At 47.0% G+C, this 144,179-nt stretch overlaps 2 protein-coding genes across 6 annotated transcripts in view; both read right to left on the reverse strand.

Moving 5' to 3' along the window:
- Positions 1-4,752: 4,752 nt before the first annotated feature.
- On the reverse strand, positions 4,753-80,503 carry LOC137384001 (serine/threonine-protein kinase TBK1-like). Of its 3 annotated transcripts, none has more exons than XM_068057531.1 (21): positions 80,307-80,500; positions 78,208-78,327; positions 70,212-70,352; positions 68,965-69,079; positions 64,621-64,802; positions 61,304-61,464; positions 60,818-60,928; positions 59,361-59,540; positions 54,338-54,534; positions 51,631-51,689; positions 42,763-42,854; positions 40,766-40,867; positions 32,752-32,815; positions 28,007-28,119; positions 19,796-19,872; positions 18,654-18,693; positions 17,227-17,328; positions 15,200-15,296; positions 9,635-9,738; positions 7,438-7,509; positions 4,753-6,260 (listed from the first exon to the last, which is right to left on the reverse strand). In XM_068057531.1, the coding sequence occupies exons 2-21, from the start codon at positions 78,292-78,294 to the stop codon at positions 6,230-6,232; spliced, it is 2,127 nt and encodes a 708-aa protein (XP_067913632.1). In that variant the 5' UTR covers positions 78,295-78,327; positions 80,307-80,500; the 3' UTR covers positions 4,753-6,229. The 3 variants fall into 3 exon arrangements, with proteins under 3 accessions (XP_067913632.1, XP_067913631.1, XP_067913633.1); XM_068057530.1 differs by having other exon boundaries at positions 68,965-69,094; positions 80,307-80,499; XM_068057532.1 differs by lacking the exons at positions 4,753-6,260; positions 7,438-7,509; positions 15,200-15,296 and having other exon boundaries at positions 68,965-69,094; positions 80,307-80,503.
- An 18,053-nt stretch (positions 80,504-98,556) lies between these two features.
- Positions 98,557-144,179, reverse strand: part of srgap2 (SLIT-ROBO Rho GTPase activating protein 2) — a 213,617-nt gene continuing 167,994 nt past the window's right edge. For all 3 annotated transcript variants that reach the window (XM_068057533.1, XM_068057534.1, XM_068057535.1), the window contains 12 exons: positions 143,185-143,212; positions 142,415-142,445; positions 141,046-141,106; positions 138,375-138,452; positions 137,270-137,404; positions 127,607-127,712; positions 122,264-122,488; positions 121,132-121,211; positions 112,347-112,527; positions 109,870-110,016; positions 109,061-109,391; positions 98,557-102,305 (listed from right to left, as the gene is read on the reverse strand). In XM_068057533.1, coding sequence (XP_067913634.1) covers positions 101,922-102,305; positions 109,061-109,391; positions 109,870-110,016; positions 112,347-112,527; positions 121,132-121,211; positions 122,264-122,488; positions 127,607-127,712; positions 137,270-137,404; positions 138,375-138,452; positions 141,046-141,106; positions 142,415-142,445; positions 143,185-143,212 — 1,787 coding nt within the window. In that variant the 3' untranslated portion in view covers positions 98,557-101,921. The remainder of the gene's footprint in view (positions 102,306-109,060; positions 109,392-109,869; positions 110,017-112,346; positions 112,528-121,131; positions 121,212-122,263; positions 122,489-127,606; positions 127,713-137,269; positions 137,405-138,374; positions 138,453-141,045; positions 141,107-142,414; positions 142,446-143,184; positions 143,213-144,179) is intronic.

A 144,179-nucleotide genomic window follows, 5' to 3' on the forward strand; every position in this document is an offset into this window, starting at 1 on the left:
CGTACCACCTGGTATGGAATTCAACTCCACCTCTCACCGCCCACCACCCCCCCTCCGACTTCCCCTTGTGGGATCTGAGCCCAGGTCTGTGCTTAGTCAGTTGTTCTGCAGTTGGGGTGGGGTGAGAAGGGCCCCACAATTGGCCTGTGTGCCTCAGGACCACGGACCATTGGTTGTAATTTTACGAAATTCCCTATGTTCTGGAAAGGTCCCAGCGGATTGGAAAACCGCAAATGTAACACCTCTATTCAAGAAAGGAGGGAGACAGAAAGCAGGAAACTATAGGACAGTTAGCCTAACATCTGTCATTGGGAAAATGCTGGAATCCATTACCAAGGAAGTAGTAGCAGGACATTTAGAAAATCACAAAACAATCAGGCAGAGTCAACATGGTTTTATGAAAGAAAAATTGTGTTTGACAAATTTATTAGAATTCTTTGAGGATGTAATAAGCAGGGTGGATAAAGGGGAACCAGTAGAGGTAGTGTATTTAGATTTCCAAAAGGCATTCGATAAGGTGCCACATAAAAGGTTACTGCACAAGAGCGCATGGTGTTGGGGGTAATATAAAACATGGATAGTGGATTGGCTAACAAACAGGAAAGAGGGATAAATGGGTCATTTTCAGGTTGGCAACCTGTAACCAGTAGAGTGCCACAGGGATCAGTGCTGGGGCCTCAACTAGTTACAATATATTAATGACTTGGATGAACTGTACTGTAGTCAAATTTGTTGACGAAACAACAATAGATGGGAAAGCAAGTTGTGAGGAGGACACAAAGTGTCTGCAAAGGGATATAGATAGGTTAAGTGAGTGGGCAAAAATTTGGCAGATGAAGTATAATGTGGGAAAATGTGAGGTTGTCCACTTTGGAGGGAAGATTAGAAAAGCAGATTATTTAAATGGAGACTGCAGAATGCCTTTTTTTATTATTTGTTTGTGAGGCGTGGGTGTCGCTGGCCAGGCCAGCATTTATTGCCCATCCCTAATTGTCCTTGAGAAGGTGGTGGTGAGCTGCCGTTTTGAACCATTGCAGTCCTTCACAGAATTGTTACAGTGCAGAAGGAGGCCATTCAGCCCATCGTATCTGCACTGGCTCTCTGAAAGAGCAATTCCCTCAGTCCCATTCCCCCGCCTTCTTCCCATAACCCTGCACATTCTCCCTTTTCATATAACTGTCTAATTCCCTTTTTGAATGCTTCAATTGAACCTGCCTCCACCATGTTCTCAGGCAGCGCATTCCAGACCTTAACCACTCGCTGCGTAAAAATTTTTTCCCTCATGTCACTTTTGCTTCTCTTACCAAATACTTTAAATCTGTGCCCTCTCGTTCTCGTTCCTTTAACGAGTAGGAACAGTTTCTCTCCATCTACTCTCTCCAGACCCTTCATGATTTTGAATACCTCTATCAAATCACCTCTCAGCCTTCTCTTCTCCAAGGAAAACAGTCCTAACTTCTCCAATCTATCTTCATAACTGAAATTCTTCATCCCTGGAATCATTCTCGTGAATCTTTTCTGGACTCTCTCCAATGTCCTCATGTCTTTCCTCAAGTGCGGTCCCCAGAACTGGACACAATACTCCAGCTGAGGATGAACTAGTGTCTTATACAAGTTCAACATGACTTCCTTGCTCTTGTACTCGATGCCCCAATTAATAAAGTCCAGGATACTGTATGCTTTATTAACCGTTCTCTCAACCTGTCCTGCCACCTTCAATAACTTATGCACATATACACCCAGGTCTCTCTGCTCCTGCAACCCCATTTAGAATTGTACCCTTTATTTTATATTGTCTCTCCATGTTCTTCCTACCAAAATGAATCACTTCACATTTCTCTGCATTGAACTTCATCTGCCACCTGTCTGCCCATTCCACCAACTTGTCTATGTCCTTTTGAAGTTCTACACTATCCTCCTCACAGTTTACAATACTTCCAAGTTTCATATCATCTACAAACTTTGAAATTGTGCCCTGTGCACCAAGATCTAGGTCATTAATATATATCAGGAAAAGCAAGGGTCCCAACACTGATCCCTGGGGAACTCCACTACAAACCTTCCTTCAGCCTGAAAAGCATCCATTAACCACTACTCTCTGTTTCCTGTCACTCAGTCAAGTTCGTATCCATGTCGTCACCATCCCTTTTATTCCATGAGCTACAAGTTTGCTCACAAGTCTGTTGTGTAGCACTGTATCAAATGCTTTTTTCAAAGTCCATGTACACCACATCAACAGCATTGCCCTCATCAACCCTCTCTGTTACCTCCTCAAAAAACACCAGCAAGTTAGTTAAACATGATTTTCCCTTAAGAAATCCATGCTGGCTTTCCTTAATTAACTCACATTTGTCCATGTGACTATTGATTTTGTCCCGCATTAGGTTTTCTAGAAGTTTTCCCACCACCGAAGTTAAACTGACTGGCCTGTAGTTGCTGGGTTTATCTTTACACCTTTTTTTGAACAAGGATGTAATGTTTGCAATTCTCCAGTCCTCTGGCACCACCCCCGAGTCTAAGAAAGACTTAAAAAGTTATGGCCAGTGCCTCTGCAATTTCCACTCTCACTTCCCTCAGTATCCTTGGATGCATCTCATCTGGTCCTGGTATTTTATCCACTTTTAAGTACAGACATCCTATCTAATATAAAATAAAAAAAATAAAAAATAAATAAAAAATAAAAACAAGAAATGCTGGAAATACTCAGCAGGTCTGGCAGCATCTGTAGAGAGAGAAGCAGAGTTAACGTTTCAGGTCAGTGACCCTTCTTCAGAACTTATTTCAGCCTATCAATACTTCCTCTTTATCAATTTTAAACCCCTCTAGTGTCTGACTTACCTCCTCTTTCAACATTGCCTGGGTTGCATCTTCATCCTTGGTAAATACAGATGCAAAGTATTCATTTAATATCTCAGCTATGCCCTCTGCCTCCATGTATAAATCCCCTTTCTGGTCCCTAATAGGCCCCACTCCTTCTTTTACCAACCTTTTGCTATTTATATGCCTATAGAAAACTTTGGGATTTCCTTTAATTCTAGCTGCCAATCTCTTTTTATGCTCTCTCTTTGCTTTTTCACTTCCTCTCTGTATCCTCTATATTCAGCCTGGTTCTCAATCATATTTTCTACCTGGCATCTGTCATAAGTACATATTTTCTCCTTGGGGTTAGGTACCCCACAGTGCTGTTAGGAAGTGGGTTCCAGGATTTTGACACAGCGACAGTGAAGGAACAGCGATATAGTTCCAAATCAGGATGGTGTATAGCTTGGAGGGAATCTTGCAGGTGGTGGTGTTCCCATGCGTTTGCTGCCCTTGTCCTTCTAGGTGGTAGAGGTTGTGGGTTTGGAAGGTGCTGTTGAAGCCTTGGTGCATTGCTGCAGTGCATCTTGTAGGTGGCACACACTGCTGCCACTGTGCATCAGTGGTGGAGGGAGTGAATGTTGAAGGTTGTGGATGGGGTGCTAATTATGTGGGCTGCTTTGTCCTGGATAGTGTTGAGGTTCTTGAGTGTTGTTGGAGCTGCACCCATCCAGGCAAGTGGAGAGTATTCCATCACACTCCTGACTTCTGCCTTGTAGTTGGTGGACAGGCATTGGAGAGTCAGGAGGTGAGTTACTCGCCGCAGGATTCCTAGTCCCTGACCTGCTTTTGTAGCCACAGCATTTATGTGGCTGGTCCAGTTCAGTTTCTGGTCAATGGTAACCCCCAGGATGTTGATAGTGGGGGATTCAGTGATGGTAATGCGATTGAACATCAAGGGGAGATGGTTAGATTCTCTTTTGTTTGAGATGATCATTGCCTGGCACTTGTGTAGCACGAATGTTACTTGCCACTTTTCAGCCCAAGCCTGGATGTTGTCCAAGTCTTGCTGCATCTAGACATGGGCTGCTTCAGTATCTGAGGAGTTGCGAATGGTACTGAACATTGTGCGGTGCTGCAGTACAGAGGGATCTGGGTGTCATTGTATATTAATCACAAAAAGTTAGCATGCAGGTACAGCAAGTAATTAGGAAGGCAAATGGAATGTTGGCCTTTATTGCGAGGGTGGGGTGGAGTATAAGAGTAGAGATGCCTTGCTACAACTGTACAGTGCATTGGTAAGACCATACCTACAGTACTATGTACAGTTTTGGTCTCATTATTTAAGGAGGGATATACTTGAATTGGAGGCAGTTCAGAGAAGGTTCACTTGGCTGATTCCTGGAATGAAGGGGTTCTCATGAGGAAAGGTTGAGACTCATTGGAGTTTAGAAGAATGAGAGGTGATCTTATTGAAACATCAGATTCTGAGGGGACTTGACAGGGTAGATGCTGAAAGGATCTTTCCCCTCGTGGGGGAATCTAAAACTAGGGGGCACAGTTTCAAAATAAGGGGTTTCCCATTTAACATGGGGATGAGGAAGAATTCCTTCTTTCAGAGGGTCATTAGTCTTTGGAATTATCTACCTCAGAGGGCAGTGGAGGCTGGGCCATTGTATTTATTCAAGGCTGAGCTGGACAGATTTTTAATCTTAATGGAGTAAAGGGTTATGGGGGAAGGCAGGAAAGTGGAGTTAAGGCCACAATAAGATCAGCCATGATTTTATTGAATTGCAGCACAGGCTTGAGGGGCCAAATGGCCTCTCCTGCTCCTATTTCTTATGGAGGCGGAATCAGCCAGGTGGAGGGGTTTAGTATGTTACTGCTATCCAATGCTGCAGAATGTGTACTTGGACAAAGAAAAGTGATCAAAAACGTTAATAGAATGATGTCCTTTATTTCAAGAAGGCTGGAATACAGAACTGAGGAAGTTATGCTTCAGGCTTGTACAGAGCCTCAGACAGACTCCATCTGAAGCACTACATTCAATTCTGGGCACCCCACATCAAGAATGATACATTAGCCTGGAGGGCGTGTAGTGCAGATTAACCAGAATAATATTGAGGTTCAAATGATGATCATGGGTTGCACAGACTAGACTGGTATTCTCTTGATTTTAGAAGATTGATCTGATTGAAGTATTTTTCCTCTGGTGGGGAAGGCAGGAAAAAAGGGTGTAACCTTAGCATTAGAGCCAGTTTGTTTGGAAGTGAAATCAGGAATCAATCTTTCACGCAAAGAGGAGTGGAATTCTGGACCTCTTTCCCCTGCCAAAAGGCAGTGGATATTGGGAGTCAATTGGAACGGACTGAAGCGGATAGATTTTTTGGGGAGTAAGGGCATCAAGGGATATGGAATAAAGGTGGGAAAATGGAGTTGAGGTACAGATCAGCCATGGTCTGATTGAATGGCAGAGAAGGGGATGAATGGACTCTTCCTGTTCTGCAGTGTACTGCTCGGTGATACTGAGCTACAAGGACCAAGGACAAAGCATCAATCTCCAGTGCCTCCTGCAAGCTGACAGCACATGAGTACAGAGCTCAACTGTGATAGCTTCCAGTGATGAATAGCTCTCTGTCACTCACTGTCTACACTTAGGCAGAATGACCACATGGACCTGGTATTAGACAGAAGTCAGGGTCTGTGGATCTGCCCAGCGAGATTCAGGCCCCTTCAGTAGACACTGCGGGAGGTGACAATTTTCTTGGAGGGTTACTGAGCTTGACACAATGTCGAGAGGAGAGAGAGGAAGATTGTTCACTTGTTTGCTGATAATAAGAGTCTTTTGATTATTGATTGCAGCAGAAGAGGTCTTGATTTAATCTCCAATGTCATTGTTTCCCTGAGTATTGCACTGGGAGTGCTGAACCTCACAATATCCCAATCCTGGGGGGACTGGAGTTCAAACTGAGAGTCACAAATAGCGAATGCAGAAAAGCCATCCGTACACCCCCCCCCACCAAACCTAATTTAAATCCAAGTTTAAGCATTTCCAATGAATTTACACATGCAAGGGGTAGATTGTAACTTTGTTTGCTAGTTTAAATGGGCGCTAGCGAGTTGGTAGCCAGTTTTACATTTCTCCCGATTTATATTTCCATTTAAGTTGTTAAATTAAAAGTGGGAAGATAATGTTAAATGATCTGCCGACTTACAATTGCCCATTTTACACTATCGCACAGTCATAATCTAACCCGGGGAGTCTGACCATTTCTTTTCTCTGCTCTTTAACAAGAATGTCTGTCCAGTTTTCGGTGTGAATTCAGCCATGGCACGATCCTTCAAACGAAATGGCAACGAAATATAAAGTCTCAGCACGACAATATCACACTCTCATCACATCCTGCGTCCCATCTTCAACACCCAGGCCTCACACACCGTGAGGCTTCTGAACACCAAGCCTAGTGAGAAAACCACACACAGTTACTTCACAGCATTAATAAATAACAAACAGTGTGTTATATGATATATACAGGAGTGTTATACCCAGTAACATAGTGTTATTATATATGTGCAGGAATGTTATACCCAGTAACACAGTGTGTTATTATACAGGAGTGTTACATTCAGTGACAGTTGGCTATATATAACTACTACTTGCATTTATGTTACTCCTTTAAGGTAGAAGAATGTCCCAAAGTGCTTTATAGGTGTGCAATCAGAAAACTATTAACACTGAGCTAAAAGGAATAGGTGTCCAAAAGATTGGTCAAAGAGGAGGGTTATAAGGAGGGTAAAAGGAGGAGTAGTGAAGGGAGGGAATTCCAAAGCATGGGGTCTAGGTGACTGAAGGCCACCAATAGTAGGACAAAGAGAGGAACGGACTCCCAAAGGTTGAAAGTCAGAGGAACGGAGAGTGTTGGGAGCTTTTTAGGGCTGGTGAACATTAGAGATAGGGAGGAGCGGGGAAGAAAGACATTAAACATGAGGATGAGCATTTTATGTCTGAGGCATTGAAGGATTGTTGGATAACTTTCAAAAGGGAAGTGTATCATTGGATATATACTTGGGGAAAATTCTATAGGGCTATGGGGAAAAAAGCAGGGGCATGAAACTAATTGGAAAGAACTGGCACAGGCATGATGGACCAAATGGCCTCTTCTGTGCTGTATCATTCAATGATTCTATTGTATGACTGGCAGCCAAAGCTGATCAGTAAGGGCAGGATTGCTGGTGAGTGGGACTGGGTGCAGGATAGGATACAGGCACCAGGGTTTTGGATGAACTCATGTTTACAGATCATGGAAGATGAGAGATCGGCCACGAGAGCACTGGATTAGTCAAGTCTGGAGGTAACAAGGGCAAGGATGTGGATTTTAGCAGCAGATGAGCTGAGGCAGGGCTAGAGTCAGGCAAGTTAAGGAGATAAAAATAGGCGGTCTTTGTGATAGAGAGGATATGGGATCGGAAGCTCAGCTCGGGGTCAAATAAGAAGCCAAGGTTGTGAACAGTCTGATTGAAGCTGAGACAGTGGTTGGGAGAGGGGATAGAGTTTGTGGGAGGGGCTGAAGACCATGGCTTCAGTCTTCCCAATCTTCAATATATCAAACAGCCCATGAAGAAAAATGCCTTGTTCACCTTTCGATGATCAGGTTGTTGTGCTGGATTTCCCGAGTTACACCTTCCATCTCCTGCTTGAGCTCCTTCATCCTGTTAACACATAAACATGTTCAAAGCTCCTCATCTCAATCGCACCACCCTCGCACCTTCAACAAGTTGGACCAAAAATGACTGTGAACCTCTCTCTCTCTTCACAGTTCACTTCAAAGCTGTGCTCAACTGCAATATTCTGAGATGATGTAAAACAAAATTGTGCCGTGTTTCTGCCGTCCTGACTATCCATGACCACATGTGCTGCTCCAGTTTACAGGGCACGACAACCAAGCGGGTGACTTCTCCACAACTGATCTCAGTAATGTAAATGGGGTGTAACTGGGGCAGGCTGATCACACCAACTTTTTCTTGCTTTCTCCACTGCCTCGATGAGACAGAGTGGCCTCCTTTGACCTGGCAGATTCTCCGATCAAGAGCTTAGCCTCCATCTAACAACACAGGACAGGCGGCAAACATACATGAGTAATTTGAGATGTGAGGTGTGGTGAGTAGAGTGTGCTCGGGAGGAACAGGTGAGTTTGGATCCATGGCTCCAAAAGCTCTTCACCACTGGGGGGTTTTCCTCACCTCATGTCTGGGTCTGTTGTTACTCATTGATAGAGATTGATCACTGTGATTGGTCAATAACTCCATTATCATTGTATCATGTGACTCCCAGGATGGTAGAAGGTGAACTTGATGGATCGTGGTTCTTTTTAGCATCTAGGAATACAAAATATCTACAAATGCCCCAGTACCCTGAGGAGCAGGCTGTTGGGAGTATTGGTGTGTAGCCGTGGGAAGGTTTGCTATTGTAAACTCAAGTCTTTTGGATGCATTGTGAAATGGAATGATAATCAGCCTGAACTGCAACGTTTGCACAAACTGGTACCAAACACAAAGCACTCGTGCTTTTGCCAGCTGAGGGAGGTGGTTGGTGGGGATTAGGAACTGCTTCCTTGGGAAGGAGGGGAAACTGGAAGAAATTGCCCTAATGCTGCCCTCATTCACTCTGTCCAGTCAGCCTCCAGGTACCTGACAGCAGATTACCCACCCATCCATCCAAATGCGGGAAACCCAAGCAAGCCTTGTGGGTGAGAGGGTAAACAAAAGCTGGCGTGATGCCGACCATGAAAGCCTCGGCCTTTGACCCTAGCCCATGCCACAGGAGCTGATTTCAGTTGACTCAGTCGGAAGTGGGTATCACAATTGGTCTCACTGCCTATGGTTTGGGTGTTAGGGAGAAACAGTCAGGGTCCCTCATCCATCAGCACTATCCTGCCACACCTATTGTTAAGTGTGTGTGGCAGGTCATTGGGTGAGGATGGTATCGGGTGTGACAGTGATGTCCCCATAGGTGCCTAAGATCAAACCTGAATAGTGGCCATTTGAGCACAAAACTATAGGAGACCTTTTCCGAGTGGAGAAAGTTAAGAGGAGATTTGATAGAGTTGTTCAAAATCATGAAGGGTTTTGATAGAGTAAATAAGGGGAAACAGTTTCCAGTGGTAGAGGGGTCGGTAACCAGAGGACACAGATTTAACATTCTGACAAAAGGTCATCGATCTGAAACGTTAACTCTGCTTCTCTCTCCACAGATGCTGCCTGACCTGCTGAGTATTTCCAGCATTTTCTGTTTTTATTTCAGATTTAAGGTAACTGGCAAAACAATCAGAGGCAACATGAGGAGAATCTTTTTTATGTAGCGAGTTGTTGTGATCTGGAACGGGCTGCCTGATAGGGTGGCAGCAGCAGATTCAATAGTAACTTTCAAAAGGAAATTGGATATAATTGAATTGGAATTGAAATTGAATTGAAATTGAATTGGAAAGGAAATAGTGAAACTGGGAAAGAAAAAAATCTGCACAGCTACTGAGAAAGAGCAGTGGAGTGAGACTAATTGGATAGTTTTTTCAAAGAGCTGGTACAGGCACCATGGGCCGAATGGCCACTGCACTGTATCATTCAAAGTGTAGATCCGTAACCAGTGAGAGGGGGGAGAAAATTAAGGTGAGTAAACTGGAGGGATTTATCTGGGGGAAAAAATTGACAATCATGCACAGACCCCCAAGGACACAATGTAAGAGGATAATTCTGTTTTATATTAAATTGGGAAAGATTTGCACAAAACACCCTCAGCTGCTGCAGTTCAGTAAACTCCCTCTAAACAGTCGGTCCCCACCTGGTGATCATGTCCATGCATTTCTGTTCAGAGGATTCAGTAAAAACTGGTGCTCTGATCATGGTTTGTTCTCCTTGGAGTCTCACAAGTCCCAGGTCCAATATCTGCAATTCAGAAATAAGGAGGAATTTGTGGAAATCAGAAAAATGAACAAGACCCCTCCCCCACCGAGCTCTGTAAACAACACCATTTTCTTCAAGATTTTTCCTTGTTTACGCAGAATTTAGCGGAAACAGGCCATTCGGCCCAGCGTCTATGCTAGTGTTTGTGCTTCACATGAGCCTCCTCCCACCCTACTTCATCTCACCCTTTCAGCAAAATCTTCTATTCTCATCTCCTGCATGTGCTTGTCTAACTTCCCCTTAAATGCATTTTTGCTGTTCACCTCAAACACTCCCTGTGGTAGCAAATTCCACGTCCTCACCAATCTCTGGGTCAAGAAGTTTCTCCTAGGAGCAAAGGAACAGAAGGAGGCCATTCAGCCCCTCAAGCCTGTTCTGGCATTCAATGAGGTCGTTGTTGATCTGCGACCACCCTCCATATACCCGCCTTTGCCCCATATCCCTTAATGCCTTTGGAGAACAAAACTCTTTCAATCAATCTCAGATTTAGATTTAATAATTGTTCGAGCATCAATTGCCATTTGGAAAACAGAGTTCCAAACTTCTACCACCCTTTGCATGTCGAAGGGTTTCCTAATTTCTCTCATGAAATATCTGGCTCTAAATTTTAGACTATGCCCCCAGTCCTAGACTCCTTAACCAATGGAAATAGCTTCTCTCTATCGACCCTATCTGTTCCCCTTGACAGGGTTGATAGGATTGACACTGAGAGGTTGTTTCCCCTGACTGAGGAATCTAGAACATGGGGGCACAGTCTCAGGATAAGGGGGCAATCATTTAGGACGGAGAATGAGGAGAAACGTCTTCACTCAGAGGGTTGTGAATCTTTGGAATGCTCGACCCCAGAGGATTGGTGATGCTCCGATATTGAGTATATTGAAGGCTGAGGTAGACAGACGTTTGACCTCTGGGAAATCACGGGATATAGGAAGCAGGTGGGAAAGTGGAGTTGAGGCAGAAGATCAGCCATGATCGTAATGAATGAAGGAGCAAGCTCGAGGGGCTGAATTGTCTACACCTGCTCCTATTCTTTATGTTAATATCTTGAAAACTTCAATCAAATCACCCCTTTACCTTCTAAATTCCAAGGAATACAAACCCAGTTTGAGTAATCTTTCCTTGTAATTTAACCCTTGGATTCCTATCATTCTGGTAAATTTACACTACTCTCCGTCCAAGGCCACTCCTTCCTAAGGTGCGATGCCCAGAACTGCTCACAGTAACTCCAGGTGTGGTCGAGCTTTGTGTAGCTGAAACATGACTTCTAACCCATTGTATTATATTCCTTTAGACATAAATGCCAGCATTCCATTAACCTTTTTGATTATTTTCTGTATCTGTTCATGACATTTTAATGATCTATGTAGCTGGACTCCCAAGTCTCTTAGGACCTCCGCTGTTTCTGACTCTTCACCATTTTGAAATTACCCTGTTTGATCCTTTTTAGTTCTAAAGTGGATGATCTCACATTTACCTACATTGAAATCCATTTGTCATAGTTTTGCCTATTCACTCAATCTATCAAGATCGCTTTGTCATTTTATACTTCCATATACATTGCTTATAGTGTCACCTATCTTTCCATCTTATTTTATTTTTATCTATCTTGAATTCCTTATTAGATTTATTAGTGACTCATATTTTTGACCCTTAATTGTGGACGCCCCCAGGAGTAGAAACATCTTCTCTACATCTACCTTATCAAAACCCTTCTTAATCTTAAAGACCTCTATTAGGTAGCTCCTCAGCCTTCTCTTTTCTAGTAAGACGAGCCCCAGCCTTTAAGCTTGTAACCTTTACAAGTCTCTCCGCAGCCTCAACCCTCTCTGCCTGAGTAACCCACATCTCCTCTCCTGTGGTTGCTCCTTCCCTGCTGTGTTTTACCACCTATGCCCCACAGTCCCAGCACTGCTTCCCCTCCTCCTCACTACCTCACTCCCCACTTTGAAAACCCCGCTCAAAATCCATCATTACCAGACCACGGGACCCTCCCACTATTGCTTAAAGTCTGTCTGAGATGTTCTCTAGTTAAAGGAGTTATTGAGGTCCTAGTTGTTGTTGGTTCTGATGTGCCCCAACAGGAATATAGGGCCTGGTGGTGTGGGTTTGACGGATGAAGGTTGGCCATCACATCAGAAAACCTCCCTACTCTTCTTCTGAAGAGTGCAGGAACCTTTACATCAACTTAAACAGACAGACAGGGCCTCTGTTTAATGTTCAGTGTAGCGCTCCCTCACGGAGGTGTCAGCCTAGGGAATAGATATGGTGTGGAGTTTAACTCAGGTCTTCCCAACAGAGAGTTGAGAATGCAACCACTAATCCAGGGGAACTCTGCTGATTCAGTATCAGGGCAGCTGGTTGAGTTTGAAAACCTCAAGATTGTGAAAATGAAGAGCGGACTGAGAGGGGTGAGGGGTTCCATAGTTTGGGGAATTAGCAAAATAATGAGTTACAATAGGAGAAGCTGCAGGATGTCCTGACTTCAACAAATTGAGAATGCAGGGAAGGTTTTAGGACAGAATATTTGGAGCTGAAGAGGAGCAAGAGAGAAAACATCAGGACACCACGACCAGAGGAGAAAAAAAGATAAAGGAAGTTTGCAGTGGAGAGAGGGAGAGGTTAGAGGTTAAGAGATGACACAGGGATTATCAATCAGGTATAAAGGTTTTTCATTTTTATCTTCAGAGCTGGGGGTTTGGAAAACCTCCTCATATTTGAGAGCAAGACTTGAGTTTTTCTGAAGAGAGGTGTCATTATTCTCATGCTCCCAATCAGAACAGTTGAAATTCCATTGGTGCAAAGGGAAAAAGGAATCAGATTTACAGGAAACAATAATAAACAGTTCTGACATGGTTACCAACGCTGGATGGACTTCATCACATGACCTCACGCTACATCTTGTCAAACAGCCTGTTTCCTATCTCCAATATTTTGTTCACTATTAAAATGAAAGTGTTAAAAAAAAAATGAAAAAAACATTAAAAAACGTCGTTTTGAATTTTCTCCCTGGGGCTGCTCACAACAGCAACAACAACTTATATTTATACAGCACCTTTAACATAATATAATGTCCCAAGGTACTTCACAGGAGTGTTATCAAACAAAATTTAACACCAAGTCACAGAAGGAGATATTAGTACAGGTGACCAAAAACGTGGTAGCGGTAGGCTTTAACGAGTGTCTTAAAGTAAAGGCCTGCTACCCGACCCGAACCCGACGGGACCCGACAACATGTGTCTGGTTCGGGTCAGGTCAGACCAGGCCGCTCTTCCGGGTCCAGCTTTCGGGCTCATGTTGGGTCGGGCCGGACACACACAACAAAAAGTGTTAAAAGCAAAAAACCTACCTGAGCTGGGAGTCCGGGATGTCAAAGAAGGAAACTCTGAGTCTGCACAGTGAGCGAGTGAGCGTCTCTATGACGTCATCGCGCTCATGCTGCAGCTTCCTGAAGATTGGGAGTCGCAAGGTAAGTAAAGGGAACATTCCGGCAGTTGGGTCGGGCTCGGGTCGGGTCAGGTCGGGGTCGGGCTCAGGTCGGGTCGGGAAAAATTGGAGGGACTCGGGCCGGGTCAGGCTCGGGTCCGATGTGGTCCTGTTGGGTTCGGGTCGGGTTTTTTCCCCTGAACTGAGCAGGCCCTTGTCTTAAAGGAGGAAAGAAAGGTAGAAAGGTGGAGAGGTTTATAGGGAGAGAATTCAAGAGCTTAGGAACCAGGCAGCAGAAGGCACGGCCGCCAATGATAGAACAATCAAATATGTATGGTTCAACCTCAGACATTTGCCAAGGATGGCTGGGAGCAGAGTTTAGTTGGAGGAAATTTCCTCCTCATCCAGTACAGAATGTTGACAAGCAGTCTGACAACTTAGAGACAGTGGTGGGGTCAAGGAAGATGTTGATGAGGTTGAGCAGCGTATCATCAGCATACACGTGGAAACTGACGCAGTGTTTTTCGGATGATGTCACCCAGGGGCAGCATGTGGATGAGAAATAGGAGGGGGTCAAGGATAGATCCTTGGGGGACACCAGAGGTAACGGTGCGGGAGGAGAAGCCATTGCAAGTGATTCTCTGGCTATGACTAGATAGATAAGGTTAGAACCAGGTGAGAGCAGTCCCACCCAGCTGGACGATAGCAGAGAGGCGTTGGAGAAGGATGGTGTGGTCAACCATGTCAAAGACTGCAGACGGGTTGAGAAGGACAAGAAGGGAAAGTTTACCTAACCTCAGCAGTAACCAAGAGATCAATCTTTAATTCGTGGAGACTCCAGGACAAACCTGGACATTCGCTGACTGCAAGTTTAGACCTGGATTAAGTATTAAAGGCACACAATACCATAATATCCCAGCTGGCTGCTGTTCTGATATCCAGGCTGTGCCTGTATAACATTCTTCTTTTTCAAACAAAGAAGTGACTTCACTATTTGCTCTTGAACTTGGGCAGGTGGCCATTTTGAAATTGAAGTACTAACGTAGCTCAGCTACCCACAATGCATTTCTTAAAGCAGTGCTGTAACCAATGGCGTTATATAATAATACCCAATTTGTGAAATTAATGAGAAAAATATGACCATTGGTAGAGTAAACATTCTGATCATTCTTTCATTTAAGAAAAACAACCTTACGTGGCTCCATTTAGGACACAGAGCTCCATGAACTTCCAGATTGACAGAAAGGAGTAATTTATTTCTGTTATGTGGGAACTACGACTGTGCCTCTGAAGCAGATATTTGATGTTGAACAGATCACTGTTTAAATTCATATTTTTAATGTTTGCTTGACACCAAATAAACACAAAACTGATCCAAGGATAATTCTGGTTTGCTATGAAATTCCAATAGACTGAAACCACTTCCCATTCCATTCCTACGGTACAGGATGTCCAATCCAAGCATAACATTTTGTCTTCTGATAATCAACCTCTTTCACCTTCAAACTCTCATAGCAACCATTCCCATCTCTCTCCTATATGTTTTATAAGACTTTTATACGCTGAACTGTCCTTCCTCATTTCTCCTAGGCTGCAGATACATGGTCCTAACTTCCACCTCCCTATGTGTACACCTAGCCTGCCATTTCTCAATCTTACTCATGATTTTCCGGGACCTTGAACCAATAGAACCAATCTTTACCTCCTTCAGTCTTCCCTTCCTCTTGTCCAATTCCAGTGCCTCAATCATGGTCTTGTCCAAGGGGAACTAACTCAATATTGACCAGGAATATAACTGAAACCTTCTAGTTGGTAGGAGTTAGAATCACACCACAATACCATCTTTAACCGCCCATCATCCAAGGAGCAGACATAGTATTTTTTTTAGAAAAACGATGTTAAAACAATGTTTTGCCTTTAAAAAGATTTGATTTTGAGGGAGTACAATTCCTGTCATAACATGCCTGACTTTAATCCCTCCTTTAAAAATTGGTGTATTCAACAGGGTCATGAAATGTACCTTGTTCAGTTGAGCTTCGTAGTTCTCCAGATCCTGACTGAGGTTTACACCCTGGTTACTGAAGAGTCTCAGGTGCTTTCTGATCTCACAGGCTATCCTGCAAAATGCGGTGTGATTACAAATGCAATTTATATATTCGTTCACAAGCCCTTATTATTCACCTCATTATTCTCTCTCACTTTTTTTAAATGCTCTTTGCCAGGTTCCCAGTCCCAAGCTGTGGGATGTTTTGCTATATTCATTGAGAATGTTTGCTGTTGGCAAGGCCATCATTTATATTTAGTCCCAGACCGGTTAAAGATGAAAGGTTTCCTTCTCTAAAAGGACATACGTGAACCAGTTGTGTTTTTGCAACAATCCTACAGCCTGACACCAGGGTCTGGATTTTCCCTCTGCGGGCGGGAAATAAAAGTCGGGACTGTTTCTGGGTACTGAACCTGCCACCAGGGGGAAACTGTCACTCACTGGGACTTTCAAGGGGGTGTCCCTTTAATTGGCCTGGAGATGGGCTTACCATCCAAATAAGGAGAGCGGGCGGGCTCTTGAAGCTGGAGGACCAATCAGAGGCCTTACAGCTTGAGAGGAGGCGTGTGCTTCAAAATGGAGGCACCCTCTCTCAAACCTTTTTAAATCTTCAATTAAAAAAATAGATTCAGCAGCCAGGCTACCACTGTGGGGGTGGGGAATCCGCACTACAGGGCAACTAAACTGGCCCCCGCAGGAATTCACTCCCAGCCCAGTCCTGGCGCTACTCCTCTACCAGGAGCTGATTCCACCAATGGCACAGCTAACAAGATAGCAAGTATCTGAGCTACATAGACAGAAATGGTCATCAATCATCAATGGTCAGCTATCTGGGGCAGCGATAAAGTTCTACAGCTGGACTCAGCACCCATGAATCCGGGAGGGGAAGCTGAACTTGGGTGCCATCTCCTGTTTGCCACCCAATGACTACTGGAAACTGTGTGGACACCAAATATCAACAGGGTAAAGCTTTGCTATATCGCTCTCCATCAGCAGGTAGTTTGCTGACTCACAGTTAAGGCAAACCATTTGGACAAGGTACCCAAAGGGCAGTCGGTACCCATGGAACTGGAGTCAGCACCTTCAGGAGAGATGGACAGCTGGGGTGATTTGCTCTGCAGTTGTTATTTTCTCTCCATTTGTTGCTCAATTTAAAAATTCTTATCCCTGCATTCGACTCCCTCCCTATCGCTATGAACTCCTCTTCAACCCGCAGAGATCACGGCACTCCTCCAATTCCTGTCCGTTTCCTCTGCTCCACCATTAGTGGCAATGCCTTCAGCTGCCTAAACACCAAGGTCTGCAATTCTCTCCCTAAACCTCTCCAGCTCTCTCTCTCTTCCTTTAAGATGCTTTTTGACCATGTATTTGGTCACTTGTCCTAATATCTCGTCACATGTCTCAATGTCAAATCTCCATTGAGTACACTCTTGTGAAGCACCTTGGGAGGTTTTACTATATCAAAGGTGCTTTATAAATGCAAGTTGTTGTTGCTTGCCTTGATTTTAACATTAATGCTCCTCGGTCACAGAGCCAAGTATTTCCCCGATGATGGGGATAGTCTGGACTTCTGAAGCTTCATAAAAAAGCAACCTCTTCATCCTGGGATTTCCAGGATGGATGAAGATGTCTTCTCCTGTGCTCAAGCTTGCAAACAATATCAGAGAGATACAGCGTGCTTTCAATGCTCTTTAAAATAATCAGGACCAGCCTGCACCAGTTGGTCTCTTCTCCAAACCAGGTTCAGCCTCTATCCCAAAGGCCTTTGGTCACCTCAACTGATCATCAGCTAGTGACCAGCTCTCAGACACTAACCTCAGATGGCTCTCAGTTACTACCCAAGTGATCCTGAGTTACTTACGTCAGCCCTCGGCCAACTTCCCTAATCAACCATCAGACACATCTCTATCTGCCATCAACTTTCAGGCCATCCATCATCATCTCTGACTGACCATCTATGCAAACCAGTCCTCAGTCACCATATGTCAGTCTTGGTTACCTACCTCATCCAGTCTTTGGTAGAGGCCAACAGCATCTGATATTTCTGCACACAATCCTCTCGGACTAACGCCTGCACCTTCTTTGCATAAATTCCCATTTTGATCCTGGAACATCAAAGGAATACTAAGAATGCAAGATGCCCAAAGAATGCACAATACAAATCCAGGTGAAAGAGTGAAGTTCGGAGTTCAGGACACCAGCACAAATGGAAAAAGTGTTGAAATACATGTCGAAGGTTTTAGAATGATCAGGTTTTATAAGGTAATCTTAAACACTTTATTTAATCTAAATCCCTTTGTTGTTTACTTTTTCATGTCCCCACAAGGAAGGCAGATAAAGCAATTTATGGTAAACATTTCTAAAACACTAGTTAGGCCTCAGCTGGAGGATTTTGTTCAATTCTGGGCAACGCACTTTAGGAAGGATGTCAAAGCCCTGGAGAGGGTGCGGAGGAGAGTTACCAGAATGCTAAAGGAATGAGGGACTTCAATTACGTGGAGAAACTGGGATTGTTCTGCTTAGAGAAGAGAAGGTTAAGAGGAGATTTAATAGACATGTTCAAAATCACAAAGAGTTCTGACAGAGTAGATAAGGAGAAACTATTTCAACTGGCAGGAGGATCAATAACCAGAGGACACAGATTTAAGATAATTGGTTGAAAAAAAAAATGCAGGGGGACACGAGAAGTTATTTTAAATTAAAAAACACAGCTGGTTGTTGTGATCTGGAACGCGCTGTCTGAAAGGGTGGAAGCAGATTCAATAATAATTTTCAGAAGAGAATTGGATAAATATTTGAAAAAGGAAAAAATACAGAGCTATGGGAAAGAACAGGGAAATGAGAATAATTCTTTCAAAGAGCAGGCATGATGGGCTGAATGGCCTCTTCTGTGCTGTATTATTCTATGAAACTGCAAGTGATCATTTGGGAGTGCTACTCTGCCACCAGCCTGAAGGTTGGTAAGGTTGCCATGGGTCACTTTGGCTTCAGTAACAGACTTGAAATTCATAACACCTCACAGCATCTCACAAACTTCACGTATAGTGAGACATATAGTAATATGTTAGGTAGGCGAATTTGGCAATAAATTTGCACACAGCAAGATCCCATGAACAGCAACAAAATGAAAGGCTAGTCAGTCTATTTTTAAGTGGTTGGTTGAGGGGAAGAAAGCCATTTTAATTATTCCACGAGATCATTAATACACAACTGAACCACCAGAACAACCTCCATTTATTATCTCATCAGATAGGTGGCACCTCTGACAGTGCAGCGCTCCCTCAGCACTGTATTGGAGTACCAACCGAAACGATGTGCTCAAATCCTGGAATGGAAGTTGAACCTACGACCTGCCCATTGAGAGGTAGGTGAGCTACCCACTGAACTGAGCTTACACTTTTACATGGGATAAATTATAAAACAAACTTACTTCTCAAATTTATGGATTTGCTCATCATTGTACTGAAGTTCTGAAAGAACAAATATTGGATGGTTAGGCCACTGTGATTTTCAACATTTAATGCAAGCAGAGCCTGCTTTTACTATGTAGGGATCATCCATTGACTCCCAGCTGGGACGGTGCATGTCTGGGGGGGTTGGATGAAAACCAACATTATGACATTATGCCCTGCTCCCCTCCTGCCCCCTCCCACCCCCCTCCCCCAGTCAAATAGCCCATCAACACGACATATACGTTCCCAAGTGATACTTGGATGAAGGGAAGGGCAGACAGTGCCTGTGGAACTGTACCCCAGTACGAGCTAGCATCTTCAGGGTGGGTTATGCGGGCAGGATGAAGGGAAGGGCAGACAGTGCCTGTGGAACTGTACCCCAGTACGAGCTAGCATCTTCAGGGTGGGTAATGCGGGCAGGATGAAGGGAAGGGCAGACAGTGCCTGTGGAACTGTACCCCAGTACGAGCTAGCATCTTCAGGGTGGGTAATGCGGGCAGGATGAAGGGAAGGGCAGACAGTGCCTGTGGAACTGTACCCCAGTACGAGCTAGCATCTTCAGGGTGGGTAATGCGGGCAGGATTGATACACTTTTGCAAAAAATTAAAAGAGGAATAGTTGTGAGAAAGACTTGCATTTATATAGCACCGTTCACAACCTCAGGTCCATCCCATAGTGCTTTACAGCCAATGTAGTACTTTTGAAGTGTAGTCACTGTTGTAATGCAGGAAACATGGCAGCCAATTTATGCACAGCAAGCTCCCACAAACAGCAATTTGACCAATGACAAGCTAATTTACTTTAAGTTGGGTGAAGGATAAAGGTTGGCCAGAACTCTGGGAGAATGCCTCTGCTTTTCTTCTTTTATGTCTGAGAGGACAGAGGTGCCTCATTTAATCTGAATGACGGCACCTCCAACAGTGCAGCACTCCCTCAGTACTACACTGGGACTGTCAGCCTGGATTTTGTGCTGAAGTCTCTGAAGTGGGACTTGAAACCACAACCTTTTGACTCAGAGGCGAGAATGAAGGGTATAGGTGGCCGCTAACTGCGTTTGACACCATGTCATGCCTCCAGTGCAAGCTCTCGAGCATTAACCATTAATGAATTGGCCCCTTACTCATTCTCAGTCGGTCCTTTCTGAGCTGCTGGTGAATTGCAGATACTTTCTCCAGTAAAACTTCCACTTTTCCAATTCTACAAAATAATTAGACAACATAAATATAAATAAATCTTCATTTTCATCTAATCTTTTCATCCTTTCATTTCCACCTCTCCTCCTTGCTTGCGTCTGCTCGAGTTTATAGCTACTCAGGCCTCATTTATTCTTCCTGTGTTTAGGCTGGCTGGGGTATTGGAGAATCACAGCCAAGCTTGACCCTGTCATAGAATAATTTACGGTATAGAAGACCATTTGGCCCATCAGGTTCATGCTGGCTCTCCACAGAGCAGTCACGTCAGTCCCACTGTTCTTCTCGATCCCCGTGGCCCTGCAAGTTTATTTCCTGCAAGCGCCCATCTAATTTCCTTTTGAAATCATTGATTGTCTCTGCTTCCACCACCCTTGTGGGCAGTGAGTTCCAGGTCATTACCACTTGCTGCATTAAAAAAGTTCTCCTGCATATTCCCCCTGCATCTCTTGCCCAAAACCTTCAATCTGTGTCTCCTAGTCCTCGTACCTTCAGTTAATGGGAACAACTTTTCCTTGTCTAACTTATCTATGCCAGTACACCTTGTACACTTCTATTAAATCTCCCCTCAATTTCATTTGCTCTAAGGAGAACAGCCCCAGTTTCTCCATCCTAACCTTGTAGCTAAAATCCCTCATCCTGGAACCATTCTGTAAATCTCCTCTGCACCCTCTCAAGGACCCTCACATCCTTCCTAAAGTCTGATGTCCAGAACTGGATGCAATACTCCAGTTGGGGCCTAACCAGAGCTTTATAAAGGGTCAGTATAACTTCTCTGCTTTTGTACTCAATACCTCTATTTATGAAGCCCAAGATCCTGCTTTACTAACCACTCTCTCAATATGTCCTGCCACCTTCAAAGATCGATGCACACAAGCCCCCAGGTCCCTCTGTTCCTGCACTCTCTTTAGAACTGTGCCATTTAGTATATATTGCCTCTCCCTATCCCTTCTGCCAAAATGCATCACCTCACACATGTCTATATTAAATTCCATCTGCCACCTCTCTGCCCATTCTGCTAGCCTATCTACATCCTGTTGCAGGTGGTTCGTATCATCCTCACTCTTTGCCACTCCTCCAAGTTTGGTATCATCAGCAAATTTTGAAATTCTACTCCGCATTCCAAGATCCAAGTCATTTATATATAGCAAAAAAAGTTGTGGTCCCAGCACTGACCCTTGGGGAAAACCACTGTCTACCATCCTCCGGTCTGAAAAACACCCATTTAGCAGGACTTTCTATTTTCTGTCCTCGAGCCAATGTTTTTTATCCAATTGGACACTGACCCTCCTATTCCATGAGCCTCAATTTTGTTAACCAGTCTTTCATGTGGTGCTTTATCAAATGACATTGACACAAAAGCACATCCTAATGCAAAGGGTCACTGGGCAGCAATCAAATAAAGAACTCCCAATTACATAGAGCTTTTTGAAATCTCAGAACGTCCCAAAGCACTTTGCAGCCAAGGAAATACTTTTTAATGTAGGGCATGCGGCAGCTAATTTGTGCACAGCAAGATCCCACAAACAGCAATGCGAGAATAAGGGGGAAACCACTTAAGACAGAGATGAGGAGAAATTTCTTTACTCAGTGTTGTGAATCTTTGGAATTCTCTACCCCAGAGGGCTGTGGAAGCTCAGTCATTGAGTGTGTTTAAAGCAGAGATTGACAAGATTTCTAAATACCATTGACATAAAGGGATATGGAGATAATGTGGGAAAAAGGCATTGAAGTGGATGATCAGCCACGATTGTATTGAATGGCAGGGCAGGCTCGATGGGCTGAATGGCCTACTCCTGCTTATATGTTCCTATGACCTGATAATTTGTTTCAGTGATGTTGATTGAGGGATAAATATTGGCCAGGGCACTGAGGAGAACTCTCCTGATCTTCTTCAAAATAGTGCCATGGGATCTTTTATGTCCACCTTAGAAAGCAGACGGGGCCTTGGTTTAACACCTCATCTGAAAGATGGTACCTCTGATCGTGCAGCACTCCCACAGTACTGCACTGGGAGTGTTGGCCTGGGTTACATGCTCAAGCCACTGCAGTGGGAGTTGAACCCAGAACTTTCTGGCTTAGAAGAAACAGTGCTCTCAAGGAGCCACTATCAGGGACAGGTACCCTGGATGAGATTCTTCCCCTCTCTAATCCTGAGACGCTGAAACCAACTGTAGCCATGACTGCTGTCCCGGGTAACTCATCACAGACCAGGTACGGAGTGCGAATGTGACAAATGGATAATTTTGTGCTGTTAGTTTTTAAAAGACCCTTAAAAATGGAGAATGATGATCTGTTTAGAAGCGGAGTGAGCTGGCCATGTTTCAGTGATGTCATTAAGAAATTCACTTTGATCTGTAGTTGACTGTTTCTGGGTTGCCAATCCACATTGCAGGCTACAATGGCCTTCGCCACTGTCAGACTGATGAAGAGAACTTTGGGAGTAATTTTAACTATGGGCGATATGGACTTGGCTTTCCATTCTACACCCCTCCCTCTGATTGACTTCAACAGTAAGGTAACTCTGGGAGTGGCGAATATCAGGCAGCTAATTCAATATCCCTCATTTTACAGTTAAGATTAATCCTTTGTCTTAAATATCCATCTGAATCTGATGTCAACTGAACCTGTCAAACTGTAACTTCATTCATTATAGAGAAGCTTCTCTCTCAGCCTCTATGCTCCTTCTTGCCAGACTTCCCTGCCTAGTTCCATCTACCTGGGAAAAACCCTGGTTTGGATTCCCAGAACTTGTGCAGATTTGGGGTCGCCCTTATAGAAAGGCTATTGAAACCATAGAGAGCACACAGTGTAGATTCACCAGGAAGATACCAGGGATGTGAAACTATAGATATGAGCAGAGACTTGAGACACTGGGACTGTGCCCACTGAAGCAGAGAAGGTCAAGAGGAGATTTAAGGGAGGTTTTTAAAATTATAGACTATTTTTGAAAGTGTGAACAGGGCAAGACTATTGTTACAAGCTCACAGGACAACAGTCTTGCTTGTACTGTGTCTTTATTGAGCTGCCTTCTGATGGATATCTGCAGTGAGTGCCTCATGGTAGAGGTCACATGACTATGGCAAGCCAGGAGGCACATTAGTACAGTATTGCATTTCTCGCCCAAACATCCCCCTTTTCAGACAAAGAAACAAAACAATTTGCATGCATTATCAATTACACTGTGAGTTGCCCAAGTTACCCACTATACACACAACTGTTTTCATGTATTAGCTGTTCATTATTCTCATCAGTCTCTGCACATGCATTGCACACACAGTCTTTAAATCATGCCGGTCTCTTAATGGTGTGCGTGGCATTGTTGTTGGCTGCTTATCTGGATGATTTTCTTTCTCCGGGGAGTGTAATTCCCCATGTCACTTGTTGTTGCCGCAGTAACTGTTGTTGTTCCATTTCAGTTGTTGGGGTGCAGTGGACCTCTGGGGTTGATGGTTGATCTGTGGTCTGTGCAGATGGTGAGTTCACATCTTCCTGATCGGCCGACTTTAGTGAAGGAACAGCTTCGGCAGTTGTGCGGATGTGCCTGTGGTTGTGACGGTATCTCTGGTCCTTCATTTCCACCGCATATGATTGAGGTGACAACTGCTCTACGCAGGTCCCAAGTTGCCACCTGGGCTGACTCTGGTTGAGAGCGTTGAAGGTTTGTACCCTGACTGACTCTCCAATGCTCAATTCTGGCAATGGTTTGGCAGTTTTGTCAAAATGAAATTTGTTTTTCTGCTATTTCACCTTGATTTTGTCACTCACACCTTTTACTACTTCTGGCTTCAGCAGCTTTTTTGCTATTGGAAGAGTAGTTTGGGTGCGGCATGACATTAGTCTTTGTACTGGACTACATTTCATGTCTTCGGTAAGTGTGTTTCTCCACTCGAGGATTGCCTTGTATATATCTGTGCTCGATATTTGCTCGATTTCTGTATGATTCCTTTGGCGATTTTCACTGCTGCCTCAGCCTTTCCATTGGACATTGTGGAGATAATGTATCATGTTGAATTTCCCAATCCTTTATGAAGCGGTTGAATTCTTCACTCATGAACTGAGGGCAATTGTCGGTCATCACAATATCTGTAATGCCGTAACGACTGAAGTGTGCTTTCAGGCATTCTACAATCTCACCGGTAGTCGTTGAGATCAGCTGGTCTATCTCCCAGTAGTCAGAATAGTAGTCTACAGTGCCAAGATAATCAGTTCCTGTGAGAGTGAAGAGGTCTACTCCCACCTTCATCCATGGTCTGTCTGGGATGTCATGTGTCATCAGTGGTTCTTTAACTGGCTTAGCTTGGTACTCGTTACATGCACTGCTTCTGGCTGATGTGATCCTTGATTTCATTGCTCTTGTTTGGCCAGTAAAACACTTCTCATGCCCTCCTCAGACTCGACTCAGTTCCTTGGTGGCTTGCAAGGATATGCTTTACTACCTATCCTCTAACTCCTTAGGGATAATGACTCCATTTCCTTTGTACAAGATGTCATCTTGGGCTGTCAATTCATCTTCGTATGACCAATACGCTCTTGCGACCACAGGAGTGTCCTTGATGCTTTCAGGCCACCCTTTCATCACTACTTCTTGCAACACTTGGAGAGTTGCATCTTGTTGGGTAGTTTGCTTGATTTGAACAAGGCGCTTGTCTGTCATATTCAATGTCTGTGCTGTGTTGATGACTTCCAGAGGATGTCGAGCTGCAGCTTCACATTGGATCTGAAAGATTTCACACATTTCATAGGGAGTGCTGCTCTTGACAGCATGTCAGCGATGTACATCTGTTTCCCTTGCTTATATGTCATGTCCAGATGATATCTCTGTAACTGGAGTAACATTCTTTGCAGACGCTTTGCAGCAGATAGTAGCAACTTGAGGAAAATGCTTTGAAGTGGCTTGTGGTCGGATTCGACTGTCACTTTGCTTCTTCCCAGTAGATATTGATGAAAATGTTCACAAACAAAGACAATGGCCAGGCACTCTTTCTCAACCTGAAAGTAGCGTTGTTCTATTTGCATTAAAGCCCTAGATGCAAATATAACCGGTTGTTCTTGCTGGGTTAGGGATGCTCCAAGTCCTGTCTCACTGGCGTCACACTGCAGGGTGACTTCATATTTCAGCACTGGCCTTGCTGTCACTAGTTTCCTGGTTTTAGTGAATGCTGCTTCGTGTTCTCTGCCCCAATACCACTGCACATCCTGGCAGTGAGTTGGCATGATGGTTCACACTCCAATGACAAATTGGGCAAGAATTTTGCTAAATAGTTGACGAAACCAACAAATCATTGAACCGCTTTTACATCTGTCGGTCGCCACATCACTGCTACTGCTCTCACCTTTTCGGGATCCAGGCGAAGACCTTTTGCTGTCAGTACATGACCTCTGTACTTCACTTTGGGCATCTTTAATTGCATGTTTTTCTTGTTCAGCTTCAGCTGGCAAGCTCTGTCCAGCAGTCACACTAGATTTTGATCGTGGTCAGCAATGGCTTCTTCCATCGTGTCTCCACATCCATAAACTTGCAGATCATCCACTATAGCTTCCACTCTGGGAAGATGATCACTGACATTCCCTTACTGTCTGCATAGATACTCTTCTGGAGCCGTGGAAATGCCAAACAGCATGCATAACCATCTGTATCACCTGAATGGCATCCAGAATGTAGTTAGGAAGCTGCTGCTTTCATCCAGCTTTACTTGCCAGTAACCATCCTTCACATGAAGATTTTTGACTTTGCAAGTTGTGGCAAAATTCCTTCGATGGTTGGCATGGGGTAGTGTGATCACTTCAGAGCTTTATTTAGATCCTTTGGGTTGATGCATACTCTCAGCTATCCAGGTTGTCTCACTGCTACCATGCTGCTAATCCATTCTGTCGGGATTGTCACTTTCTTCATTACGCTCTTCTATCTTGTCTTTCAGGCTGGCCTTGAGGGCAGCTGGAACCTTCCTCTGCAGATGCTGAATTGGTTTTACCCTCTCATCTACTTTGAGATGATATTTTCCAGGAAGACATCCAAAACCTGTAAATACATCATCGTACTCCTCTAGGATCGGTTCCGCAGTCAATGGTTTAGTGTGCTGTGACATGTTGCAAATCTCTTTTTGCACGTTGAGGGTTACCAGTCCAAGCTTTAGACTTGCCATCTATGATCTGGAACTCCAGATCTTCATTCTCATCATTGCATTGGGCTCTCAGAGTAACTTGTCCTCTTGGCACTAGTATGGTGCCATCATATAGCCTCAACCTTACTTTCGAGGGCTTCATTTTTGGATCGCCATGTTGAGCCACTTCGCACAGGTCTGTGAAGGTCATGATGTTGCGTGACGCACCGGTGTCTATCTGGCACTTTATGTTAACTTGATATTCTCCTTCTGCAGTCATCATTCCAACAGTCAGAAACCATTCATCACCGATTGACCTGACTGAACCAGCCTGTTGTATGGTGTATTGTGATTTGTCAGAATCAGCTGATATCTCTCCAGTGGCCATCTGTACCTGCTTGTTGCGCTTCTTTCTAGCCAAACACTTGCATGCAAAATGATTTGGCTTCTTGCAGTGAGAACACTGCTTTCCCCACGCTGCACATGCTTCTTTTCCTGTGTGTGATGTCCTCTGCAGTATTTGCATCCTGCCCTTTGTCCGTGATCTTACTGCCCTTTTGGCCTGGAATGTCTATCAGCATAATGCAAGGCCTGGTCTGTTCTGCCATGAATATGCTCTAGCTGCTGATTTACAACCTCAGAGCTTCTGCACATGTTGATCGCTTTCCTGAGAGTAAGTTTCTCCTCTCTCACTGCAGGATCTCTTATGCCTAATTCAGTCCTGTCTTTAAGTAAATCATCTTTTGTTGCACAAATTCACAGGATTTTGTGAGCTGTGTTAATGCAGTCACATATTGATCAATGGACTCTTTAACACCTTGGGCCCAGATGTTGAATACATACTGTTTATAAGTGACATTCACTTAGGGTTCAAAGCGTGCCTTCAAGGCCTTCAAAATTTCTGCTGTCCTTTTTTGTTCTTCAGAGAAATTTAGAGTAGGATACATTTGCAACAGTCTCACCTCAACAGTGATAAAAGTGTAGCTACTCATTGCTGCTCTGGTTTGTTAATTAAATCTGTTGCAATTTTGTATTTTTGCCATTGTGAGTGGAAAAACTGTCAGTTCTGCTTCATATCTTTCATTTCGACTGGCACTGGAAGAGGAAGATTTGCAGCCATTGTGTCTTACCCAATGCTTTCAGCACTTCTTTGTTTCTTTTCTGTGGCTTTTAGCAGCTTTGAACATACCTGTGTTCCTCTTTTAGTCACTGTGCTTCTATACAGCTCTTCAACACTCAATCTCAGCTCCACTCTGACACCATGTTATGAGCTCACAAGACAACAGTCTTGCTTGTACTGGGTATTTATTGAACTGCCTTCTGATGGAAGCCTGCAGTGAGTGCCTCATGGTCGAGGTCACATGACTATGGCAAGCCAGGAGGCACATTAGTACAGTATTGCATTTCTCTCCCAAACAACTATTTCCTCTGGCTGGGGAGTCAGTAAGAAAGGGTCATCAATTTAAAATTGTCACAGAGAGTGGGGAGCGAAATTACGAGAAATAACTGTACACATAGGAGCATGGAATGTTTTGCCACAGGGAGTAGTGGAGGCTGAGACCATTGCATTTTTTCAGGAAAAAATAATCGAAGCAGAGGAAGATATAACATTATAGGGAGAGACATCAGTGAGACATAGTGAGATTAGTTTGGGATTGATACAGGATTATTGGAAGAGGAGGGCAGTGAGATTGGTTTGGGATTGATACAGGACTATTGGAGGAGGAGGGCAGTGAGATTAGTTTGGGATTGATACAGGACTATTGGAGGAGGAGGGCAGTGAGATTAGTTTGGGATTGATACAGGACTATTGGAGGAGGAGGGCAGTGAGATTAGTTTGGGATTGATACAGGACTATTGGAGGAGGAGGGCAGTGAGATTAGTTTGGGATTGATACAGGACTATTGGAGGAGGAGGGCAGTGAGATTAGTTTGGGATTGCTCTAGCAAAGAGACAGCACAGACTGGGTGGGCAAAAGGACCTTCGTCAGTGCTGTAATCCTCTATGGTTTCAGTTCCTGAAGTAAACTATGCTCACGTGTTGTCCTCAAGATGCACATCATTGCTCTTGGACCATTCAGCGACAACCAGGTCCAGTTGCTTCTGACTGCTTTGCACACTGTGGGAGCTGGTCACCAGGAAATCCAGAGTCTGAAACACAAGATAATTAAACTTACACTTTATATATCATACATTAGCCATGCTAAAGAGAGTAATATTACATTAGTCACCCAGGGCAGGTACAGCATGGGCTAGATACAGAGTAAAGCTCCCTCTACACTGTCCCCATCAAACACTCCCTGGGCAGGTACAACGCGGGTTAGTTACAGAGTAAAGCTCCCTCTACACTGTCCCCATCAAACACTTCCAGGGTGGGTACAGTAGACCTCTCTCGTATACCATACCATATGAATTAGGAGCAGAAGTAGGCCATTCGGCCCCTCAAGCCTGCTCCTCCATTCAATAAGATCATGGCTAATCTGTTTCTGTCTCTAATTCCACATTCCCGTCTACTCCCAATAATCTTTGATTCCCTTGCGTAACAAGAATCTAACTACCCCCACCTTAAAAATATTCAATGCCCCCGCCTCCACCACCTTCTGAGGTGGGGAGTTCCAGAGTCACACAAGCCACTGAGAGAAAAAATTTCCCCTCATCTCTGTCCTAAAACGGCGACCCCTAATTTTAAAACAGTGCCCCCTAGTTCTGGACTCACCGACAAGAGGAAACATCCTTTCCACATCCACCTTGTCAAGACCGTTCAAGAACTTACATACTTCAATCAAGTCTCCCCTCACTCTTCTAAACTCCAGTGAAAACAAGCCCAGTCTGTCCAACCTTTCCTCATAAGACAACCCACTCAATCTAGTAAACCTCCTCTGAACCACCTCCAATACATTTACATCCTTCCTTAAATAAGGAGACCAAAACTGTACACAGTATTCGAGATGTGGTCTCACCAATGCCCTGTATAACTAAAGCCCAACATCCTTACTTTTATTTTCAATTTCTCTCGTAATAAAGGATAGCATTCCATTAGCCTTCTTTATTGCTTGCTTTACCTGCATATTAACTTTTTGTGACTCATGCACTAGAACACCTAGATCCCTCTGCACCTCGGAATTCTGCAGTCGTTCCCCATTTAAGTAATACTCTGCTTTTTTATTCTTCCTGCCAAAGTGAACAACTTCACATTTTCCCACATTATACTCCAACTGCCAGATTTTTGCCCACTCACTCAACCTATCTATATCGGTCTGCAACCTCCTTATGTCCTCTTCACAACATACTTTCTGACCTATCTTTGTGTCATCTGCAAATTTAGCTACCATGCCATCGCTCCCCTCATCTAAGTCATTGATATAAATTGTAAAAAGTTGAGGCCCCAGCACAGACTCCTGCGGAACTCCACTCGTCACATCCTATCAATCAGAAAAGGACCCATTTATGCATACTCTCTGCTTTCTGCCAGCCAGCCAATCTTCTATCTATGCTAATATGTTACCCCTTACACCATGAGTTCCTACTTTGCACAATAACCTTTTAGGTGCACCTTGTCAAATACCTTCTGGAAATCCAAGTACAGTACGTCAACGGGCTCCCTTTATCCACAGCACATGTGACTCCTTCAACGAACTCCAATTAATTGGTTAAACATGATTTCCCTTTCACAAAGCCATGCTAACTATTCCCATTTACCTTGAGTTTTTCTAACTGCCCAGCTATAGCCTCCTTAATGATTGATTTTAACACCTTCCCTATGACAGACGTCAAGCTAACTGGCCTATAGTTACCTGTTTTCTGCCTCCCCCTTCTTGAATAGAAGGGTTATATTTGCTATCTTCCATTCTGATTCTTTCCAGAATCTAGCGAATTTTGAAAAATTAACACCAACACATCTACTACCTCATTAGCCACCTCTTTTCAGACCCTAGGATGAATTCCATCAGGATCCGGGGACTTATCAGTCCACAACTCCATCAGTTTTCTCAGTCCAGCTTCCCTGGTGATTGTAATTTCACCAAGTTCCTCTCTTCCTTCCACCTCCTGATTTACATCTCTGACTCTTCGGGGAGACAGTGAAGACAGAAGCAAAATATTTGTTTATTTCATCCGCTATTTCCTTATTATCAACTATTAACTCCCCATTCTCACTCTCTGGAGGACGAACACTCACTTTACTTACTCATTTTCTTTCTAAATACCTGTAGAGTATATTAGTTCTTCCATTGTGCTTCCAATTGCATTTTGAACACCAACAGTTTTACCTCTGTCTGACAGATCATTCTCTCCTCATCACTGTCTCGATGAGTAAAAGAATTTTTTGTTATTGCTTCTAAGCTCCACCTCCATTGCTTCAACTTGTCTGATTTACATTGAAGGAATAGTCAAAGTATTTACACTGTCTATTTCACAGAATTGTTACAGCACAGGAGGCCATTCGGCCCATCGTGTCTGCACTGGCTCTCCGAAAGAGCGATTCACTCATTTTCATTCCCCTGCCTTCTCCCCATAACCCTGTACATTCTCCCTTTTCATATAACTGTCTAATTCCCTTTTGATTGCTTCAATTGAACCTGCCTCCACCACGTTCTCAGGCAGCGCATTCCAGACTTTAACCACTCGCTGCATGAAAAAGTTTTTCCTCATGTCACTTTTGCTTCTCTTACCAAATATTTTAAATCTGTGTCCTCTTGTTCTCGATCCTTTCACCAGTGGGAACTGTTTCTCTCTATCTACTCTGTTACCTTTACGTGGTCCATCTTCGACTCTTCCCTTCCCTTTCTCGACTTCTCTGTCTCCATCTCTGGGGACAGGCTGTCTACTAATATTCATTATAAGCCCAACGACTCCCACAGCTACCTCGACTACACTTCTTCACACTCTGCCTCCTGTAAGGACTCCATTCCATTCTCCCAGTTTCTCCGTCTCCAACGCATCTGTTCTGATGATGCTACCTTCCACGACAGCGCTTCTGAAATGCCTTCCTTTTTCCTTAACCGAGGATTTCCCCGCACTGGGATTGACAGGGCCCTCAACCGTGTCTGGCTCATTTCCCGCACCTCGACTCTCACCCTTTTCCCTCCCTCCTACAACTGTGACAGGGTTTCCCTTATCCTCACTTTCCACCCCACCAGTCTCCACATCCAAAGGATCATCCTCTGCCATGTCCAATGTGATGCCACGTTTTGTGGAACACCTCAGCTCAGTCCGAAAGCAGGACCCTGAGCTTCCAGTTGCTTGCCATTTCAACACCTCCCCCCACTGCTCCCATGCTCACATCTCTGTCCTGGGATTGCTGCAGTGTTTCAGTGAACATCAACGCAAGCTCAAGGAACAGCATCTCATTTACCGATTAGGCACACTACAGCCTGCCGGACTGAACATGGAGTTCAATAATTTCAGAACATGATGGTCCCCCCTCTATTTTTCTTTTTTATTTGTTTATTTTATTTTAGTTTGTTTAGTTTGTTTCTACTGTGCCTACCCACTTTTTCATGTTTGTGCTTGGGGCCAGGGCTGTTCATTTTTCTGTCAATTAACACCCTCTCTGTACTAACGCTTTGTCATTAACTACAACATTAACCTACCATTTGCCTTTGTTCCATGACTTTCTGGTCAGTTATTCTCTGTGACCTTGTCCTATCAACACCTTCTCTTTGGTTATCTCTTGCCCCACCTCACTTGCTTAAAACCTTTAACATTTCTAATATTTGCCAGTTCTGGTGAAGGGTCACTGAAATGAAACGTTAACTCTGCTCTCTCCACAGATGCTGCCAGCTCTGCTGAGTATTTCCAACATTTCTTGTTTTTATTTCCTATTCCTATGCTCACTTGCACACGGGACTGGGAGTAATCCTTAGATTACTGCTTTTGAGATCCTGCTTTCTAAACTCCTTCCTAACTCCCTAAAATCTGCTTTCAGGACCTCATCCCCCTTCTTACCTATGTCATTAATATCAATGTGGACCACGACCTCTGGCTGCTCGCCCTCCCCGAGGCAAATGTCCTGCCACCTCTCCGTGACATCCTTGACCCTGGTACCAGGGAGGCAACACACCATCCTGGAGTCACACTTACTGCCGCAGAAACGCCTGTCTGTTCCCCTAACTAATGAATCCCCCATCACTACTGCTCTTCAATTCCTCTTCCTCCCCTACTGTGCAGCTGAGCCACCTGCGGTGCCAAACTTGGCTGTGAAGCACTCCTCAGGAACCATCACCCTCACCAGTATCCAAAATGGAAAACCGATTAGCGAGTGAGATCACATCGGGGGACTCCTGCACTACCTGCATTAATTTAATATTTTAAATGCTTCAATGAGATTTCTCCTTAACCTTTCTGGACACAGGAACAGGAGGAAGCCATTCACCCCATAGGCCTCTTCTGCCACTCAGTGAGATCATGTTTGATTTGTATATTAACTTCATCTACCTACCTTAGTTCCATATCCCTCAATACAAATACCCTTGTCTAGCAAAAATTTATTGATCTCAGCTTTAAAAATCTCAATTGTTCCTGACCCTCAACAGTGTTTTATCGGGGGGGGGGGGTGGGGGAAGTGTTCCACATTTCCACTGCCCTTTGTGTGAAGTAATGCCTCCTGACATTGCCCCTGCATGGCTGAGTGTGGAATCGGAATATACCCCGGTTGTACTGAGCAAGGGGGCGAATTGGGGCAATAATTTCCCAATATCCTGGGTCTAGCCAGGGCTCAGGGAGAATGGGTGTGTCGGTGTCAACTCAGCGCATTCAAACACTAAAAATGAATAGCTGACTCACCGACTGCAGCTTAACATCAAGATCATCCATTTCTGTCACATTCATCTGAGGCAGCGAACCATATCTGCAAGGAAAAGTTTAACAAAGAATGTTCTAATCTTATATCAGTATCAGCTGTAGCTCAGTGAGTAGCACAATTACCTTGGAGTCAGAAGATCATAGATTCAAGCCCAACTGGAAAGAAACTTGAGTCCATGCCCTGGGCTACACTCAAAGTGCAGTACAGAGGGAGTGCTGCACTGTCGAGGGTCAGTACTGAGGGAGCGCTGCACTTTCAGAAGGTCAGTACTGAGGGTGCGCTGCACAGTCGAGGGTCAGTACTGAGGGTGCGCTGCACTGTCGAGGGTCAGTACTGAGGGTGCGCTGCACTGTCGAGGGTCAGTACTGAGGGAGCGCTGCACTGTCGCAGGGTCAGTACTGAGGGTGCGCTGCACAGTCGAGGGTCAGTACTGAGGGTGCGCTGCACTGTCGAGGGTCAGTACTGAGGGTGCGCTGCACTGTCGAGGGTCAGTACTGAGGGAGCGCTGCACTGTCGCAGGGTCAGTACTGAGGGTGCGCTGCACTGTCGCAGGGTCAGTACTGAGGGAGCGCTGCACTGTCGCAGGGTCAGTACTGAGGGAGCGCTGCACTGTCGCAGGGTCAGTACTGAGGGAGCGCTGCACTGTCGCAGGGTCAGTACTGAGGGAGCGCTGCACTGTCGCAGGGTCAGTACTGAGGGAGCGCTGCACTGTCGCAGGGTCAGTACTGAGGGAGCGCTGCACTGTCGCAGGGTCAGTACTGAGGGAGCGCTGCACTGTCGCAGGGTCAGTACTGAGGGAGCGCTGCACTGTCGCAGGGTCAGTACTGAGGGAGCGCTGCACTGTCGCAGGGTCAGTACTGAGGGAGCGCTGCACTGTCGCAGGGTCAGTACTGAGGGAGCGCTGCACTGTCGCAGGGTCAGTACTGAGGGAGCGCTGCACTGTCGCAGGGTCAGTACTGAGGGAGCGCTGCACTGTCGCAGGGTCAGTACTGAGGGAGCGCTGCACTGTCGCAGGGTCAGTACTGAGGGAGCGCTGCACTGTCGCAGGGTCAGTACTGAGGGAGCGCTGCACTGTCGCAGGGTCAGTACTGAGGGAGCGCTGCACTGTCGCAGGGTCAGTACTGAGGGAGCGCTGCACTGTCGCAGGGTCAGTACTGAGGGAGCGCTGCACTGTCGCAGGGTCAGTACTGAGGGAGCGCTGCACTGTCGCAGGGTCAGTACTGAGGGAGCGCTGCACTGTCGCAGGGTCAGTACTGAGGGAGCGCTGCACTGTCGCAGGGTCAGTACTGAGGGAGCGCTGCACTGTCGCAGGGTCAGTACTGAGGGAGCGCTGCACTGTCGCAGGGTCAGTACTGAGGGAGCGCTGCACTGTCGCAGGGTCAGTACTGAGGGAGCGCTGCACTGTCGCAGGGTCAGTACTGAGGGAGCGCTGCACTGTCGCAGGGTCAGTACTGAGGGAGCGCTGCACTGTCGCAGGGTCAGTACTGAGGGAGCGCTGCACTGTCGCAGGGTCAGTACTGAGGGAGCGCTGCACTGTCGCAGGGTCAGTACTGAGGGAGCGCTGCACTGTCGCAGGGTCAGTACTGAGGGAGCGCTGCACTGTCGCAGGGTCAGTACTGAGGGAGCGCTGCACTGTCGCAGGGTCAGTACTGAGGGAGCGCTGCACTGTCGCAGGGTCAGTACTGAGGGAGCGCTGCACTGTCGCAGGGTCAGTACTGAGGGAGCGCTGCACTGTCGCAGGGTCAGTACTGAGGGAGCGCTGCACTGTCGCAGGGTCAGTACTGAGGGAGCGCTGCACTGTCGCAGGGTCAGTACTGAGGGAGCGCTGCACTGTCGCAGGGTCAGTACTGAGGGAGCGCTGCACTGTCGCAGGGTCAGTACTGAGGGAGCGCTGCACTGTCGCAGGGTCAGTACTGAGGGAGCGCTGCACTGTCGCAGGGTCAGTACTGAGGGAGCGCTGCACTGTCGCAGGGTCAGTACTGAGGGAGCGCTGCACTGTCGCAGGGTCAGTACTGAGGGAGCGCTGCACTGTCGCAGGGTCAGTACTGAGGGAGCGCTGCACTGTCGCAGGGTCAGTACTGAGGGAGCGCTGCACTGTCGCAGGGTCAGTACTGAGGGAGCGCTGCACTGTCGCAGGGTCAGTACTGAGGGAGCGCTGCACTGTCGCAGGGTCAGTACTGAGGGAGCGCTGCACTGTCGCAGGGTCAGTACTGAGGGAGCGCTGCACTGTCGCAGGGTCAGTACTGAGGGAGCGCTGCACTGTCGCAGGGTCAGTACTGAGGGAGCGCTGCACTGTCGCAGGGTCAGTACTGAGGGAGCGCTGCACTGTCGCAGGGTCAGTACTGAGGGAGCGCTGCACTGTCGCAGGGTCAGTACTGAGGGAGCGCTGCACTGTCGCAGGGTCAGTACTGAGGGAGCGCTGCACTGTCGCAGGGTCAGTACTGAGGGAGCGCTGCACTGTCGCAGGGTCAGTACTGAGGGAGCGCTGCACTGTCGCAGGGTCAGTACTGAGGGAGCGCTGCACTGTCGCAGGGTCAGTACTGAGGGAGCGCTGCACTGTCGCAGGGTCAGTACTGAGGGAGCGCTGCACTGTCGCAGGGTCAGTACTGAGGGAGCGCTGCACTGTCGCAGGGTCAGTACTGAGGGAGCGCTGCACTGTCGCAGGGTCAGTACTGAGGGAGCGCTGCACTGTCGCAGGGTCAGTACTGAGGGAGCGCTGCACTGTCGCAGGGTCAGTACTGAGGGAGCGCTGCACTGTCGCAGGGTCAGTACTGAGGGAGCGCTGCACTGTCGCAGGGTCAGTACTGAGGGAGCGCTGCACTGTCGCAGGGTCAGTACTGAGGGAGCGCTGCACTGTCGCAGGGTCAGTACTGAGGGAGCGCTGCACTGTCGCAGGGTCAGTACTGAGGGAGCGCTGCACTGTCGCAGGGTCAGTACTGAGGGAGCGCTGCACTGTCGCAGGGTCAGTACTGAGGGAGCGCTGCACTGTCGCAGGGTCAGTACTGAGGGAGCGCTGCACTGTCGCAGGGTCAGTACTGAGGGAGCGCTGCACTGTCGCAGGGTCAGTACTGAGGGAGCGCTGCACTGTCGCAGGGTCAGTACTGAGGGAGCGCTGCACTGTCGCAGGGTCAGTACTGAGGGAGCGCTGCACTGTCGCAGGGTCAGTACTGAGGGAGCGCTGCACTGTCGCAGGGTCAGTACTGAGGGAGCGCTGCACTGTCGCAGGGTCAGTACTGAGGGAGCGCTGCACTGTCGCAGGGTCAGTACTGAGGGAGCGCTGCACTGTCGCAGGGTCAGTACTGAGGGAGCGCTGCACTGTCGCAGGGTCAGTACTGAGGGAGCGCTGCACTGTCGCAGGGTCAGTACTGAGGGAGCGCTGCACTGTCGCAGGGTCAGTACTGAGGGAGCGCTGCACTGTCGCAGGGTCAGTACTGAGGGAGCGCTGCACTGTCGCAGGGTCAGTACTGAGGGAGCGCTGCACTGTCGCAGGGTCAGTACTGAGGGAGCGCTGCACTGTCGCAGGGTCAGTACTGAGGGAGCGCTGCACTGTCGCAGGGTCAGTACTGAGGGAGCGCTGCACTGTCGCAGGGTCAGTACTGAGGGAGCGCTGCACTGTCGCAGGGTCAGTACTGAGGGAGCGCTGCACTGTCGCAGGGTCAGTACTGAGGGAGCGCTGCACTGTCGCAGGGTCAGTACTGAGGGAGCGCTGCACTGTCGCAGGGTCAGTACTGAGGGAGCGCTGCACTGTCGCAGGGTCAGTACTGAGGGAGCGCTGCACTGTCGCAGGGTCAGTACTGAGGGAGCGCTGCACTGTCGCAGGGTCAGTACTGAGGGAGCGCTGCACTGTCGCAGGGTCAGTACTGAGGGAGCGCTGCACTGTCGCAGGGTCAGTACTGAGGGAGCGCAGCACTGTCGCAGGGTCAGTACTGAGGGAGCGCAGCACTGTCGCAGGGTCAGTACTGAGGGAGCGCTGCACTGTCGCAGGGTCAGTACTGAGGGAGCGCTGCACTGTCGCAGGGTCAGTACTGAGGGAGCGCTGCACTGTCGCAGGGTCAGTACTGAGGGAGCGCTGCACTGTCGCAGGGTCAGTACTGAGGGAGCGCTGCACTGTCGCAGGGTCAGTACTGAGGGAGCGCTGCACTGTCGCAGGGTCAGTACTGAGGGAGCGCTGCACTGTCGCAGGGTCAGTACTGAGGGAGCGCTGCACTGTCGCAGGGTCAGTACTGAGGGAGCGCTGCACTGTCGCAGGGTCAGTACTGAGGGAGCGCTGCACTGTCGCAGGGTCAGTACTGAGGGAGCGCTGCACTGTCGCAGGGTCAGTACTGAGGGAGCGCTGCTCTGTCGCAGGGTCAGTACTGAGGGAGCGCTGCTCTGTCGCAGGGTCAGTACTGAGGGAGCGCTGCTCTGTCGCAGGGTCAGTACTGAGGGAGCGCTGCTCTGTCGCAGGGTCAGTACTGAGGGAGCGCTGCTCTGTCGCAGGGTCAGTACTGAGGGAGCGCTGCTCTGTCGCAGGGTCAGTACTGAGGGAGCGCTGCTCTGTCGCAGGGTCAGTACTGAGGGAGCGCTGCTCTGTCGCAGGGTCAGTACTGAGGGAGCGCTGCTCTGTCGCAGGGTCAGTACTGAGGGAGCGCTGCTCTGTCGCAGGGTCAGTACTGAGGGAGCGCTGCTCTGTCGCAGGGTCAGTACTGAGGGAGCGCTGCTCTGTCGCAGGGTCAGTACTGAGGGAGCGCTGCTCTGTCGCAGGGTCAGTACTGAGGGAGCGCTGCTCTGTCGCAGGGTCAGTACTGAGGGAGCGCTGCTCTGTCGCAGGGTCAGTACTGAGGGAGCGCTGCTCTGTCGCAGGGTCAGTACTGAGGGAGCGCTGCTCTGTCGCAGGGTCAGTACTGAGGGAGCGCTGCACTGTCGCAGGGTCAGTACTGAGGGAGCGCTGCTCTGTCGCAGGGTCAGTACTGAGGGAGCGCTGCTCTGTCGCAGGGTCAGTACTGAGGGAGCGCTGCTCTGTCGCAGGGTCAGTACTGAGGGAGCGCTGCTCTGTCGCAGGGTCAGTACTGAGGGAGCGCTGCTCTGTCGCAGGGTCAGTACTGAGGGAGCGCTGCTCTGTCGCAGGGTCAGTACTGAGGGAGCGCTGCTCTGTCGCAGGGTCAGTACTGAGGGAGCGCTGCTCTGTCGCAGGGTCAGTACTGAGGGAGCGCTGCTCTGTCGCAGGGTCAGTACTGAGGGAGCGCTGCTCTGTCGCAGGGTCAGTACTGAGGGAGCGCTGCTCTGTCGCAGGGTCAGTACTGAGGGAGCGCTGCTCTGTCGCAGGGTCAGTACTGAGGGAGTGCTGCTCTGTCGCAGGGTCAGTACAGAGGGAGTGCTGCTCTGTCGCAGGGTCAGTACTGAGGGAGTGCTGCTCTGTCGCAGGGTCAGTACTGAGGGAGTGCTGCTCTGTCGCAGGGTCAGTACTGAGGGAGTGCTGCACTGTCGGAGGGGCCGTCTATCGGATGAAATATTAAATAGAGGCCCCGTCTGCCCTCTGAAATGGCTATAAAATATTCTATGGCATTATTCAAAGAAGAACAGGGACTTCTGGTGGCCTGGTCAATAGCAAATCTTCAAACAACAGGGGAATTATTTAATTGCTTTTGTAGGATCTTGCTGTGCACAAATTGACTTCATTTTCGTGACCACACTCCATAAGTAATTAATTAGCTGTAAAGTACTTTGGGATGTCCTGAGGTCATGAAAGGTGCTATAAAAAGACAAATTCTTTCTTTACTTTGTAAATAATAACTACAGACACTGCCTCAAAATAGCTGCTGGTAGTGATGCTGAGCTCAGTTGGAATCTCAGCCAACAAGCAAAGGTTAATTGTTGAGATGCAACATTCACGAGCAGCACAGGCAGAATGTACAGTGGCTGCCGCTGTCTGAGGCACAGACTGTTTCAGAGTGAACTCAGCCCCAATGTTGGATTTTGGTAATTGGAGAGCCAGACATATGCGTGAATACTCCCATCCTCACCATTCCCACACCAGGAAGTAATTGGACCATGACATACGTTGGTGAGTTTTACAGGATTCGGCTAATTTAACTATTTTTAGTGGGTTCCAGTGGGAATTGGTCAGGAGCTGCCTCAGAGACAGTGAGGTTGATGAAATGGAGCAAAATAGTTACTGAGAGCCTCGGTGAGGGAAAGGCGATTAGAATGTTTTCAAATGAAAAAGACGTGATTAGCCAAGCTATTAAACCTTAATTTAAAATGCTACCAACCAATGGAAATATTTTAACAGTCAATATCGGTTTATTACAGCCTGTGAACAGGCTAATAGGAATGCAGATTTTTCAGTGCCAATTCTCTGAGGGATTCTGTGAGGAGCAGGACAAAAGCTCCAGATGTTGGGATGGACCTCACAACAGCTGGGTCAAATCCCCTATCCCCAGCACTGTATATAGTGGCTGAGGTAGGTGGACATGAAGTATTGGATCTCTCACTCTGTGGCTGCAATTCGCCCGAAACTGGAACAACCAGTGCACAAGGTCATGGTATTTAAAGCTTTGTTTACATCCAGCAATTAAACTTCTGGTTTCTGTTATCATTTGTGTTGGTTTAAAAACACTGTGCTGGAAGCTGGCCCCATCCACAACAAGGCCATGCCCCCATAATCAAATTAATCACCACGGCAGGTTTTTGCTAATTGCAACTATTAATGGCTTTTCAAAGAGCCTCTTCAATTTAAGTTTTTTTTTTAGGTGCAAGGACATTAATAGGCACCTTTTAATATCTTCTGAATACAAGTTTATTTGATTTACTAAGAAACTGAATACAGTACCTCAATATATCTTGGAAATGGTTCTATATTTTTAGTCAGTTTTCGTTTTTTTAAATTCAGCTTGCTGACAGGTGGCAGATGACACACTCTGATTAAAATGCTTATTTTTCGTGATAAACCCATTTTCAGCTGTTTAATAAAACTGCACCAAGTTACCACTCTTAAATTTATAGACAGAAACATAGAAAATAGGAGCAGGAGTAGGCCATTTGGCCCTTCGAGCCTGCTCCGCCATTCATTATGATCATGGCTGATCATCCAACTCAATAACCTGTTCCTGCTTTCCCCCCATATCCTTTGATCCCTTTAGACCCAAGAGCTATATCTAATTCCTTCTTGAAAACATTCAATGTTTTGAGCTCAACTGCTTTCTGTGGTAGCGAATTCCACAGGCTCACCACTCTCTGGGTGAAGACATTTCTCCTCATCTCAGTCCTGAAAGGTTTACCCCGTATCCTTAGACTATGATCCCTGGTTCTGGACTCCCCCAACATCGGGAACATCCTTCCTGCAGCTACCCTGTCAAGTCCTGTTAGAATTTTATAGGTTTCTATGAGATCCCCCCTCACTTTTCTGAACTCCAGCGAGTATAATCTTAACCGACTCAATCTCTCCTCATATGTCAGTCCCGCCATCCCAGGAATCAGTCTGGTGAACCTTCGCTGCACTCCCTCTATAGCAAGAACATCCTTCCTCAGGTAAGGAGACAAAAACTGCACACAATATTCCAGGTGTGGCCTCACCAAGGCCCTGTATAATTGCAGCAAGACATCCCTGCTCTTGTACTCGAATCCTCTCCCTATGAAGGCCAACATACCATTTGCCTTTTTTACCGTCTGTTGCACCTGCATGCTTACCTTCAGCGACTGGTGTACGAGAACACCCAGGTCTCGCTGCATATTCCCCTCTCTCAGTTTATAGCCATTTATAGCCACCCAGGAACAGGTGAGTTTGGATCTATGGTTCCCAAAGCTCTCCACCACTGGGGGTTTTCTTCACCTCATGTCTGGCTCTGTTGTTACTCATTGATAGAGACTGATCAATGTGATTGGTCAATAACTCCATTATCAATGTATCAGGTGACTACCAAGATAGTAGTAGGTGAACTGGATGGACCCTGGTCTTTTATCACCCAACAATTCCAATATTCCTGATTGATATTGTCATTCCCTATCAATACTCACAGCTGCTGAATTCTCATCATGGTGCTCTTGCAGAAACTCAGCTTCAGATTCAAAGTTGTAAATTTCTGAAGCATTTCCCTACATTCTTCCTTCAAAATAGCACTGGGGAAAAAAATCATTCATTTGTCAATCAATCTATCTATTAATAGAACTGTCATTCAATCCATCCGTCCATTAATCTATCAATCAAGCGGTCATCAGTCTACTACTAAACCTACAAACTTGTCATCAACCTGTAAATCAAGAATTTGTCTGTCATCCTGCCAAATGATTAAAAAGCCAGTTGGCCGATCAGAGTCTGTCACTGTCCAAGCTCCGATTTTTAATTACACAGTTTACAATTTTTGACTAGGTTTCAACAAACAGCTGGAGACCCAAATCATCCTGTTACTTAGTGAGTCAAAAGATAGTCACAGATGATGAAGGACATTCAGAAAGATGCTACAATCCCCTCATTGTAACATCCAATTGTCTCAGGTTTTTACCCCTACTAGTCTACCTTTGAGTTCATTCCACACACTGGCAAGTCATTGCGTGAAGGAGAAATTCCTGATAGCAGTTCTAAAATTATCTTTTAATAGTTTGAATTGGTGTTCCCTAGTCTGATTCCCACAGTTTAATTTAAAGCAATATCTAGGTTAACTTTTTCTATACACTGAACTATCTTTTTCACCTCTATGGAATTCCCTTTCAGACACCTTGTCTCAAGGCTGAAAACCCCAAGTCTCTTGTCTTTTTTCAGACCCCATACTGGGATACCCCTCCTTGCCCTGCTTTGCCTCCAGTGTTCGAATGTCACTTCTGTTTCTTGGCAACCAAAACTGCATTAAATATTTGAGCTATAGTCTAACTAGAGCACAAAATCAGTTTGATGCAAATTAATTCTATACGTGTGTGGATAGACAGTGTGCGTTAGCAGGCCATTTAAACATAGCGAGATACATCACAATAAAACCTTCCTCTCACTACATCTCCGTGCACAAGAACTTTCCAAACAGAGATCACTGGATTGCGATTGAGGGCAGGAGCCCTGCCTGATTTTCACCCTCTCTAACCCATGTGGCCCTGTCCCAATCACCAGTTCAGCCGAGAGCAGCGATCTCAGCACAGGTTAAACATCAAACCCCGATCCTCTCTGGTCTAATTGCGACAGACCAGGCAGTGTAACAGATCCCGAGTGAGAGCATAACTGGATTATGTAAAGGCACAAAATCAGTTGAAAAGACTTGACTATTCCAATGCAGTTCTGGTGGCCTCCCATCTTCCACCCTCCATAAACTTGAGCTCATCCAAACTCTGCTGCCCGTGACCTAACTCACATCAAGTCCTGTACTCACTGAACTGCACAGGCTCCTGGTCCAGCAACAGCTCGATTTTAAAACTCTCATTCTTGTTTTCAAATCCCTCACCCCTCTCCCTAGCTCGATAATCTCCTCCAGCCCCACAATGCTCCGAGATCTCTGCATTCCTCTAATTCTGGTCTCTTGATTTTAATCCCTTCACCATTGGCGGCTGTGCCTTCAGCTGCCAAGGCCCCAAGCTCTGAAGTTCATTCCCTAAACCTTTCCGTCTCCCTCTCTCTTCCTTTAAGATGCTCCTTAAAACCAACTTCTTTGACCAAACTTTTGGTCACTTGCCCCAATAACTCCTAATGTGGATTGGTATCAAACTTTGTTTGATAAGGCTTCTGTGAAGCACCTTGGGATGTTTTACTATGTTAAACATGCTATAGCAATGCAAGTTGTTGTGGTTGTACATCCCCTCACCTTGCATTGCTATAGCACCTTAAATGTAGTAAAATGTTCCAAGGCATGGAATAAAAAAAAAAGCTCCAAAAAAAAAAGGGCTGTGCATACTAGGCAACAAACCTCTTGTGAAATGGGAAGTAATTCTGTATCAGACTCATAATGATGTCATAGTATTGTGCAAGGAAGCAATCTTTGCTCAAATGATCTTCCTGTCAAGAAAGTTTCTTTTCACGTTCCACAGATACTCACAGTATCCAGTACATTCCCCGCAGGATGAAGTCCTGACATTTCATCAGGGATTTTGTGACCCTCAGCAGCTGGTAAACAGCACTGGTCACTGTCTGAAACATAAATCACACGGTCACTCAGCAAGTACAAGTCAAAGCAACACTCACAGTGAGTCAAAGCGTGGCAAAGGTGATCATCTTTCAAAATTCTATAGACTCTGGAACGGTTCCTGCAGATTGGAAGGTAGCAAATGTAACAACACTATTTAAGAAAGGAGGGAGAGAGAAAACAGGGAACTACATCAGCTACATTAGCCTAACATCAATCGTAGGAAAAATGCCAGAATCTATAATAAAGGATGTGATAACAGGACACTTAGAAAACAATGGTAGGATTGGGCAGAGTCAACATGGATTTATGAAAGGTAAATCATGTTTAATAAACCTGTTGGGGTTTTTTGAGGATGTAGTTAGCAGAATAGATAAGGGGGAACCAGTGGAAGTGGTATATTTAGATTTTCAGAAAGCTTTTGATGAGGTCGCACACAAGAGGTTAGTAAACAAAATTAGAGCACATGGGATTGGGGGGAATATACTGGCATGGATTGAGAACTGGTTAACGGACAGAAAACAGAGAGTAGGAATAAATGGGTCATTTTCAGATTGGCAGGCAGTGAGTTGTGGGGTACTGCAAGGATCAGTGCTTGGGCCCCAGCTATTCACAATCTATATCAATGATCAGGATTTGTGATTAAATGTAATATTTCCAAATTTGCAAATAACACAAAACTATGTGAGGGTGGGAGTTGTGAGGAGGATGCAAAGACACTTCAAGGGGATTTGGAGAGGCTAAGTGAATGAGCAAAAATTTGGCAGATGGAATACAATGTGAAGAAATGTGAGGTTATCCACTTTGGTAGGAAAAACAAAAATACAGAGCATTTCTTAAATGGTGAACTTCAAAGGGACTTGGGTGTCCTTGTTCATGAATCACTGAAAGCTATCGTGCAGGTACAGCAAGCAATTAAGAAAGCAAATAGTATGTTGGCCTTCATTACAAGAGGATTTGAGTATAGGAGTAAAGATGCCTTACTGCCTTGGTGAGATCACACCTAAGGAAAGATATACTTGACACAGAGGGAGTGCAATGAAGGTTCACCAAATATTTCCTTGGATGGAGACTATTCTCTGGAGTTTAGAAGAATGAGCGGTGATCTCATTCAAATGTACAAAATTCATACAGGGCTCAACAGGGTAGATGCAGGAAGGATGTTTCCCCTGGCTGGGGAGTCTTGAACCAGGGACACAGACTCAGAAAAAAAAAAAAAACATCGCAGGACGTTTAGGACTGAAATGAGAAGGAATTTCTTCACTCAGAGGGTGGTGAATCTTTGGAATTCTATACCCAGAGTGCTGTGAAGGCTCAGCCGATGAGCATGTTCAAGACTGAGATCAATAGATTCTACATATTAAAAACAAGGGTTACGGGGACAGTGCAGGAAAATGGTGTTGAATTAGAAGATCAGCCATGATCTCATTGAATGGCGGCGTGGGCTTGAAGGGCTGAATGGCCTGCTCCTGCTCCTATTTCTTGTTATGTTCTGATGGCAAAATTCGCTATCTTAATTATTATATTGGAATCATCAAAGAGAGGCACGATAGTGATGAAGAATTAAAAACTTCCTTCATTTCCAGCATACGAGGACCTCATCAAACACTCCCAGGACAAGTACAGCACGGGGGTTAGATACAGAGTAAAGCTCCCTCTACACTGTCCCTTCAAACACTCCCAAGACAGGTACAGCACCTGCAAGTTCCCCTCCAAGCCACACACCATCCTGACTTGGAACTATATCGCCATTCTTTCACTGTCGCTGGGTCAAAATCCTGGAACTCCCTTCCTAACAGCACTGTGGGTGTACCTACCTCACATGGACTGCAGCGGTTCAAGAAGGCAGCTCACCACCACCTTCTCAAGGACAATTAGGAATGGGCAATAAATGCTGGCCTGGCCAGCGATGCCCACATCCCATGGATGAATAAAAAAAAAGTACGGGTTAGATACAGAGTAAAGCTCCCGCTACACTATTCCCATCAAACAATCCCAGGACAGGTACAGCACTGGGATTGGCTGGGCAATTTGGAGCACTTCCTGTGTGCGATTAGTCGAACCAGCTGCACCTGAGCAAGCTGTGGGAGCTGGAACTGCAGAGGAGACAGCAGAGTGGAGAGAGCTGTGTTCACCGCTTCAACTGTTGTACTTTTACAAGGACAAAGGAGAACTACAAGTCATTTTGGAGAGGTGGATGTTGGAGCACCAAAGAACTGGTTGTTGTTTGGACTGTTGGGGGAGGGAGAAGGCACCGGAAGATCCAGGGGTGGGGCTGCCAAATTCTAAAGGGAGCCCCTGTATTGCTTCTGTGTTTATCTGCCATCCTGCACAAAAGGGGCTCCCTCCCCACCCCCAACTGTGTGGCTCGGGACGGCTGGAGCTGCCCGGCTGAAGACTATCTTTATACAACAACAGAAAAGGGAGAGAACCGGGCGGCTCTAGCAGACCAGCGCGAAGAACCCTCCCCTAACTGGAAGACAGGACTGTGAACGCTGAAGTAAGGTGCTCCAACCACCAAACCACAGAAACATCCTCGCAGCTCATCTCTCCCTCCCATCACTCAGCTGTCTGTCCTCTCCTCTCCTTGTCCTTTTCCTTTGCACCCCTATTCCCCTCTACCCCCACCCCTCCCATCATACTGCTTTCGTTTAAAAGCTGTCAGTTTACTTCTTAAGGGTGGGCGTGGCTCTGTGACCCAATGGCAAGTCCCGCTGCACCGGTGGCGGGGCCTTCTCGCACGTATACTGCTGCGGCTGCACCTGTTGCCCCGTCACCGTTTGCATTAATAACATCGAAGCATGGGGTCAAGAGTTACGTCCACCCGAACATGACTATCGAGGCATGTGTGAAAGCAATGGCCGAGGTTGTCGGCCCTTCGGCCATTGTTGCAGCCTCTAAAATGTACGGGAAGGCAGTGTTTTTCCTGAAGACCGAGCAGGCGGTGTCCCTGGCTCTGAACAAGGGGCTCACCGTGGGCGGGACCTTTCTGCCAGTGGACCCCCTGGAGGCCACTGCGCGAAGGGTCATTCTATCTAATGTCCCGCCCTTCATTCCTGGTGAGCTCCTCCTTCCCCACCTGCGCCATCTTGGGGAGGTAAAGTCGGGGCTCAACCCAGTCCCGCTCGGTCTTCGGGAGAACAGCCTCCGGCATGTGTACTCCTTCCGCCGCCAGCTATTCATGCAGCTGGCACATGAGCAGGTTACAGAGGGCCATTTCAATGTAGAGTTCCGGGGGACGGCCTACCGCGTTTTCTGGACCTTGGACGGGGTGCGGTGCCATGTCTGTAGGGGGGTGGGGCATGTTTGGAAGAACTGTCCCAACCTCCCGGCTGCCAACTCCAACTCGGCGGCCCAGGGTGGCGCCGCTGCACCTCCTCCCACCCCCCCTACACCTCCACCAGATACCATTCAGTCGGTACCGGAGGCTGTGGTTTTCACGGCCTCCGGCAGGGAGGGGGGTGCCCGTCCAAGTGGAAGGAAGATGTGGAGGAAAAATAAACATCGAGAGGCGCGTCCCCTGGACACCGTGACACAACCCGAGTCTGAGCTCAGCACAAAGCCTGATCTCGGGGAGTCAACTTGCCCCAGGGCTGGGCTCAGGCCCAGGGTGAATAAGAAAAAAAAGAGTGCGGAGGTGGAGGCCTCTGATGACATGGAGGTCTCTGAACCGCCGCACCCAACTGGGAAAAAGAGGAGAAGGCACCCCTCCACAGAGGTAACACAGGGCCCTGAGATACAGGGCTCATCTGTTGGAGGGGAGCTGTCTCCTGTTTCGGGTCCCCAGGTATCCCCTACCACCATCACCAAAGCTAGAAAGTCTGGGCAGGAGCTCCCGATTCCTCAGGATGGAGAGGAGGGGGAGGCCTCTGTACATGCGGCCCCTCCTGAAGGAGTAAATGGAGCCATGCCTGCGGTGGGGGAGCCTGGGGATGTCGCTCATTCTGCCACTGCCACTGGGTCGGGTGCCCTGAGTGGAGGGGAGGGCGGGGCCCCAAAGGGTCGGCCCTCCCGGCCAGAGTCCTCCACTGACCAGGAGACGCCCGACCCGGTTGCAATTGAAAATGTTGTTCCTGTTGCTGGGCCTGTGGGTGCTGGCGGAGCGGGAGATGGCCTCCTCTCTCCACCTCCGGTCTCGGCTCCGGCTGGATTTCCGGAGTCGGGAACCTCTGTCTCCCCTGGACCACTCATTGGCCTGGGGACGGAGGTGGAGGGGGGTCCTGAACTGCTGGCGCCCAAAGGCTCCAGTTTCACAATAGAACCCAGAGAGGACTCCTCCGCCATCGATCCTGGGGGTGGGATCGTGACGGAGGTTGGACCAGCTGGCGCGGCCGGGATGTCCGCCCCACAGTGTGTGGTGGATGTGTCGGCCGCTGGCGGTGACGACCCGGAGGAGGATGGGGATTCGGTGCGGAGCACGGAGGATGATCTTGATTCCATCGCCAGTGAGGTGGTGGAGTCCCTCGTGCCTCCCACCGAATCTCCTCTCATCCCCACGGCGGAACTCCGGGATTTCCTCGCGGCTTGCAGGGGTTGCCGCAATAAAGTTCAGCTGGCCCTCGACCGTTGGTCGAATCTGGCGCTGATCATACAGTCCGTCCGTGCCGCCCTTAAGATAGCGGGCAAGCGCGCGGACGTGAAACTGGTTGAGAGGCGCCGTTTTAATGTGTTCCTCAATGGGTTGCTGGGGGAGTGGAGGGCCAGGTGCACTTCCACTCCCTCCTCACAGTGAGGTGTTTGTGACGGGTTTTAAGTACCTTTGACATGAAGATAACCATAGCCAGCCTCAACATCAACGGCAGCAGGGGGGCTCACCGCAGATTTCACAATCTCTCATTCCTTAGGGAAGGGAGATACGCGGTGAGCTTTCTGCAGGAAACCCACACCGTTCCGGGAGACGAAGCCACCTGGCTCCTGGAGTGGCAGGGTGGGGTCTACATGAGTCACCTCACCCCTATTTCTAGTGGGGTGGCTATCTTGTTGGCCCTGACTTTTCAGCCGGAGATCTTGGGGGTCAAGGAGCTGGTGCCGGGCCGCTTGCTCCACCTCGCCGTTTGCCTGGGTAGCGTGCCGCTCCACTTTGTGAACGTGTACGCGCCCAGGCCCGGCGCGTTGCAAGCGCGCTTCTTTGAAGAAGTGTCCGCTCTCTTGAGCTCCATCGATAGCGGCGAGTGCATCATCCTCGGGGGGGATTTTAACTGCACCCTCGAGGTGGGGGATCGCTCCGGTCCCCAGCGCGGCCAAGCGTAGGTGGAGAAGTTGAGGGGACTGATCAGCTCCCTTAACTTGGTGGACGTCTGGCGGAATCTCCATCCCGACTCCAGCGCCTTCACGTGGAGGTCTGGAGGAGGGGGGTCGCGAATCGACCGCCTCTACATTTCGCAGGCGTACGTCTCCCGCGTTTCGGCGGCCTCCATGCGGCTGGTGCCGTGCTCGGACCACCGCCTGGTGTGGGCGGAGTTCACTCCGCTCCGCGGGCGGGCGGGGTCCGCGTACTGGCACTTTAACAACCGGCTGCTGGAGGATGGGCGATTTCGGGACTCGTTTTGTCGATTCTGGGCCGACTGGAGAAGGAAGCTGGGGGGCTTCCCCTCCTTGAGGCTATGGTTGGATGTGGGCAAGACTCACATCCGCGTCTTCTGTCAGGAGTACGCGAAGGGGTCGACCAAGAGGCGGGAAGCCGAGATCGGGCGCCTTGAGAGGGAGGTGCTCGACTTGGAGTCCCGCCTCGGTCATGCCGTCGTGGACCCGGCCCTGTGGCAGGCGTACAAAGAGAAGAAGGGCGCGCTGAGGGACCTGCAGCTCATAGGGTCCCGAGGTGCGTACGTGAGGTCGCGGATCCAGATCCTGGAAGATTTGGACCGCGCCTCACCCTACTTCTACTCGCTGGAAAAATGGTGGGGGGTCCGTAAGCAGCTCGTCGAGCTGCTGGCCGACGACGGATCCTCCATCACGGATCCGGAGGGAATGGGCCTCCTGGTCCGGACTTATTACAGTGCGTTGTTCTCTCCAGATCCGTCCAGCGAGGATGCGCGCAGAGTTTTGTGGGAGGACCTGCTGCAGGTCAGCCCGGAGGGCGCCGAAGGATTGGAGGCTCCGCTCACGTTGGCGGAGCTGACTGGCACCCTCCACCAGCTCTCGAGGGGCAAATCCCCAGGGCTGGATGGGTTGACCGTGGAGTTCCTCAGGGCGTTCTGGGACGTCCTGGGGGACGATTACGCGCGGGTCCTGGGGGAAAGCCTGGCGACAGGGGAGATGCCCCTCTCGTGGCACAGGGCGGTCATCGTCCTGCTGCAGAAGAGGGGCGATCTCCGCCTGCTTAAAAACTGGCGTCCGGTCTCCCTCCTCAGCACGGATTATAAGATCTTTGCCCGGGCTATGTCTACCCGCCTGGGCTCCGTGCTGGCCCACATGATCCACCCCGACCAGTCCTACACGGTCCCGGGCCGGTCCATCCAGGACAACATCCACCAGGTCCGGGACCTGATCCATCTTTCCCAGAGGACTGGTCAGTCGGTCGCCTTTCTCTCCCTCAATCAGGAGAAGGCGTTCGACAGGGTGGATCACGATTACCTTTTCGGGACTCTGCGCGCTTTCGGACTCGGGCCGCATTTTGTGGCCCGGGTCCGACTTTTATACGCCGCCGCAGAGTGTCTAGTCAAAGTTAACGGGTCCTTGACGGCGCCCCTTCGCTTTGGGAGAGGAGTGCGTCAGGGGTGCCCCATGTCCGGCCAATTGTATACCATCTGCGTGGAGCCCTTCCTGTGCCTGCTTCGCAGGAGGTTGACGGGATTGGCTCTGCGCGAGCCGGCCATGCGGGTCGTCCTCTCGGCTTACGCCGACGACGTGCTCCTCGCAATCACAGATCCCGTTGACTTGCGGAGGATGCGCGACTGCCAGCAGACCTTTTCTGCCGCGTCCTCCGCGAGGATCAATTGGGAGAAATGTTCCGGACTCCTGGTTGGTCAGTGGCGGGTGGACTCGCTGCTGGAGGAAATGACACCTTTTGCGTGGAGCACCACGCACCTCCTCTATCTGGGAGTCCACCTTAGCCCCGCTGAGGAAGCCTGGCCGGCAAACTGGCAGGAGTTGGAGGCGAACGTCACCGCTCGGCAGGGGCGCTGGACAGGATTGCTCCGAGTGCTTTCCTACAGGGGCCGAGCGTTGGTCATAAACCAACTGGTGGCCTCCATGCTGTGGTACCGGTTGGTCACTTTGGCCCCGCCCTCTGTATTTGCCACCAAGATCCAGAAAAAACTCGTCGAAATCTTCTGGGGCAAGAGGAAACACTGGGTCTCTGCCACGATCCTGAGTCTCCCGATTGAGGAGGGCGGTCAGTCGCTGGTGTGTGTCCGCACCCAGGCTGCAACTCTCCGCCTTCGGACCCTGCAGAGATACCTGTACGTCGAGTGTCCTCCCAGATGGTGTGCGCTGGTGACGTATTTTTTCCGCCAGTGTCACTGCCTTCAAGACGACACGCAGCTCCCGGTGGAGTCCGTTAGCCGCGCCTCTCTGAGGGAGTTGCCTGTCTTTTACCGGAATTTATTCCGAGTCTGGAACATGGTCGCCTCCAGTCAGGGCGCTCCCCCGCCGGCGGAGGAGAGCGCCTCGGCTGTCCGGGCGGCCGTCTCTGCGGACGGTCCGGCGGGCGGAGCAGTAGCCGAAACCCCCGGGACGCCCCTCACTGCGGGTGGCGAGGGGGCTCGGGAGTGCACAGAGCAGTCCCGTGCAATAGATTTTTAAGTAGGTTCACGGACTCCCAGGCCTCCTGTACTTTCTGCGGCCTGGATGAGTCAGTGTTCCACGTTTACACAGAGTGTGCGAGGTTGCAGCCCCTATTTGAGTATCTGAAGGGGCTGCTCCTCAAATTCTGGCTGCACTTCAGTCCCACGCTCCTGATCTTTGGGCACCCAGTGCGGAGGGGCTTGGGCCGGGAGGAGGATCTCCTCGTCGGTCTGCTCCTGGGCCTGGCCAAGGTGGCAATTCACAGGTCCAGGTTGCGGGCCGTCGGGGGTTCCGTCCTCCCCGACTGCCTGCCCCTCTTCCGCGGTTACGTTCGCGCCCGGGTGGCCCTGGAGAAGGAGCATGCAGTGTCCGCTGGTACGCTTGAGGCCTTCCGCGACCGGTGGGCACCGCAGGGACTGGAGTGCATCGTTGACGCCGAGAATGGCATTTTAATTTGAGTTTTTTTGTTTATTTATCTGGTTTTAATAAAGTTATTTTAAAATATAAGTATTTATATAAAGGGGGCCTGAGGAATAAAGGCCCCCTCGACATAAAAAATATTTTTTTAAAAATGGGGTTAGATACGGAGTAAAGCTCCCTCTACACTGTTCCCATCAAACACTCCCCAGGACAGGAAAAAAAAATAAATACGGGGTTCGATACAGAGTAAAGCTCCCTCTACACTTTCCCAATAATGGGCCTTCGCCCCATCCTGCAAGTCATACCCCCTTTCTGTGCTTGCATGTGCACTTCCTATTTGTCACAGTAGTCTTCCTGTGGCTAGTTTAGGTCAGTGCAGAATTCAGGGCCATTTCCCAATGTGGCCCACCCAGATGAAGAACTTGCCAAAAAGTATTTACAGGCAGCAGACAGGAAGTGGACTCCAGCCCATCTCTCTGGGCTGGATTTGATTTCAATCCCTGTGATGAAAGCTCAGTCCAGGCCACCAGCCACCTCGTTTCCCCCCCACACCTCCCCACTACACCTACTCTCCTCCCACTGTTTCTCCCCTCCAAACCCCTTTCCACCCGCCTGCCATTACAAGCCATCATTTACCTTTCCAAGATTTGCATCATTGATGATATCAAACTTTGGAGGAAACATTGGTATCTCCGCTGTGAATAGAAGGAACAAGCGAATAAAAGTTAAATATCGGTTAAAACTGAAGATCCATAATCTCCTAGAAATATTTTCCTCAAAAACAACTCAGCTTCAAAGTATCATTCATTTACACCACAAATAAGGTGAATTCTTTTCACGTGACAGATATTCCCAGATTATGCTTAAGAAAGTTTCCCCAAACACTATTTTCATGTTAGGATTCTTTTCAGTCTACTCGACACCATCATAACTAATATCCACTCCAGAGACTTAAGCATAAAATCTTTATTGAAGGAGGGAGTGCTGCAATGCCGGAGGGGCAGTGCTGAGGGAGCATCAGACTGTCAGAGGGGCAGTACTGAGAGAGCTCTGGACTGCTGGAGGGTCAGTACTGAGGGAGTGCTGCACTGTTGGAGGAGCAGTACTGAGGGAGCATCGGACTGTCAGAGGGTTAGTACTGAGGGAGCTCTGGACTGCTGGAGGGGGAGTACTGAGGGATCTCTGGACTGCCGCAGGGTCAGTACTGAGGGAGTGCTGCACTGTTGGAGGAGCAGTACTGAGGGAGCATCGGACTGTCAGAGGGTTAGTACTGAGGGAGCTCTGGACTGCTGGAGGGGGAGTACTGAGGGAGTGCTGCAATGCCGGAGGGGCAGTACTGAGAGCGCTCTGGACCGCAGAAGGTCAGTACTGAGGGAGCTTGGACTGCTGGAGGGGCAGTACGGAGGGATCTCTGGACTGCCGCAGGGTCAGTACTGAGGGAGTGCTGCACTGTTGGAGGAGCAGTACTGAGGGAAAGTCGGACTGTCACAGGGTCAGTACTGTGGGAGCTCTGGACTGCTGGAGGGGCAACACTGAGGGAGCACGGGACTGTCAGAGGGTCAGTACTGAGGGAGTGTCGGACTGTCAGAGGGTCAGTACTGAGGGAGTTCTGGACTGCCGAAGGGTCAGTACTGAGGGAGTGCTGCACTGTTGGAGGGGCAGTACTGAGGGAGCTCTGGACTGTCGGAGGGACAGTACTGAGGAAGCATCGGACTGTCAGAGGGTCAGTACTGAAGGAAAGTCGGACTGTCAGAGGGTCAGTACTGAGGGAGTTCTGGACTGCCGAAGGGTCTGTACTGAGGGAGTGCTGCACTGTTGGAGGGGCAGTACTGAGGGAGAGCTGCCTGGTCGGAGGTGCCGTCTTTTGGATCAAACATTAAAACGAGCCTTATCTGTCCTCTCAGGTACAGCAGGCAAGTTTTCCTGGTGTCCTGGCCAATATTTATCCGACATCTTTTCCTAATTAGGTTCAATGAGAAAACAGGCATTAAGGAGGGAGCAAGTCTTTGAGGTCAAAATCCGGTGACTGCATCTACACAATGTGAGCGAGTAACGAGGAGTCAACTATCACCAGCTCAATGTAAACTGGAACTGTGTCCAGCAACTTTCTCCTACACTCTTCGGAACAGAGGGTGGAATTTTATGCTGTCCCCCGCAGCAAGCTTGGAGGCGGGGAGAGCATAGAATCGGGTGGATGGTGGCGGGGTGGGATGTCCCCTGTCACCATCCCGTCTCAGCCAAAATTTAGCCTGGGGCAGGAAGGCTTGAGAATACCAATAACTGGGCAATTAACCCCCAATTTAGGGCCTCTTCCTGCCGCAGCTGCAATTAGCAGCACGGGAGGCATGGCATGGAAAACTGTGTGGGCTGCTTCCTGACTCCTGGGGAGGGTTGTCCTTCAGTAAAAGGCACAGAGCCTGAACGAGGGGCCCAGCATCAGGAAAGGGGGGGGCCCACTGGGAGCCACCCACTGCCCTTGCTAGAAAATCCCCCTTCCATAACCTCCCCCCCCCACTCCCCCAAAACTCTCACCCTGTGAGACCCCTCCTGCCCTGACCTACCTGTGGCCCTGAGTCCAGCAATGCTCCTCAGCCTCTGGTAGGTGCTTCTCCAGCACTGCAGCTGTCGGCCTCCAATTGATGGCAGCTTTCCAAGGGCAGGACCTCTGGCAACGAGGTCCTTGATCCTGTGGAAGGCCTGCCACTGTCCACTTATTTGCCTGACTGGCACTAGATTCGGCAGGTCTTCCGGAGAAGAGGCGACACCGGGATCTTGGCATCGAGACCCCCGTTGTCAGAATAAAATACCCCCCCCATCGGAACAGGAGGAGGCCATTCAGCCCCTCAAGCTTGTTCCACCATTTTACGAAATCATGGCCAATCTGTAACCCAACTCTGCCTTTGTCCCATATCCCTGAATATCTTTGGCTAATAAAAATCTATCAATCTCAGATTTAAAATTAGCAAATGATCGAGAATTTGTGGAAGTGAGTCAAAACTTGTGACACCCTTTATGTGAAGAAGTGTTTCCTAATTTCACTCCTGAAAGGTCTGGCTTTAATTTTTAAACTATGTCCCCTCGTCCTAGACTCCTCAACCAGTGGAAATAGTTTCTCCCAATCTGTTTAACTTAATATCCGGAAAACTTTGATCAAATCAAAATGCTTCATGCAGAAGACGCTGCCATTTTCACTGAAACATTATCAAGCCTGATCATTATGATGCAAACATGCCATGAGTTTTGAAATCTTCACCATGATTGCAACCTGAACTGAAGCAGGATCCCCACCTCACTCAAGCTGAGCAGCCAGGCTAAACCTCTACTGAGTAAACTAGCCACTTACGCTCTTTGTATATGACTCCAATGGGTGTCTTGGGCTCTCCGCTCACCAATATGATGGGCCTGTTCTCCGTTGTTTTAGGAAGCAACTGCACCTGTTGGGTCAGCTCCAGCTCCAAGCGATGCCCCTCATAAATGAACTCTTGATTCTGAGGGGAGATGTCAGTCTGTTTGAAGATGGCATCCATCAATAGATTGGTTCTGCGAAAAAATGAGGGAAGGATTTTGCTGCTGAGATGACGCCACTAACCAATCCATTTCTGTCTCAATTCTTCTTGTCTCTACACACTTTAAATCTTTTATGGTTATTGCAGCTGTCAGTAGTTCTGTCTAAAAAACACATTCTTTCTCCTCTACATACTCACTGTATTAAATTCAAGACTCATTGCAACATCTTTTAACTTTAATTCATTTTTCCCAGGACATGTGGCGCTTCCCATCTCCCTTCTGTAATCTACAGACTTTGAAAACCCAAGTTTGGCATCCCTTAATCGATATTTCATGATTTACCTTATCTCTCCTACGCTCTAAACCTGCATTATGAGTCTTGGCTCCTTCATCACAACAATGATTTCAAAAGTATTTCATTGGCTGTGAAACTCTTCTAGACTTCCTGAAAGGCGCTACAGAAATGCTAGGTCTTCCTTTCTTGGTTCTTCTTCAGAACTCTGAGTAATTCAATAGTAAACAGAGACTGGGACAAGCCGATAAATGTTAAAGTAGGGGGAGGTGAGAAACAAGGGGGTACCTTATTAATATACGATGCTGCACTGACAACAGATAACCAAACCTCCTACTCCTACTACAACAACAACTGCAGCAATTTGCATTTATATTGAGCCTTTAACATAGTGAAAGCAACAAATGACTTTATTAGCTGCCCTGCAGAATACAGAGAGTGCAACATTACCCAATTCTAAAGAGTGGAGAGAATACAGCACAGGGGAACAGGGTGTGTTGCCATGCAGCGAAATCAGTGCTGGGGCCAAAGATACAGTAACAACACCAGAAGCCAGTTCTCTACCAAAAGCTAAATTCACAAACCAAGAAGCCACAGCAAGCAGCTCGCTGAAAGAATGGGTGCTCTCAACACAGGATGGGACACTGCAACCAGAGCACAAGTCAGTTGAGGAGATAATGCAGAAGTTAAAGCCCCAGCTTTATCCAAGGTTCTGGACACACCACAGAATACTCACCTGTTTAACGGCCACCTCAAGTATGGGCTCTGTTAATTGATGCTCATTGTCTGCAGTCAAGGAAGAGTGAGAGCAGCATCCATAGCTGAGCACTCTACATATGAAGAGATTTAGAGAGCACCTCGTACAGGCTTTTAAAGAACTAAGAGGACAGGCACTGTTAGACTATCTAAAGGGAATGTGAGCACAGATCATGAGTGCAGAATTAAGCAGCCATATATAAGTTTGCGATCAGAGGGATTTTAATGGGATACTCTCGAGTTAACGCTATGCCAACTAGCATCCTCACAACTTGGTGAAAGGTGACGATTTTCAAAGTAGCAACAGGGCTGAGTGGGGGGGGGGGGAACAGGCTCAGAGGTGCTGTGTGGATTCAGAAGGGTGACAGCGAGAGCCACTCAGGAAGTTTACTGTTGGGTGAGGTGAGATATTCTGGGGCTTTGCTTGGTTCCTGTTTGATAGCAGGAATAAACTTTCACTTGAGATTCGAAATGCATCGGGTGGAGATAGTAACAGCAGCAATAACAGTCAGTACGGTGGTGAGTGAGTGACAGTAACAATGGGAGGAAGTTACGATGAACCTTTATTAAACACTGGTTTAGCCTCAACTGGAATAGTGTGTCCAATTCTGGGCACTGTGCTTTAGGAAGGATATGAAGGCATTGGAGAGGGTGCAGATAAGATTTATGAGAGTGCTTCCAGGGATGGGAGACTTCAATCACATGAATGGATGAGAGAAGCTGGGCTGTTCTCCGTAGGGAAGAGAAGGTTGGGAGGAGATTTGATTGAGGTGTTCAAAATCATGAGGGGTCTGGACAGAGTAGACAGGGAGAAACTTTTCCCATTGATAGGAGGGTTGAGAACCAGAGAACACAGATGGAAGATGATTGGCAAAAGAACTAGAGGTGACATGAGGAAAATCTTTTTTTACACAGTGAGTCGTTAGGATCTGGAATATGTTTCCTGAGAGTGTGGTGGAGACAGATTCAATTATGACTTTCAAAGGGGAACTAGATAATTATCTGAATAGAGAACATTTGCAGGGGAGTGGGACTAGCCGAGCTGCTGTTGCAGAGAGACACAATGGACTGAATGGCTTGCTTCTGTGCTGTAACCATTCTATGATTCTGTGAGAGAATACAAAGTGTGAGAATGCCCTTCTTCCTTAGCCTGTTCTAACAGGGAACAGCAATGCTGCCTAGAATTATAGCCAACCTGTTTACAATCAGTTTCTCTCCTTATCTTCTTGCTAAAACCAACCTTGAGGCCCTTGTGCTGATTACATTCCAGTACTTCGTTATTTTCAAGAGTTAATTACAGTCTTTCCCAAGCACAGATGCTCACTCTCTATATATCAGCTTTTAAACATTTATTTATCTGCCATTAAAATCTCATTCAGGATACAACCTACACTCTTCTTTTGCAAGTTGATAGACAGCAAAAGATTATAAATAGTTAATTTGAATAATTCTCCACTTTATGATATCATATACTAGCAGCGACCCACAGAGCATTTGCAGTCAAATTAGTATACTTAACCAATTCCATCATTGCATCCACTCCATTCCATGCCATTCCATTGTTTCCACACCATCCCTGTCATGCCTCCCTTCCATGCCATCAACACCTTCCCTAACCTCCCATGTATTCCCCCCACCTTCCCCAATCCTTCCAGCCAGGGTAACTGTTGTTGGGCTTCCTTATCTTCTGCTGTTCTTCTTCTCCAACAACCCTTCACCCCGCTGCCACCACCAACCACCAACAGCCACACGGGAGCCACATGTGAGTCACGCGCTCCAGTTTTCCGCATGCTCCATGTGCCTCCGTGTGCACCAGGCTCTGCCCACCAAATCAATCCTCTGACCAATCAGGAAAGCACAGACAGACAAAAACTGCATATTGTTACTACAGATTGCAATATATCCAGATGCCAATGTGGCAAATTGTGAAACTGAATTCAGTAAATCTGATTGTCAGCTGGCAGCAAATCAAATAGCCAGGAGAATTGCTGGATTGTCAGAAAAACAAACTGGCTCACTAACATCTATCCGGGAAGGAGATATGTCGCACCTCTACCTGGTCTGGGCCTACAAGTGACTCCAGTCTCTCACTCCATGGCTTAAACACCCTCAGGGCAACTAGAGATGGGCAAAAAATGTGACCTTTCCAGTGTTGTCCACATTCAGAGAACAAATATATAAAAAAGTCAACAACTTAATTATCGTTGTACCATATGACTAATGGTAGAAGGCAAACTTGACTAACTTTTTTTTTTAAATCAGCTAGAAATTCTGATGTATAATGCTATTACATAGATTATTTGTGAGCAAGCCAGTCTCATTGCTCCAGTTATTAGTAGGTTCATAATCTCTTTGCCTATGCTGCAGTAATGCAGCATGGGTAAACTAAGTGGCTAAGGGATAGAAAAATGTTAAACAGGTGACATCTCACCTTCAGGAATTCACAGCCATGCTTTATACTGCACCATGTTAGGCTAAGAACTGACAAATACTGGAGTCCTCCTGTCCTCATGGGGTAGGAGGAGAGAATCTTGGAGGAGCTGTCAGTCCAGGGTTAAATGTCATACATTTAGGCATTTAGGGGTTTGGGAATGAAATTAACTGGCAACTTGACCAGCGAATTGAGCATCGCACTATTGCTGAAACAGGGGAAGGCAATTCATTATAAAGAAGCTCAAAATAACCTTTCAGATATAAGGACAGAAAGTGTTGGAAATACTCAGCAGGTCAGGCAGCAGCTGTGGAGAGAGAAACAGAGTTAACGTTTCAGGTCAATGACCTTTCATCGGAACTGGGCAAGTTAGAAATGTAATAGGTTTTAAGCAGATGAAATGGTGGGGGGTGGGGTGGAGAGAGGATGGAGAAAGAGCAAAAGGGAAGGTCTGTAATAGGTTGGGGACAGGAGAGATTACAAGACAGAAGAGTTATTTGTGCAAGGCCAAAGGGAGTGGTAATGGAACAAGAAAAGAAACAAAGAAACAAATGATGTGTCTGGGGGAGGTGTGAATGGCAGAATGATGAACAGTTGCTGTCCGAAAGCAAGAGAAAAACAAGGGTAAGATCAAAACATGCAAAGAAAAGGAAACAAAATGGGGGCAGAGATTATGGTCTGAAATTGATAAACTCAATCCGGACTCAACAATAAGCTTGTTAAGTAAGGAAAACAGAAGTTATTGATGAGGGAAAATTCAATTACATTTTCCTTCCATGGAGTTGTATTTTAATGCAGAATTGTGTGGATTACATGGAGGTAGTGAGACAAATGTATCAAAACTGACACTTACAATGAGTATTTAAGATTCATGAGACCCAAGATACAAAGCTTAGAACTGTAACACCCTTGAATGCCTCAACTAAGGCAGCAAGCTTCAGTTGGAAGTCTGAGTTTTTAGATGTATGTTTAAGTAACTACTGTATGCCTAATCAAACAGTCTCACCTGATCTTCAATGTTTAAAACCCTTATTGATTTGAACAGTAAATTATAAAGAAGATCCCCACCTTTAACAATTGACAAGATTAGAAAAAGTGCTTCGTTCATCAGCACTAACACCATTACTTCAAATATGATGTAAATTCACCCCAAAAAAGGGAGCGGTAAACTCGACAAGCCTGCACTCCCACTCTATGGTTCGAGATTGGGCGGCTGCATCAATTCTCTGTTTTTTGGCCCTTTTGAGCACAGCTTCCCTTTGGGAGCATGGGATCAGTGCATTTACACTATAGGGAAAGCAAAAAAGGCATCGGAGATCCAAAAAGAGAAAAAAGACCTTCTGGTCAAACTCATGATGCTTTCTACACAAGGAGGCTCACGTATTGTAGGAGTGGACGTAGAGTTTATGCATCGTAGCTTGCTGCAATGAGAAGATGTAGATCACAGTTCTGTGGAGGATGTCATTGGCTTCTGCAAAGAACTGGTCAAATCCCCAACATTTGGCCTGGTCAGCCTCCAGGATACTGGCGAGGATTGGAACTAACAAGGCCTTCAAACCCCTGGAGGAAAACAGCAAAGGAGGAAAAGGAACAAAGTAAATCAGTTATAGCGGTCATCAGTAGCTGCACAAGTTATTAATCAAACAGGGGCAAGCCAACGAACATAAGAAATAGGAACAGGAGTAGCCCATTTGGCACCTCAAAACTGCATTGCCATTCAAAAAGATCATGGCCAATCTTCAACCTCAACTCCACTTTCCCAACCAATCCTTGGACCAGTGAGAGTCAGCACCTTCAGGAACTGTCCCCCAGTGAGAGTCAGCACCTTCAGGAACTGTCCCCCAGTGAGAGTCAGCACCTTCAGGAACTGTCCCCCAGTGAGAGTCAGCACCTTCAGGAACTGTCCCCCAGTGAGAGTCAGCACCTTCAGGAACTGTCCCCCAGTGAGAGTCAGCACCTTCAGGAACTGTCCCCCAGTGAGAGTCAGCACCTTCAGGAACTGTCCCCCAGTGAGAGTCAGCACCTTCAGGAACTGTATCTCAGTGAGAGTCAGCACCTTCAGGAACTGTATCCCAGTGAGTGTCAGCACCTTCAGGAACTGTATCCCAGTGAGTGTCAGCACCTTCAGGAACTGTATCCCAGAGACTCAGTGTCTGTGGAACTGTACCCAAGTAACTCTATTGACTTAATCTTAAAAGACAGAACTTGCATATGTGAAGCAACTTGTCTTCAGAACATCACAACCAATGAATTACTTTTGAATTGCACAGCATGATCCCACATAAAGTAAATCAGTTAATTAGCCAGTTGATGTGGTGTTTCTGGAGGGAGGAATGCAAGCCAGGATATCAGACTCTTCTTCAGATCGTGCAAGATGATTACCAACCAACTGGACACAAGCCTTGGTTTGACATCCCATTAAAGATGACACCTCTAACACTGCAGCACTCCTTCAGTGGAATCATAGCCTGCATTGTGTGTTCAAGTCCTGGAGTAGGGGTTGAACCCACAATCTTCTGACTCACTGTCAACTGAGCTTCGCTGCCATTTCAGAACAAACTCTTTGATCCTTATAGTGCAGATCAGATCCACCATGATCTAACTGACTGGCGAAACAGGCATGAGGGGCTGAATGGCCTCCTCCTATTCCCATTGGTCCAGTGCATCTTGTGGGTTGTTTGTATGATCACATCTTGTTTTTTTTCCTCGTATGATCAGTTTCAGACCAACCAAAAGCACTCAAAATGTGTAACTATAAAATTCCAGCCAGCCATCTATCAAAGATCAGAGACAGAGGACAACTCTGCTCCATTATGCTCCATCTTCGGAAGACTTACTGTGAGACCCTGCAGCTGATTGGCAGTTCATTGCTCCATTCCACCGGACCGCAGTCTCTGTGCTGCACTCCTGCAATTGCTCCCTCTGGTTTCTCTGTTGTGATTTTGTACCTGGAATTAAACCATTTCGAGATGATAAAAAGCTGGCCAATTTCCGAGATAGATGGATGGGATGGTTAGGAAAGAAGAGATGGGGTGGGGAAAAGAATGGAATTGGATAGAAGGATGGGTGAGAGACTGAATGGGATAGAGGTAATGGAATTGGATGAAAAAATAGGATGGGATAGAAGGATGAAAAAAAGCATGGGAAAAAAGAGATGAGATGGGCTGGGATGGAGTGAAACAAGATGGATGTAGTGGGGTGGCTGTAAAAATGGACAGTGAAGGGAAGACAGCTAAAAATAAACAGAGGGGAAATTTTTGGATGCAGAATTGCACAGATTAACGTAAATATGTGATTCAAAAGCCTTGCTTAAAATGACATACATCATCTCTTTGTTCTTGCGGGGTCCTCCATACGGAATGAAAGGTAGACTGCCAGTAGCTGCTTGGTAGAATGTCACCCCAATGCTCCACAAATCCACTGTGACACCATATGCCTTTTTCTGAGGTTTCCGAAGTACGGCGCGTTCATACATATCCGGGTGCTGCCGAGGCGCAAAGACAAAGCAGTTAATGTTTAGAGATTGCGGCTTCCCCCTCTACACAGCCCTAGTCCCACTAATTCTCGTTTCCTTAAGACACTGACAGTTGCTGGGATTTTATTAGATGGGAGTTTTCTGGCATCATTCTGAGCCTAGCCAGGGAGTGTCAGCAGGCTCTCTAAATTAAGAAGATCGGAGCTGCGACTGACCCTGGCTACATCCAATCTCCATGTAAAAGCTTTTGTCAGTGAAGTGTCACTGGCTAGTGGTCAGGAGCAGAGCCCCCCCTCGCACCCCTCCCCACTCCCATGATACCTTTCCTCCAGTAGCAGTCTGTTGACATCAGGTAATTCAACAAAGACCATCGACAGAATCTAGAACTTTTTTTTATTCATTCATGGGATGTAGGCGTCGCTGGCTATGCCAGTATTTATTACCCATCCCTAATTACCCTTGAGAAGGTGGTGGTGAGCTGCCTTCTTGAACCGCTGCAGTCCATTTGGGGTAGGTAGACCCACAGTGCTGTTAGGAAGGGAGTTCCAGGATTTTGACCCAGTGGTAGTGAAGGAACGGTGATATAGTTCCAAGTCAGGATGGTGTGTGACTTGGAGGGGAACTTGCAGGTGGTGGTGTTCCAATGCATCTGCTGCCCTTGTCCTTCTAGTTGGTAGAGGTCGCGGGTTTGGAAGGTGCTGTCTAAGGAGCCTTGGTGCATTGCTGCAGTGCATCTTGTAGAAGGTACACACTGCTGCCACTGTGCGTCGGTGGTGGAGGGAGTAAATGTTTGTAGATGGGGTGCCAATCTTCCTATCAACCTTTCTGACCTGTATCGCTCTGTAACATTCCCAGAGATACATTTAACCCCATTCTTTATCGGTAATTCCTCCTCTATCTCCTGTTGGGTCTCCATATGGTCAGTGCTATTGTGCAGTGAGAGTTTGCACAGGAAGACAATTTGCTCAAGGGGCAGTAGGATGCAGGTGCTACAGTCCCTCAACTTTCCCTTCTGCCACACACGGTATCTTGCCTCTGCTCTGCCTCCTCTCCCGCACACCCCAATAGTGACACCCCACAGATTCAAAACTTGGTGGCATGGGAGAGTCAGTCACTGATGCCCCAATGCATGCCAGCACACCAATAATGGGCTTGAGAGTCTAGTATTGAATCATTCAGATAATGGATCTCCTATCACATTGTTCAGTTTGCTACAGCATACCCTTTGCTGTCAGTATCTAGCTAGAAGCACATGGGCACAGTCCATTGATTTACCCACTCGTTTGCCACTGTGAAGTGTGCGAGAGATGTCAGTATTCAAACGCATTTTACAGCAGGTGGCATTTGTGCAAATGATCACCAAATGAGGTTAACATTTTTTTTTAAGAGATACAGCACTGAAACAGGCCCTTTGGCCCACCGAGTCTGTGCCGACCATCAACCACCCATTTACACTAATCCTACACTATTTCCATATTCCCACCACATCCCCACCTGTCCCTATATTTTCCCTACCACCTACCTATACTGGAGGCAATTTCTAATGGCCAAATTACCTATCAACCTGCAAGTCTTTGGCATGTGGGAGGAAACCGGAGCACCCGGAGGAAACCCACGCAGACACAGGGAGAACTTGCAAACTCCACACAAGCAGTACCCGGAATTGAACCCGGGTCGCTGGAGCTGTGAGGCTGCGGTGCTAACTACTGCGCCACTGTGCTGCTACTGTCATTATACATGGCCTTGCTCTACTCACTGATGTAACGTTTACGGCAAGGGTGTTGGCACTGTCAGGAAGAGAATATTACGTGAGTTAATATACAAAAAAACAAGGATTGGCCTTCACAACCATCAGCAAAGGTGCACCAAGAGAAGACACCCCACTTAAATTGATTGTTTGCTGTGTGTCCATCATCTTTCGTAGATGGAAGATGTCAACATGCAAAAAAAAAAAAAGAGTTAAGGAGCTCTGGATTGAGACTCATTACTGAGAATTTAGACAGGTTGGGTGAGAGAATGTGTTATGAGTCTTGATTTGCTCAGGTTTCCATTCAGCACTGGCAGGAGAGAAGGGACCAGGCAAAACTTTTCGAAAGCACAGCTGCTGGAATCCAACTGAGGGTTCCTCTCGGACCAATAGGAACATGGGAACGAGAAATAAAAGCCAGGGTCCATCGAGTTCACCTTCCACCATCCCAGGAGTCACATGATACAATGATAATGGAGTCATTGACAAATCACAGTGATCAATCTCTATCAATGAGTCTATAACAGAGCCAGATATGAGGTGAGGAAAACCTCCAGTGGTGGAGTGCTTTGGGAAACGAAGGCCCAAACTCACCTGTTCCTCCCTTGAGGGCTTGAGTTATAAAGAGAGATTGGATAAGCTGGGTCTGTTTTCCCTGGAGCGAAGGAGGCTGAGAGGGGACATGATAGAGGTATATAAAATTATGAGAGGCATAGATAGGGTAGATAGCCAGAGTCTGTTTCCCATGGTAGGGGTGACTAAAACTAGAGGGCATAGATTTAAGGCGAGAGGGAGGAGGTTTAAAGGGGATCAAAGGGGTAAATTTTTCACACAAAGAATAGTGGGTATTTGGAATGAGCTGCCTGAGGATTTGGTGGAGGCAGGAACTGTAGCGACATTTCAGAGGCATCTGGACAGGTACTTGAATGAGCAAGGCATAGAGGGATATGGAATTAGTATAGATAGGCATTATGGTCGCCATGGATGTGGTGGGCCGAAGGGCCTGTTTCTATGCTGTACGACACTATGACTCCCTCACATGCTCCATTTACCACACGTCATATCTCAGATTACTCACCTACTGGATCCCAAAATGTTATTTTCTGAAAGAAATCTAATTTGCATTTGAATGAGTCTATATTAACTGCTCCCACTGTCTCTCTCAGGAGCGTGCTCCATAGAGTGACCCTCGATCACTGAAATACTGTTTTGAATTTTCCCTTCTGAGTGCAGCTGTGTTCCCTGGTCCTACGGTTCGGGACTAGGGGAACCAACTTGTCATGGTCGACATTATCTGTAGAATCTTAAAAGCAGCAATCAGATAACTTCCTAACCTTCTCTTTTACAGGAAGAACAAGTCCAATGATGAGCGACATTGGATTACAGGTATTTGTTATTTATTTTAGAAGGTTACTAACCAAATACTCCTCGGTCCCGTACAGCGACATGAATTTCTCATCATCTTCGAGTTCCCGAGCAGCTCCAAAATCTGTCAGTTTATAGACCGACTGACCATCATCTCCAACCACTCGCATGATATTCCCTGGCTTAATATCCCGATGGACTACTCCATTGTCTCTCAACTGGTTCATACCACCAACTGGTAACAGAAGAGAGAGCGAGTAGTGATGTGCAGAGGAAAAGAACGCCACTAAAAGTGCCATTTTGGGGCCTTTTGCTTGTAGGACCTGGATCACAATCCAACCCCACCTGATTTGGTGGCTTCTCCTCGGGGAGTTCTGTCCCGTGTCCTGGCCAACATTTATCCCTCAATCAACCACGAAAACAGATGACCTGGTCATTATCACATTGCTGTTTCTGGGAGCTTGCTGTGCACAAATTAGCTGCTGTGTTTCCTACATCATAAAAGTGACTACACTTCAAAAGTACTTCATTGGCTGCGAAGGGCTTTCGTGAAAGGCGCTACATAAATACAAGTCTTTCTTTTTCCTGATTCAAAGGCGTCCGAAATGAACATGACTAAAGAATGTTTCACACCTATTCCTTGCGTGTTTGAGGCCCTCGGCATAAAGTCAATAGAATTTAGGGCAATTAACAGCTCATAGCTTTCTGCTGGTGGGAATGTTACACCATGTGACACATAACAAATTATTCTATTGTTAAATTATGTGGACAGTTTGCATAGTCTAGATTCTGATGAAAGGTCACTGACATGAAACGTTAACTCTGTTTCTCCGTCCACAGATGCTGCCAGACCTGCTGAGCTTTGCCAGCATTTTCTGTTTTTATTTCAGATTTCCAGCATCTGCAGCATTTTGCTTTTGAATAAACTTGATTGTATTGCCTTGCGTTTAGGGGATGATCTAACCGAGGCGTTTAAGATGATTAAAGGATTTGATAGGGTAGATTAGATAGAGAGAAACTATTTCATCTGGTGGGGAGTCCAGAACAAGAGGTCATAACCTTAAAATTCGAGCCAGGCTGTCCAGGGGTGATGTCAGGAAGCAGTGGAAATCGGGAACTCTCTCCATCAAATAGATGTTGCATTTGGGGGTAATTAAAATTTCAAAACAAAGATTGATAGGTTTTTGTTGGGTGAGGGGATTAAGGGTTATGGAACTAAGGCAGGTGGATGGAGTTAAAATACAGATCAGCCATGATCTCACTGAATGGCAGGACAGGCTGGAGGGGCTGAATGGCCTACTCCTGTCCCTATGATTTGGCCAATTCTTTTAAGGGCACAAAATCCGATTGATTGAAATGAACACAGTTCAATTGCAGCTAATGTGGGAGATTTTCTGATTGTTTGGTTCAGTGCAGCGTTTTCACCTCCGAAGATCCCACTCTTGGACCTGAGGGAACGCTGCATTCTCGGAGGTACCTGTCTGTTTCTTCAGGAGGGAGGGAAGGATACCAAGTTACTGTTGGGTGAAGAGATAGGCTGTGTCTGGCCAACAGTTATCCTTCAACCAACTCCACCATTTATCTGTAACAAAAACAAGAAATGCTGGATTCACTCAGCAGGTCTGGCAGCATCTGTGGAAAGAGAAGCAGAGTTAACGTTTCGGGTCAGTGACCCTTCTTCGGAACTGACAAATATTAGAAAAGTCACAGATTATAAACAAGTGAGGTGGGGGTTGGGCAAGAGATAACAAAGGAGAAGGTGCAGATTGGACCAGGCCACATAGCTGACCAAAAGGTCACGGAGCAAAGGCAAACAATATGTTAATGGTGTGTTGAAAGACAAAGCATTAGTACAGATTAGGTGTGAATATACTGAATATTGAACATCAGCAAGTGCAAACCTGAAGAAAAACAACCTGAAAAAAACAGTGGGTAAGCAAACTGAACAAACTAAGATGAAATGAAATAAATGCAAAAAAAGATTGTAAAAAATGTAAAAAGGAATGCAAAAAAAAGGAAGAAAAAATAACTAAAAATGACTAAAAATGAAAGTAAAGTGGGGGGCTGTCATGCTCTGAAATTATTGAACTCAATGTTCAGTCCGGCAGGCTGTAGTGTGCCTAATCGGTAGATGAGATGCTGTTCCTCGAGCTTGCGTTGATGTTCACTGGAACACTGCAGCAATCCCAGGACAGAGATGTGAGCATGAGAGCAGGGGGGAGTGTTGAAATGGCAAGCAACCGGAAGCTCAGGGTCCTGCTTGCGGACTGAGCGGAGATGTTCCGCAAAGCGGTCACCCAGTCTGCGCTTGGTCTCCCCAATGTAGAGGAGACCACAGTGTGAGCAGCGAATACAGTATACTACATTGAAAGAAGTACAAGTAAATCGCTGCTTCACCTGAAAGGAGTGTTTGGGGCCTGGGATTGTGAGGAGAGAGGAGGTAAATGGGCAGGTATTACACCTCCTGCGATTGCAAGGGAAGGTGCCCTGGGACAGGGACGAGGTGGTGGGGGTAATGGAGGAGTGGACCAGGGTGTCGCGGAGGGAACGATCCCTTCGGAATGCTGACAGGGGAAGGGAGGGGAAGATGCGACTGGTAGTGGCATCACGCTGGAGGTGGCGAAAATGGCGGAGGATGATCCTTTGGATATGGAGGCTGGTGGGATGAAAAGTGAGGACAAGGGGAACCCTGTCACGGTTCTGGGAGGGAGGGGAAGGGGTGAGGGTAGAGGTGCGGGGAATGGGTCGGACACGGTTGAGGGCCCTGTCAACCACAGTGGGGGGAAATCCTCGGTTGAGGAAAAAGGAGGTCATATCAGAAGCACCGTCATGGAAGGTAGCATCATCAGAGCAGATGCGTCGGAGACGGAGAAACTGGGAGAATGGAATGGAGTCCTTACAGGAGGTAGGGTGTGAAGAAGTGTAGTCGAGGTAGCTGTGGGAGTCAGTGGGCTTATAATGGATATTGGTAGACAACCTATCCCCAGAGATGGAGACAGAGAAGTCGAGGAAGGGAAGGGAAGTGTCAGAGATGGACCATGTAAAGGTGAGAGAAGGGTGGAAATTGGAAGCAAAGTTGATAAAGTTTTCTAGTTCGGGGCGGGAGCAGGAAACGGCACCGATACAGTCATCAATGTACCGGAAAAAGAGTTGGGGGAGGGGGCCTGAGTAGGACTGGAACAAAGAATGCTCGACATATCCCACAAAAAGACAGGCATAACTGGGACCCATGCGGGTACCCATAGCGACACCTTTTACTTGAAGGAAATGCATGGAGTTGAAGGAGAAGTTGTTCAATGTGAGAACAAGTTCAGCCAGGCGGAGGAGGGTGTTGGTGGATGGGGACTGGTTGGGCCTCTGTTCCAGGAAGAAGCGGAGAGCCCTCAAACCATCCTGGTGGGGGATGGAGGTGTAGAGCGATTGGACGTCCATAGTGAAGAGGAGGCGGTTGGGACCAGGAAACTGGAAATTGTCAAAATGACGTAGGGCGTCAGAAGAGTCACGGATGTAGGTGGGAAGAGACTGGACCAGCGGAGAAAAGATAGAGTCTAGATAGGAAGAAATAAGTTCAGTTGGGCAGGAGCAGGCTGACACAATGGGTCTGCCGGGACAGTCCCGTTTGTGGATTTTGGGAAGGAGGTAGAAGCGGGCTGTCCGGGGTTGCGGGACTATGAGGTTGGAAGCTGTAGAGGGAAGATCTCCAGAGGAGATGAGGTCAGTGACAGTCCTTTGGACGGTGGCTTGATGTTCGGTGGGGGTCATGGTCCAGAGGGAGGTAGGAAGAGGTGTCTGTGAGTTGGCGTTGAGCTTCTGCAAGGTAGAGGTCGGTACGCCATACAACAACAGCACCACCCTTGTCTGCAGGTTTGATGACCATGTCGGGGTTAGACCTGAGAGAACGGAGTGCCTCAAGTTCAGAGGGGGACAGGTTAGAGTGAGTGAGGGGGGCAGAGAAATTGAGACCACCATTTATCTGGCTGTGCAATCCTGCTCTCACATAATCACACTTCAAAAGTATTTCATTGGCTGTGAAACACTTTGGGACATCCTGAGGATGTGAAAGGCGTTACAGAAATACAAGTTTCTTCTTTGCCCGGCGCTTATAAATGGCAGCTCCAGACTCAGCCACAGCTAATGACCTTTCAGTAACTCTGGCCTGAAATGGCTGCCATTCACTCTCTTTGGACACTTTGAAAGGTAACGGGAACGTTACACTGGTGGAGCCAAGGGGTCACTGATCGGGTGTTGGGGTTGGAGCATAGTGCTGGGGCTGTAAATATTTCACCCCACCTCGACCCCCACCCCACATTTGTCAAATTCCCCTCTGGTAGCACAGATCCATAAAATGAGCTCCATCAGTGTAATCAGGCAGAACGTTGAGACAGTGTGAAACTCACCAACACTTTCCAACACAATTAGAAACTCGGCTTCCGACAGTCCAAATGCATTTTCCGATTCTTCCAGAACATTGAGCAGACTCCCACCAGCACAGTATTCCATCACCAGGACCTTCTGTTTGGTGATTCCCTAGAGGACAGGCACACTGAGAAACATTATAATCCCACAATACATGGCTGGGGGAACGGCACACAGGACAGCAGTGGGCCGGAATATGCATCACATCTGGCAACTGCATACACGCACCAAGGGGTCTGACCATCAGCAACAGTGAGGTTGGCAGGCTGGGAAATCACAGAATCAAGTCCAACTCGTTTGTGGTCGTTAAGTGGTTCTCAGGGTCAATCTGTGATTTTAGAAATAGAAGGAGCACATTTAGCCTCTCAAGCTCGTACATCATTCAATAACGTCATGGCCGATCTGTATCTTAACTCCATCTACCTGAGGGGAGTCTCTTTTGTAAGGTAATTCTTGAGGTGTCTCTGGTGTTGCTCTGAGGTGCCTCTTATGTCTGACGGTTCTAGGAGTCACTAGTTGTTTTGGGGTGGGGGTTGGGGGCCAGATCTCTAGCAGGTGGGTTTCTCAGGTGTGTATTGGTTCTGGGGTAATTCTCCTGTTAAGAACATAAGGAATAGGAGCAGGAGCCGACCATTCAGCCCCTCAAACTTGCTCTGCCATTCAATAGGATCATGGCTGATCTTCTACCTCCTCTCCCCATATTCCTCGATTCCCTGAGAGACCAAAAATCTGTCTATTTCAGCTTTAAATATACTCTGCCCTGTCAAGTCCCTTCAGAATTGTGTATGTTTCAATGAAATCATCTCATTCTTCTAAATTCCAGTGAATACAGTTTACTCAGTCTCTCATTCCAGGAACCAATCGAGTGAACCTTCACCGTACTGTCGCCAATGTTAGTATATCCTTCCTTAGATATGGAGACCAAAACTGTGCTCAATTACTCCAGGTATGGTCTCACTGAAGCCCTGTACAATTGTAGTAAGATTTCCTTATTCTTGTACTCCAGTTCCCTTTTGCGATGAAGGCCAACACGCCATTTGCCTTCCTAATGTGCTCTCTATGAAAGTCCATCTTTCTGGGGAGGGTCACTGCCTTGTTCTGGGGGGGGGGGCGGAAAGGGGGGAGCGCTGGTGGGGAAGGGTCCCCCTGCCCCGAGTTGTGTGGGGGGTCTCTGTTGAGGGTTGGAATTGCAGTGAGTTGATAGAGAGAGTTAGGATCAGATACTCACCACTTCCTCCACTGCAAACAGCTTCACAATATTCTTGTGGTTTAATTTACGTAACATTTCAAACTCCCTCATCTGCACTTCATAAGGCCGCAGATAACTGACATGATTAAACACTTTGACAGCATACTGATCTCCAGTTTTCTGTAAAGTAGATTTTGAAACTGTTACAAATTATGCAAGAACAGGAAAAGGCAGTCGGCTCAATAAATCTTGTTTTATTCAATTGTCCCCACCTTCTTCAGCATCCTTCTCTCTCTTCAGAAACACATCTAATCAATGACCACAATTCATAATGTCCACTCCAACATCCTCCCTGATAACTTATTCCTCCAGTCTATTACTCTTTGGGTAAAATTCGTTCCCCAACCTCCCATCTTATTCCTAACATCCCCATTTTAACCATTTCCTGGGATTTGAACTCCAACTGCAGGGAACAGAAGAAATAGGAGCAGGAGTAGGCCATTCAGCCCCAACAATTTTGAAACTGCAACTAGCTTTATTTGCCCCAGAATCAAACCACTTCAAAGCTACAGAATTAAGATTTATTTAGAGTGTACGTGCTAGAGCAAGATAAATTTAAAAACAGTAAATGCAATAAGTACTGGGCAGGTCTGGCAGTATCTGTGGAGAAAGAGTTAACATTTCAGATCAATTATCTTTCATCAAGATAAAGTTGGCCAGTCGGGTAGCAGGGCACATTGAATTATTAATGTAAGATCATAAGAAATAGGAGTAGGAGTAGGCCATTCTGCCCCTCAAGCCTGCACTGCCATTCAATAAGATCATGGCTGATCTGTCCCAGGCCTCAACTCCTCTTTCGGGCCTGCTCCGCCTAACCCTCGACTCCCCGAGATTTCAAAAATCTATCTACCTCCTGAAATACATTTAGTGACCTAGTCGCCACAACTCTCTGAGGCAGAGAATTCCAGAGATTCACCACCCTCTGAGAGAAGAAACTCCTTCGCATCTCAGTTTTAAATGTGTGACCCCTTATTCTGTAACTATATCCCCTAGTTCGAGATTCCCCCGCCAATGGAAATATTGTCTCAACATCTACCCTGTAAAGCCTCCTTAAAATCTTACATGTTTCTATAAGATCACCTCTCATTCTTCTAAACTCCAATGAATAAAGGCCTAACCTGTTTAGCAGTTCTTGATAAGACAATCCCTTCATCCCAGGAATCAGCCGAGTGAACCTTTTCTGAACTGCCTCCAATGCTAGTATATCCTTCCTTAAATACGGGGACCAAAACTGTACGCAGTACTGCAGGTGTGGCATCACCAACACCCTGTACAGTTGTAACAAGACTTCCCTATTTTTAAACTCTAACCCCCTAGCAATAAAGGCCAAAATTCCATTTGCCTTCCTAATTACTTGCTGCACCTGCTTTCCAACTTTTTGTGTTTCTTGCACAAGAACACCCAGATCCCTCTGCACTGCAGTATTTTGTAGTCTTTCTCCATCTAAATAATAATCTGCCTTTTTATTCTTCCTACCAAAGTGGATGACCTCACACTTTCCCACATTGAACACCATCTGCCAAGTTTTTTCCCACTCACTTAACCTATCTATATCCCTTTGCAGATTCTTTGTGTCCTTATCACAACATGCCTTCCCACCTATTTTTGTATCATCAGCAAATATGGATACTCTACACTCTGTCCCTTCCTCCAAGTCATTAATATAGATAGTAAATAGTTGAGGCCCTAGGACCGATCCTTGTGGCACCCCACTAGTTACGTCCTTCCAACCTGAAAAAGACCCATTGATCTCCACTCTCTGCCTTTTGTGTGTTAGCCAATCCTCAATCCATGGCAACACATTACCCCCAATACCCTGAGCTCTTACTTTGTGCAATAATCTTTTATGTGGCACCTTATCAAATACCTTCTGAAAATCCAAATACACTACATCTACCGGGTTCCCCTTTATCCACCCTGCTTGTTATGTCCTCAAAGAACTCTAACAAATTTGTAAAACATGATTTCCCTTTCATAAAACCATGATGACTCTGTTTGATTGCATTATGTTTTTCTAAATGTCCTGCTATTTCTTCTTTAATAATGGACTCTAGCATTTTCCCAATGACTGATGTTAAGCGAACTGGTCTATAGTTTCCTGTTTTCTGTCTCCCTCCTTTCTTGAATTTAGTCCCATCAGTTTGTCCAGCACCTTTTCCCTTGTGATAGTGATTGTTACAAGTTCCTCCCTCCCATTTACACCTTGCTCATCTATTATTGTCGGGATGTTTATAGTGTCCTCCACCGTGAAGACTGATGCAAAATATTGGTTTCAATTATCTGCCATTTCCCTGTTCCCTGTTATTAATTCCACAGTTTCATCCTCTAAGGGCCCCACACTTACTTTAGCTACTCTCTTCCTTTTTATATACCCGTAGAAGCTCTTACTGTTTGTTTTTATATTTCTTGCCAATTTACCCTCAGAATCAATTTTCTCTCTCTTTATTAGTTTTTTAGTCATCCGCTGCTGGTTTCTAAAAAATTCCCAATCCTCTGGCCTACCACTCGTTTTCGACACATTGTACGCCTTTGTTTTTGATTTGATACTTTCCTTAACTTCTTTTGTTATCCACGGGTGGTTCATCGTTCTCTTTGAGTCCTTCCTTCTGAGCGGAATAATGTTTGCTGAGTGTTATGAAATATCTGCTTAAATGTCTGCCACCGCTCTTCGACTGACTTCCCCTATCTCAGCCCGCTTTAGACAACTCTTTTTTCATACCTCTGTAATTGCCCGTGTTTAAGTTGAAGACACTGGTTTAAGACCCGAGTTGCTCTCCCCCAAACTGAATTTGAAATCCTACCATGTTATAATCGCTTCCCCCTAGAGAATCCTTATCTACGAGATCTCTTATTAATCCTACCTCATTACACATTACCAAATCTAAAATAGCCTGTTCCCAGGTAGGTTCTGCAATGTATTGTTCTAAGAAACAATCCCTGATGCACTCGACAAATTTGTCTTCCATGCTACCCTTGCCAATTTGATTTGTCCAGTCTATATGCTGATTAAAATCACCCATGATGATTGCAGTGCCCTTCTTACACGCCTCCATTATTTCCTGGTTAACACTTAGCCCTATGGAGAGGCAACTTCTCGGGGGCCTATAGATCGCTCCCACCCATGATTTCTTTCCCTTGCTATTACTTATTTCCACCCAAACTGATTCTACATCATGATCTATTACTCCTGTATCATTACTCACAACTGCACTGATCCCTTCCTTTAATAACAAAGCTACCCCACCTCCTTTTCCTTTCTGCCTATTATTCCGGAACGTTGAATATCCTTGAGCATTGAGTTTCCACTCCTGGTCATCCTGCAACCACGTCTCTGTGATAGCTATCTAATCATATTCATTTATTTCTATCTGTGACGTCAGCTCATCTATCTTGTTACAAATGCTACATGCATTCAGATAAACAGCCTTAAGCTTTGACTTTTTACCTTTTTTACCTACTCTGGTTCTAATTTCTGCTGTACTCTTATGCTTGTATTCTCTGTCCCTTCCTATCACACCCTGATTGACGTACGCCCCTTCACTACCCTGCACCTCTGCTCTCTTGTTATTTAGTTTGCCTTGCATTTATATTTTTAAAGAATTTTTTTTTCTCTTTTCTGCAAGGTGCTGAGAGTACAGTTCCACAGAGAGACAGATTAGACACTCGTCACAGGCGATTGGACAGTCTAAGGCATAGTCAGGGAAGCTCTTTCCAAACTGGTCCGGTTGGGAATGATCCAGTCTGAGAGGCAGTGAGTTTTTTCCCTTTCTCTCTGTCTGCCCTCTCTGGTGGTTGTAAAAGATCCTATGGTCTGATTTGAGGAAAAGCAGGGGAGTTCTCTGTGGCATCCTGGCCAATATTTATCCGAAAACAACAACAACATCCAGTCATCATCTCATTGCAGAAAGAGTTTGGCAGTGCACAAGGGAATCTATTTCAATGCAAGGAGTAGAGCAAATAAAGCAGATGAGCTGAGGGCACAGATAGACATGTGGCAGTATGATATCATAGCTATTATAGAAACATGGCTGAAGGAGGGACAGGAATAGCAGCTCAACGTTCCTGGTTACAGGGTTTTCAGACGCAATAGGGAGGGGGATAAGAAAGGAGGGGGAGTGGCAATTTTGGTCAAGGAAACTATTACAGCTGTGAGGAGGGATGATATGTTGGAAGGTTCATCAAATGAGGCCATATGGATTGAGCTCAGGAACAAAAAAGGGGAAATCACACTGCTGGGAGTGTATTATAGACCCCCAAACAGTCAGAGAAAGATAGAAGAGCAGATACGTATGCAAATCTCTGAGAAGTGTAAAAACAACAGGGCAGTAATAGTCGGGGATTTTAATTACCCCAATATTAACTGGGATAGTTTTAGTGTGAAAAAAATTGAGGGAGCAGAATTCTTGAGGTGCATTCAGGAGAACTTTTTTGCCCAGTATGTAGCAAGTCCAACAAGAGAGGGTGCAGTTTTACACTTAGTTTTCGGAAATGAAGATGGGCAGGTGGAAGGAGTGGCAGTGGGAGAGCATTTTGGTGACAGTGATCATAATTCAGTCAGTTTTAACATAATTATAGAAAAGGACAGAGATAGAACAGGAGTTAGAGTTTTCAATTGGGGCAAGGCCATTTTTACTAAACTGAGGAGTGATTTCGTGAAAGTGGACTGGAAACAGCTACTTGAAGGTAAATCAGTGTCAGAACAGTGGGAGGCATTCAAAGGGGAGATTCAAGGGGTTCAGAGTAAATAGGTTCCCACAAAGATAAAGGGTGAGACAGCCAAATCTAGAACCCCATGGATGTCAAGGAGTTTACAGGGTAAGATAAGGCAGAAAAAGAAAGCTTATGTCTTATACGAAGAACTCAATACTACAGAAAGCCGAGAGTATAGAAAGTGGAGGGGTGAAATCACAAAGGAAATTAAGAAAGCAAAGAGAGGGCTTGAAAGAATATTGGCAAGTAAAATCAAGGTGAACACAAAGATGTTTTATCAATACATTAAGAGTAAGAGGATAACTAAGGAGAGAATAGGGCCCATAAAAGATCAAAAAGGTGAACTTTTTGTTGAAGATATCGGTATGGTTCTTAATGAATACTTTGCGTCTGTCTTCACAAAAGAGGGGGACGATGCAAATATTGCAGTTAAGGAGCTAGACTGTGAAGTATTGGATGTGATAAACATAGGGAGAGAGGAAGTATTAATGGAATTAGCATCTTGAAAGTAGATAAATCACCAGGGCCAGATGAAATGTGTCGTAGGCTATTAAAAGAAGCGAGAGAGGAAATAGCAGAGGGTCTGACCATCATTTTCCAGTCCTCACTGGATACAGGTGTGATGCCGGAGGATTGGAGAATTGCTAACATTGTACCTCTGTTCAAAAAGGGACCGAAGGATAGACCGAATAATTACAGGCCAGTCAGTCTAACCTCAGTAGTGGGCAAATTATTGGAATCTATTCTGAGAGACAGGATAAACTGTCACTTAGAAAGGCACAGGTTAATCAAGGATAGTCAGCATGGATTTGTTAAGGGAGGATCTTGTTTAATCAACTTGATCGAACTTTTTGAAGTAACAAAGAAGTTAGATGAGGGTAGTGCAGTTGATGTGGTCTACATAGATTTTAGCAAGGCTTTTGACAAGGTCCCACATGGCTGACTGGTTAAAAAATAAAATCCCATGGGATCCAGGGAAATGCAGCAAGGTGGATACAAAATTGGCTCAGTGGCAGGAAAGAAAGGGTAATTGTTGACAGCTGTTTTAGCGACTGGAGGGCTGTTTCCAGTGGCGTTCTGCAGGGCTCAGTACTGGGTCCCCTGCTTTTTGTGGTGTATATTAACAATTTGAACGTAAATGTAGGGGGAATGATCAAGAGGTTTTCGGACGACAGCAAGATTGGCCTGGTGGTAGATAGTGAGGAGGATAGCTGTAGGCTGCAGGAAGATATTGATGGTCTGGTCAGATGGGCAGAAAAGTGGCAAATGGAATTCAGGCTGAAGAAGTGTGAGGTGATGCATTTGGGGAGGTCAAACAAGGCAAAGGAATACATGATTAATGGGAAAATACTGAAAAGTGTAGAGGAAGTGAGGGACCTTGGAGTGAATGTCCACAGATCCTCGAAGGTAGCAGAACAGGTCAATAAGGTGGTTAAGAAGGCATATGGAATCCTTTCCTTTATTAACCAAGGTACAGAATATAAGAGCAGGGAGGTTATGCTGGAACTGTATAACTCATTGGTTAGGCCACAACTTGAGTACTGTGTGCAGTTCTGGTCATCTCATTACAGAAAGGATGTAATTGCACTAGAGAGGGTACAGAGGAGATTTACGAGGATGTTGCCAGGACTGGAAAAGTGCAGCTATGAGGAAAGATTGGATAGGCTGGGGTTGTTCTCCTTGGAACAGAGAAGGCTGAGGGGAGATCTGATTGAAATGCATAAAATTTTGAGGGGCCTGGATAGAGTGAAGGTGAAGTGTCTATTCACCTTAGCAGAGAGGTCAGTGACTAGGGGGCATAGATTTAAAGTGATTGGTAGAAAAATTAGAGGGGAGATGAGGAAAACCTTTTTCATCCAGAGGGTGGTGAGGGTCTGGAACTCACTGCCTGAAAGGGTAGTTGAGGCAGAGACCCTCAACCTATTCTAAAGAAGTCTGGATATGCACCTCAAGTGCTGTAATCTGCAGGGCTACGGACCAAATGCTGGAAGGTGGAATTAGAATAGGTAAATCGTTTCTCGGCTGGCACAGACACGATGGGCCAAGTGGCTTCTTTCATGTACCTTATACCTTCTATGATTCTATCATCTCATTGCAGATTGTGGCATCTTGCTGTGCACCATATCCACCCTGTCACCATATCCCTCAACCCCATCTATGTATCATAATCACTCAATCTCTTCTCTCTCATCAAACATATCAATTGCTTCGTAACCCCATTTATACAACCACTCCCATATCTTTTCCTTATCCATTACCATCTGGATGAAAAGTTCCCCCAATTTCACATCTTCATCCTAACTTCTGTCATGCCAGGCCCCCACCTGCCAAGAATGAGGTACATTAATTTTGTCATGAACATTGATTTTAAATTGTTACTGGAGTGAAGAAAGTACTTGTTAAACAGATCAGCCATGGCTGGAAAAGACATTTGCATATTAACAGACAGTGCTGGAAGGACAAAGGACCATTCCCTGACACATTCAACCCACAATGGACCTTGATCACCAGGTATTTGTGTAAGAGGCGCATCCAGGCCCTGCGAAGATGATACAATCCACAGAGCCAAGGCAAGTCACATGACTAACCTGCTTGACAACCTGGGTTTTTCTGAATTGTACAAACAGTTTGAACTCAAAGTGTCTGTTTGCTCTTGGATTGAAAAGACCTCTCCTAGCTGGCTTGCCACAGCCTCTCCTCCTATCTGCTCCCATATCTTTCTCATGGAACTCCAAATCCACTGAAGACACATGAATCCCGAGAGAGAAAAGTCTCCTACAGTGAACAAGGTTTAAGAAGAATACTGGGCCCCAGTGAAAAGTAAGATGTACCTACAATCAAGGACTCTACAGTGAGCTTGAAGGACCCTCTTCAGAGATTGCCTCAAACCTTTCCACTTTATTTTTCTTCTGCTCTTTTCTGTCTCTATCTGCATGTGCGTATCATGTAGGCATGCTCGCGTGGGTGCATCGTGTATCCGTAGACGTTAACCGAATTAGAGTTTAAATTTATTAAATTTCAACCTTTCTTCTTTAAACCTAAGAAAACCTGGTTGTGCTAGTTTCTTTGCCTTATAATTGGAAAGTGGTGAACAAGGTTTCACCAAGCGGGAGCTAAAAACAGTATGTTTAAAATTAAACCCTATTACAGTAAGATCAGGTGAAGGCTGAAAGGGAACCCTAGACCTCTTTCTCACTGGGTCATAACACTTCGCAATTTTATCTCTTGTGTTTGAATCCTTCACCCAAGATGGAATGTACTTTACCTTGTGACGTGCTTTATACACACTTGCAGTTGCTCCCTGTCCAAGGACATCACTGAGTAACCAGAGGTAATTAACTGTGCTCTGCATTCCTGGTCTAAGAGACAAGTCTTCCTAGACGGACTGCGGAATCAAGAAGAAAACACATCAGATGACAGGACTAAAGCCACGGCTGACAACTTTCTCCTAAATCTCCCACCATGGGTCTTTTGATGTATTGACACAGAAACAGAAAGAAGTTACAACATCGAAACAGGCCATTCAGTCCATCCAGTCTGTGTTTGCATTTAACTTCCATGCCAACCACATTTACCTACCCTGTTCCCACATACATTCAACCCCTTTTTCTTCATTCCCCCCCCCCCTCCCCATTTGATTTAATCTGGAATGTTGACATAGTTTCTGCCTCAATCATTTACCTTCAAATTGAATTCCACATCCTTAAAAACTCTGTGTGAAAAGGTTTCTCTTATCCTCTGTTCTAAACCTCATTGAAACTTCTATCTATGTCCTCTCGTTCTTGGCCCCTCAACTTCTTGAAATGGTCTGTTATCTATCCTGTCTCATCCTTTTATCATTTTGAATATTTCTATTATATCCCTCGTAATCTGCATTGTTTTAACAAGAAAAAAATCCAATTTTTCAAGCCTTTCTTCATATTTGTGTTCCCTCATCCCAGGCAACATCCTTCTAAAACCTCAATATCCTTCCTGAACGTTTGGAGCCCAAAAACTACAGTGTCTCTCAAACTCGGGTCTGCAGAGACTTTCTGGGGGTCCCTGAAATAGTTGAGCAATGGCTGGAAGTGGGCTTGGAGCAAACTGCGAGGGGGGAGTGGAGTGTGGGCACCACATACAGTGCAGAGTGGGCTGAGTGTCTCACCCCTGGAGGGGGATGTACCTGGAGGAATGCTGAGAGTGGCACAAAGGTTGCCAGATAGACCCACAATTGCCAATATTGGTGGTGTGCACCAAGTAAGTTCAGCCATGGTCGAGAGAGTTTTATAAATATTTAAGGACTACATATTAAAACTCAAAGGGTGCCAAATTACAATGTTTGCCCAGGCAGTCTGAGCATTATAATTTAGACAGGAGGTCCAGGATTACTAATCCAACCAAAAATGTTTGAGAATCACTACATTACACACGGTAATCTCACTAAAGCTCCTCATTAACTCTCGGCTTTTATATCCTTAAGAATTCCATTTGCTTTTTTCATAACCTAATCAACCAAAGGGGTTGCCTTTAATGTCCTTTTAACCATTCCCCACGGCACCAAACTGACCTCCATTCACAGTTATCATTACTGCTGATATTTTTGTTACTGAAATACATCATCATGGTTGAATAGGTAACTGTCGCCTCTGAGGTTGTGGGTTTCAGCCACACTCGAGAGACTTGAGCGCAAAAAAGGTGGACACTGAGGGAGTGCTGCACTGTCAGAGGTGCTGTTTTTTTGGCGAGATATTAAAACAAGGCTCTGTCTGCGACTACAGGTGGATGTAAAAGATCCCATAGCTTTATTTGAAGAAGAACTGGGGAATTCTTCCTGGTGTTCTGGTCGATATTTATTCCTCATCCTACAAACATCACAATAAAACAGATTATCTGGTCATTATCACAGATGTCAGTGGGAGCTTGCTGTGCGAAAGTTGGCCGCAGCAATGGTGATTTCAAAGTACACCACTGGCTGTAAAGCGTTTTGAGATATCCTGAGGTCTTGACAGATGCTACATAAATAATTTTTTTTCCCTTTAGTATCAGTTTTAAGCCGCAATGTGACAGTATCACTGCTTTTCCCTTCAACTACCTGTTCTCGAGACACCAGACTGTCCCTTTAACAGAATCTATGTGACTCCTGGTCAGCCTTGTAGCATTAAACAGGGAAACCTCTGGACCAAACCCAATTCACTTCCAGTGGAGATTTCCACTGTCCCCTCAACAAATCATTAGGGATTAATATCTGCAGAGAAAGCTTTCAAACTGAAACTGAATTGGAATCGGTTTTGCCAGCAGCCATTGAGTTAAAAGTCTGAAGTGACAAGTTTTCCAGATACACGGGAAAGTGGTTCCCAGTTCTCCAGGTATTTAAATCCAACTCACCTGCAAATCCTGACGCTCAACAAAGCTCCGGATGTCGGGATTTTCCTGCTCACAATCCGGACTGAACAAAAACTGAAACTAACCTCGAGTCACTTTCGCTTCCTCGTCCTTCCGCATCTCCGACTCCTCCGTGTGTGTCTCTCGGGAACTGCAGCGCAGAATCGGCGCAAAAGCAGTGCAGAGAGCCGCCTCCATCCTCACAGGACCAGGACCAGCACCAGCACCGCCAGTTTCCGGAGATTCATTCATCTGCTGCCCCAGGAATTCCAGAGTTAATCGGCCAGAAAGCGGGTGGGGTAGGGAGGGGGTTGTGGGGTAGAGGAGAGGGTGGTGGGGCAGAGGAGAGGGTGGTGGGGGAGAAGGGGGTAGGGGAAGGTGTTGGGGAGGGGAAGGAGGTGGAGTTTCATTGCCATCCAAACCACACTCCAATGAAGACTCTCCAATTGGCTGTGGGAAGGCGGTTCGTGAGGTTGGACAAGCCAGTGACCAATGGCAGGGGGTTATTAGTTGTATCTTGTGGGCGGTTTCACCAATCAGCGTTGGCGAACTCGCCTTCAATCTGCCCATCCCTCATCTCCAACATCACTAAAACAGATGATCTGCTCATTTATCTCATTGCTGTTAGTGGGAGCTTGCTGTGTGCAAATTGGCTGCCGTGCTTCTCTCTTTTGCAACAGTGACTACACTTCAAAGGTTCTTCATTGGCTGTAAAGCACTTTGGGACACCCTGAGGCCATGAAAGGCGCTATATAAATGCAAGTTGGTCTTCCTCAGTTTCAGCTGCTCAGTGATGTGTCTGGGTCCTGAGATGAGGCCAATTACAGGAAAGTTGCTGCCAAAGCTACAAAGGTTTAAATAAAGGCATCTTCTTGGTGTTTGTGTGGGAAATCCTCAGGGTGACTCCTGCCTCGCTGGCAGTCGGTGAGCCGATATCAGTAAACTCCCTCTAAGACCAAGTGTCTAATCACTTGTTCCAATATCTCCTCATGTGACCCAGTCTCAATTTTTGTCTGTTAAAGGCGCTATGCAAATGCAAGTTGTTGGTTATGGGAAAGCCATTTCTCCTCATTGCTCCTCAAACGAAAGCCATTTCTACCACGTGCATTAAAGATTTGCAACAGCTACTTAAAATCAGATAAACTTTGCAATTAGGAAAGGGATAGTGGGAGCAACAGGACATTATACTTTTCATTAATTAACCTACCTTCTCCCCATATCTCTCAACCCCACCTACCCACCTTTTTTTTTTAAAGTTTGTTTATTGGGATGTGAGAGTCACTGGCAATGCCAGCATTTGTTGCCCATCCCTAATTGCCCTTGAACTGAGTGGCTTGCTCGGCCATTTCAGAGGGCAGTTAAGAGTCAACCACATTGCTGTGGGTCTTTGTTGTTAGTTACACGACACCATTACAGAGACTAGCTTTCAATTCCAGATTTTTACTTATTAAATTAATTAATTAATTGAATTTAAATCCCACCAGCTGCCGAGGTGGGATTTGAACCCATGTCCCCAGGACATTAGCCTGGGTCTCTGGATTACTAGTTCAGTGACTTACTACTATGCCACCTTCCCCCCAAATCCCTCAATCCCACCTTCTCCCCATATCCTATAATCTCTTATCTCTCTGGGAACACATGTAGTTGTCGCTTGAATCTATTTACATTGCCCACTTCATCATATATCGCTGGAAACTAATTCTCTACCAATTTGTGTGTAAAAGTTCCCCAATTTCCCTTCTTATCCCTGACATCGTCACTTTTAATTTGTGTTCCTGGGATTTGAGCTGCCGTGATCCAATTTTGTCAGTTCCCTTTATCATCCTAACACCAACAATGAAAATTCCTCAAATCGGAACTTTCCTCACGGTTCTTCACAGCTGAGATTCCCAATGTCTGGAATTACTTCCGTCATTTGTCTCTGTGCTCTTTATAATATTGAACACATTAATTCCTGGCAGTGTGCAATGTGCCAGTTCGGTGTGTACTGCAGGACCTAGGGATGGAAAATCTCTGAGAGTGTTCGGGGAGCACATGGGCTCCTGAAGACTGACAGCAGAAATACCATTTCTGCAAAACAGAGAATGACTTTGAATTTTTGACAATTTGTTTTGAGCAAATAGATGAAAATAAAATCTTGATTTGTCAGTGAAATCCCCAAAAGAGATTGTCATCTCAGAACATGATTTCACACTTCTTTGGTTTCACTAACTGATCTTTATGGGTTGGCTGGTTAGCTGTGTTGTGACTGACTTTCCGATAACACAGTTAAGGGAGCAATGATTTAAGATTAGAAATATGCGGGGGTGGTTGGGGTTAGTGGTGAGAGAGACTGGCAGGCCCATCGCACACTGTACCCCCAGAGAGAGAGAGAGAGAGAGAGCGACCTATCGCAGACAGCTTGGTCACGGCTGGTGCTCACCTTCTGGGGAGGGAAACTGTGACCAATTTCAGGAAGAACTTCAGAAAATTTCATCCCACTAACTTGTAAACTTCCCTGCTCTGTCCTGCCTGTAAACCTTCCCCTATCGTGTCCTGTGACGTTGTATGAATTAGGGTCAGCTCGAAGCAGATGCCCACTGTTCAGGAACTGGCTGCTCAAGGCTGCTGAGTGGGAAAAGGACCTGAGGGTTAAACTGCATTGAAGGTCAATGATCAGTGCAAACAAAGGCTATTGTGAAAGCAAATAGGATGCTGGGATTTCATTGTCTGGACAATGAAATATAGAAATCCTTTCTCTGTACTGGATTTCTGTTGGTCCACATTTGGAATGCTATGTCCAGTTTGGTCCTTTGACATGTCAGTCATCTGTTCACCTTCTCGCTTTGCAGGAGGGAGAGTGAGGCTGAGATCGAGAGTGACAAAGAGTGGTTGAGAGAATGAGAGCGAGAGAGTGATCGAGATAGAGAGTGAGAGTGGGAGAGGGAGAAAGAGGAAGAGAAGAGAGAGTGAGTGAGGCTGAGACTGAAAGTGAGAGAGTGACAGAATGATAGAGAGAGACCAAACAACAAAGTAAGAGATAGAGACAGAGGGAGAGAGAGAGAGAACGAGAGGAAATGAGAAATGGAGACAGAGGGACAGAAACAGAGCTGGAGAGAGGCTGAGACTGAAAGTGAGAGAGACAGGGAAAAAGAGTGAGAGACAGAGGAAGGGAGAGACAGAAGGAGAAAAGGATGGAGCATAAGAGAGTGAGAGACCAGAGAGAGACAGAAGGAGGGAGAAACAGAGGACGATCTCATCCCATTTAAAACTCCTTTCCATACTGCAGTGTTTGATCTATTTGGGTTTGGCTCTGATCCTGGGCTCCCCTCAACATGCCTTTCATCCTGTTACAAAAGCATAGGCTGGAAATCTGAAATAAAAACAGAAAATGCTGGAGATGTTCAGCAGGTCTGACAGTATCTGCTGAGAGAACGGTGAGTTCACTTTTTGGGTGTAGACCTTTCATCAAAACTGTTTTTCTTTCAGAAGAATTTTACCCAGCTCTTGAACCCTGAGGATTTGAGAGTTTAAGAGAAATTCCAACATCTGCAGGATGATTGGTTACCAGCTCAGATGATGCAGACTGAAACAGACCATAATATCACCATTCCTTATCTCACACTGCAAAAGTACTTCATTGGCAATAAAGCTCTTTAGGATGTGCTGCAATTGCATGATAAATGCAAGTTCTTTTTTTCTCCAGTCTACTTGCATGTTTAACTCTGAACGTCTGAGCCCGAGCACTGATAGGTGGGACTTACGAACATACGAATTAGGAGCAGGAGTAGGCCACTCGGCTCCTTGAGCCAGCTCCGCCTTTCAATAAGATGATGGCTGATCTGATTGTAACCTCAACTCCACATTTCCACCTACCCTCGATAACCTTTCACCCCCTTGCTTATCAAGAATCTATCTATTCTGCCATAAAAATATTCAAAGACTCTGCTTCCACCACCTTTTGAGGAAGAGAATTCCAAAGACACATGATCCTCAGAGAGAAAAAAATTCTCCTCATCTCTGTCTTAAATGGGTGACCCCTCATTTTTAAACAGTGACCCCTCGTTCTAGATTCTCCCACAAGGGGAAACACCCTTTCCACATCCACCCTGTCAAGACCCCTCAGAATCTTATGTTTCAATCAAGTCGCCTCTTACTCTCCTAAACTCCAGCGGATACGAGTCTAGCCTGTCCAACATTCTCATAAGACAACCCGCCCATTCCAGGTATTAGTCGAGTAAACCTTCTCTGATCTGCCTCCAACGCATTTACATCCTCCCTTGAATAAGGAGACCAATACTGTTCACAGTACTCCAGATGTGGTCTCACCAATGCCCTGTATAGCTGAAGCAGAACCTCCCTACTTTTGTATTCAATTCCCCTTGCAATAAACAATAACATTCTATTAGCTTTCCTAATTACTTGCTGTACCTGCATACTAACTTTTTGTGATTCATGAACTAGGACATCCAGATCCCTCTGCATCTCAGAGCTCTGCAATCTCTCACCATTTAGATAATTGCTTATTTTTTTTATTCTTCCTGCCAAAGTGGACAATTTCACATTTTCCCACATTATACTCCATTTGCCAGATCTTTGCCCACTCACTTAACCTATCTATATTCTTTTGTAGCCTCATGTCCTCTTCACAACTTAGTTTCCTACCTATCTTTGTGTTATCATCAAATTTAGTAACCCCTTCAGTCCCTTCATCCAAGTCATTTATATTAATTGTAAAAAGTTGAGGCTCCAGCACAGATCCCTGTGGCACATTAGTTGTTACATCTAGCCAACCAGAAAATTACCCATTTATACCTGCTCTCTGTTTCCTGTGAGCTAGCCAATCTTCTTTACATGCCAATATGTTACCCACTACATGAGCTTTTATTTTCTGCAATAACCTTTGATGTGGCATCTTATCAAATGCCTTCTGGAAATCTAAGTACAGTACATCCACTGGTTCCCCTTTATCCACAGCACATGTTACTTCTTCAAAGAACTTCAATAAATTGGTTAAATATGATTTCCCTTTTACAAAACCATGGTGACTCTGCCTGATTACCTTGAATTTTTCTAAGTGCCCTTTAATAATTGCTTCTAATTTATCTTTAATAATAGCATCTAACATTTTCCCTATGACAGATGTTAAGCTAACTGGCCTATAGTTTCCTGCTTTCTGCCTCCCTCCCTTTTTGAATAAAGGAGTTACATTTGTTATTTTCCAATCAAATGGAACCTTCCCCGAATCTAGAGAATTTTGGAAAATCAAAAACAACACATCAACTATCTCACTAGCCACTTCTTTTAAGATCCTAGGATGAAGTCCATCAGGACCCGGGGACTTGTCAGCCTGCAGCTCCAACAATTTGTTCAGTACCACTTCCCTGGTGATTGTAATTTTCTTGAGTTCCTCCCTCCCTTCCATTTCCTGATTTACAGCTAATACTGGGTTGTTACTTGTATCCTCAATAGTGAAGACCGATGTAAAATATCTGTTCAATTCATCTGCCATCTCCTTATTTTCCTTTATTCATTCTCCAGACTCACTTTCTATAGGACCAACACTCACTTTGTTAACTCTTTTCTTTTTTAAATATCTATAGAAACTCTTACTATCTGTCTTTATATTTCTCACCACCTTTCTCTTGTACTCTAATATTTCCCTCCTTATCAATCTTTTAGTTATTCTTTGCTGTTTTTTTATATTCTGTCCAATCTTCTGACCTGCCACCAATCTTTGCGCAAAACTTTAATACTATCTTTAACTTTTTTAGTTAACCACAGATGGTGGGTCCTCCCCTTGGAACTTTTCATTCTTGTTGGATTGTATCTATTCTGTGTATTCTGAAATATCCCCTTAAATGTCTGCCACTGCATCTCTATTGACCTATCCCTTAACCTATTTTGCCAGTAAATTTTTAATAGCTCTGCTTTCATGCGCTCATAATTGCCCTTATTTAAGTTTAAAATACTGGTCTTAGACCCACTCTTCTATCTCTCAAACTCCTCACTGAGGCTGATTTTCTGGTGGAATACTGAGAGAGAACTACAATACCCCAGCGAGCATCCTTCTGCTGAAGAGATAAATTGAGGCTTCAGCTCTTTCAGTTGGATGTTGAAGATCACATTGCTTTATTCAAAGAACCAGGAATTCTGCTGTAATTTATTGCCCATTTAAAAAATAATTGAATAAGCTTTTGATAATATAACAGAATAAGGGCAGATAGGTGAGCTTAGTGCAGATAACTCCAGTTGGAGGGGTAGCATCAACACAGTCAATATGGGCCGAATGGCCTCCTTTTGTGGTGTAAATTCTGTGATATATAAACAAATGTGATACAGGCTGGTCAAAAGAAACAGGTTGCCTGGGTACAAAACAAATTTACTTATTCTCCAGACCAATTAAAATTAAATAGAATGTTGTAACTTTGAGCATTGGCATTTTAATTCTGGTTTCAAAATTTGCCCAGAGGATAAGATGACAGTCTGTCTATGGCTGTAAGAGAGCAATGTGAAATAAATTTAGGAAGCTTGACTCACTTTCTAGACAGCAGGGCCCACAGGACATTAACTGTGGGAGGCAGTGACCTAGTGGTACTGTCATTAGACTTTGGGGGCGGCACAGTGGCGCAGTGGTTAGCACCGCAGCCTCACAGCTCCAGTGACCCGGGTTCGATTCTGGGTACTGCCTGTGCGGAGTTTGCAAGTTCTCCCTGTGTCTGCGTGGCTTTCCTCCGGGTGCTCCGGTTTCCTCCCACATGCCAAAGACTTGCAGGTTGATAGGTTAATTGGCCATTATAAATTGCCCCTAGTATAGGTAGGTGGTAGGGAAATATATGGGGACAGGTGGGGATGTGGTAGGAATATGGGCTTAGTGTAGGATTAGTATAAATGGGTGGTTGATGGTCGGCACAGACTCGGTGGGCCGAAGGGCCTGTTTCAGTGCTGTATCTCTAAGCTAAACTAGTAACCCAGAGACCCAGCTACTGCTCTGGGACGTGGGTTCAAACCCACCATGACCAATGGTGAAATTTGAATTCCATTAATCTGGGAATTAAAAAGCTAGTCTAATGGTGACCATGAAACCATTGCTGATTGTTGTAAAAACCCATCTGATTCACGAAAGAAGAAATTGCCTGGTCTGGCCTACATGTGACTCCAGACCCACAGCAATGTGGTTGACTCGTAAAATGCCCTCTGAAATGTCAGTTCAAGGGCAATTAGGGATGGGCAATAAATGCTGGTCTAGCCAGCTACGCCCACATCCCACAAAAAAACTGCCCGAATGTGTGGCAAATTGCCAGTCTCCAAGGGGCCACATTGGGTGGGAAATGAAAACATGGCACAGGCTGATGAAGCAGGGGAAACTGGCTGAGGCACATTGTTGGGGTAGTGTCAAGGGAGCTTTACTCTGTATCTAACCCCTTTTTGTTTCTATTAAAATCAAATAAACAAAAAAACTCAAATTAAAATGCCATTCTCAGCTTCGACAATGCACTCCAGTCCCTACGGTCGCGGAACGCCTCAAGCGTACCGGCAGACACCGCATGCTCCTTCTCCAGGGACACCTGGGCGCGAACATAACGGCGGAAGAGGGGCAGGCAATCGGGGAGGACAGACCCCCCCCAATGGCCCGCAGCCTGGACCTGTGAATTGCCACCTTGGCCAGGCCCAGGAGCAGACCGAGGAGATCCTCCTCCCGGCCCACGTCCCTCCGCACCGGGTGCCCAAAGATCAGGAATGTGGGACTGAAGTGCAGCCAGAACTTGAGGAGCAGCCCCTTCAAATACTCAAACAGGGGCTGCAACCTCGCACACTCCATATATACATGGAACACGGACTCGTCTAGGCCGCAGAAAGTACAGGCGGCCTGGGAGTCCGTGAACCTACTTAAATGTCTATTGCATGGGACTGCCCTGTGCAACACCCTCCGCCCCAGGTCCCCGATGTAAAGGGGGAGGACTCTCGCGTAGGGAGACCTCCATCGGGGATTCCCCTTGCCACCAGATGGCAACGCGGACCGCCAGGGCGTGTCCGGCCGGCTGACGAGGGTGAGGAAGTGGAGAGTGTGCAGGAGCAGCCCGTACAGGAAATCCCTCCGCGCTGATTGGAATGGCACAGAGGGCATTTCCGAGAGGCGGCTCGGGTTGTGCTGGACTGGCTCCCGAGGAGGGTTTCAGGGCCTGGGTCTGATAAACAGTTCCAGCCGAGCGGGGGTCAGCTCGGCCGGGATCGCTCCGCACTCCCGAGCCCCCTCACCACCCGCAGTGAGGGGCCTCCCGGGGGCTTTGGCTACTCCTCCGCCCGCTGGTCCATCCCCGGAGTCGGCCGCCCGGACAGCCGATGCGCTCTCCTCCGCCGGCGGGGGAGCGCCCTGACTGGAGGCGACCATGTTCCAGACTCGGAATAGATCCCGGTAGAAGTCAGGCAACTTCCTCAGAGAGGCGCGGCTAATGGACTCCACTGGGAGCTGCGTGTCGTTTTGAAGGCAGTGACACTGGCGGAAAAAATACGTCGCCAGCGCACACCATCTGGGAGGACACTCGACATACAGGTATCTCTGCAGGGTCCAAAGGCGGAGAGTCGCAGCCTGGGTGCGGATGCACACCAGCGACTGGCCGCCCTCCTCAATCGGGAGACTCAGGACTGTGGCAGAGACCCAGTGTTTCCTCTTGCCCCAGAAGAAATCGAGGAGTTTCTTCTGGATCTTGGTGGCAAATGCAGGGGGCGGGGCCAAAGTGACCAACCAGTACTACAACATGGAGGCCACCAGTTAGTTTATGGCCAATGCTCGGCCCCTGTAGGAAAGCACTCGGAGCAGTCCTGTCCAGCGCCCCAGCCGAGTGGTGACTTTCGCCTCCAACTCCTGCCAGTTTGCCGGCCAGGCTTCCTCAGCGGGGCTAAGGTGGACTCCCAGATAGAGGAGGTGCGTGGTGTTCCACGCAAAAGGTGTCATCTCCTCCGGCAGGGAGTCCACCCGCCACTGACCAACCAGGAGTCCGGAACATTTCTCCCAATTGATCCTCGCGGAGGACGCGGCAGAAAAGGTCTGCTGGCAGTCGCGCATCCTCTGCAAGTCAACGGGGTATGTGACCGCGAGGAGCATGTCGTCGGTGTAAGCATGGCCGGCTCGCGCAGAGCCAATCCCATCAACCTCCTGCAAAGCAGGCACAGGAAGGGCTCCACGCAGGTGGTATACAATTGGCCAGACATGGGGCATCCCTGACGTACTCCTCTCCCAAAGCGAAGGGGCGCCGTCAAGGACCCGTTAACCTTGACTTGACACTCTGCGGCGGCGAATAAAAGTTGGACCCGGGCCACAAAATGCGGCCCGAGTCCAAAAACGCGCAGAGTCCCGAAAAGGTATTCGTGATCCACCCTGTCGAACGCCTTCTCCTGATCAAGGGAGAGAAAGGCGACTGACTGACCAGTCCTCTGGGAAAGATGGATCAGGTCCCGGACCAGGTGGATGTTGTCCTGGATAGACCGGCCCGGGACCGTGTAGGACTGGTCGGGGTGGATCATGTGGGCCAGCACGGAGCCCAGGCGGGTAGACATAGCCCGGGCAAAGATCTTATAATCCGTGCTGAGGAGTGAGACTGGACGCCAGTGTTTAAGCAGGCGGGGATTGCCCCTCTTCAGCAGCAGGATGATGACCACCCTGCGCCACGAGAGGGGCATCTCCCCGGTCGCCAAGCTTTCCCCCAGGACCCGCGCGTAATCATCTCCCAGAACGCCCTGAGGAACTCCACGGTCTGCCTGTCCAGCCCTGGGGATTTGCCCCTCGAGAGCTGCCAATGTGGGCGGAGCCTCCAATCCTTCGGCGCCCTCCGGTCTGACCTGCAGCAGGTCCTCCCACAAAACTCTGTGCACATCCTCGCTGGACGGATCCAGAGAGAACAACGTCCTGTAATAAGTACGGACCAGGAGGCCCATTCCCTCCAGATCTATGATGGAGGATCCGTCGTCGGCCAGCAGCTCGACGAGCTGCTTACGGATCCCCCGCCATTTTCCCAGCAAGTAGAAGAAGGGTGAGGCGCGGTCCAAATCTTCCAGGATCTGGATCCGCATACTTCACGTACGCGCCTCGGGACCCGATGGGCTGCAGGTCCCTCAGTGCACCCTCCTTCTTTTTGTACGCCTGCCACAGGGCCGGGACCACGACGGCATGACCGAGGCGGGACTCCCAGTCGAGCACCTTCCTCTCACCCAATCTCAGCTTCCCGCCTCTTGGTCGACCCCTTCGCGTACTCCTGACAGAAGACGCGGATGTGAGTCTTGCCCACATCCCACCATAGCCTCAAGGAGGGGAAGCCCCCCTGCTTCCTTCTCCAGTCGGCCCAGAATCGACAGAATGAGTCCCGAAATCGCTCGTCCTCCAGCAGCCGGTTGTTAAAGTGCCAGTACGCGGACCCCGCCCATGTGCGGAGCGGAGTGAACTCCGCCCACACCAGGCGGTGGTCCGAGCACGGCACCAGCCGCATGGAGGCCGCCGAGACGCGGGAGACGTACGCCTGCGAAATGTAGAGGTGGTTGATTCGGGACCCTCTTCCTCCAGACCTCCACGTGAAGGCGCTGGAGTCGGGATGGAGATTCCGCCAGACGTCCACCAAGTTAAGGGAGCTGATCAGTCCCCTCAACTTCTCCACCGACGCTTGGCCGCGCTGGGGACCGGACCGATCCCCCACCTCGAGGGTACAGTTAAAATCCCCCCCGAGGATGATGCACTCGCCGCTATCGATGGAGCTCAAGAGAGCGGACACTTCTTCAAAGAAGCGCGCTTGCAATGTGGCGGGCCTGGGCGCGTACACGTTCACAAAGTGGAGCGGCACGCTACCCAGGCGAACGGCGAGGTGGAGCAAGCGGCCCGGCACTAGCTCCTTGACCCCCAAGACCTCCGGCTGAAAAGTTGGGGCCAACAAGATAGCCACCCCACTAGAAATAGGGGTGAGGTGACTCATGTAGACCCCACCCTGCCACTCCAGGAGCCAGGTGGCTTCGTCTCCCGGAACGGTGTGGGTTTCCTGCAGAAAGCTCACTGCGTATCTCCCTTCCCTAAGGACTGAGAGACTGTGAAATCTGCGGTGAGACCCCCTGCTGCCGTTGATGTTGAGGCTGGCTATGGTTATCTTCATGTCAAAGGTACTTAAAACCCGTCACCAACACCTCACTGTGAGGAGAGAGTGGAAGTGCATCTGGCCTTCCACTCCCCCAGCAGCCCATTGAGGAACACATTAAAATGGCGCCTCTCAACCAGTTTCACGCCTGCGCGCTAGCCCGCTTTCTTGAGGGCGGCACGGACGGACTGTTTGATCAACGCCAGATTCGACCAACTGCCGAGGGCCAGCTGAACTTTATTGCGGCAGCCCCTGCAAGCCGCGAGGAAATCCCGGTGTTCTGCCGTGGGGATAAGAGGAGATTCGGTGGGAGACACGAGGGACTCCACCACCTCACTGGCAATGGAATCAAGGTCGTCCTCCTTGCCCCACACCGAATCCCCATCCTCCTCCGGGTCGTCACCGCCAGCGGCTGACACATCCACCACACACTGTGGTGCGGACGTCCCGGCCGCGCCAGCTGGTCCTGCCTCCGTCACGATCCCACCCCCAGGATCGATGGCGGAGGAGTCCTCTCTCGGTTCTACTGTGAAACTAGAGCCTGTGGGCGCCAGCGGTTCAGGACCCCCCTCCACCTCCGTCCCCAGGCCAATGAGCAGTCCAGGGGAGACGGAAGTTCCCGACTCTGGAAATCCAGCCGGAACCGAGTCCGGAGGCGGAGAGAGGAGGCCATCTCCCGCTCCGCCAGCACCCACAGGCCCAGCAGATGGGGCAGCATTCTCGGTTATAACCGGGTCGGGTGTCTCCTGGTTGGTGGTGGACTCCGGCTGGGAGGGCCGACCCTCTGGGGCGTCACCCTCCCCTCCTCTCAGGGCACCCGACCCAGTGGCAGTGGCAGAATGGGCGGAGTCACCAGGCTCCCCCACCACAAGCAGGGCTCCACTGGCTTCCCCTGGAGGGGCCACATGTACAGGTGTCTCCCCCTCCCCTCCATCCTGAGGAGTAGGGAGCTCCTACCCAGACTTTGCAGCCTTGATGTTGGTGGTGGTGGTTGGGGGAACCTGAGGACCCGAAACAGGAGACAGCTCCCCTCCAACAGATGGGCCCTGCGCCTCAGGGCCCCTTGTTACCTCTGTGGAGGGGTGCCGTCTCCTCTTTTTCCCACTAGGACGCGGAGGCTCAGAGACCTCCATGTAATCAGAGGCTTCCGCCTCCGCACCCTCCTTTTTTTTTTGAGTCACCCTGGGCCTGAGCCCAGCCCTGGGACAGGTGGATTCCGTGGGAATGGGCCTTGGGCTGAGCTCAGGCTCGGTTTGCATCACGGTGTCCAGGGGACGCGCCTCTCACTGTATATTTTTGCTCCGCGCCTTCCTTCCTCTCAGACGGGCACTCCCCTCCCCGCCGGAGGCTGTGAAAACCACAGCCTCCGGAACCGACTGAGCGGTGTCTGTTGGATGTATGGGGGGAGTGGGAGGAGGTGCACAGGTACCACCCTGGGCTGCCGAGATGGAGTTGGCAGCCGGGAGGTTGGGGCAGTTCTTACGAATATGCCCCACCCCCTTGCAAGCACGGCACCGCACTCCGTCCGAAGTCCAGAAGACGCGGTAGGCTGCCCCCTGGAAATCCACATTAAATTGGCCCTCAGCGACCTCCTCCCACGCCAGCTGCATAAACAGCTGGTGGCGGAATGAGTACACATGCTGGAGGCTGTTTTCCAGAAGACCGAGCGGAACTGGTGTGATCCCCGACCTCATCTCCCCCAGACGGTGCAGGTGGGGGAGGAGGAGCTCACTGGGAATGAAGGGCGGGACATTGGACAACATTATCCGCTGCGCAGCGGCCCCCAGAGGACCCACAGGCAGGAAGGTCCCCCCCCCACAGTGAGCCCCTTACTCAGGGCCAGGAACACGGCCTGCTCGGTCTTTAGAAAAAACACAGCCTTCCCATACATCTTTGAGGCCGCAACAATGGCCGAGGGGCCGACAACCTCAGCCATTGCCTTCACGCAGGCCTCAATGGACATGTTGGGGTGGGGATAGCTCTTCACCCCATGGCTGGATGTTATTAATTTAAAGGGTGACGGGGCTACTTGGGCAGCCACAGAGGCTGCAGCTGCATATGTTGTATTGTAGAGGGCCCCGCCACCGGTGATGAAGGGCTTGCCATGGGTCTAAGAGCTAAATCCACCCCAAATTGTAGGCTTTTAAATAACTTGAAGATTCACAAACAAACAACAGGTTAGGGGAGAGGCTGAGGGAATAGAGGAGAGGGAAAGACAGGCTGTAAGGGATGACTTTCTTTTCTGGAGGTGGTGCACACAGCACACTTGAAACAGTCTCTGCCAGCACACTTGGTCTTCTGGTTGGGGGAGGCGTCTTCACCTGGGTCAGCTGAAGCTGCCCAGGCACTATTTATCCCATTCTGTATATTAGCCAGGCAGCTTCAGCTGACCCAGGCTGGACAATTGGGGTGGGGAGGGAACTTCCCTGCAACTTTAGTGCAACTGCACAACTCCCTGCAGAATTGTATAGCCCCCACCCTTTGTTCTTCTGGCCTCTTCCACCTCCCACAACAGTCCAAATGAAATAATAAAAACAAGAAATGCTGGAACCACTCAGCAGGTCTGGCAGCATCTGTGAAAAGAGAAGCAGAGTTAAAGTTTCGGGTCAGTGACCCTTCTTCGGAAATGAAATAAGTGTCTGGTGCTCGACACCCACCTCGAAATACAGCCTTATTCCCAAAGTCTTTCCTCCTCTGCGGCAAAAGTTGTTCAAAGTTTTTGCAGTTTCTCCTCAGCACTCCTTCTCCAGCAGCTGACTGCAGCACTGTCAGCTGCACCTCGTTGATGCACTCTGGAGTCCCAATTCGGAAGCAGCCAAACCCAATGCTGTACCTGTCCTGGGAGTGTTTGATGCTACGACGAAGTGCTCACAGTTGTTCTGTCTCTGATCACTAATGTCCATTTTCCTGATGAGCAGAAACGTCAACCAAAAGAACAATTAAAAAAAAAATTAAGGAACTTGTTGCCCTGCTGAAAATTTTCAACTTTAATGTGAAGTAGCAGACTGATAAATCATGGTGGATTTACACATGGACTGTGTGGCACAAAATGTGGGTGTAATTTATAAACAGACCTTCAGGTGGCAACATTCTCTTTGCCATGAGCAATAATTCAGGAGGGAAACAGAAAATGCTGCGACTGAGTGGGAGTCTGCGTGGCACTGGAATCATACCCCCTCTGCCCAGGGCATTGGAACCCCTCGCCTGCCCCCCCTCCCCCACCTTCCTCTTGGCATTGTAACTGTACCCCAACCCCCCATTGCATAGTAACTGTACCTCAAAACCCCCACAGTATTGTAACTATACCCCAACCCACCTACACACCCCCCCCCCCCCCCCCCCCCGGGCACATTTACCTCCTCACCCGCTTCTCCCACACGCCCCAAAGCATTTTAATTGCACCACCCCCCCCCACCACCCACAGCCCCCAACGCCACAGGTGCCAACTTATAGCTGCTTCATTAGAGGCTAACCTGACCCCACCTCTGCCCAAATGCTGCCCTACCCCCTCACCCCGTGCCCACCCCAACATGCTCCACCCCTACGATTCTTTCCTAAAACCTTCCTGTCTGCTTTCAAAAGTCTCAAAAAACCCTCCTTTTCCACCAACTCAATTATTTTCCCCACTCATTAAGTTCTCAGAATCATTGATGTATGTGGTGTTCATAAGTTACAGATTTTGTCGTACAGAGTCTGACAGTCAGTCACTAGCTGACAAAGTGTAAATAGGAGACGTTTGCCATTTGAGAGAGACAACTTCCTCAAAGTTCAGGATCTGATTTGCATTTTCAATAGTTTCTAAAATATTATCCCTACTGAACGTTTTTCCAATCGACTCGTCCTCTCCCAGCCTCTGACATCCGTCTGTCGCAACAGTCCACGAAAAGCTGAGATCTCCGTATTCCATACTTTCTCACAGTACTGAAGACAGCTTCTATTTACTGCTGATTAAAGGCAGTCTCCCCATTCACTTCTCAAACGTCAACATCAGACAAACCAAGCCACAAAGAGCATCTTTGTGATAAAGAGCTTTCTCAAAGGAAGGCCAGGTGTGATGCTGGACTTCAAACACACACACACACAGAGGGGCACAGTCAGTGAAGCACCTGCTCACCAGACCCCCTGGGATCAGCACAGGCCTTGCTGATGAAGCCACTCATGGTCCATCAGCCACCTCCTTACCCCATTGAGGCATGCCCAGATATTGCACTTTCTCATGATTAAAAGTTATTTTCTCCATTTCGGGTTCCTCTTTGGTTGCTAAATCATGTTGAGGTACAGTTCCATCTGTGGCCCTGCCATTGACACCTGGTCCAGTCTCGGAGTGGAACTGAACTCAAACAGCTTTAATCTCCACCCTGTGCTGAACTCACTCATTTCACCGGAGGCAGAGACAGTGGCTTTCCCAGTAGAATACCCTGCCTTCATTCACAATGAGGATGGGAACTTGGTGAGGTGCCAGAGGGTGGAGGGGACTTGTGGCCAAGGATCTACACCTTCAAGAAGCAAGGAGGAACTGGCATTTCTATAGCGCTGCTCACATCCTTGGGACTGTCACAAAATGCTTCACAGCCAATGAATGACTCTTCCAAGGGAAGTCACTGTTGTTAAGTATGAAAACTCAATGAATTAAGACAATGAGCAGCTAACCTACTTTCTGGTTGAAGGAGGAAATATTGGTCCAGAGACTGGACGAACTCCCTGCTTTTTCTTGGGATCCTTTATCACCCTTGAATAGGTAAACAGGGCCTCGGTTCAATCTCTGCCAATGCAGCACTCCTCAGTGATAGAGTAGATTCTGTGTTCAAGCCCTTGAAGTGGGACTCAAGCCCATCGCCTCAGACACAAAGGAGAGAGTGCTACTGACTGAGCCAAACTGCCACTCAGCATGCAAGGAAATGGCAAGGGGTAGGATGGGATTGGAAGTAGACCAGTATAAATAAGAATAGCCCCTTAAAGAGAGTCTGCAGCTCAACATTGCGCTCACAATTGTCAAAGCACAAACTCACCCACAGGCACGCACTGAAACACAGACATTCGGGAAAGCGCAGACCTGCCTTTAAGTAGCTTCTCTCCTCGAGTATCGCATCCAAGTGGCCATTCATTATATCCATGTGTTATATCGGAGTGCACCTGTATTAGTGCACCCCTTTACCAGCATGCCTCTGTACTACTGTGTCCCTCAGTAAATCAGAGGCAGATATAGAATTTCTCTTCCAACTACCCATTATCTGTAAACACAGAAATGGGAGCTTGCTATGTTTTCACTCGACAATGACAAGGCTCTTGGTTTATGCTACCTGAATTATCAAATGCCATTAATATCAACAGTTTAGGATCACACTTTGTGATTTTTTAAATATTCATTCGGGGGATGTGGGTGTCACTGGCCAGGCCAGCACTTATTGCCCATCCCTAATTGCCCTTGAGAAGGTGGTGGTGAGCTGCCTTCTTGAACTGCTGCAGTCCATGTGAGGTAGGTACACCCACAGTGCTGTTAGGAAGGGAGTTCCAGGATTTTGATCCAGTGACAGTGAAGGAACGGCAATATAGTTCCAAGAGGTTGCAATAAGTTCTATGCCATTTTTATTGAACAGGATTCTGGGGGTTTGGCAATCCCATTCCCCAATTCCATAAGAGTAACAGAATTCTGGTGACATCAGTCCCACTGGGAACTGTGACACAGGCATCTAGGTTTCCAGTTTGACCCAGGGAAAGGTTTACCATCAGGAACCATATCAAACAGGATTGGGGGCCTCACATCCCCCCAACATTCTGTGAACGTTTGTCTTGATTTGGATTCAATCGCTAGAGAATAACAAATCAAGTTATGCAGTTGTGCTTCAGTAAAGTCACACCATCCAAATCTGTGATGTTTACACCAATGTCTGAATGTTGAGTGACATTTCACACAGACTTCATTAACTTCAGTCCTTCCAACTCCCACTGGACATGAACTCACTTCAATTTTTACTCATGAATTTTTAATACCATTCTCCATTTTCTCTGCTCCTCTCCGGATGGTGCCGACTCCTGGGGGGGATTCAATCCATGGATCCTGCCAAAGTTCCAGGACTTTCACCTGGGTGAGCTACTTTCATGTGTGACCTGATGTAGTGTGTAAGATGGCTGTGTGTCCATGGAGCAGCTCACAGCCGAACAGTACCCTGTCCTCGATTAACTGCACTCTCACACCCGTCAGCAGTGTCACCCAGCAGGCACTGAGGACAGTGTAGCCCTCAAACCACCACTCCAGCTGACATCAGCTAACTCAGCGCCAACGTGCAGTGGAACCTTGGCCCTTCTGGCTGAACTTTTTTTTTTTAGGGAGATTATCCACAGTCTAGCACGACAACATCGTGCTAAGATCGTCAGCTCCAAGTGCAACACCAACACAACTCAGACATTTATCAACAGCTGTTCCTCCAGCATAGCTGGGTCAATCTCCTAGAACTCCTCTCCTATAACCATGATGGCATTACCACCACATGGACTGCAGTGTTTTGGGGAGAAAGCTCACTGCCACCTCTCTGCGGTGACTTGGGATGGACTATTAATACCACCCTTGCCAGTGCCACATACATCCCAAGAACAAATAAACTCAATGACAGCTGCCATTCTACCAGGGTTTAATGAGAGATTCCAAGGGCATAACTCTTGCCATATGTTTCATTAGAGGACGCAATGTCAGAGCCTCGAAGGGTGAGGTTTAAATACATGATGGTATTCTCCTTCACTGCTAACCTTCAAACTCTGAACAGAACGGAGGTTTGTAAATGTGAGGCCCAAATTTCCAACCAAGCCCTCACCTCAAAATAAGGCCAAAATAACAGTGTACCTTTCCCTCATTTTAACATAAACACAGCTTTCTCCCTCCTTCCTCACCCTATGCCTCCAATCTCTACCTGCTGATGACACCAGTCAGGCACTGAGGGCAGGAGGAGAAGGAATCACTGCAGCATTTGGAGATGGACAGAAAAATGGTAAGGAATTGCATTTCTATAGCACCTTTCATGACCTCAGTACGTCCCAAAGAGTTTAACAGCCAATGAAGCACTTCTGAAGTGTAGTCAATGTTGAAATGTCAGAAACCCAGCAGCCAATTTGTGCACAGCAAGATCCCACTGAGAATAATTCACCACAATTCAAGCTGTATGTGGAGACTAATAAGATTTATTGTTTTGAGACTAACATCTAATATTTGCACAATACTGTACCAGAAAATGCTGTACCTTACAGTCACTGTGTAGTTACATATACACAAATATTCTGTACAATTAATTATTACAGCCTCATTTATGCAGTGGTCTGAACACATAAATTCCCTTGGGTTTTAACTCCCAGCCACGGTGACCCAGACCCCTGACAGTGAATTACACTGGCACAACAGTTGATGGGGAAGGTGACAGGCACACTGCTTCCCCCTAACACTTCAACCTGAAGCTGCTGACTCCTGCTGGCTATGGGATGGCCACTATCTGGAATCGCACCCAAGGTCATTCTTTACATGTGTGTCTACGGGCTGTTCCACCACACGAAGCATCACATTTCACCCTGATGCTGTTCTGATTTCACCCCCATGCTGCCCAGCAGGAGCCACTGGAGGGTGATCAGTACTGGGACCAGCCTGCCTGATTAGTGCAGGGAGCTGAGGTTAATTCCAGTGTTCCTCTCATCTCCCGGTCTGGGATCACCTAACACAGTAACCAGGATCAATATCGGGGACCTTCCTAGTCTATAGGGCTCAGTACCATGTGGGTAGGGTGCATTTATCTGTTGAGAATGGGGTTTACTTTATATAACAGAGATTCAATACTCCTTGTTACTGATCCAGCCAGTGCTGAGGTTCCCCCGTTTGGATGGACACAAACTGCTGCAGAACAAATCGCTGGTTAACGAGAAGTTTGTCAAGGCTGAATCTGGTGTTAATATCTAATAGAGAACCTTCTGATCTTAAAGACCTCATTTAACCCACCCAACATGAATAGGCCCTGTGGGGAGGAGGGGTTAAAATAGGGGCAGATTCTCACCTCCTGGTTGACATCACATTCTGGTGGTGGATCTTTTAACTCCCAGGTTTCGGCAGGTGAGAGAGCTCCCACAGCACCCAACCTGAAACCAATTTCATTCCAAGCTGCACCACCCCACACTGAGTCATGACCCCTGCCGAGAAAGAGGATGAATTTTATTGGTCCCATTGTGAGCCAGGAGGACTGACTGCGATTATCCTGACACCCCTCCCTCTCCCCTGCCAATGACTACCCTCGGTGCCAGGGAATGCTCCCTCTAGTCCCCAGGCCTCCTGAAATCCTGGTCCTGCCCAGCAGGCTCTATCTCCCTCCCCCGGGATTGGGCAAGAGTCTGCGCTACAAAACGGAAATGAGGCCCAATCCTCGTTCAGCCCCTGTAAGATGAATTTAGCTAAAATCATGGGTTTAATTATACTTGATGCACAGCAGAGTGGGGGAAGGGGTATCTGTAGTGAGTTAACATTGACCCCACAAACACACAAGGTATTTCGGGTCAGTTGACTCCGATATTCAGCTTGTGTTGACGAAAGCTGTGATGTTAGCAGCTCGGCTATTGACCTATCAGCGAGACTGGGAGACAGTGGATTGGCCCGGGGTGGGGGCGAGGGGAGCAGGGGGAAGGGCAGGGTGTTCTTCAGGTTGCTTTGGGACACCTGGTGAACACCATGGGATACACTGCACAGTTAGTTAGTCGGGTCTTTCAGAAACGCTGACCAGCACAACTCAAATTCCCAAGCAAAATATAAAAACATTCTGCAGCTGTGGCCAGCGAGGGCTTCGGTTTTTACTCCAGGCAGTTCCATAATTCACAATGAGAAGAAATTCCCGGCCATTCCCGTTTCCAGTTTGACAGCCAGCCAGAATGCAGCTGGTTAACTGAGCTGAAAATGCCGGTGTCAGCGAGTGAGGAGGATCGTGGGACAAGGAAGCATCCGTAGATGCTTGTAGAAGAAACACACAATTCATCTGGTTTCATTTTAGTTTGTGCCAGGAGTGACTCAAGTCAAGCCTCTGGCCATTGCCTGCGTATGGAGTTCCATAGGCCCTCTGGTTTCTTTGACATAACACAGGTGCATTCCTAGCAGGAAGGTGGGGAGGGAGAGGGAGGGCTCGTTGGCTTGGGATTCGTTTTATTTCTCTTTCCAAATCCAGAGGCATTGAGCCCAATCAAAGCTCCTGAGATCAGAAAACTCAACACAGACTTGACAGGAAAGGGCATTCCTGGTCTGTCTAGCTGAGTCCAACACTGGGCTGTGTCTGAATCTCTCAGTAATTGTGAGGATTTTAATGATCCTTCACAATCAGTCACTAAAGAGATAACATCACTCACTCCCTCGGACATTAGTAAAACGCTGAGCACAGATATAGTTTAAACAGGCTGGATCATTTCAGTGACAAAAGAACAAGAATTACTCAATCAAAATTAATTTAAACATTTCTAAGATCACAAAGAAATAATGGATGAGAGATTCAATAATAAAAAAGCCAGTTTGTAGATTGTGCTGTGGAATTTTCACAGTACACCTGAGGTCGCCTAGGCGTCTCTCCCCAAAAAGATTATTTTTTCTGCTAACCTACAAAACATTTCCAGTTTTCAATACCATGAATCTTTCAAAATATAATTCACCATTTACACTGAACTGTTCACAATAAAAGTCCATTAAAAAATTAAAAATTAATTGCAGCAATTGTAGTTTTCTTTTTTGTGCTAAACTTTGAAGCCATTGACAAAGCTCGCTCCCATGACACATGAATGGGTAAGCCTTGCTTTAAGTTTAGTACTACAAATGTACTCAGTTTTCAAAAACAAAATAAAAAAAAAGACATAGCAAGTCTTGGATTACAATTTCTTTCTTTAAAGAACTGATGGTTTCACATATCCCACCTCGATGGATATGTCTTTTTGGTGGTGAATTTCTGAGCCAAGGCAAAGGCCCCAAAATACCCGCGTTACCGTAACAGTCATGAGGATTCAACAAAAACAATAACATTCTGAGCTTTGCTTTCAAGGCAACAAATGATTCCATTGCTGTTTTGTTTTTCCTTCATTAACCAAACGCGGATGGCACAGAATGAGTGATGAATCCAGTGGGAAAGCAGGCCGAGGTCCAGGAAGCAAAGGATTTCGGACAGAAAGTTGGGAAGACTGATAGAACATATACAGATGCGCAGATTTATTTGGCTTGCAAGGATTGAATGAACTCTGCATTAGGTTTGTTCTTGGTTTCAATTCAAAGACTGAAATATTACACTGAAGCAAGCTGGGCTCTGCTGGTTTAATGGATCGAATGACATGAAAGGAAGATCTAGAGTTCATCACGAGTCAGGACTGATTGGTATTCTGAGTGGAAAACTGGACCAACCTCCTACTACAAAGCAAGATTATTTCTTGAGCTGAACATTGATTGGAGGTGCCATTTTGGTCCCCTTTCCCTGTTCACGAACAATCAAATGGCACTCACTCAGTCATCCCTGTGCCCATGCTAAGGGTCTCACACGGTACAAGACTTGTCTGTTGGTTGCTGTGCCGTTGGGGATCCAAGGTTCGGGGCAGTTGGATTGGTCTTTGGAAAAACCGCTGGTTTGGGCCTCAGCGCAGGAGGCTTCACCTGGGCCGCTATTTTCACGGACTTCACAGGCCTGAAGGTGCACGGCATGTCCCCAGACGAGCTGGCACTCCTCTGGAGGGAAGACTCAGAGTCCTTCAGAATGCGGGAATGGAGTGGGCTGGAAGGTTCGGACGTGGGGCCCACTGATGGAGATGTCTTCATAGGTTCCAGGGTATCCAGGACCACGTCTGGGGCATGCTTCACTGTGCTCTGACGCTCCAGTTCACGTAACTCGTTAAGGGCTGAATTCATCGTTGCCTCGATATCCTACAAAACAAAATTGTCTGAAATATTAGGAACTACCAAAGCTAAAGAAGGATTCACTGCAGTCAACAGATGTAATTAAAACAAAGCAAAAAAACCCAGGAGTGTTAAGGAGCACACTGCTAATGAAACCTACCCAGCCAAGCAATCAACTGTGATTCCAACATCCCTAAAAATCATGGACCAAAGACCCAACCCAGATATTTCTGCCCTTTGTCTGAGGAAACTCTGATCTGATTTAGTGCATATTTCTCATTTATCGTCTGGCTTTATTTTAAAGCAATATTCAGGATTTATCTTATCTTTTAATAGCTTGGTTACCAAGCAGGACTCCTCCCTCATCAGATGAAGAGGACATTCATTTTTTTTTTAAAGTAGGATCTTGCTGTGTGCAAATTGCCTAGTAACAGTAACACTTCCCTAACACTTGGAATTTTTCTTGTTGGTCTTCTCATTAGCCACGTTTACAATCCCAGTGACACACAGGACCGTGCAGTGTTTACATTCCCAGTGATACACAGGACCGTGCAGTGTTTACATTCCCAGTGACACACAGGACTGTGCAGTGTTTACATTCCCAGTGACACACAGGACTGTGCAGTGTTTACATTCCCAGTGATACACAGGACTGTGCAGTGTTTACATTCCCAGTGATACACAGGACTGTGCAGTGTTTACATTCCCAGTGACACACAGGACTGTGCAGTGTTTACATTCCCAGTGACACACAGGACTGTGCAGTGTTTACATTCCCAGTGATACACAGGACTGTGCAATGTTTACATTCCCAGTGATACACAGGACTGTGCAGTGTTTACAATCCCAGTGATACACAGGACTGTGCAGTGTTTACATTCCCAGTGATACACAGGAATGTGCAGTGTTTACATTCCCAGTGATACACAGGAATGTGCAGTGTTTACATTCCCAGTGATACACAGGACTGTGCAGTGTTTACATTCCCAGTGATACACAGGACTGTGCAGTGTTTACATTCCCAGTGATACACAGGACTGTGCAGTGTTTACATTCCCAGTGACACACAGGACTGTGCAGTGTTTACAATCCCAGTGATACACAGGACCGTGCAGTGTTTACATTCCCAGTGATACACAGGAATGTGCAGTGTTTACATTCCCAGTGACACACAGGACTGTGCAGTGTTTACATTCCCAGTGATACACAGGACTGTGCAGTGTTTACAATCCCAGTGATACACAGGACTGTGCAGTGTTTACATTCCCAGTGACACACAGGACTGTGCAGTGTTTACATTCCCAGTGATACACAGGACTGTGCAGTGTTTACATTCCCAGTGATACACAGGACTGTGCAGTGTTTACATTCCCAGTGATTCACAGGAATGTGCAGTGTTTACATTCCCAGTGATACACAGGACTGTGCAGTGTTTACATTCCCAGTGATACACAGGAATGTGCAGTGTTTACATTCCCAGTGATACACAGGAATGTACAGTGTTTACATTCCCAGTGATACACAGGACTGTGCAGTGTTTACATTCCCAGTGATACACAGGAATGTGCAGTGTTTACATTCCCAGTGATACACAGGAATGTGCAGTGTTTACATTCCCAGTGATACACAGGACCGTGCAGTGTTTACATTCCCAGTGATACACAGGAATGTGCAGTGTTTACATTCCCAGTGACACACAGGACCGTGCAGTGTTTACATTCCCAGTGATACACAGGACTGTGCAGTGTTTACATTCCCAGTGACACACAGGACCGTGCAGTGTTTACATTCCCAGTGACACACAGGACCGTGCAGTGTTTACATTCCCAGTGATACACAGGACTGTGCAGTGTTTACATTCCCAGTGACACACAGGACCGTGCAGTGTTTACATTCCCAGTGATACACAGGACAGTGCAGTGTTTACATTCCCAGTGACAAACAGGACTGTGCAGTGTTTACATTCCCAATGATACACAGGACTGTGCAGTGTTTACATTCCCAGTGACACACAGGACTGTGCAGTGTTTACATTCCCAGTGACACACAGGACTGTGCAGTGTTTACATTCCCAGTGATACACAGGACTGTGCAGTGTTTACATTCCCAGTGATACACAGGACTGTGCAGTGTTTACATTCCCAGTGATACACAGGACTGTGCAGTGTTTACATTCCCAGTGATACACAGGACTGTGCAGTGTTTAAATTCCCAGTGACACACAGGACTGTGCAGTGTTTATATTCCCAGTGATACACAGGACTGTGCAGTGTTTACATTCCCAGTGACACACAGGACTGTGCAGTGTTTACATTCCCAGTGATACACAGGACTGTGCAGTGTTTACATTCCCAGTGATACACAGGACTGTGCAGTGTTTACATTCCCAGTGACACACAGGACTGTGCAGTGTTTACATTCCCAGTGACACACAGGACTGTGCAGTGTTTACATTCCCAGTGATACACAGGACTGTGCAGTGTTTACATTCCCAGTGACACACAGGACTGTGCAGTGTTTACAATCCCAGTGACACACAGGACTGTGCAGTGTTTACATTCCCAGTGATACACAGGACTGTGCAGTGTTTACATTCCCAGTGATACACAGGACTGTGCAGTGTTTACATTCCCAGTGATACACAGGACTGTGCAGTGTTTAAATTCCCAGTGACACACAGGACTGTGCAGTGTTTACAATCCCAGTGACACACAGGACTGTGCAGTGTTTACATTCCCAGTGATACACAGGACTGTGCAGTGTTTACATTCCCAGTGATACACAGGACTGTGCAGTGTTTACATTCCCAGTGATGCACAGGACTGTGCAGTGTTTACATTCCCAGTGATACACAGGACTGTGCAGTGTTTAAATTCCCAGTGACACACAGGACTGTGCAGTGTTTACATTCCCAGTGATACACAGGACTGTGCAGTGTTTACATTCCCAGTGACACACAGGACTGTGCAGTGTTTACATTCCCAGTGATACACAGGACTGTGCAGTGTTTACATTCCCAGTGACACACAGGACTGTGCAGTGTTTACATTCCCAGTGATACACAGGACAGTGCAGTGTTTACATTCCCAGTGACACACAGGACTGTGCAGTGTTTACATTCCCAGTGATACACAGGAATGTGCAGTGTTTACATTCCCAGTGATACACAGGACTGTGCAGTGTTTACATTCCCAGTGATACACAGGACTGTGCAGTGTTTACATTCCCAGTGACACACAGGACTGTGCAGTGTTTACAATCCCAGTGATACACAGGACTGTGCAGTGTTTACATTCCCAGTGACACACAGGACGGTGCAGTGTTTACATTCCCAGTGATACACAGGAATGTGCAGTGTTTACATTCCCAGTGACACACAGGACGGTGCAGTGTTTACATTCCCAGTGATACACAGGACCGTGCAGTGTTTATATTCCCAGTGACACACAGGACCGTGCAGTGTTTACAATCCCAGTGATACACAGGACTGTGCAGTGTTTACATTCCCAGTGATACACAGGACTGTGCAGTGTTTACATTCCCAGTGATACACAGGAATGTGCAGTGTTTACATTCCCAGTGACACACAGGACTGTGCAGTGTTTACATTCCCAGTGATACACAGGACTGTGCAGTGTTTACATTCCCAGTGATACACAGGACTGTGCAGTGTTTACATTCCCAATGACACACAGGACCGTGCAGTGTTTACATTCCCAGTGACACACAGGACTGTGCAGTGTTTACATTCCCAATGACACACAGGACCGTGCAGTGTTTACATTCCCAGTGACACACAGGACTGTGCAGTGATTATAATCCCAGTGATACACAGGACTGTGCAGTGTTTACAATCCCAGTGATACACAGGACTGTGCAATGTTTACAATCCCAGTGATACACAGGACTGTGCAATGTTTACAATCCCAGTGATACACAGGACTGTGCAGTGATTATAATCGCAGTGATACACAGGACTGTGCAGTGTTTACAATCCCAGTGACACACAGGACTGTGCAATGTTTACAATCCCAGTGATACACAGGACTGTGCAGTGTTTACAATCCCAGTGATACACAGGACTGTGCAGTGATTATAATCGCAGTGATACACAGGACTGTGCAGTGTTTACAATCCCAGTGACACACAGGACTGTGCAATGTTTACAATCCCAGTGATACACAGGACTGTGCAGTGTTTACAATCCCAGTGACACACAGGACTGTGCAATGTTTACAATCCCAGTGACACACAGGACTGTGCAATGTTTACAATCCCAGTGATACACAGGACTGTGCAGTGTTTACAATCCCAGTGACACACAGGACTGTGCAATGTTTACAATCCCAGTGACACACAGGACTGTGCAATGTTTACAATCCCAGTGATACACAGGATGTGATGTTTTTTTTGCAATCCCAGTGAAATACAGGACTGTGTAGTGATTATAATCCCAGTGATACACAGGACTGTGCAGTGTTTACAATCCCAGTGATACACAGGATGTGCTGTTCTTTTGCAATCCCAGTGAAATACAGGACTGTGTCGTGATTACAATCCCAGTGATACACAGGATGTGCTGTTTTTTTGCAATCCCAGTGAAATACAGGACTGTGTAGTGATTACAATCCCAGTGATACACAGGATGTGCTGTTTTTTTGCAATCCCAGTGAAATACAGGACTGTGTAGTGTTTACAATCCCAGTGATACACAGGATGTGCTGTTTTTTTGCAATCCCAGTGACATACAGGACTGTGTAGTGATTATAATCCCAGTGATACACAGGACTGTGCTGTGTTTAACACTTCCAAGTTATACACAGCCTAACACTTGATTCCCAGGTCTGTTGTATTGCAGACAGATTTTCCCCCCCAGCCTATTTTCATGCTCTCAGACACCTCCTGGTGAGTGGACAGGAGCTCGGGACTGGTTTCCTGGCTATGCACAGAGTTGAGGAATGAATTGGGGGCGGGGTAGATGCAAATAAATCAAAATGAATAAAACGGTTCTGCAGAAAACAGTAAATACAAGTTAAATAGAAAGAACCTCGTGACTCTGTGTCATAACCTTCAAAGTCTGGAACCCTTTGTTGGAAGCATAAAAATAAACAAAACAATTATTGTAAATTAAAAAGAAGTTGTTTGGGGTTTGAGGTAATGGAGGATCACATTGCAATGATCCAAGAGGCCCATGGTAACGTAACAAGGATTTCTAGATCAAAGTTGAACTCCCAGTGCTGTCTGCTGCATTACATTGTTAACACATAGGACAGGCACACAGCTCAATCAACAGGCAGCTTTGACGAGGCATTGCTAAATTTTCCTTGAACCTGCATTTTCCACGAAACTTAATTCCACCTTTTTCCTTCGGAAACTGTGCAAAAAGAATGGTTTGACTTAACTTCCAAGCTGACAATTCCCATGTAACAAACCTCACATCTCTCCCCGCCCACGCCCCCCATCATTGTAAATCACTCAACAGTTACTCAAAGTGCCGAGACAGTAACGTTATCCTCAGCATCGTGTTCCTGTGCTGAAGACATATCAATAACCATGACTTCCAATCATGTTTCTTTTCTTATTTGACAAGGAGCTGAGGGGCACAAATCTGCAGAGCTTGGGACTGGCTTCAGTTCTATAGGAGCTGTATTGTCTGCTGTGCTTTGGCAGGAGGGATGAGGAGGACACATATTCCTTGGGAAGTAAGAATCTAAAAAAGGTAGAGGATCAAAGGGATCTCGGGTACATATTCAGAAATCATTAGAAGTATCAACACACGTTAACAAGGCTATCAAAACTGCAAATAAAAGCATAAATACTGCAAATGCTGGAAATCTGAAATAGAAACAAGAAATGCTGGAAATACTCAGCTGGTCTGGCAGAGTTAACGTTTCAGGTCTGTGACCTTTCATCAGTGCTGAGTATTTCCAGCACTTTCTGTTTTTATACCAAAACTGCAAACAAGGCAGTGAAATCAGGTGGGAGGAGGTTCGTGTGCAGCATAAAGACCATTGGGCCAAATGGTCTGTTTCTGTGCTGTAATTTCAATGTAAAAATATCATTTTAATAACTCAAACCCGTTCAAACAAACAAGCAGGGATCAAAATCTTTTGAAAATTCAAAATCGAGGGATGTGATTTCCAGAAAATCCACAGATTTTACTTGTTTAACAGAGTGAGTTAGAGTCTCACTGGTAACATTCCCACCCGAGTTATTCTGGACAGTCCCGGGAAGTGGAGACAAGAGTCCCGTCGTGGAATTCTGGATTGTGACACTCCACCAACCCATTGTGGGGGTTGTGACAGCCTAGAAAAGCCTCCTGCCGTTTAGGACTAACCCCCTATCAACTGATATGGAGATGATTACAGCCATTTAAGGAGTGTCCAATCCACCTCAGGGAGGATGTATTGGCCTTTTAGTGGGTGCAGCACAGATTCAGCAGAACGATACCAGGGCTGAAAGGGTTAAACTATGGGGACAGGTTGTATAGAGGCGAGTTTGGAAGGTTAAAGGCCAATCTAATTGAGGTGCTAAAAATGACTAAAGGATTAGATATGGTAGATAGAGCAATCTGATAGGGAATCTTTAAATTAGTTTTGCTCGTATTTCAGACAAAAGGTTGTGAAAATCTGGAACTTTCTCTTCCAAAGGACATGGATGGTGGGGCTCAATGAGCTCTTTCAAGACTGAGATTGATGGATTTTTATTGTTTAAGGATAAGGAGTAAAGGCAGGTAAATAGGATTGAGGTGCAGATCTGATTATTCAGGAACAGTACTGTACCTGTGCGATTGACTCTGGGTCCAATGGCTTGTGGTTACTGAAGCTCTTGGACCTTCCTGCTGCCATTGCCTTACGAACCTGCGGACTATCGGCCCTGTTTGCTGACGGCCGCCGGGTAACCGAGTTCAGGCTGCCGTGGGCCATCGTTGGCCGCTTGTCTGGGGTTTCCTTGCCGCTGCTTTGGGTTACTTGTGGAGCGCTCCTGGGACTGGTTGAGGCCTGTGGTACACCATCTGCGGGTGAGGAGGCCAACCCATGCCCAACGAGACTGTGTCCTTCACCAGATCTGAATGAGCGCCGGATACTCCCGGACTCCGATTTCTTCTTCTGTCTGGGTCAATAAGGCAAAAGGATCAATTCACAATCACAGGACAGCACAGGATAGGAGGCCTTTTGGCCCATTTAGCCTGTGCTCACTTATTTAAAGAGTGACTCCCTTAATCCCACTTTTCCGTTCTTTCCCTCACATCCCAGCAATTTTTTTTCTTTCAAGTATTTATTCAATTCCCTTTTGAATCTGTACCTATCACCACTACTCCATCAGTGCAAAATCACTCTCCAACTGAAGTCCTCTGGGCTCATCATTTCTGAAGGCAGCCCTGAACAACCTACAACTCTTTTAACACCAATTTATCCCCACTGTGGTTGGGCACAGTTCCAGAGCCACTGGAGTGCCTCACAAGGAGCTATTCTACTAGGCGAGCCTTCACTGAGAGCTGCCAGCAGGAGAGTACAAGGTGCTCTCTCCACATTCACAGCACATGTTCGCATTTTGAGACAATGACAAGCTTTTGGGCAGCGACTCTGACCTGTTCAAGTTTGCTAAGTAGATGTCAGCAACATGTCCCGTTGGCGAACTGACGCTGCTTTTCGACAGAGGCTGCTCGACCGGAGGAGGCACTACGCTCGGCTCAACATCTGCTTTTGGGCTCAGTCTGTCAGAAAAGGTATCATCGCTGAGGGAGAAATGGGGCCAGGGAAGGGGGCGGAGGGGGGGGAGGTGCAGAGAAGGGGGGGGGGGGTCAAAGTGGGGGTGAGGGGGTGCGAGGGGTGGGTGAGAAGGGGGAAAGGGGGAGGAAGAGAGGTGGGAGGGGGAGGGGTGCATTATAGAGGGCAGTGGGGAGGACAGGGGGGAGGGGGAAAGGGGAGGGGGGGAGAGGAAGGGGAGGGTGGAAGGGGAAAGGGGGAGGGTGGAAGGGGAAAGGGGGAGGGGGAAGGGAGGAAAAGGGAGGGGGAAAGGGGGAGGGGGAAGGGAGGAAAAGGGAGGGGGGAAAGGGGGAGGGGGGAAGGGGGAGGGGGAAAATGGAGGGGGGAAGGGGAGGGGGAAATGGGAGGGGGGAAGGGGAGGGGGGAAGGGGGAGGGGGGAAGGGGGAGGGGGAGAAGGGGGAGAAGGGAAGAGGGAGGGGGGATGGGGGAGGGGGGATGGAGGATGAGGGAGGGGGGAAAGGGGGAGGGGGGAAAGGGGGATGGGGGAGGGGGGATGGAGGATGAGGGAGGGGGGAAAGGGGGAGGGGGAAAAGGGGGAGGGGGAAGGGGGGAAAGAGGGAGGGGAAAAGGGGGAGGAAATCATCAGCAGGGCGAGTTGTGTAGAGACAGAATGAGGCAGAGGAGAGAGAATGGAGGAGTTGGATTGGAGGAGAGAGAAAGTGATGCGGAAGGGGAAAGCGACAGAAAGTGAAGAATGAGGATTTGAGGTGAGAGGAGGGAATGGGTGGCGGTGGGAGTGAGAGAGAGTAAGATAAACATATAATTAATTTGTCACTGCACAGAAACATAAAACACATTAATCCAAAGAATTTTAAACCTAAACTATAAAAAAAAACTGGAATAAGGTTTCTAAAAATGTACTTTACAGTTTGGGTTAGTGGTCTCGGTCTTTAGTGCCTTACTCTAAACAACAGCCATTTACGCAGACTTTGTTTCCTATTTGTCAACCAAATTTCTGCCCGTATAATAAAAGCAAAATACTGCCGGTGAATAGAGTTCTGATGAAAGGTCACAGACCTGAAACGTTAACTCTGCTTCTCTCTCCACAGATTCTGCCCGACCTGCTGAGTATTTCCAGCACTTTGTTTTTATTTCAAATTTCTACCCATGTTTACCATATTTTCTCTTGTACCAAAGCCTGAATATTTTTGAGTTTCTTGAGACGCCTTATTAAACGCAATCTGAACATTCATATGCAATACGCTGACTGCATTGCCATTATCAATACAATCGGTCACTTCTTTGAAGAAATCTCGGTTCATTTCTTTTCTGGCGTGACTTGCCCTTAGCAGCTCCATGCAGGCTGCCCCTGATTATAAACTCTGCATTTCAAAATACTCCCTGATTTTTTATCAGGAGATTATGCACAGAGTTGAGTTACATATTTATTCCAAATTGTTCTACCTCTCGTGCTAAAGGCACCGTCTCTTGCTGCAGAGGTTACAATGGCACTGGCTGCCCAGGTGCTTGCATAGCATCTGAATGTCAGACTCCCGAGAGCTGGGTAAATCAGGCCGGAGCTTCACTTCATTGAGGTTTAATTCAGTGTCAGTAACCCTGTGCTTGTTTAGACAGCAGCTGGATTAGACTGGATGTATCTCAAGGCTCAGTGCTGGGCCCAGTTTTGTTCTCAGTAGAGACAGATGATTTGAATGTGTAAGTAGGGAAAATAACCTGCGAAGAGGTGATGATTAATTTATGCACAATATTGGTTAGGGTACAGTTACAGCACTAGGTGCAGTTCTGGACACCCCATTATAGAAAGATCATTAAAGCCACAGAGCATAGATTCACCAGAATGATGCCAGGGATAGGAAACTATAGTTATGAGGAAGGACTTCAGATAACAGGTCTATATCCAGTGCAGCAGAGAAGGCTGAGAGAGGATTTTTTTGAAATCATGAAAAGTTTTGATAGAGTGAATTGGGAAAGACTAAATCCTTTGGTTGTGGAGTCAGTGACAAGGGGTCATTATTTTAAAATTGCCTCAGAGAGTAAGGAAACAGTGGTTAGATTTTTTAAGAGGGTTACTGGAGTCTGCAATGCTTTGCCACAGGGAGTGCTGCAGGAAGATATCATTGCATCTTCTAAGGGAAAATGGAATTAATATTTACAACAGAGGAAGATACAGGGTTATTGGGAGAAAGCAGGACTTTGGATTGTTCTAGCAAAGAGCAAACATAGACAGAATGGGCCAAATGGCCTCCTTCTGTATTGTAAACTGCTATGGCTCTATGGTGTAACCCACGGGTTTGGAGCTCTACCTGTCACCCAATCATGATTTTGATGAAAACCTACGTGTCTTGGACGACAATATACTGATGTGGGACGAGTCCATCTATTCCATTATGTCGGCCCTCCCACCAGTCTTCTGAAGCTCTGTGATAGAGCAGCAGACTCGCACCCTTCTTAAAGGAGAGTTCCCGGGCTGTGCGTCCGGTGTAATCAAATTTTGCAATGGCTTCTATCGGCTCACCTTCTGCAAAAGGAAGAGAAATAAAAAGGTTTATTTCGGAATATATTTCCACGACAAATTTGCCTGCCCTTTGTGTCTCTTGCTGAGTACAGTTCTACCGGTGCCAGACTCCTTCTGGCACCTTGCCCCAAGTCCCGATTCTTCCTGTATGAGCCTCGACTGAACGCTGACACAATCTCAGAGTGACGGGCAACGTAGCTGAGCCTTGTCCTAACTCAGGGTTGGCCAACCATATCGGGCGGAGGGCCGCATTACGATTTGTGTTCAGCCCAGGGGGCCAGTGAACAAATTTCGAAAGATAAAGGCATTAAAAATTTATCTTAATAATAAAAACAACAAATGTGCATTTTTGTGAAGAAGCTTTAAATGAGAAGACTAATTTATTGACTTACTTTCTCGTCACTATATTGAAAACTGATTTAGTGACATACCTGGCATTGTTTTTGCTTTAATAAGTAATGGGCGGCACAGTGGCGCAGTGGTTAGCACCAACCCGGGTTCAGTTCTGGGTACTACCTGTGTGGAGTTTGCAAGTTCTCCCCGGGTTTCTGCCGGGTGCTCCGGTTTCCTCCCACAGCCAAAGACTTGCAGGTTGATAGGTAAATTGGCCATTGTAAATTGCCCCTAGTATAGGTAGGTGGTAGGAGAATGGTAGAGAATATGGGATTAATTTAGGATTAGCATAAATGGGTGGTTGTTGGTTGGCACAGACTCAGTGGGCCAAAGGGCCCGTTTCAGAGCTGTATCACTCTATGACTCTAAGTAGTCAATCTCTGCCCGCACACTTGATGTAGTGATGCAGAGTATTCTGGATAGATGTCCACCTTTCAGGAGAGACCTTGATCGGTCTTCCCCCTCTCCCCACGCTCTGTGTGTGTCTTGTTCTCTCTTCCCTCCCCACTCCCCTCTAGGACTAGGGGACACAGATTGAAAGTTTTGCGCAAAAGATGCAGGGGGGAATATGAGAAAGCACTTTTTTACACAGTGGGTGGTAATGACCTGGAACTTGCTGCCCACAAGGGTGGTGGAAGTGGAGACGATCGGTGACTTCAAGAGGAAGTTGGATGGCCACCTGAGAGAAATAGACTTGCAGGGCTACGGGGATCGAGCCGGGGAATGGGACTGACTGCATCGCTCTGTGCAGAGCTGGCTTGGGTTCGATGGACAGAATGGTCTCCTTTTGTGCTGTAGGTAAATGACTCTTTGACTCTTCTCTCCCCCATCTCGGTTAATCTGTCTCTTTGGCTCCCTCTCCCCCCTCTCTGTCTCCTTCTGTCCTCTCTATCTGTCCCTCTCCACCCTCCCCCCCATATCTCTCCCCCCCCCCCCCACCGCCTGTCTCCAGTGTTCCCCACTCCCCATTCAGTGTTCCCCGCTCTCTCTGTACCCTGTCTCTCTGTTCGTCTTCTCTCTCTCTCTGTTCCCCCTTTCTCTGACTCTCTTTCACACAGTTGCAAAGAGTGGAATGCTCAGCAGATGGTTGGTCAGTTCTTTTAAAAAAGATCGCTGTCAGTTTCACAGCTGACAGCAGCTGACACCGGGAACAGCCGTTTCCCACAGACTCGGGGTTTTCCGGCGGGTTTTTACAAAAAAATGTAAGAAACTGCTGGAAAACTCTGAGTCTATTGGGCAACAGCTGTTCCCAGTGTCAGCAGCTGTCAGCTGTGAAACTGGCAGCGCAATAGTTTAAAAGCCATTCTGACAATGGGAAATTTCTGATCTCCAGTCACGGTGAGGATGAGGAACGGCCCCGGGAACAGTTTACATCCGCGGGCCGGATGAAATGTTTGGTAGGCCGTATGTTGAACAACCCTGTTCTAACCCAAACCCAACGTCCACATGTGCATTGAGGGATGCGGGGGAAGGCACTGGATAGCAACCAGGAGGGGGAATCCTGTCCAAATCTGCCTTTCCGAGCTGAAAGCAGTGTACCCAATAGGAGCAGCACGCGCCTGACCCCAGCTTAGATGAACCAAGGTTTGATCCAGTGTCTAAGTGCTGCAGCGGAGGGTGCAATTAACAACTGTGCCACCAATTGGGGGACAGGACCTGTGTAAAACTGGAAAAATGGGTTGATAGTGGTCCTGCCATTGGACATCATATCCAATCCCTCTGCCAATGATGCACCGTGACTGGAGTGTGTACAATCTAAAGGACGCACTGCAGAAAATTATCACAGCTACTTTGACAGAAACTCTCTCCCCTGTGACCACTACAATCAAGAAGGGAGGATTTTAATGTAATCAGCTAATGGGAAACTGATGCAAACAAATCGGTTGCTATTAATTTCAGTGCAATGTAAAATGAGGTGGTGTTTAAATCAGGTCTTGGGAACATCATTATTTCCAAGTTACATACCATGCCAATTTCAACATATAATTAGGTCATTCCTACATTGTTGCTGGGCCAGATTCCTGGAACACCCTCCCTTACAGCACTGTGAGAGTATCGTCACCACACGGACTTCAGCGGTTCAAGAAGGCAGCTCACCACCACCTTCCCAAGGGCAATTAGGGATGGGCAATAAATGTCAGCCAACCCAGCAATGTCCCCATCCTGAGAACAACACCTTTAGGATGCTCCATTGAAAAAAAATTGAAAGATTTGAAACAACTTTTGTTCGTGCTGGGCCAGACAGACAGGTCTCCAGACAGACAGGTCTCCAGACTTACCAATGAATATGTGAGGCATGTTCCCATGTGAGTCTGATAGGAGATGCAGGGGAGGCAAGAATACTGATGGTGCAATAGAAAACTAGCGGCTTTGTTTTACTGTGTGGGCTGTCAGCTACAAGTGACTGTTTGTTTTGCCAAGTTCAGGAGTCCAGCTCTCAACATTCCTGTACTCAATATTCATTTTGGCACAATGATTTATATTACAGCATACATCAGCAATTGATGACGGGCTGTATTCTCAACTCACATTCTTTTTGGCTACCCTCACTCTCTTGGCCAGGCTTTCCTCGGGATTAAAGTCAATGAAAAGATGACATCATTTGGGGAAAGCTTGTGTAAAATCCGCATATAGCAAGGCGCTGGTAGAGAGGGAGAGCCCCTGCTGAAATTCCCTGTGTCTCGATAGGATTGATTTCCTGCCAATCTCTCCCCCTTCCCTCCTTTGGTGGGATACAGCCTTCCCCGACACCTGGTTTCAGCAGCCATTTTCACGTGCGAGTCTTAAAACTCTTGTGCTGGGTCAATATTCTCTGAAATATCTCTGAAATCCGGATGATCCTGTGATTGATTTAATTGCTGTTTGCAAGATCTTGTTATGTGAAAATTGGCTGCTGCATTTCCTACATTGCAACAGGGACAACAATTCCAAAATACTTCATTGGCTTTCGGACATTCTGAGGACATGAAAGGTGCTATATAAATGAATTTTTTTTTGAGTGTGGAGACCTTGGGGACACTACTTGCCCAACACAAAAGCCAAAAATCAAATCTCACCTGAGATCCACGACCTTGTATCTCTAAGCAGAATGTCCTGGAGAGTGATGAGGGGGGTGAAAATGCTGACTGGATTTCTCCCCTCCCTAGCTCAAGGGGCAAAGGTCCACCTCTGCACCCCTAATGCCACCCACTGAAAGGATCCAGCTCATTCAGTGATTGAACATGGGATCGTCTACTCTGTGCAGTTCAGCCCCTGTCTGAGCTGGTCCTCAATAGCCCTTCTTAGAAAGAGCAATTGCTGCCAGTTCTGACATGCTGCATTCGTGAAGGGTCAGTCAGTAAATATAACCGCTGTCCTATGGAATTGTGGCTTTGTTTCCGCACACAGAGACAGAAGACCAAATATGACACGCAGCAACAACCCCGGAGCAAAATAGAAACATTAAATGATAATTGATTTTCCTTTTTAGGTATAGTAATAAATGTTTGGAAGTAATTTAAACATGTGGCTCCTGTTGGGAAACTGCCACTATCAGGTTGGTTGCCTGATTTAAATGTGGCCCCACTTTACATTCCACTGAATTAGTGGCAGCTGATTGGCTAGCTTCAGTTTCCCATTAAACAGGTTAGGTTAAAATCACTGAGAATATTACTCACATGCCCACTATTCACAGCACCAGAGCTGAGGAGTGAATAGGTCAGCCCCTGCTGGTGAACTAATGCTTACAGAGTTGCAACATGCACACACATCTCTATCCTGCCAACTGACAGGCTAGACAATGAGGAATGGAACTGGACTGATTACAGTAACTCATTCACCAGCAGAGGAACTAAAGAACACAAACCATGCTGTTGGAAGGTCAATCTTTCCTTCAGGGTAGGTCAATTAGATGAAAAATAGCCTTGTTTGTACTGCTAAACTGCACGTCAGAACATCACATGGCTGTCAGTGCCGTGTTACAGAGCAACATTACGCAGCCAGCCAGTGACCCAAAGCATCACAGACACTCGCAAGCACACACTCGAACTCTGATTCCCACATGCCTGCTGGTGCACATGTGATGCACACAATCTCCCCCTCCCCCACCCCCACTCCCATCCGAGACACTGAGTGCCAGGACCAGGAAGGACAGAGAAAAGAATTCCAACTATCCCTGACAGCTTTCACCAGGATAAAATTTATAATTCTGAAACTACTGCGCCTTCATTAAAACAGAAAGGAAATAGCTTTGTCGGATCAAATCCCCATCTCGACTTCTGAGACAGGACAGCTGCAGGGGAGCCCCTGTGGCTCTGTGATACTGAATATTCTCAGCTCCTCCTGTGACCCTGGGACTGGGCCAAGTTGTGGAGGTTTCTCTGGGGGGATGGGGCAGATCGAACACAACAGTAAACCTTCCCATATCTCAACAACCTGCATACAGGATCTTTAAAGTAGTTAAAAAGAGGCACTTAACAAGAGTGTAAATCAATTTGACAGCAAACCACATAAGGACATATTAGAACAGGCAACCAAAAGCTCAGGCAAAGATGTAGCTTTTAAGGAGCAACTTAAAAGAGGAGAGCAGTTAGAGAGGTGGAGAGGTCTAGGGAAGGAATTCAAGAGCGTAGGGGCCAGGCAGCCAAAGGCACGGCTGTCAATGGTAGAGCAATTAAAATCATAGATGAATTGGAGGAACGCAGAGAACTCGGAGGGTTGTAGGGCTGGAGGAGGTTACAAAGATAGTGAGGAGTGAGGCTATGGAGATATTTGAAAACAAGGATGAGAATTTTAAAACTGAGCCGGACCGGGAGCCAGTGTAGGTCAGTGAGCACAGGGGTGATGGTTGAGCAGGACCTGCTGCGAGTCAGGATACAGATAGTAGAATTTTGGATGAGTTCAAGACTACGGAGGGTGGAAGACAGCCAGGAACACTTTGGATAGTTGAGTGTGGAGGTAAAAAACCGTATGGATGAGGGTTTCAGTAGCGGATGGGCTGAGGTGGGGCAGAGACAGGCAATGTTATGGAGGTGAAAGTAGGCTGCAATCAATACTCAGTCAGACTGCCTCGCGCTTCAACTCTCTCCTCACCTCAAAACTATGGAAGCCCTCACCTCCCTCAGCCTTCCATTCCTCATCACCTAACCACGACTCCTTTATTATCCTCATCTTCTCTCCTACTCTCAGCTGTCCTGCCCCTGGTGCTACTGCCTCTTCAATTAGGTGTCTCAATTAAAGAAAGTGCTCCCCAGAAATCACTTTCCCTTTTAGCACACTAACTCATCATCTCTGGACCAGGAGTTCTCTGGAAGAATTTTGATGAGGAGAGCAGTTAAGTGACGTTGCAGGTGGCATCTGTATGTATAAAATGACTGATGCTCCCAGCTCAGCGCAAATTGTGATCACACAGTCTGGGTTTCCCGAGCTGCACTATTGCCAGTGATGCCCCATTGCAGGATCACCCTTATAGCCCAATCACACTGACACATACTGCCAAAGAGATTGCTGGGTCAGGAAGCACTGATAAACCACAGGGCGTAGTAACATTTTACAGTATTAGGGATTAAGCTGTATTATCAGGGCTCAAACCCATCTCTGCCTTTGTACCTATTGACTTAATTCTAGAACTGATTTGTAATTCTCCTCCCTCAATCCAGATTCACTTTATAAGCCCGTAACCTCGGCTGAGAATTAAAACTTGTAGTATTGAGGGGATGCTACATCATCAGAGGTGCTGTCCTATTGCAGGATCACTCCCAGAAACCTAGATTAAAATTGAAGTATAAACGAAAGCCCTTCTCTGTCTGCAGTTGCCTGAACACACAGCCCTTGGATTTTTGGCCCAGTCCCATTGAAAGGCTTAATGTCTGATGGCAACTGATTTGCACACATCCCCTCTAAATACACCAATAAACCCCTTCCTGCTTACAGCCTGTGTTTGAAGTTTTTCCCCTTTGTTTTCTGTCAATTTTTTAATATGTCTTCAGTGAGTGGACTCTGTTTATTTTAAAGTGTTTCTCTTTCAAGGGATGAGGCATACTTTTTCTTAACCCTTCCTGAACAAAGCCAGAATTCCCAACAATGTCAAGGGAATGATTCAGGATCGGGAGACAACCATTCAGCCCCTTAAACTGCTGTGCTATTTAACGAGAATATGACTTATCTGTACTTCAACTCCATTTACCTGCACACACACACCTGAAACGTTAACTCTACTTCTCTCTCCACAGGTACTGCCTGACCTGCTGAGTATTTCCAGCATTTCTGTTTTTAGTTCAACATTTCCCATTTACCTGTGGCTCTATATCCCTCAAAACCCTTAACTCAAAATAGATTATCGATCTCAGACTTCAAAGCTCCAACTGACCCCCAGCATCCACAGTCTTTTGTTGGGGTAGGGGTGGAGGGGGGCGGGGGGGGAATGAGGTCCTTTAGCTGTTTTAATTCTGCTCCCTTACAATCTGAGTCCAGCCCTAGATTAGAGCTCATATGCTGGGGAATTCCTCACATTGGCTCTTGCCTCTCCGGAGGTGCTGTGGTAAAGTGGGAGCAGATCCGAGGAATTTCCTGAACACCGTGTCCCATGTCCTCCTCATTGCCATCCACATCACAAACCCACCTCCACCCCTCAAACTCCAATAACTCCTCACTTCCCACTCCCCAGTTTGGGAATCTCTGCTACAAGAGGAGTAGGGAACGATGGGATTAGTTTTGAATTGCCAGCAGAGACATGATAGGCCAAATGGCCTCCTGTGATTAAAACTTCTATGGACGACCAATAAGAGTTTAAATTGGGTTATGTGTCATCTTGGGATTGGACCAGTGGACAGTGAACTGCTCTGGGAGATTTGGATAAATCACACATGGAGTTCATGCACAGAATAAGATCATTTAACTGCATCAGATACAGGAGCTGTGTAAATAAACGGAGGCTGTGAGTCTGACTAAATCCTCTCTCCATTGCCAGAAAATGCAGTTTATTTACATTTATAATTGGCATGCAGTCTATTCCTTCAGTTTCACTGAAGCCAGTGCGGAGCAGATTGACTGAAGGAGAGCCAAGTGGATAATACCGAGCTCTCAGACATTCACACTGTGCCTGCGTTATCCTGTTTATGCTGCAGGATTTACTCTGCTCAGGAACTGAGTATAGTCCCAGTCGATGGCCTCTCCTCTCCCACAGTCCACAGTTTGCACATGGGAAAAAAAACCCTGTGGATATGCCTCCCATGTTAAAGTATACAAGAGGAAGGAGGACATCTGCAGCACATCTGCAATGTAGACAGAAATGTTCAGGTGCTTAGCAGACAGAAAGGGATCAAACGGGAGGAGTGGCAACTGGTCTCAATGTTTCTATTGTTGGGGGTGGTCGGGGAAAAATCAGCCATGGCGCATGCCCCTGATCACAGAGCCTCAGAATGGAAATGAGCATGTGAATAGCAGGTGTGGGCAGGAGTAGGGCAGCCTGTGATGCCTAGCACAATTGGAAATCCTAGAGAAACGCATTATACTGATGGTTTGCAAACTTGCCAGTGTGGCGAATCCCCTCCAATAATGCTACTCCCAGAGACTGCTCTTACTGACCAGCCTACTCTCGTGCACAGGACAACGTTACGGACTTACAGGGTCACGCTTTACTGAGTCACAGATAGGCAAACAGAAAACTGACTCCTTCCCCCACCTACTAAATAACAAACCCTCCCAATACATACAGACAGTACTCACAATGATTATCAAACATTAATCCACACTGCTGGTGTTAACTCTGCCTGATTCAGAACATTCAAGCCAACATTGCTGTTAATTTAACAACACTATTGTGATTTAAACAGCTGGGCATTTACCACATACATTAAATATCAAACTTTTTATTTTGATTTGTGGGTGTCATAGCAAGCCTGGCATTTATCACCCATCTCTAGTTACCCCTTGATAAGGTGGTGATGAGTTTCTTTTTGAACCACTGCAGCCCCCGTGTTGCACTTGATCTCAGAGTGTTGTTAGGGAGGGAGTTCCGGGATTACAACCCAGTGCCAAGCAGTACGGCAAGTTCACCCGAGGCTCAACTGCCATCTGTCTCCACATCAGCCCATTTGCGATTGCCCAAACTCAGTCCCAGGTCGCAGCTCCCTCCAGTGCACTTCCTTGATGCTCCGACAGGCCCTGCCCTTCCTCCCCCAGAACTCTAACTCTTCCATTGTGAATCAGAGTATAAAGTGGACAGTGACAACATACCGTCTTCACTGGTGTGAGGTTCTGTTCCAACATCCTGCACAACATCTTCGACAGAGGCAGGGTCCCCGTGAGGGCTCTCACTGGAAAATAAAGGCACTTTGAAATTAGATGAAAATATAATCCTTGCACACCTATCATGCGTGTGTGTGTGTTTGTGCATGGTGCCTGTACGTGTGGGTGTCTACATGTGTGTGGGGACGAGTGTTTATCAGGTGGCTGTGCGTGCGTGCATGGTGAGGGTGGGGGAGGGGGAGGTGGGTGGGGCCTTAGCTTAGAGATTAACGAAAGGCCAGGGACGGGACAGCCTGTTAGCAGGCGAGGAAGCCAGCAAGGCTGGGGATCTGGAGGCCCCACCATTCTTAAATAACTCTGCCAACTCTTATCTGACACACTGCCTGGCTGGTGGGAGGGAGTAGAAATATCGTGGCAGGAGCTGCAGCTGGGGACCATCCCAAGCAGTCAATGGAAGCAGATCGGGGATCGTTAACGAGTTCAGGGTGAAGGGGGTGGAGTGGGAATGAACACTGGGGCTGAGGGTAGGGGGAGCACTCCTGTTGCTCCTGGCTCACACGGAGTGCTAAAATCAGCAGATCTTTAATACATCGTTCAGCTATTCAGCATCTCCTGCCTCGGATCTGTGCTGGCCTGCGGAGTGGAACGTCCCAACATTTGGTTAATCCTGTATCACAACAACGTTACTGAGTCACGACTTCTGAATGTTAGCTAGGTCCCGGCCTGCCTTTTGTGGGAGTCTCTTCAATGGCCTGTTTTGAGGGAGCAAAAAATAAATGTCTGGGAAGGCAGGAGCTCGGAGCTGGGGAGGCAGAATTTTTATTTTCGTTTGAACTCCTCCCTCACACCATTCCCAGTCGGCAGCAGGTTAAAATCAGGGCCCTTATTTCACCTGATGCCCCATTCATTCACACTTTCCCCAGTGATCTGGAGCAGGACATTTCCCCTCCTCGGGAACACTGAGGCTATAACTGTAGTATCACCGTAGCGGAGACTGGTGATGGAGCCTGGGATCTTGCTGCGCCTGTACTGCTCAACTCCCCACTGACTGAGGAACCCAGGCAAAGAGATTTCCAAACTTTCTGAGGGCACAATTAGACTCTGAGGGGAAAAGACTTACCAGTAATCCTCTGCTGTGATCCCCTTGTCATACATAGGCCCTTCCAGCTCCTTCTGTCCTGGGAAGATAGTGTCATGGTGCAGAATGATGGATTTTATCAGCTCATTGACATGGGCCTGACAAGAAACTTGATCATGGCCCTCGGGCACTGACATCAGAGTGGGTCCAAAGCAGATGGCCAGGTTATACGGGTCCATCATGTTTTCCTCACTGAACTGGGACAAGCTACACAGAAAAGAAAAATACAGAAAATATTCTCTCTATCTTTAAAAATGAAGTCGCTCCGTCAATAAAGTCAACTGCTAAATATGAAAAGAAATTCTGGCCTGTGATACTTTGGCTCAATGTTGAGGCGTACTTTCCTGCTAAACTTGCATTATCCGACTCCGGGAAACCAATAAGGAAGACTTGCATTTCTATAGCGCCTATTACCACCAGAAATTTCAATGTGCTTTACAGCCAATGAAGTACTTTTGAAGTGAAGTCACTGTTGTAATATAGGAAATGTGGCAGCCAATGTGTGCACAGCAAGCTCCCACAAACAGCAATGTGATAATGACCAGATAATAGAGTCATCGAGTTTTACAGCACTGAAACAGGCCCTTCGGCCCACCGAGTCTGTGCCAACCAACAACCACCCAATTAATCCCATATTCCCCTACCACCTAACTACACTAGGGGCAATTTATAATGGCCAATTTACCTATCAACCTGCAAGTCTTTGGCAGTGGGAGGAAACCGGAGCACCCGGAGGAAACCCACGCGGTCACAGGGAGAACTTGAAAACTCCGCACAGGCAGTACCCAGAATCGAACCCGGGTCCCAGGAGCTGTGAGGCTGCGGTGCTAACCACTGCGCCACTGTGCCGCCCTGTCCTAACTAATCCCATTTCCCCGCACTTGGCCCGTAGCCTTGTATGTTATGGCGTTTCAAGTGTAAATCTGTTTCAGTGATGTTGATTGAGGGATAAATATTGGCCAGGACAATGGGGAGAACTCCCCTGCTCTTCAAAATAGTGCAATGGGACGGATCTTTAACGTTCACCCAAGAGATCAGAAGGGGCCTCAGTTTAACGGCTCTTCCAAAAGACAGCACCTCTGACAGTGCAGCATTCTGTCAGTACTGCAATGGGAGGGTCGGCCTGGATTTTGTCCTCAAGTCTCTGGAGTGGGACTTGAACCTGTCATCTTCTGACTCTTACCCACTGAGCCAGGGCTGATGGTCCAGTTGACAGAGCCACTGCTCGCAGACTGGGAGCAACCACAGTCCAGTCACCACTTTGATCTTTCTCTTTGTAACTAGATCAAGGTCGCCACTCTACGGACCCAGGTTACGTTGAATGGTTGACCCTGGCCTAAAGTTAGAGGCCAGCCTTGTGTGAGAGGCAGAGCAATGTTGGGTGTTAAGTTGGCGGAGCACACTGCAGCTTCTGGGCGCTGGCCTACATTAGCAACATAGGAAAGGAGGGTAAACATAGAAACATAGAAAATAGGAGCAGGAGTAGGCCATTCGGCCCTTCGAGCCTGCTCCGCCATTCATTATGATCATGGCTGATCATCCAACTCAGTAACCTGTTCCTGCTTTCCCCCCATATCCTTTGATCCCTTTAAACCCAAGAGCTATATAGAACATAACAGCGCAGTACAGGCCCTTCGGCCCTCGATGTTGCGCCGACCTGTGAAACCATCTGACCTAAACTATTCCATTTTCATCCATACGTCTATCCAATGACCACTTAAATGCCCTTCTTGAAAACATACAATGTATTGAGCTCAACTGCTTTCTGTGGTAGTGAATTCCACAGGCTCACCACTCTCTGGGTGAAGAAATTTCTCCTCATCTCAGTCCTAAAAGGTTTACCCCGTATCCTTAGACTATGACCCCTGATTCTGGACTCGCCCACCATCAGGAACATCCTTCCTGCATCTACCCTGTCAAATCCTGTTAGAATTTTATAGGTTTCTATGAGATCCTCCCTCACTCTTCTGAACTCCAGCGAATATAATCCTAACCGACTCAATCTCTCCTCATACGTCAGTCCTGCCATCCCAGGAATCAGTCTGGTAAACCTTCGCTGCACTCCCTCCATAGAAAGAACATCCTTCCTCAGATAAGGAGACCAAAACTGCACACAATATTCCAGGTGTGGCCTCACCAAGGCCCTGTATAATTGCAGCAAGACATCCCTGCTCCTGTACTCGAATCCTCTCGTTATGAAGGCCAACATACCATTTGCCTTTTTTACTGCCTGTTGCACCTGCATGCTTATTTTCAGCGACTGGTGTACAAGAACACCCAGGTCTCGCTGCATATTCCCCTCTCTCAGTTTATAGCTGTTCAGATAATAATCTGCCTTCCTGTTTTTGCTACCAAAGTGGATAACCTCACATTTATCCACATTATACTGCATCTGCCATGCATTAGCCCACTCACTCAACTTGTCCAAATCACCCTGAAGCCTCTCTGCATCCTGCTCACAACTCACACTCCCACCTAGTTTTGTGTCATCTGCAAATTTGGAGATATTACATTTAGTTCCCTCATCTAAATCATTAATATATATTGTGAATAGCTGGGGTCCTAGCACCGATCCCTGCGGTATCCCACTAGTCACTGCCTGCCATTTGGCAAAAGACCCGTTTATCCCTACTCTTTGTTTCCTGTCCGCCAACCAATTTTCTATCCATCGCAATACACTACCCCCAAGCCCACGCACTTTAATTTTACACGCTTACCTCTTAAGTGGGATTTTGTCGAAAGCCTTCTGAAAGTCCAAATAAACCACATCCACTGGCTCCCCCTCATCAACTCTACTAGTTACATCCTCGAAGAATTCTGGTAGATTTGTCAAGCGTGATTTCCCTTTCGTAAATCCATGCTGACTCTGCCTGATTCTACCACTGTTCTCTAAGTGCTCTGCTGTAAAATCTTTGATAATGGACTCTAGAATTTTCCCCACTACTGACATCAGGCTGACTGGTCTATAATTCCCTGTTTTCTCTCTACCTCCCTTTTTAAATAGTGGGGTTACATTTGCTATCCTCCAATCTGTAGGAACTGTTCCAGAGTGTATAGAATCTTGGAAGATGACCACCAATGCATCCACTATTCCTAGGGCCACGTCCTTAAGTACTCTGGGATGTAGATTATCAGACCCTGGGGATTTATCAGCCTTCGATCCCATCAATTTCCCCAACACCATTTCTCTACTAATACTGATTTCCTTCAGTTCCTCACTCTCACTAAACCCTGTGTTCCCCAAATTTTTCTGGTATGATATTTGTGTCCTCCTTTGTGAAGACAGAACCAAAGTATGCATTTAGTTGATCAGCCATTTCTTTGTTCCCCAGAATAAATTCCCCTGTTTCTGACTGTAAGGGACCTACATTTGTCTTCACCAATCTTTTTCTCTTCACATACCTATAGAAACTTTTACAGTCAGTTTTTATGCTCCCCGCAAGCTTACTCTCGTACTCTATTTTCCCCTTCTTAATCAATCCCTTGGTTTTCCTTTGCTGAATTCTAAACTGCTCCCAATCCTCAGGTCTGTTGTTTTTTCTGGTGAATTTATATGTCTCTTCCTTGGATCTAATGCTATCTCTAATTTCCCTTGTCAGCCATGGTTTGGCTACCTTTCCCATTTTACTTTTGCGCAAGACAGGAATAAACAATTGTTGCAGTTCATCCATGCGCTCTTTAAATGTTTGCCATTGCCTATCCTCCGTCATCCCTTTAAGTAACATTTCCCAATCCGTCATAGCCAACTCACGCCTCATACCTTCGTAGTTTCCTTTAGTAAGATGCAGGACCCTAGTCTCAGAATCAACTACGTCACTCTCCATCTTGATGAAGAATTCTATCATATTATGGTCGCTTGTCCCCAAGGGGTCTCGCACCACTAGATTGTCAATTATTCCTCTCTCATTACACAATACCCAGTCTAGGATGGCCTGTTCTCTAGTTGGTTCCTCAACGTATTGGTCCAGAAAACCATCCCGTGTACACTCCAAGAATTCCTCCTCTACGGTATTGTGACTAATTTGATTTGCCCAATCTATATGCAGATTAATGTCACCCATAATTACAGATGTTCCTTTATTGCATGCATCTCTAATTTCCTGTTTAATGCCATTCCCAACATTACCACTACAGTTTGGGGGTCTATATACAACCCCCACTAATGCTTCTTTGTCCCTTAGTGTTTCTCAGCTCTACCCATACAGATTCCACATCGTCAGGTAGGGGAGGGGGGAATGGGGCATTGCAACCCATCCCTCCCTGGTAGAGATTACCGTGTGCACGGAAAGTCACATGAACACATATACTGACTGCAAGTTATGGCTGTCGAATTCATTCAGCTGCCTCTCATTCAGTTCCCGCTCTCCAGTGGTACCAGCATGACCTCGTGTGCAACACCTCTGGCCTCACTGAGTGGAGACTGTGCAGAAATGCATGGCACCAATTCAATCGAAAAATAATTTCTTTCTTATGCAGGAAGACTGGTGAGGAATGAAACATGAAACACTGTCCCTATCAAACACTCCAGGGCAGGTACAGCACGTGTTACATTAATGACCAGTTAATTTATTTCTGGTGGTTGAGGGAAGAATGGTGGCCCAAACATAGAGACCGCCTCCCTCTTCAAATACTGTCGTGAACCTGACTAACCCACAAGAACAGGAAGATTGGTCTCAGATTGACATTTTATCTGAATATGACACCTCAGGACTGACCCTTCGACAGTGCAGGATTCCCTCAGTACTGACCCTCTGACAGTGCACGCTCCCTCAGTACTGACCCTCAGACAGCGCACGCTCCCTCAGTACTGACCCTCCGACAGTGCAGCACTCCCTCAGTACTGACCCTCGGACAGTGCACGCTCCCTCAGTACTGACCCTCCGACACTGCAGCACTCCCTCAGTACTGACCCTCAGACAGTGCACGCTCCCTCAGTACTGACCTTCTGAAAGTGCAGTGCTCCCTCAGTACTGCGCTGGAGCGTCAGCCTGCATTATGTGCTCAAGTGCTGTCGTAGAACTTTTCCAAAAACTTTCTGTGCCAGACCTTGACAAGTTTTCGACTTAATCTCTCACTCAGCAAAATATATACAATGAAATTCTCTTTCAATGCAACACACTGATTGCTTACTGCAACCAGCCCATTGGGTCAGGCAAGACCTCAAACCAATAAGGGAAAGGACTCTATCAGGGGTGAGAATGTTCAAAGGAGGGAAGCAGTCCTGGTTAATATCTCATGTGGGACCTTGGGCAAAGAGGGACAAATAACAGTGGGACACAGGATACAGACATAGGAGGCCCTCGTGACACCCCCGATAATACTCACTGGCTGAGGAATCCAAACAGGTAACGCATCACGATGATAGTGGGTTTTGGCAAACACAGGAGAACTTTGCGAATTTGAAGAGCTCGGTCGGCAAGATTTTCAATTGCTGTGAAAAGCAGGAGTAAAACATGTCACAGAATTGTAGCTTCCACCTGTTAGATCACAAACAGTCCAATGTGAATGCGCTTTCCGCACCACCCCCACCCCCCCCCACTCTAGACTCTCCCTCTTCTCCTGAAGACTTTGGCTCCCAATGGGATGGAGGCTCAATGGGCACTGGCAGCCCCAACCAAGAAACACCCTTCATGCCACTGGCCAGACAGTGAATGCCAACAGATGACTGGTACATGGAAGGCATTGCTATCGAATTGGATTCTGCACCCTCCCGACACACACTGCCATGAATGTGCACTGGATCGTGATCAGGAATCCTGAGTGATTGGTTCTCCATCCTTACTGGGGTGACACTGAGGACACCTGAACTGCCCCAAACTGGGAGATCAGCTCAGCGAACACAAGCAGGAAGGATCAAACCCGGGGCTTTCTAGTCTGCACGGCCCCATATCACGGAATGCTTGATCATCCGAAAATGTGGGAAAGAGATAGCACATTGAACCCAGGTTGCTGTCAGACTGTGCACACTGTACACATAGAGGTAACAATTCCAGAAGAACAGAACTCTCTGATAGGAACATAGAAAATAGGAGCAGGAGTAGGCCATTCCGCCCTTCGGGCCTGCTCCGCCATTCAAAAAAGATCATGGCTGATCGTCTAATTCAGTTCCCTGTTCCCACTTTCTCCCCATATCCCTTGATCCCTTTGGCATTAAGAAATATATCTATCTCCTTATTGAATATATTTAATGACTTGGCCTCCACTGCCTCTGCGGCAGAGAATTCCACAGGTTCACCACCCTCTGAGTGAAGAAATTTCTCCTCATCTCAGTTCTAAATGACATACCCCATATCCTGAGACTGTGACCCCTGGTTCTGGACTCCCCAGCCATCGGGAACATCCTCCTTGCATCTAGCCTGTCTAGTCCTGTTAGAATTTTATAGGTTTCTATGAGATCCCCTCTCATTCTTCTAAACTCTAGTGAATATTATTTTATTTATGTTATTTAGAGATACAGCACTGAAACAGGCCCTTCGGAACACCGAGTCTGTGCTGACCATCAACCACCCATTTATACTAATCCTACACTAATCCCATATTCCTACCACATCCCCACCTGTCCCTATATTCCCCTACCACCTACCTATACTAGGGGCAATTTATAATGGCCAATTTATCTATCAACCTGCAAGTCTTTGGCTGTGGGAGGAAACTGGAGCACCTGCCGAAAACCCACGCGGTCACAGGGAGAACTTGCAAACTCTGCACAGGCAGTACCCAGAATTGAACCCGGGTCCCTGGAGCTGTGAGGCTGCGGTGCTAACCAATGCGCCGCCCTAGTCACTCAATCTCTCCTCATATGTCAATCCTGCCTACATTTGTCTTCACTAATCTTTTTCTGTTCACATATTTATAGAAGCTTTTACAGTCAGTTTTTATGTTCCCCACAAGTTTACTCTCATACTCTATTTCCCCCGCTTAATCATCCTCTTTGTCCTCCTTTGCTGAATTCTAAACTGCTCCCAATCCTCAGACGTGCTGCTTTTTCTGGCAATTTTATCTGCCTCCTCTTTGGATCTAATACTATCCCTAATTTATTTTGTAAGCCACGGTTGAGCCACCTTTCTGGTTTTATTTTTGCTCCATACAGGAATTAATAATTGCTGTAATTAGGAATGAATAATTGTTGTAATTTGTTGATATTTCTTCCCTGCCTCTGATGCGTGAAGGGGGACTGGGATGTTGTGGATTGGGGGAATATCTCCCAGATCTCAATCTAGTTCAAGGCACTCAACCTTGACCACTTGAATTTCATAGTGACTTCCCCATGGACCCAGACTTGGGGTCAAGCTTCAAATGGCACCCTTCCTCTTCACCCTTCACACCCTGCTTAAATGCCTCTAGTGTCCCCCTCAAACCTTTCTCACCGCTGTCCACACTAAACCAACTTTCCTGTAACTCCCTCATTCCTTATTACTAGAGATCAAGGTTACATTCCCTCAACTTTCTGGAGTCATACCTAGCACAAAGGAAGATGGCTGTGGTATAGGATGTCAATCATCTCAGTCCCAGGACATCACTGCAGGAGTTCCTCAGACCTAGACCCAACCATCTTCAGCTGCTTCATCAATGATCTTCCTTCCATAATAAGGTCAGAAGTGGGGATGTTCATTAATGATTGAACGATGTTCAGTACCATTCGCAACTCCTCAAATACTGCAGTCTGTGTTTATATGCAACAAGACTTGGACATCATTCAGGCTTGGGCTGATCAGTGGCAAGTAACATTTGCGCCACACAAATGCCAGGCAATGACCATCTCAAACAAGAGAGAATCCAACCAGCTCGCCTTGACATTCAATGGCATTACCATCGCTGAATCCCCCACTATCAACATCCTGGGGGTTACCATTGACCAGAAACTGAACTGGACCAGCCACATATATGCTGTGGCTACAAGAGCAGGTCAGAGGTTGGGAATTCTGCAGCGAGTGACACACCTTCTCTCTCCCCAAAGACTGTCCACCATCTACAAGGCACAAATCAGGAGTGTGATGGAATCCTCTCCACTTACCTGGATGGGTGCAGCTCCAACAACAGTCAAGAAGCTCATCACCATCCAAGACAAAGCAGTCCGCTTGATTGGTACCCCATCCACTACCTTCAACATTCCCTCCTTCCACCACCAACGCACAGTGGCAGCAGTGTGTACCATCTACAAGATGCACTGTCAAAACTCATTTGACAGCACCTTCCAAACCCGCGACCCCTACCACCTAGAAGGACAAGGACACCATTTGCAAGTTCTCCTCTAAGCCACACACACAGAAACATAGAAAATAGGAGTAGGAATAGGCCATTCAGCCCTTCGAGCCTGCTCCGCCATTCATTATGATCATGGCTGATCATCCAACTCAATAACCTGTTCCTGCTTTCTCCCCATATCCTTTGATCCCTTTTGGCCCAAGAGCTATATTTAATTCCTTCTTGAAAACATACAATGTTTTGGCCTCAGCTGCTTTCTGTGGTAGTGAATTCCACAGGCTCACCACTCTCTGGGTGAAGAGATTTCTCCTCATCTCAGTCCTAAATGGTTTATCCCGTATCCTTAGACTATGACCCCGGTTCTGGACTCCCCCACCATCGGGAACATCCTTCCTGCATCTACCCTGTCAAGGCGTGTTAGAATTTTATAGGTTTCTATGAGATCCCCCCTCACTTTTCTGAACTCCAGCGAATATAATCCTAACCGACTCAATCTCTCCTCATACGTCAGTCCCGCCATTCCAGGAATCAGTCTGGTAAACCTTCACTGCACTCCCTCTATAGCAGGGACATCCTTCCTCAGATAAGGAGACCAAAACTGCACACAGAATCACAGAATAATACAGTGCAGAAGAGGCCCTTCGGCCCATCGAGTCTGCACCGATGCATTACAGACACCTGACCTGTCTACCTAATCCCATTTGCCAGCACTTGGCCCATAGCCTTGAATGTTATGACGTGCCAAGTGCTCATCCAGGTACTTTTTAAAGGATGTGAGGCAACCCGCCTCTACCACCCTCCCAGGCAGGGCATTCCAGACCGTCACCACCCTCTGGGTAAAAAAGTTCTTCCTCATATCCCCCTTAAACCTCCTGCCCCTCACCTTAAACTTGTGACCCCTCGTAACTGACCCTTCAACTCAGGGGAACAGCTGCTCCCTATCCACCCTGTCCATGCCCCTCATAATCTTGTACACCTCGATCAGGTCACCCCTCAATCTTCTCTGCTCCAGTGAAAACAACACAAGTCTATCCAACCTCTCTTCATAACTTAAATGTTCCATCCCAGGCACCATCCTGGTGAATCGCCTCTGCACCGTCTCCAATACAATCACATCCTTCCTATAATGTTCCAGGTGTGGCATCACCAAGACCCTGTATAATTGCAGCATGACATCCCTACTCCTGTACTCGAATCCTCTCGCTATGAAGGCCAACATACCATTTGCCCTTTTTACCGCCTGTTGCACCTGCATGCTTACCTTCAGCAACTCGTGTATGAGAACACCCAGGTCTCGCTGCATATTCCCCTCTCTCAGTTTATAGCTGTTCAGATAATAATCTGCCTTCCTGTTTTTGCTACCAAAGTGGATAACCTCACATTTATCCACATTATACTGCATCTGCCATGCATTTGCCCACTCACTCAACTTGTCCAAATCACCCTGAAGCCTCTCTCCTTCTGCTCACAACTCACCCTCCCACCCAGTTTTGTGTCATCTGCAAACTTGGAGATATTACGTTTAGTTTCCTCATCTAAGTCATTAATATATATTGTGAATAGCTGGGGTCCTAGCACCGATCCCTGCGGTACCCCACTAGTCACTGCCTGCCATTCGGAAAAAGACCCATTTATCCCTACTCTTTGTTTCCTGTCTGCCAACCAATTTTTCATCCATCTCAATACACTACCCCCAATCCCACGCACTTTAATTTTACACGCCAACCTTTCATGCCTTCTGTAAGTCCAAATAAACCACATCCACTGGCTCCCCCTCATCAACTCTACGAGTTACATCCTCGAAGAACTCTAGTAGATTTGTCAAGCATGATTTCCCTTTTGTAAATCCATGCTGACTCTGCCTGATTCTACCACTGTTCTCCAAGTGCTCTGCTATAAAATCTTTGATAATGGACTCTAGAAATGTCCCCACTACCGACGTCAGGCTGACTGGTCTATAATTCCCTGTTTTCTCTCTACCTCCCTTTTTAAATAGTGAGGTTACTTTAGCTACCCTCCAATCTGTAGGAACTGTTCCAGAGTCTATAGAATCTTGGAGGATGACCACTAATGCATCCACTATTTCTAGGGCCACTTCCTTAAGTACGTAAAATGTAGATTATCAGGCCCTGGGGATTTATCGGCCTTCAATCCCACCAATTTCCCCAACACCATTTATCTACTAATACTGATTTCCTTCAATTCCTCCCTCTCACTATGTGTTCTCCAACATTTCTGGTATGATATTTGTGTCCTCCTTTGTGAAGACAGAACCAAAGTATGCATTTAGTTGGTCAGCCATTTCTTTGTTCCCCAGAATAAATTCCCCTGTTTCTGACTGTAAGGGACCTACATTTGTCTTCACCAATCTTTTTCTCTTCACATACCGATAGAAACTTTTACAGTCAGTTTTTATGTTCCCCGCAAGCTTGCTCTCGTACTCTATTTTCCCCTTCTTAATCAATCCCTTGGTCCTCCTTTGCTGAATTCTAAACTACTCCCAATTCTCAGGTCTGTTGTTTTTCCTGGCAAATTTATATGCCTCTTCCTTTGATCTAATGCTGTCTCTAACTTCCCTTGTAAGCCATGGTTTGGCTACCTTTCCCATTTTATTTTTGTTCTCTAGTTGGTTCCTCAACGTATTGGTCCAGAAAACTATCCCGTATACACTCCATGAATTCCTCCTCTACGGTATTGTGTCTAATTTGATTTGCCCAATCTATATGCAGATTAATGTCACCCATAATTACAGATGTTCCTTTATCGCATGCGTCTCTAATTTTCTGTTCATTGCCATTCCCAACATCACCACTACAGTTTGGGGGTCTATATACAACCCCCACTAACGTTTTTTGCTCCTTAGTGTTTCTCAGCTCTACCCATACAGATTCCACATCGTCAGAGCTAATATCCTTCCTCACTATTGCATTAATTTCCTCTTTAACTAGCAATGCAACTCCACCACCTTTTACTTTCTGTCTGTCCTTCCTAAATACTGAATATCCCTGGATGTTCATTTCCCATCCCTGGTCACCTTGCAGCCACGTCTCTGTAATCCCAACTATATCATACCCGTTTACATCTATTTGCGCGATTAATTCATCCACTTTATTGCGAATGCTCCGCGTGTTAAGGCACAAAGCCTTAAGCTTGTCTTTTTCACGTTACTTGTCGCCTTCCCACTATTTTTCACTGTGGCCCTGTTTGATTCTGGCCCTTGATTTCTCTGCCTATCACTTTTCTTATTCCCCTTACTGTCTTTTGTTCTCGCCCCTGATCCCCCCTCCTCTGACCCCTTGCAAAGGTTCCCATCCACCTGCCATTTTAGTTTAAACCCTCCCCAACCATTCTAGCAAATACTCCCCCAAGGACATCAATCCTGGTCCTGCCCAGGTGTAACCCGTCCAGTTTGTATCGGTCCCACCGTCCCCAGAACTGGTCCCAATGTCCCAGGAATCTAAAACCCTCCCCCTCACACCATCTCTTCAGCCACGTATTCATCCAATATATCCTGCAATTTCTACTCTGACTAGCACGTGGCACTGGTAGTAATCCTGTGATCACTACCTTTGAGGTTCTACTTTTCAACTTACTTCCTAACTCCCTATATTCTGCTTTTAGGGCCCTATCCCTTTTTTTTTTACCTACGTCATTTGTACCAATGTGTACCACGACCACTGACTGTTCACCCTCCCCCTTCAGAATGTCCTGTAACCGCTCTGAGACATCCTTGACCCTCGCACCGGGGAGGCAACATACCATCCTGGAGTCTCATTTGCAGCCACAGAAACGCCTCTCTCTTCCCCTTACAATTGAATCCCCTATAACTATTGCATTCCCACACTTTTTACCCTCCCATCTGCAGCAGAGCCAACAGTGGTGCAACGAAGTGGGCTGTTGCTGCTTTCCCCCGAGAGGCCATTCCCAACAGTATACAAAGCAGTATAGCTGTTTTGTAGGGGAATAGCCACAGGAGATTCCTGCACACCATACTGACTTGGAACTATATTGCCGTTCCTTCACTGTCACTGGTCAAAGCCCTGGAAATCCCTCCCTAACAGCAGCGTGGGTGTACCTACAGCAGATAGACTGCAGACTCTGTGCTATAATGTTCGACTCGAAATCCCATCAGGTTGGAGTACTATGGTGGCCCGATGGTGTCTGTAGTGGGGGTGGAGACTTGGCTGTGAGACAAACTTGGACTCAGTAAGAACAGCCTCTGACCCCATTACCACTTCAAAGACCCTTTGATAGCCATCAAAATGCCTGAAGAATGCAATCACTGTCTTCGAGTTGGAATTAAACCCACACAGACCTAAACAGGACTCTTTTCATTTAACTGGACCCTAAGAGAATCAATTCGTTTCAATTGTCAGGCAGCCAGTTTGGAGAGCATGATAAGCAGACTGAAAAAGATGACGAGAGAGAGAGAGAGAGAGAGAGAGGCACGACAACATGACAGCGGGTGGGGGGGGGGGTGGGGGTGGAGGCTGAGAGTCAAGTGAGGTGAGGGAGAATGGTGGGGGTGGGAGGGGAAAGACAGACAGACAAAGTGAAAGGGAATTGTATGAGCAAAAGCAGACACTGAGAAAAGGCAGGTGGAGAGTGAAAAGGGGGAGAGATAGAGAGAAAAGCAGGAAAACCAGGGAGCTCAAGAGAGGGATGAAATACAAACTGAGAAAAAGTAAGCACAGATCTCAGAGCAAATTGCGATGGACTGGAATGTTGAGAGGGGCCCTCCCTTCTTTAAAGTCTCAAAATGAAGTTAACATTTCTAAGTGCAACTCCAATGCAGGCTGCCTATGGTATTTGTAAACGGGTCAATTAGCCACCTAACCTCATATTAATGAGACAATGGGCCATACTGTAAGAGTTCCCATTTATCTTCACTCCAATGAGTGGGGTTGGTGCCCTGAGCTTCCGTCACAGTCACACCCCCAGTTACCAGATGGTTCCATTTCTCAATCAGCAATTGACCCCTGTCACTGGGAGAGCCCCCGCACTGACTGGGGACATGGACTCAAGTCTCCAGCTGCTTGGCGTGTGCTTTTTAGATCTGTTTACCGATCTTTCAAAGATATGAGGAAAATCTCACCCCTAATGTCGGTCTCCCAGGATGGCTTTGAATGAAGAGAGTCCATTAGCTCACTCGATCTCACCTTTACTGATTCCCAACCTGAGTGCCTCCCTATTATAGTTTATCAATGTCCGTTGGAACAGGCAGGTGAGGCTTCAGTTAAAACACCAGATAATGTTAAATGGGTGCTCTAGTCTCTCAGTAATAAGGTAGAATAACACAGCAATGAAAGAGGCCATTTGGCCCATTCTACCTGTGCTGGCTCTTTGAAAGAATGATTCAATTAGTCCCACCCTGCCTCTCCTTTCCCCATCAAGTATATCATCAATTCCATTTTGAAAGTTATGGCTTCCAACGTCATTCCAGATCACAACAACTCACTCTATCAAAGTAATTCTCCCCATCTCCCTCTCTGGCTCTTCTGCCAATTATCTTAAACGTGCACCCTCTGTTTACCGATCCTTCTACCGGTGGAAACAAGAGAGACTGAGTAGAATGTGTCTCTACTCTCTGGAGTTTAGAAGAATGAGAGGTTATCTCATTGAAACATAGAAGATCATTTGGGGGCTTGACAGGGTAGATGCTCAGAGGCTGCTTCTCCCAGCTGGAGGGTCTAAAACTGCGGAGGGGGGGGGGGGGGGGGATTCGTAGTCTTAGGATAAGGGGTCGTCCATTTAGGACTGAGATGAACAATTTCTTCACTCAGAGGGTTGTGAATCTTTGGAATTCTCTACCCCACAGGGTTATGGATGCTCAGTTGTGAACTATACTGAAGGCTGAGATCGATAGGGGCTCAGGCAGGAAAGTGGAGTTGAGGTTGAGAATCAGCCATGATCATTAAATAGTGGAGCTTGCTCGAAGGGCCTACTCCTGCTCTTATTTCTTATGCATTTATTAACTCTATCAAAGCCTTTCATGATTTTGAACATCCCTTAAATCTCCATTCAACCTTCTGTCCTTTGAGGAGGGCAACTCCAGTTTCTCCAGGTAACTGAAGTCCCTCATTCCCGGTACTGTTCTGGTTAAACTCCTCTGTGCACCCTTTCTAAGGGTCAAGAAAGTGCTAGATTATGAGCTCAAGTCTTGCAGCGGGCCTCGATCACAAACCTACTAACCCAGGGATGGTGTCAGAGCAACTTATTAAGTTTTTATTTAATTTGCAGCAATGACACGGCTTCAAATGGATAAACAGTGCTGAGCAACAGTAAGCAGTGAGCCCGACAGGCAGATGACTCATTGCCAGGTCAGTGATAGACCGTCTCCAGCAGCGTGGTATGGTCTCACTGGCCCACCAATCCTCCCACCTCCAGGGGAGAGCCCCATCTCCAACACGGTCCCTCCGTCCGATAGCCCAGTTGAGACTGTGGTGGGTGAGGCCAATACCAAACCATCAGCTGTTAAAAATCTACATCAATGGGCACAAAGGATGATATCAGGATAGAGGTGATGAAGGGGTTAACCCTTCTACAGAAAGTCGCATTTACTGCGATGTTGCACTCTGCTCATTTTGACAACCTCCGCTTTCCTGATTCAAACCAAGTCCTCCAGTCAATTTGTCTCTTTTCACTCTTTAATCCTTCCTGTCTGATTACTTTCCAATCCTGAAAACCGCAGGGCCACCATAACCACGGATAGCAACAAACCCTGAAGTTCAGGCATCCTGGAGACGGAAAAAACAAACTGACAACTAGCACAATTCAACTTACTGACGCAGGAAATGAGGTCGTGGAAAATCTCTTTGGGGAAGAGCGGACTGGCCAGGCCTCTGAAGTGAAGTTTCAGCACTCCTGCTATCGAGTCCATATCATGGTCATTTTGATCTCCTGCCAAGGGATCCTCACCTACGTACAACATCACATCGACAGATTGAAGTGAAGTGAGAAAAGAAAGAGGGGGCAATTTGAACTGTTTGTGTTGAGTATGCAGGCAGTTAAAAATCTCCCAACCTGGAGCTGCCAGGAAATGACCATTCCTGATTATAACCTGCTCGGCAAGGATAGGCACTAAGAGCCAGCAGGGTCTTTCTTCATACGTGAACCTGCAGCCTGAGCGAGGAGCTTAGGAGGAGGGTGTAAGGTGAGTATGTGTGTGGGGGGGGGGGGGGAAGCAAGAGGGGGCAGCGAAGGGGGTGAGGTGGTAGGGTAAGGGAAGATTTGAGGGGGATGCACCAGGTGTGCGGTCACCCATAATGCACCAGTAGATGTACCCAACTAACACACTCCCCTTGTACCCCACTAAGGCATAAAATGGAGGAGCTGCCCCTGGGGCCTGGAAGCTGCAGATGTGCAGGTTTCAGTCCATTTACTGTCCAGTCTTAATAACGGGAATACTCACCGTGTGCAGCCAACAGCGCCATCAACACTTAACTTCCATGCCATTCTTTGCTTATTGCAGCCCCAGGCGGAGGTGGACAGCACAGGGAACAGGGAACCAGATCATCTCTGATCCTGACTCTGCCTCCCCCTGGAGTTTTCCTCCTGACAGCCAGATCTTTAGGGCACTGAGACATGGGATCTGTATGGTCATGCTTGTTATTTCAGTGTATTGTCACATCCTCAGTGCAAACTGAACGGAAAGATGAATCCCATGAATGACGATCAAGGACTCTCTCAACATCAATCCTATCACCTCCATATTGCCGCCGACATCAACCCAGACAGTTCAGTCACCAAACAGAGCTGCTTAATTTCCCATACAACAATGGTTCAAGGGAGAAAGGATGTCAATAGTGACCGAAAATTAAAGCCAAGGGAACAGCTTAGAATGAACACAGTGCGGGATTGTTCAAAGAAATTTAATTGCAGCACTTACCTCGCTCAAAGGCGTTTTTGATATCATTAACTTCAATTTGTGATCCCGACACTCGGAAAATCCCCTCATGCTGCAGACCTTTGGGTAACAATATTTCAATAATAAATACAACTACAAGCTGGCAGCAATCAGCCCCTCCATCCCCCACCCGCAACCCACCCCCCCCGCCTCACACAACTCGATCAAGGAATTTCATGCACCCATTTCCTGTTATTTTACAGCTCCCATCCACTCCTCAAAGTGACAGCTCTTGCTGGGATTGATCCCATGGACACTAACTGCTTCCCTGCATTGCAATAGGATTGGCACGCCCGGTCACATTAAACCTCCACGCCCGGTCACATTAAACCTCCACGCCCGGTCACATTAAACCTCCACGCCCGGTCACATTAAACCTCCACGCCCGGTCACATTAAAACTCCACGCCCGGTCACATTAAAACTCCACGCCCGGTCACATTACCACTCCGCTTCTGCTTGTGGATGTCAGATGTTGCAGAAGTTGGCACTGATTTCCATATTAACATCAGTGGTCCACATTCATAGTGAATAGTGGGTATTTTCAATCCTGGAACAGGGAATAGGACAACGCTTCACACCCAGGCCTCCCTCCACCTCCCCCCTACCCCTCAACATCAACACCCAGCAGCTCAACTAGCCAGATGTGTCATCCCCTCCCACTGCCTTCTGATCTGTAGGCTTCAGTGACACTGTGGGTCATGTATTTAGCAGCAGTGGCGCTCTGCACTGTTATTATTTAATGCCCGGGGTTACACCAAGCAGGATAAGACACTTATGGCAATTGGAAGGTTCATAATACAGAACCAAGCTTAATATAGGAAGTACAGAGGAGATTTAAAAAAGTGAATGAGGAGCAAAGTATGAGAGTAGATTAGTGTGTAACAAAAAAAGGAAACCCAAAAGTCTTTTATAAAGACATAAATAATCAGAAAATAGTCAGAGGAAGAGTGGGGCCAGTAAGACTCCAAAAGGAGATCTTTTTGTGAAGCAGAGGACATAGCTGAGCTACTAAATGAGTACCGAGCATCTGTCTTCACTAGATGGCAATGTAGCAGTAGAGAAGGAGGCAGTAGCAATATTGGATTAAAAGTATAAACGATGTTCTGAAAAAGGTTGTTCGTCCTCAATGTTGAAAAATCACCCAGTCCAGGTGAGATGCATCTTGGGTTACTGACAGAAGGAAGAGCTAAAACTGTGATCATTCTGGCCACAATCTACCATTCCTCCTTTTGATATGGGAGTGGTTCCAGAGGACTGAAGTATTGCAAATGTTCAAAAATAGGGAGAGGAATAAACTCAGCAACTTCAGACCAGACCAGTCAGCCTAATGTGGGGAATTGTTTAGAGACAATAATCCAGGACACAATTAACTGGCATTTGAAAAAGTACAGGTTAATAAATTAAAGTCAACACTGAGTTGTTAAAGGCAAATCATGTTTGACTAACTCGATCGAGTTCTCGGACGAAGTAACAGAGAGGGTTGATGAGGGTAGTGCGGTTGATGTTGTGTTTACAGACTTTCAAAAGGTGTTTCATAAAGTACCACATAATGGACTTGTTAGCAAAATTAAAGCCATGGGATTAAAGTGTCAGTGGCAGCTTGATACAAAATTGGCGAAGAGACAGAAAGCAGACAGTAGAAGTGAAGGGTTGTTTTTCAGATAAGAAAGAAATATACAGTGTTTCCCAGGGGTCAGTATTAGGACCACTGCTCTTTATGACATATATTAATGACTCAAACTCGGGCATACAAGGCATAATTTCAATAGTTGCAGATGATACAAAACGTGGAAACGAGGACAGCAATAGACTTCATGAGGACCTAGACTGGGGAAATAGGCAGATACAAGGCAGATGAAATTTAATGCAAAGTGTGAAGTGGTACATTTTGATAGGAAGAATGAGAAGAGGCAATGCAAACTAAATGGTATAATTTTAAAGCGGGTGCAGGAACAGACAGACCTGGGGGTGTATGTAGTCAAATCTTTGAAGGTGGCAGGACAAGTTGAGAGAGCTGTTAAAAAGCACACAGGATCCTGGCCTTTATTAATAGATTAGAATAGAGTACAAAAGCAAGGAAGTTATGCCAAATATTTATAAAATACTAATTAGGAGTCAGCTAGAGCATTGTATATAATTTCAGACACAACACTTCAGGAAGGATGTAAAGGCATTGGACAAAATGCAGGAGATATTTACTGGAATAGTACCAGGGATGAGGGACTTCAGTTACGTGGAGAGGCTGAGGTTGTTCTTAGAGCAGAGAAGATTACAAGGAGATTTTACAGAGGCGTTGAAAATCATGAATAGTTTTGAAAGAGCAAATGAAGAGAAACTGTTTCCATGGCAGGAGTGTTGGTAACCAGAGGGCACAGATTTAAGGCGATTGGCTAATAAATCAGAGGTGAGACAGGAAACTTTGTTTTAACACGCAGCGAGTTCTGATGATCTAGAATGCTCAGTCTGAAGCAGATTCAACAGTAACATTCAGAAGAGAAATAATTGAAGAGAAAAAATGTACAGGTCTATGGGGAAAGTGCAGGAAAGTGGGATTAATTGGATAACTGTACCAAAGAGCTGGCACAGGCATGATGGGCTGAATGGCCTCATTCTGTGCTACATATTATTCTATGATCAGGCCCTCCACATACCGTGCCGGCTGATGAAACGGATGCAGCTTTCCACCACGAGGGGAATGATCTGATTCCCATCCTAGAAACAACAGAATGGAAATAAGCAGCAGCGGGGAAATCTCAGCAAGGGTTGGGTAAACCCACAATCAACCTGGAGTTGACACAATTCTTAATTGCCTCACAAACTCCCTTCAATAAACCTGGAATCCCTCCAAATAGTAAGAAGTTCCAGGAGGATGACCCATTGAAATCCTTTTTTTCGTAAATAGACGATTTTAAATTAATCTTCCCTGAGACAAAAGTCTGCCTGACCACTGCTCCCAAATCTGGGAATGTGTTTCCAGCCTCTCTCTCACTAGGATCTTTCTTGCCTCTATTGTGATATCCCAAAAGTCTGTTCTACTCTGAATTTTTTTTTATCTTTTTAACTTTTTCCTCCTAAAATCTGAATCCCCCCCCCTCCCACTCCCACATCTTTCTATCCCCATCTTCACTGTGTTGAGATCAGGACCCATCACTCCCTCTCCTACTCCTCAAAACTGTGTCACTCCTCACCACCTGTGAGTCTCCCTCCCTCCTATAACTACTGACCTTTACAAACAATGGACACACTATTTACCTCAGCTCTCTTCTTTCCAATCTTGGTGTAATTTCCGCGGTGGGGCTCAGCCCTTCTCTCAATAAAAAGCAAAGCAGAATTCCCTCTTCACGCTGCCCCACCCTTCCAAATAGAAAGCTCATAGACACACCCTCCTCAGCCAACTACAACCTGAAGTTCATAGTTCATCTACATCGTTACAAAATGTGGTTTGCTGATATGAGGTGTCGCCCTTGAACACGAATAACCAGCACTCGTAATCTTTACGAAGACGGCATGCTCACTTACTTTGTAAGCAGCTGCCTGCAGTGACTGACAACTGGTTGTTTGGTAATATTTGGGTAGGAACTGGAAAGAATCCAAGTTTGAGCGCACAGAAGTGGCAGAAACAGAAAAGCAGGATGTTTGATTGAGTGCTGGAACATGAAGTGGAAGGAGCTGCTTTCAATTTGAAGAAGCAGTCCCTCTCAGTCAGTAAGTCGAAAAGGAACAGATTCAGAATCAAGAGTCTTGAGACCAGACACTCTCAACAATTGGATCTGCTCCAGGGAGGCCCCACGCCCGACTCACGCCCCGGAGGCACCATGCCCGACCCACGCCCGGGAGGCCCCACACCCGACCCGTGCCCGGGAGGCACCACGCCCGACCGCGCCCAGGAGGCACCATGCCAGGAAGGCTCCAGCACCCAACCCCGAGTCCAAAAGCTTCTAGAAATCATGTGTTTCCAATGATGTAATTGGTACATACAGTTTAATCAAAAAGCATAAAGGGCCCTTGTGGGATAGTTACCTGTTTTCGCACACTGGAGTTTCGCCGCCCACTGCACGGGATAGTGTGAGAGAAAGGAAATAAAGCGTTAAACACAGCAAGATAAACAGCGAACATTATCGACTCGGGCCTTGACTGCATAAACCCAATGCTATCAAATTAAGCCTCCATTTCACAGATCACATTAATGAACAAGGCGTTGCTCGAATAACTCCAATAGCCCAAAACATGATAGCGAGTCAAGTTTGATCACACGCAGCAGACAAGGACAAACCCTGCCTCCACTGCCAAGAGAGGGTAAATGAGGCCCGGCTAATGAGACAGGCCTCAAGTGCATGGTGCCCAATTCAAAACAACCATCAAATAGCATCCTGGTTTCACCAGTGTTGAGGTGCCAGGAGGAAATGAAGGGACTTGCTACCAGGGCAGTGGAAAAAGTGGAGACAGCACGTCACCCAGAGGCATTCTCGTACGCAGTTTTCAGCAGAAAGGGGCACAACACAGCACACAGAACAGATCTGCTAGACGCCCAAACACCAATGTGCTTTCTCTTAGTTTGGGGTAGGTGAGGGTTCAACTAGTCCTCCATTACAGCGCTGCCAATCTTCACCCAGGACTGGGCCTGGATACCGCATGTTAAAAGGATCTGCTCAGCTGAAAGGCAGTTTTACTTTTTACTATTTTCAATGGATAACTGTATTGGGCAAATAAAACTGGACACAATACAAGGAAAGCCCAAAACTACAGAAGGGGGAAAATCTGGGATTTGTAAAGTCAACAATCGAGCCTACCTGGCAATGGAATAATCCGTCCTCTGGCCTACAATGAATAGAGAAAAAAAAGAGAAATGTTAGGAATCTGAAACAAACCAGAAAAAGCTGGAACTAAACGACAGGCTGGACAGTGTCAATAAAATAATACTTAACACATTTGTTTGAGGTTGCTGGGGATGTCAACCTGTGTTAAACAGCAGAATTTTGTGGAGTTTTGTGGAATGCGTGTTTAGGGAGACGCCAATCCACTTTTGAGACTAATGAATGACTCACAGAAAAAGGCAGGAAAATAGGACAGTCTAGGACTGGAAAGGACTCTGCAATCCAACAGAGTGGCCCCAAAAACTAACAGCCCTGAATCACCCCATCCCACCAATTGTTGACACAATTCTCCATTCAATATTCCCACTGACTCTCCCTGGACAGTCCATCCCACATCACCACCATCCTCTGCGTGAAATCTAAACTGAGCTGCTCCCTATGTCTAAGCTTGAACCCAAGGCCCTCTTTCTAGAGTCTGCAGCAACCTGTAACTTATTGACAGGGGTCATTAAGTATCTTGACTGAGTGAATAATATCTGCTCCAGCCAAAGTGGGGAGGAGATATCGAGCTCCGAGCTCGGGTTTGCTGACAGCTTCACGAGCTCATTGCTATCATTCGCCATTCCCTTGCTCTGTTTCGCAGAGTGGAATAGTCATTAACTGCAAGCAAAACAGTTATGGGGGGGAAGGCCTGAGAATAGGCCAGTCCTCTTCCCCCCACCCCCTGCCCTACCCACACCCTGTGGCATGTCCCACACCAAGTACAGAAGAATTGCCTTTCTGCAGCCCTGACTTCTCATTTCCTGTGCAGGAAATGGTTTGTTTACAATCAGAGATTCTTGGGCTGCCGCTTCTGAAAAAGCATGAACTGGAATGAAAAAAAAGTGCATCAACTTCTTCTCAGTAATTCACCCTCGTCAGTTTGCACCAATCAATCATTTTCTTTTAAGTCTCGGTCTGGTCTGCCCCTC

Source organism: Heterodontus francisci, chromosome 25 (assembly GCF_036365525.1).
Source record: "Heterodontus francisci isolate sHetFra1 chromosome 25, sHetFra1.hap1, whole genome shotgun sequence".
Classification (NCBI taxonomy): Eukaryota; Metazoa; Chordata; class Chondrichthyes; order Heterodontiformes; family Heterodontidae; genus Heterodontus; species Heterodontus francisci.

Bases quoted from the DNA above. Each gene is read 5' to 3' on its own strand.
- LOC137384001 (XM_068057530.1), bottom strand. From the start codon at position 78,294: ATGCAGAGCACAGTTAATTACCTCTGGTTACTCAGTGATGTCCTTGGA. The intron at 61,465-64,620 runs GTTAGTAACCTT...GCGCCTCGGCAG, and splicing joins ACGGGACCGAGGAGTATTTG to CACCCGGATATGTATGAACG. The intron at 60,929-61,303 runs GTATGTCATTTT...GTTTAATTCCAG, and splicing joins CGCAAGAACAAAGAGATGAT to GTACAAAATCACAACAGAGA.